Source organism: Cornus florida, unplaced genomic scaffold, assembly GCF_030987335.1.
Source record: "Cornus florida cultivar Cherokee Brave unplaced genomic scaffold, ASM3098733v1 CherokeeBrave_3.0.0_Hap2_Chr10, whole genome shotgun sequence".
Taxonomy (NCBI): Eukaryota; Viridiplantae; Streptophyta; class Magnoliopsida; order Cornales; family Cornaceae; genus Cornus; species Cornus florida.
This window is the reverse complement of record NW_026775580.1, coordinates 15972585-16116763: the sequence shown is the minus strand read 5'-3', so window position 1 is coordinate 16116763 and position 144179 is coordinate 15972585. Positions and strand designations below refer to the sequence as shown.

Sequence of the window (144179 nt, the reverse complement as noted above, 5' to 3'; positions counted from 1 at the left end):
TAACCCTCTTCCAAATCCTATCCCTCGTCGCCGCTGCACCCATCTTCCCCATCTCTGGTGAACATCTCCAGCGAGCTTCATCTCATCCCGGATCTCTCTCTATCCTCTTGGATTTCGCATCTCACCCCTTCGAGTTTCACTTCTCTCTCTCAGTTTTTAGGTGAGATCTGAATCCATCCTTTAGATTCAAGCATCCATTTGCTTCATACTTGCTTTAAATGTTAGATCCATGCTCTTTTAATGTTGAAAACCTCCATTGATGAAGTTTGAATCTTGTTGTTTATATATGTATATATGTGTATATATGATTGTATATATGGTTGATTTTTGATTTATTTTTGGGAGTATGGGCCTCGTATAGGTGAATAGGATTGATGATTTATGTGTTGATGGGCCCACGACTATGTTCGTGAAGGCCCCGTGCCATCCATGTCACAGATCTGTGACTGTCCACGTTCTTCGCAGAGTTCGATCAATCGAACATATTCCTCAGATCGATCGAGTGAGATCGATCGAACTTAGTTATTTAATTTCTCAGATCGGTCATAAGAGATCGATCTCACAATTTTTGTGTTCGATCGAACTTCACAGATTTCATACACACATTCCATGCATCTTATCTTGTGTCTATGCTATCTCATTCATGCCCAATGCCTGTGATTTTCCACATTGGATGCATTTAATACTTATACTGCTTAGCATGTTCACATCCTATCACTTCCATAGATTCATGTCATTTATCTATTTTGTCTGTCTTACTTGACATACATGATTCTATTTTGTGCTTTAAATTCTTTATTCTGGCACTGACTTCCCTTGCAAGTTTTCAATTATTTTACAGGCCATGGCTAAGCGCAAGACTGTAGCCCGTGGACACTATCACCACTGAGGCAGGCTGAGTTTAGATGACGAGGCCAGTCCTTCTCATATCCAGGACCCTACACAGGAGGAGCCGGCTGAGCCCACACAGTTTCCTCATTCTGACAGCAGATTACATTCCGATGCTGGTGCATCTCCTTCACACAGTAATGATGAGGCTGAGCATATACCATCTCCACCACAGCTAGCTCAGCCAGTCCGGGAGTTAGACCAACCACTACGCAGATACTCACGCCTTCCAGTGGCGTATGAGTCAGTCTTCGATACAGATTTCTTCTCCAAATCAATACTTACCCGATCAGCTTATAAGGATATATTCCGGAGGGGCCTTGCAGCCATTATTGCCCATATCACATACCTAGTGTACCCGAGAATAGTACAGATGTTCTTCCAAAACCTCCGGCCTGCCCCACGTAACACAGCGGAGCTGAGGACCTCCATTGATGGCCACCTGATTTCTATTACTGTGGACACATTATCCAGATCATGCCATTATCCACATGACTGCCCTCCCGACCTACAGGAGACATATCCCAGGCTATACAGGCCTTCATATGCAGATATGGCCGTTCTTCTTATAGGTCATTACGCCGATGGCGAGACCTTCGCCACCCGCACCTATTTGCCAGATGACTTGTGGTTCTTCAACTCAGTCTTGTTCCACAACGTCTTCATGGCGGCCATAAGATTCAGCGGAGAGGCAATTACTTGACAGCTCTGTACGCTTTTTATACAAGGCATTGGCTGTTTATCCCTGCGCTCATCTGGAGCGTGATGAGGAAGCTCTACGATGAGCACATCAGCAAGGAGCACATCAGCAAGGGCTAAGTCTCTCCCATTTGGTCACCTTATCACCCAGATCCTACTAGACCAGCGTTATCCTTTCCATCCACGGGAGCACCCTGAGCGAGGATCCTGTCACTTCCTGAAGAAGGACTGGGATAAAAGCTATAATGCTATTATCAAGAGATTATATGAGGACGCAGCAGAGGTGACAGAGGAGTTAGAGGCTAAGGAGGCAGCAGCAGCAGTCGATCCGGCTGCATTACATATGGATATTGACTTGGAGCAGCCGGCCAAGGACGCAGAGCAGCACTCTCCAGCTGGGTCACCCATTCATGATGCGGAGCAGGCTCAGGATCATCATTCTTCCGATCCAGCCACACCTGAGGCTCCAGCTCAGACACCCAATTTTGGAGAGCGTCTTCAGGCTTTGGAGGATGTTGTCGTATCTATCCACACCGACACGGTCTCTCTCCGAGAGGATACTGTCTCCATTAGAGCTGATATTGCTACCCTCCGTACGGATGTCATGACCGCATTCCGATATCTATCCCGAGACATCCGCAGAGCGTGACCTACCCATCCTACCCCTTCTTCCTGATCTCTCTATCCTTTTCCTCCTGTTACTTTATATATCCGTGATACTTGCTATATTTTTGTCACTGTTATACTATTTTTGCAGCCGTGTCTATCGGCTCTGATACTAGATGTACTATACTTTATTTTTATTTTTATTTATATATATATTTTCTGTATAGATGTCATATTTTCATATTCTTATTGCTATCTATTTGACTCCATCAGGTGCATCCCAGTGACTTCAGTGAGAGAGCGTACTGCCCCAAATTTTCAGGACCACCCTTATACCTCTCTCTATTTTCAATTGCTATCCCATTTACACTTACATGACCACTGTGCACTGTATTATCCCTTTTGTTATCTGATGAGTTTATCCAAGTGCCAAATTTTAGGACCACAGTTAATCCCAAGTTTGGGGGGGCTATACCACCCACTTTAGATACTCCTGTCCCAGTCATTCTTTGCCTTCATTGCACTGGTATACTTTTTTCTTTTGTTCTCTTTGCACATTGAGGACACTGTGCCATTTAAGTTTGGGGGTAATGGTGCTTTGCAGTGTTTGTTTTTAAATTCAAAATTTTGAGCATGACTTGTGTATTTGAGAGATTTTCTATGATTGGTCCATATTAGCTATGATTTTGATCTTTTGAGGACTATATTGCTTAAAATTTAAAAATTGCTTGATTTGAGAGTCCAATACTCCTTATATGCCTTGTGGATGCCATTTAGGAGTAAATTTTTCAAAAAATTGATATCTTGTTTGCACTTGTGGTCCACATCATCTTGATTTTGTGATTATTTTGAGATTCATTCTAGGATTCTACACTAGCACAGGCGCACACTAGCATTCATTTGTGGGGTACATGCTTTGTTGATTATTGAATTGGTTATATCCTAATTGAGCTAGTAGTGCATTGAAAACTTTCATTCTTGATAAAGGTGGATAACAATCCCTTTTCACTAAGTAGCTGAGATTCTAGCCTCATCAAGCATTGAACTTCTCGCGCCGAAAGGTGGAGGGCCCAAACTCTAGGTTAATAATTGAACTTGAAAAAAAAAAAAAAAAAAAAAAAAAAAAAAAAAAAAAAAAAAAAAAAGAAGAGAAAAAATTGCAAAAGCAATAAAAAAGTGAGAACTTCTCCCAAAAGGTGATAAGTGGGAAATGATTATGTAACAACCCGGATTTTTAAGAATTTAAATTATTTTTATCTCATAAATTTTAGTTGTTAGAGATTGATTATTTAATTTTAAATTGATGATTTATCCATTTAAATGATTTAATGGGTTTGATTACATTATATATATATATATATATATATATATATATAATGTCTGTTGAAGCAAAATGGATGCACCAGCAGAAAAGTAAGAAAGAATGAATTGGTTATTTGATTAAGCGGGACCCACTTGTTATGAGAAATGGGTTTTGATTTTCTATTCAAATATATCTATATGATATATATGTATATTTGATAAAGAGAAAGCAGCCGGCCAAATGAGGAATAAAGAAAAGAAAGGAAAATTGGTGGTGGCGGGTCCCACAAGTGTGTAATGGGTTTGATTTTTTTTGTTATCTTATATATTATATAAGATATATATGTATATATAATTTTTGTTGGATGATATGATGCAGCCGAAATGTAAGGAGATAGAAATTGTAAATGTGATGATGGAAAAGTGATGGTAAGGTTAAGTGCGGGACCCACGAGATATGAATGAGTTTTAGTTTTATGTATATTATCTATCTATGTGTTGGCAGATGGGTGTTAAAAAAAAAAAAAAAAAAAAAAGAAGAAACGTAATGAAGTGGGCGGGACCCATGCAAAGATTTTTGTTGCCATTTGTTCTCTGGACCTAGTCCTTCACGTGGCTTTGTTTTATTTTGGTGGACTGATTTAGTTGTATTGTCTGATGAAAGTAAAGGTAAAGAATGGGTGGCGGGACCCATAGATATTTTGTATAAGCTGAATTGATATTTTGTGTCGGTACAAAATGCCTATATATTGTGTACTTTGTGACTTGGGTAAATGACTCGGAGAAGAGAAAAAAATTGAGAAAAACAATACAGAGAGAGTTCTGAGGACAGAGACGCCGAGAGAAGGCAGTGAGGGCCGAGACTTGGTGCTCAGATGAATTATTATTATTATTTTACAGAGTAGGGATCATCCTACCTTGAATGGCTTGGATAATTTTATTTCAAATATTTTGTTGATTGTTATTTTGCTAAAAATTGCATATATGTATTTTGTTTAAAAGCATATATATATTTTTTATGAAGCAAATTTATCATGAAACTCTTTGAAATCCTTATTATGGTTTTTCCTACTGTCTCACCCCCCTACAGTTTCAGGTACCGAGGATAAGCTTGGATTGCTAGTTGCGAGATTAGGTGAAAAAGTAGGAGTTGAGGAATTATTATTATTTTTATTTTGGAGATGTTGTATCTATATTTGAGGAAATTGATTTAGTATCAATTTAATTAATTTGAGATGGTGTCTTATTTGTTTTGAGGAAATTTGATTGATTTTGTATCAATAAAGGATATTTAATTTCTTTTGAGATCCTGGGTGTCTTTTATGAAGTATTTTGATTTGAATAAATTGAGGATTTTATTTAGAAAAAATTCGGGGCGTTACAGATTAGATAGAGATTGTTTTGATTTGTAGCCTAATTGATTTGAGCTTGTAAATCCGTAGGGGTGTTTGAATACCTAGTGCCCTAAAACTATCTGGTTTGGGAATCATTGACCTAATGCCCGACCTCATAAATCGCTAGAAAGCTTAATAGATCAACACATTGCACCATGCTTCCATCTTTGATCATATAAAAAAATAATAATAATAAAAAAAAATAAAAAATAAAAAAATTCGAGTGAAAAGAATAAGCGCACTTAGAACAATAAAGCTTTAATAAAAAGTTCACTTTTTGTCTTGATAATCGGTACTAGATTTGTGTGCTAGTTTGAGGGTAAGGATGTGATTAATTCTTTAGTTGGCCAAGATAGTAATATATTTGATGCCGATCCACTCAAAAAGGATTCTAGAGTTGTTTTGATTTTCATGATCATTTTCTTGATGTGTGGAGGACCATACTTACTTGCTTGATGTTGAGATTTTGGGAGATTGCTTGGAAATGTTTGAAACATTGCATACTTGAGGTAATTTTCTCCCAATGCCTGTTTGCAATATTGGTGCTTCTTTTGAAAGAATGAGCTCAATGTTTGTGGACATCATTTCTAGAAACCCTCACGAGACTTCCCTCGTCCTCTAGGGGTACCCTAGGGGTTTAAAAGGCTTGTTGCATGTGCTAAATGCAATCGTGTTCCTTACGAAAGTGGTGTGATCCATTTATTGCTTTCTAGTTCATAGTTGTATAGTTGTTCATTTCATTCCTTTACTTTCTAGTTCATTGCTAGGGACTAAAAATATTTAAGTTTGGGGGTGTGATGAGCGCTGAAAAGTGCGTATTTAAACCCCTTAAGCTTAGGTGTTCTAGAACATTTATCGATCTTATTTTACCGTTTTGTATTGATTTCGCGTTATTTCCATTTTCAGGTACTTATCCCCAAAATAAGCTAACTCAGCCAAATAAGAGCATAATTGAAGCAATTCTGGGATGAATCAAAGAAAGGAGCAAAGTAGAGCAAAAGGAAGAAAAAGGTGGAATTTCAGCAACTTCGATCGATCTCAAGAAAAGTTCGATCGATCCAACTTTCATCAATCTCAACACTTCAAGATAGATCTGAGCCATGTTTGTCCCTATTCAAAGATCTAAAAAGTTCGATCGATCCAACTTCCATCTCTGATCGATTGAACATTCTTGTCCTTATCCAAATGATTGATCTTATCCAGTTGTACCACCCTACCAACCACTTTTGTCCTTTTCCCAAAAATATCTTCAAAATATCTCAGATTTGTTTTTTTACAAAAAGGTGCCGTCATTGAGGATCGATCTAACTTCAGTTTGATAGATCTCAGCCATGTTCAATTGATCCAGGTCCAAGGTTCGATCGATCGAACTTCCTCCAGTACGAAAAAGTTAAATTTCCAGCTCACAAAAGTTGTCCTTTATCCAATCATTGGAGAATATTTGATGTACGACCACAGCTCATTTTGGGTGTCATTTGACCTACCTATATAAGGATAAGGATTACTTTTTGTGAGAAACGATCATATTGTATTATCTCATATCATATCATAACTTAGAGAACTCTTAGTGAGGAAGCAAAAGAGGAAGAGGAGGCTAGAGACACCATTGGAGGCTCTTCATTAACCAAGGAGCAGATTTCTTCCATAAAGCTTGCCCTTGAGGGTTGGACGACATCATCCATGAGTGGTTAGACATCCTCTTGGGGCTAGAGTTAGCCCTAAGTATGCTTTTTACTTCTTGATTTATGTATTTTTGAGGGGATTTGTATTGTGATTCATGTCTTGACACTTCTATATATATAGATCTTGTTTATTCAATGATTTATGTGGTTTAATGCTTCCAATTGATCATTTCATTCTATCCATATGTCTATGTATGCTAGAATAGATGTTCATGTGTTTGTCTCTATTTCTTGTGTTATTGATGCATGTCTATGTGTGTTGATGCTATAGATCTAAAGATTGTCAAGACATAGTACTTAATGTCATGTTCTTGTGATTTATTTGATGGTTCATACTCATTTCTTGATGGATTGTGCCTCTCCCTTAGTTTAATTAGTTTAATTTCATGTCATTAGCTTAGTTGTAGTGTAGTTGTTAAGTGGGAGGACAATCCATGCTGTTGTCGATGTTCCATACTCATGAAAAGCAAGTAACATGTATCTCTAACCTTGTGATATGTTTGGATTGTGAGCTTAAAAAAAGGATTAATGGCTTAATTTGATATATTGTGCTATCCACCATGTTGTTTAGACAATATATGCTTAATTTGTCATCCATGATTATTGAAGCAACCACACACACACACTCTACATTGCAATACATGTTCTTCCCCTCATTAATCATTCATTAAAGGTGTAGAAAAGCTATCCTTAGCGGTGATCTCTAAACCCCAAGATCTCTCTCTCTTTTATTCTCTCTATTGCATTATTGCTTACTTTAATTTAATTTGCATCTAGTTTAATTCAACTAACGAACCACTATTTTGATCACTCGACCTACTAACCCAAATTTTGATTCCTCAACCTAGTACGATACTCAATCCCTTGGGACGATTCTTACTCACCCTAGCTATATTTTTAGTGAAAGGTAGTAGTGGCAATTTATAAATGTAAAACTTGGCCACATAAGCATAAACTTTGGGTTTGAATTGACGACACACCACCTTGCTCACTTTCCTTTGCCCAATGTACCTAGTCAAACATGAACCAACACAATAAGTAATCAAAAATAAAAATAAAGTAAAGACATGATCAAAAGAGTACTAATTCCTAATTGTTTCCACAATACGACGTTGCCTAAAATCAATCCCCGGCAACGGTGCCAAAAATTTGGTGGTTGCCATCGCGTTGCACCAAAAGTTTGCAAAGAGGTGAACTAAGAGTGTGAGTGTGCAATGTGGCCAAGTTTTAAATTTATAAAAGCCACTACTACCTCTAACTAAAAATATAGCTAGGGTGAGTAGGGATCGTCCCAAGGGATTGGTGGGTCGTATTACTATGGAAACAAGATTAGGGTTAGTTGGTCGAGTGATCAAAATGTGGTTAGTTTGGTTGATTAAACTACAATTAAGACTAAACAAGGTCAATATAAAATAAGTAATTAAAGGATGGAGAAAACAAGAGAGAGAGGTCTTGGGACTTAGAGGTCACCACTAAGCATCACCTTTCTATACACTCAATTCATAATTAATGAGGAGGAAAACATATGTTGCAACAATAGTGAGTGTGTGTGGTTATTTCAACAAGCATGGATGACCAGTTAAGTATATATTGTCTAAACAACACAATGAATAGTACAATATATCAAACTAAGCCATTAATCCTTCTTTTAAGCTCACAATCCAAACGCATCACATGATTAGAGAAATATACTACTTGCATTCATAAGTATAGAACATCAAACAACAAGCATGGATTGTCCTCCCATTTAACAACTAAAGTAACTACACTACATCTAAGCTAATGACATGAAAATTAAACTAATTAAACTATGGGAGAGGCACAATCCATCAAGAAATAAGTATGAACCATCAAATAAACCACAAGAGCATTCTATTAAGCACTATGTCTGGACAATCTCTAGATCTAGAGCATCAACACACATAGACATACATCAACAACACAAGAGCTAGAGATAAACATATGAACATTAATTCTAGCATACATAGACATATGGATAGAATGAAATGATCAATTGGAAGAATTAAACCACACAAATCATTGAATAAACAAGATCTATGTATATAAAAATGTCAAAACATGTATTACAACACAAATCCCCTTAAAAATACATAAATTAAGGTAAATAAGGCATGCTTAGGGCTAACTCTAGCCCCAAGAGGATGTCTAGCCACTCATGGATGGTGTCCTCCAACCCTCAAGGGCTATCTCCATGGTAGAAATGCTCTTCTTCTTGAGGTAGATGGAAGACTTCCCAATAATGTGTCTCTATCCTCCTCTTCTCTTTTCTTCCTCTCTAAGAATGATATCAAATGTTGTATCTAAAAAACATGTAAAAGTGGCTTATAATCCTTATATAGGTAGCTGAAATGTCACACCCAATGGTCTAGGCTCGTACATAAGGGCTCCTCTAATGATTGCACCATGAGACAACTTTTAATGAGCTGGAAATTGATTTAATTCGTACTTGAGAGGGTTCGATCAATTGAACCTATGCTGAGATCGATCGAACTTGGCTGAGATCTATCAAACTTTGGCTGGATCGATCCTCCCATAGCGGCGCCTTTTTAGATAAAGACAAATCTGAGATATTTTTGAGATATTTTGGGAAAGAGACAAAAGTGGTGGGTGGGGTGGTAAGACAAGATAAGATGGAATCTTTTCGGTCGATTTAATAAATGTTGGATCGATCGAACATTGTGGGATTTTTGGATAAATACAAAAGAGCTTGGATCCATCTTGGAGTGCAGAGATCGATCTATGTTAAATCGATCGAAGAAATTCTGTGATCGATCGAACTTTGCTGAACTTCCACCACTTGCTTCATTTTGCTTCCACTTTGCTCCTTTCTTTCATTCATCTCAAGATTGTTTCAATTATACTCTTATTTGGCTGAATTAGCTTATTTTGGGGATAAGTTCCTGAAAATGGAAATAACATGAATCAATCCAAACGGAAAAATAAGATAGATAAAGGTACTAGAATACCTAAGCTTAACGAGTTTAAACGCGCACTTTTCAGCACTTATCAGAGGTCCATGACCAATATCCACGATGTGGAGGTAATAACTTGGAGGAGTTTAGGACATTGTTCTTTGACCGCTTCTTTTCGAGGGCTATGAGGCAGGACATGAGAGTGCAGTTCATAAGTCTCTATCAGGGCATGATGAGTGTCATTGAGTATGAGACACGCTTTACTTCTCTTTCCTGCTATGCACCAGGGATGGTAGCTACCGATGAGCTCAGGGCAAGGAAGTTTCAGGATGGGTTACATCTTGATATTAGGCCACAGATTTCAGTATTGGATTGAGAACCTACGGAGAGGTGGTCTAGAGGGTTATGATGGTTGAGGAAGAGGACCGAGATCAGTACAGGATCAAGGATTCATATAAGCAGTCTCATAGAGAGGCTTCATCAGTATCTGTTGGGAGTCAGTGGAAGAAGGCAAAGGCCGGGGACAGTTCTCATGTTCAGGGACAGTCACAGCAGGCTTGGTCTACACCCACAGTTCCTGCTTCCTCGGGGAAGTTGATTTGTCACCACTGTCAGTAGTCGGGGCACATCAAGCCTCGCTGCCCACAGTTACAGCCTCAGGGCAGTTGTTCTTAGACGAGTAAGTATTCAGCTTTGACGAAGGGGCTCCAAGGAGCATGCATTTACTGCAAGCAGTCTGTAATTATTCAGTTGGGTTTCAGGGTGCCTCAGGCACCACAGCCAGCTGCACCAGTCAGTTCATATCCGGGTAAAGGCCCTGCGCCTGCTACTTCCGGATATCAGTCAGCTCAGCAGGGTAGTTCACAGCAGTCTGGGGCTCAGGGACCAGCTTACACACTACCACAGGCCGATACCTCCGCTGGGACTTCTATAGTTCAAGGTATCTTTCTAGTCTTCAGTTCTTGGGCTAGAGTTCTTGTTGACATGGGTGCATCACATTCATTCATATCTGCTTCATTTGCACATTCTTTGGGTCTGGAGGTCACGCAACGGGATGGTTTCCTTTGTGTTAACACACCAGTTAGGGGTCCAATGTTTTTAGACCGTGTTTATCGGGGTTGCGCTATCGAAATAGCTGAGCGGACTTTAGAGTTTGATTTCGTCATTTTTGTCATGACAGGCTTTTACGTAATTCTCGGGATGGATTAGTTATCCTTCTTTCGTGCTACGATTGATTGTTTTCACGAGAGAGTGACTGTTTGTACTCCTAAGGGAGACTGTTTTCACTTCGTGGGAGATCGGAGCGATTTTCACCCGGTGATTGTTTTTAGTATTGGTGATTAGAGTCACCATAGGTCTTACTTGGCCAGTCTCTTGGCTGAGGAGGACAGCAGGTTGGGTCGTGTTTTTTTGGTAGTCGTAGATGAGTTTCTGGATGTCTTTCCGGAGGAGTTGACAGAGCTTCCTCTTCTTTGGGAAGTTGTCTTCGCCATTGATGTCATTCCCAGTACTGCACCCATTTCTATGGCACCATACTGCATGGCACCGATAGAGCTTAATGAACTGAAAGCTCAATTGGATGATTTGAAAGCTAAGGGTTTTATTCATCCTAGTGCTTCACCCTAGGGAGCACCGGTTCTTTTTGCGAAGAAGAAGGATGGGTCTTTGAGACTTTGAGAAATTCTTGTTGCAATTGGGCCCATGATGTGATGGAGTTTGCAACAAGGGAGTTTAACCAATACTTTGCCCTATCTTTTAAGGAGAATGGAAATAGACGCAGGTGAAGTGCATTCTCAGGGAAACCCCTCATCTTGATAGTAGAGCAAATTTCAAGGAACTCATCAAGATGCTTATAGGGATCTTCATTATCAAAGCCATGAAAGGATGGAAGCATGGATGGTGCTAGATTTGATTTCATATTGAGTGGCTTCGATATTTGGCATCACTATGCAAGAGGGAAAAGCATAAGTGGTAGGGATGAAATGGTCACGAAGAGTCATGGGAACCACATTTGGAATTTCAGCCCCATTATTATTGATTCCCTCATTCTCTAAATTTTCTTCATTACCGACCATTGTATTAAATTCAAGTTCAATTCCTCTTATGTTAGCAGATTCCCTAAGGTTTCTTCTAAGAGTCCTTTCAAGTGAATTTATATCAACTGGTGACTCAAGAGTCGGTAAGGAAAGTGATCTTTGGCCAAACATTAACAAATCACAACACAATCAAAACAACAATGCATCACCATAACCTCCACATACAATGTTCCCATTTTCCTCAATTATCAACAACAGAAATTAAATGGCCACGACAAGGACCGATGCTTTGTAATATAGAAAAACAAAAAATAGCCTCAACAAGGGCTTCACAATTCAACTATCTCTAATTTAACCACATGCAAGATATTCACAACCTTGAGACCAGGACTTCGAAAACTTACCAAGAGTCTTTTATACTTACAAATTTGCTAGCTTTCCCATGGCAAGCCTTGAGTACCTAGAATCTCACAAGAAAACTTGAAACACAAATTAATTGAAACCAACGAGAAAATATCCACAAGAACATAATATTCACAATCAAACCAAAGTTAATCCTAGAACCTCAGTTGTAAAACCGTTTGCACTCCCCGACAATGGCGCCAAAAATTGATCGGTTGTCAATTATACATCAACCTTTGCAATAGCACAAATCATTGTAAAATAGGGCTATTAGTCAGGTAAGTCGAACCACTGGGACTGCTAGTTTGTGGCAACCAAGGTCTTTGAATTCACTTTTAGCTTGAAGAAAGGTGTAGAGTTTTGTTTGGTTTATCACTTGAAATTAAAATGTGCTTAAAGCAATAATTTGCAAGAAACTTAGAGGAAAGAGATATAAATAGAGAAGACTAGGAAAGTGAATCCACTACTTACCCTATAAGCATGCTAATTGAGGTAAACTTAGGGGAAACAACACAAATATGTGACTACGAAATGCTACAACACAAAATTGCTACATTCCTTCAAGAAATTCATGAAATTAATGGCAAGAATAACCTATCAAAGTTACACATGCTTGAACTACCTAACATAGGGTATAGTTTTAAACATGCTTGCTAAGCTAGAGATTATCAAGCCTTTAATCACATGGAAAGAGCACATGAAGTCAAGAGTCAAGAATAGTCCATCAAAGGAGGTCTTAAGCTATGGAAAATCAAGATTCTCATATAACATACCAAGAAACCCATTTCACAATCTCATTTCCATTGTCACTATGAAAATACAAGCCATACAATCATGAGAAAATAAGATCTAAGACAAGATAATACATTCATCATAATCATTTATAAGAAATTAGGTTCATTACAACAAATGTAACCTCTAGATTGTGATGTAGTCATATATATACATCATTTTCCCCAAAATATACCAAAAACTAGAGCATGCTTACAATGTAGGGCTTCATCACCTCCCTAGAAAGGGAGTTAGTTACCCATAGGAGCAATGGATGAAGGAAAAGGAGAGATCTTCCCTTCCATTTTTGTGCTTAAGGGTTCCAAGACTCCAAACCCAAGCTTACAATCGTTCTCTCTCTAGCCACTTTACAAAAATGTGAGATATGGAATAATACATGTTTTCTTTCTTTTATCAAGCCAAAATCCTCCCTCTCACCACATAATCCCGAGCTCCAACTACCTTAGAAGCAATAAGGACCACAAAAAATGCATAGAGGACAAAATGTAACCCAAAAATAGGGGTAGGTAATCTGCTTTCTGCAGATCGACGGGGGCCCGTGGGGCGCTGGCAGGCGCCCGTGGGTCCTTGAAATTCAAGGGTGACTATTGGTGGATTTGGCGGGGGCCTGTGGTGGTACGGCAGGCGCCCATGGAGCTGGTGGCGGGGGCCCGCGGGGCACTGGCGGGCGCCAGCGGGTGAAAGTGACCTACTGGCATGATTGGGGGGCACCCGTAGTGGCACGGCGGGCACCCACGGATCCCTGTGGCTGCCAAATCAACAAACATCTCATGAGCCACTCCGAGCCGGTCCGTTGACGCGATTACCATTCTAAGCATTATGTCACTAACTTCACATATACAATGACTCAAGAGGCTTGGCCCAAAAGATGGTCCCTAGCAACGGCGTGCCTACTTCATCAAGAGATTGTCAAAACTGTTCATTTAGCTACATTTGGGAGAACCAACCTGAAAGTAGACGAAAATAAACAAATAAAGCAAAACTGTACATTATCATCAGCTAATGGACTTAACTAATGCAAATAAGGGCGCTTGAATATGCAATATTCGACGCTTATCAAGTTGAAGGTCAAGTTGACATCGGCTCCAGTTTTGATCATTCCTAAACGTAGGTTGGGTTATGTGATCTTTTGTGATGCTTTGAGGGAAGGTTTGGGTTGTGTCTTGATGCAGACAGAGCGAGTGGTTGCTTATAGGTCTCGACAGTTGAAGACTCACGAGTTGAACTACCTGACACATGATTTAGAGTTGGCAGTAGTTATCTTTGCCCTGAAAGGGTAGAGACACTATTTGTACAGTGAGAAATTTAAGGTTTTCTCTGATCATAAAAGTCTCGTATCTCTTCTCTCAGAAGGATTTGAACTTGAGACAGCACAGATGGATCGAGTTTATGGGGGATTATGACTTTGAGTTATAGTACCATCCGGGTAAGACCAATGTAGTGGCTGATGCTTTGAGTAGGAAGTCACGGGGAACTCTTGCTAGTGTTTTCGTTTACAGATGGAAGATGCTAGAAAAGCTTGCAGATTTTGGTTTATAGTCTTATGAGGATGTTTCAACTGCTATTTTGTTTAGCCTTGTGGCTCAACTGACACTTGTTAGTAGAGTTATTGAGGCAGAGTTGGAGGATGGGGAGACGAAGGCCATCCATGTTCAGATTTCAGGCGGTGATAATGTAGAGGGTTGGACCTTACATTCAAATGGTGGTCTCAGGTACAAGGGGATGATATTCATTCCTTTTGTCTTGTCGTAAAGATGTTCTTTGGGGTTTTCACCACTCTTGGCTCGCAGTTCATCTTAGCGGTATGAAGATGTATCACAATCTACGGCTACAGTTTTGATGACAGGGCATGAAACGGGACGTCTCACAGTTTGTGGCTCGATACCTTACTTATTAGCAAGTGAAGGCAGAACATCAATGACCGGTAGGACTATTGAAAACATTACCAGTAGCTGAATGCAAATGGGAGCATGTCACTATGGATTTCGTAACGGGACTTCTGAGGTCCTAGGCAGGGAATGATGTCGTTTGGATCATAGTTGACGGATTGACTAAGACGGTTCACTTCTTGCCCATGGCTGTGACAGACAGTGTAAAGAGACTAAGTGGACTGTATATGAGGCAGATTGTCAGGCTTCATAGGGTTCCTGTATCCATTATTTCAGATAGGGATCCGCGGTTCATGTCTCACTTTTGGCAAAGTTTTCAGGGGGCTATTGATACGGGGCTTCATTTCAACACAGCATTCCATCCTCAAACTGATGGTCAATCAGAGTGCACCATTCAGATATTGAAGGATATGTTACGGCTTGTATCTTAGATTTCGGGGGTAGTTGGGAGGACTACTTACCTTTGGTTGAGTTTGCCTACAACAATAGTTACTAGACCAGTATTAGCATGGCACCTTTTGAGGCGTTGTATAATAGACCTTGCAGATCTCCAGTTTGTTGGACTGAGGTTGGTGACACCGTTGCCTTGGGTCCTGACATTGTCATTGAGACTACAGAGAAAATCAAGTTGATTCTGCAGCGGTTGGTTACCACACAGAGCAGACATAAGAGTTACGCTGACAAGAGGAGGCGATCCTTATCTTTTAAGGCAGGGGACCATGTCTTTGTTAAGATTTTTCCGCGTAAGGGGCTTCTGAGATTTCGATAGACGGGCAAGTTGTCTCCTAGGTTCATTGGACCATTTGAGATTTTGGAGTGCGTAGTGAGTTTGCTTATCGTTTGGTGTTGCCACCAAACCTAGATAGGGTTCACAACATCTTTCATGTTTCTATGCTAAGGAAGTACGAGCCAAACCCATCGCATGTTCTGCGGTGGACTGATGTTGTTATAGATGAGGACGTGACCTACGAGGAAGGTCCGGTCCAGATTCTTAATTCACGGGAGTAGGTCTTGCGGACCAAGACCATTCCATTGGTCAAGATCTTGTGAAGACATCACGGCATGGAGGAGGCTACCTGGGAGCTCAAGCAGGAGGTTCGCTCCTAGTGTCCCCATTTGTTCTCTCTTTCAGGTACGGCTTGATTTTGGGGACGAAATCTCTTTAAGGTGGGGAGGTTGTAATGGCCCGGTCATTTATCTCCTTTCTTTTTTTGGCACTTTTCTTTTTTTCTCCATTTTCGTCTTTTTTCCGGTTTTTGTTTTCATTTGCATAACTTCACTTTTTGTGCTCGGATTTGATTCCGACTTTGTATGCATCCATGATATTTGATTTCCATGAAATACGTATTTTTACTTTTGCAGAAAAGCATGCTAGATATTTACTTTTCTTATAAAGGGTATGGATGAATAGTTTCTTTGAAAATATTCTTGACTTTTAGGGTTTTAGTGTAATTAAATAAAGTAATTATTTTTCGTCTTAGGAACCATTTTGCAATTTTATTTGGAAGATATTTTGGAAAAGGACCTTTTTGTAATTTTTGGAAAGTGTGACAAGTGTCACATTCCCATGGAGCCACTTGTTGACATTGTGGTGGAACCGCTTGAAGACTTAGTATGATGACACATGGAGGGTGGAGATTCACCCACTTATTGGCCTAGGATAGGTGTACTTGTTGGCCTAGATAGTTGAGGAGCCATGGATTAGTGACAAGTGTAGGCTTCATATTTGGTCTTACATTATGTGTGTGTGAAGACCATGGTGTAGGATCACATAGTGAGTGGAGGAATGATAAATCCTCCACTCACCTCACTTAACTGTATCTTCCTCACCACTTTGCCCTCAAGCCCTAACCTAGCCTCTATTAAAGGAAAAGCTTGGCTTAGAGCTTTTGACTTCATTTTGGCCTCCTTCCACTCACCTTAGACCATAAAGCTTGGAATACAAAAGATTTGCCTCACCTTCCTCTTCATAACCCTAGAAGGAAAACTTGAAATTCCTTTACTTCCCTTGGAATCAAGAGGAACAATCCTCTTGTGAGGTAAGGGGTGATTTATGCTTATGTTCTTGTCATTTTGTATACTTTATAGCTTGGTATGAATTGAATTAATGCTTTTTTTCTAAATTATAAGTTGGTAGGAAATAGCACATTGCATGAAATTAAGCTAATACATGATTTTTGGAAAGGCCAAGACTTGATTCATAACTTATATTAACTTGAATTCATTTCGGGTTATTTTGAAATCTAGAGAAATTAATTAACTAATTTAATTAATTTTCATTATATGTTTTTATGATTTAAATCAAGTTTTGAAGTAATATATGTAATGATCATGATAGGTTCCTTAATATATATTAAATTGAGCATATTTGGATGAGAAATGAAATCTAGATAAATTATTTATTTTATTTAATTAATTTCCATCCTTGTTGTATTAATGATTTAGGTATGCATTTTATGTTGATTGCATGTTTAAATCGTGATTTTAGACTTGTACTATATTTGTGAGATTATGTTTGTGATATTGAATAATATTGTTGTAAAGTGTAATGAGCCGCACAATGATGATTCAAGATTTACATGCAATGGTAGTTGTGGACTTAGAACATTTATTGTGTTTCTAAAATTGGTTTATTCATGGTAGATAGTTTTTACCTTCTATATATAAGTGTTAATATATATTTGTTGTTGCACAACATGTTGATTTTAGAAACTTAAGACGTCGTTGTTATGACTACGGCTAAGGCATGGTTCTAGTACGGGGGATTATCCCCTTACAAGTCTAGAGCGCACATAGGGAGGTTACCCATGGGCTAGTAACCCTAAAGTAACTACGTTATCGGTCTGATCTGGCGTGATGTCCAAGTGTCCACTTGTAGTGACCCGGTCATTTTCCTTCCTTTCCTTTTTCTGAAATTTTACGGATAAATTTTTTTTCATTTAAATTTCTTTTCTGATTTCTATTTCTCATCACTAAGTGTCATCTCGAGTGCTCAAAAATGGTTTCTGAGACTCTTTCATTCGGATTGACAACTTCCTTTGAGGACCGAGTCATTTCCGTATTTTCACTTTTTGGACACTATTCACTTTACGTCATTTTCCCTATTTCGTCTTTTCCTCGTTTGTGACTTTTTTTGCACAACCACAATTTTCATGCTCGGAGTTAGTTTTTGACTTCACGTATCTTCATTCTAAGTGATTTCCACAAAATCCGTATCTTTACTTTTGTAGAAAAGTACTTTGGTTGCTCCGGTATCCATAGAGGCATGGATGCACAGTTCTTCGGAATCTTTTTCTTTTCTTGGGATTTTTTTCATAAATATATTTTGAAGATATTTTATTTCAAGGGTTTTTAAGAAAATATTTTTGGAAGATATTTTCATTATGGGTCATTAGTGCATTTAACCATTTTTATAGAGGCTATTGTGCAAATAACGAAAGTTATTGCAGAATACCTCATTTTGAGCCTGAATCCTTGTACGGGATTCATTTTCACAATTCATCGAGTCATGTACTCTTAGAATTTTCTTCTGGTCTTTTTTCTCCAGTTTTAGGGTTTCTAGACCCGGTTGTCGCTGAACTTGTTCGGGACATATCTCTCTGCACGGGACTCAATTTTTTATGTTGTTTCTTTCATTGTTCATATTTTCTCATCTCGGTTCTTTTTTGTTCACGGAGTTTCACCGTTTGAGCACGTCTGCTCAAATTTCACTTTTCCAGACCCGGCGGGGCACTTTTGGGGCACTTTTAGGATTTTCCTATAAATAGAATGTCTTAAAGTGAAAAGTCACTTTTTCTATCATCTTCCTCCCTCTTTAGCCGGCATCCATGGGAGCCCCTTGGGCTACCACCTTTTCTTCTTCTCCTCCACTTGATTTCCTTAGTGAAAAGTCTTCCGCCTTAACATTTATCGTAGGCCTCGTCGTGCTCTACCTTTCCCCCTTATTAGAACCAATTTCTGACCATTTTGTGAGTTCGGGTTTGAAGTCAAGTTGTGATTTTCATAGGGCTTCCTTGGGATTCTTGTTCATTATGTTGTCCCCGACAAAACCCCAAAGTATCATCGGATTCGGAGCACTTTTCTTTCGGTGGGGATTTGAGATTTTCATCTCAAATTGAGGTAGGGGGTGTTATAGTTTATTATTCTTAATGTATTGCATGCTAGTGATGTTTATGCAACTTATTTACATGCTTTGATACAAAATCTAGAAATTTTATTTTTTATTTTTCTTGTATGAGATTTGATTCTCCCGGTTATTTATAGCTTAGTTTATACATGTGGCATGATATTAAATTAACCCATGATATGATCATTGACATATATTAAATTGAGAGCATTTAGACAAGTATTGAAGATTTTATTTAATATTTTTCTTGAATGAAAGATTAATTCATGTGGCCTTTAACTAGCTTGAAATTAATATGTGTTGTCATATTATACTAGGCCCTAACATGCTCTTCAACATAGTAAATTTGAGAGTAATTGGAAATGTTTTGAAATCTAGTAATATTTAATTAATTTGATTAATTAATTTATTCCAAGTGCACTATTCACTCCATTGGATTTCCGACTTATTATTATTGATGTGCATGTCATATACTTTCACATATATTTAATCAAGAACATTTGATTAGGTTTTGAAACCTTTCATTTAATTATTTTCTAATATTAAAGTTTAATACTCATGGCCGTATCTTGCTTAGAATTCACTCGTATCATGTTTTTTAATTAAGTCTTGATATGTTGTATAACATATATTAATTTGAGATCATTTGGATGAATTTCAAAATCTAGAGATTTTAATTAAATGAATTAATTAAAATCCATTCAATGGTTTCATGAACTTGATTAAGTTTCTAACTAGGTATTCATGATTTCCTTGACAAGTTCCTTCACGTGTATCAAATTAAGAATAATCGGATAAATTTTGAAAATTTTATTTAATTATTTCCTTTATATGGAATTTAATTCACATGATTGTGTTTTGTATGAAATGAACTTGTAACTTGATATTGAACTAGTCCTTGACATGATCCTTGACATATCTTGTCCATAGAATAATGAACTTGCATAATTGTCTTGGAATGGTTTATTTATTCATATGTTGTTAGTAAATAATTAAACCATTAATCTTATACTTGTGGTATATTTAAATCAATGGATTCCTTGTGTTTTAAATCCTAGTTTGTAGTCTATGTAGATGCGTACTATGATTTCTTAACATTTCACATGCCATGATAGTTGATGAACTTAGGGCATAACTTGTGTGTTCCAAAATCTTAGTTATGCATGAAACGTGGTTAATGCATTTCTTATATTTTGATACAATCTTGACTTGCACAACTTGTTGATTTTGGGACTTGGGATATCAATCAAGAATTGACATGGCTAAGTATTGGTTCTAGTATAGGAGATAAAGAGCTCCCTACACTATAGTGCGCACTAGGCGAAGGTATCCATGGGTTAGTAGCCCTAAAGTGATCCCAAGAGTATGGTTTTAATCCGGGCGATATCCGAATTTCCACATTAGTTGATTTTACTCTTTAAATTTCAAGTTGTTATTCATTGAAGATTTAAAACTTGTCGTGTTATGTGAAATACTCCAATCTTATTTAATTGTATAGATTTTATGCTTCATCTTGATTTCACTCCTTAAGTTTCAAGTGTCCATTCCTTAAAGACTTAAGAATCTTTTCATGTTATATGGAATACCTCAACCGTGTTTCATTTCATATATATTATGCATTATCCTTAATTTCATGTATTTTTCTTGTCTTGTTAATTGAAGTGTTCCAATCATGCTAATTACATTGATAATGTAATTCTTGTTAATTCATATTTAAATATCCTTCTTGTTGTGTTCTATGGATTATTCCAATCTTGTTCAATTACAATGATAATATGATTCATGTTAAATTATAAACTTGTCGTGTTCTTTGGATTATCCCAACCTTGACTCGTTTCATCTATGTATATATATCATGATTCTTGTTGATATTACTCTAAGGTAGCTTAGGATGCTCTCTGAGTCTTACCCTTGACATAGACGTTAGGTAGCATGACCCTTTTGAATTGTTTCATGTTAATGTAAAAATCTGCAAGAAATTGAGTCTATGCATGCTCAGTCTCTACGAGAAAACTTTTTTACTCACCCCGAAGTTACTGGGGGTATTGTTCAGGTATAGGATTCAAGATTTGGAGATTTGCACTTGCCTTGAGCGATTTGGAGATTTGAGTTTCTTTTAAAGTATTCTTGTTCACATACAAGTGTTAGCATGTTTAAGTTTTGTTTATAAAGATGTAATACTTAGTTTGGTTCAATTATGTCATGTAAAGTGTACTTGGATCCTCTATTTGGAACCTATTTCACATGTATGACATGAGGCCAAGGGCAACCATGTTTATATTTGCACTTGTACTCATTTGGTGCCACATTTTGTTTTAAAATGTATTTTTATCGATCTCGGAAGTTTGGCATGTCAAATCTTATAAATGAAATGTAATGAGGCTATGGGCCATTGTAACACACTTTTAATATGTAAAGTACATTTGTTGGCATGCTTATATAGCATAAAATCTTATTTTTGGACCAATTTCATGTTGGGGTTTGAGGCTTGGGTGAAGCCTCAACATTTCTTGTGCATAACAGGTCATTCGGTACCATCTCGAGTCATTTCGGTCATTCAAAATGCTAGTTCAGTCCACCGATGGCTTTTGGAAACTTCATTGCATAGTAAAACACTTGTTCCAATAGGCATTTTCACTGTTTTGGCTTGTTTCGGTCGTCCGAAACTCCATTTCGGTTGACCGATGCCTTATTTTGGTCTACCGAAGTGACCTTCCCTTAAAAACATGTTTTCAGCAGAATTTTAGTCCAGTTCGGTTGTCCAAAACTCCAGTTCGGTCGAACAAAATAGCTTTCATTCTCCAGCTTCTTTAGTTTTGTTTCAGCACTGATGTTCCGACTTCAAACGGTCATATCTCCTTCATTTCTAATCCAAATGGGGTGATTCTTAAGCCTAAATTCATGGATTTTGAGTCAAATTTCCAATGGTACCAATTCCATTCTCAAATTCAAATCATAGTGGGAGTTATTCAAGTTTTAGTGAAGTAGTGTCAGGATTTGGTTCGAACCGGGAAAAGGCTTCTTATGGGATTCTGGGCCAAAGTTCTTAGAACCTCTTGTAATGTTGTGAAATGATTAGTTTAGGTTGTGTGGACCTCATTTGACTTGCTTGGAGTCGAATCTCGCTTCTCATATATAAATTAACCATTTTGCCCTTGATTAACGGGTTTTGCTCGTTTTTCTTCATCTTGTCGTTTCTTCTTCGTTCGGACTCCGAATCATGCGATTCTTGAGCCCATCTTGATTAGTTTTTTGTTATCTCTCTAGCGGTGTGCTCGGTGGCACTTGAATCTATATTTTTAGAAATGACTATTTTGTCCCTAGGGACTTGATTGTTATTTTTCCTACCGTTTGCCTACACACTTTATTCCTTTAGGTTTCGTGACCTCATGGAAGGTCATCTTATGGTCTTAGAGGTGTGTTGTGCCTTGGGAGACCATTGTCTTGTTTCTTGCTTCCGCATCTGGATTCGTTAATGGGTCAATCTTCGGTTCATCACTGATGCACCGAGTTGAATAAAACTCGGGTCATTACACCACTTTTGTTGGATTTCACACTTTAAATTCCAAGTTGATAACCTTATGAGTTTACATCTTATTACATTATGTTGGAAGTTCCAATGTTGGTTAAACATTATGGATTGATTTATATTGAATTGCAAAGTTTGTATAAAGTTAAGTCATACATGCTCATTCCCTACTAGTAACTTGTTTACTCACCCCAAAGTTATCGGGTTGTTTTTTAGGTAAAGAAATGTTATTGTGGGATACACAACACTCCTAGGCTTGCTTGACTACTTGGAGTACTTTTATTATACTAGAATATGCACTTGTTAGCATATCATGCTTCATTTTGGTTTATTATGTCAAAAGTTATAAGCTATGTTCAAACTATGTAATGTGCACTTAAGTGCACCTTTTGACACTCATGGATGTGTATGTAATGAGGCTAAGGGCCAAAGACATTTATATGACATGTATGCTAATTGAACTTCATAGTTGTTTATGGAATTTATGAGATTTCTAGGGTTGATGGGTCATATTTTGTATATGACATCGTATAAGGTCATAGGTCGTAGTAGCGCATCTACTTTATCATTTTACATTTGCGTGCATGTTTATATTTCATAAAACTTTTAAATTTTGACTTTAAAACTATTTTTGGGTGAATTATGAATTTTTATCCAAAATTCATGCATTGGGGTATGATTTAAAGTTTCTTTTTTATTTAGCATTTATGGATGCTTGTATGAGGCTAGGAAATATTTTTAAACTTGTTTCGGGGCATATGGGATGCATGTATAGCTTAGAGTTGGACCGAGCACCTTCCCCACACTTTGCACCAACAGTTTTTGCTGCTATTAGGAGCATCGGTCAGCTGACAACAGATATCAGCCGGCTGATAGCCTCTTGAGACCAATTCCAGTGAGTTTGCAAGTGAAAAAGGTCATTTTGGCCAGCCAATCCTTGCCATCAGCTGGCTGATGATTGAGTTTCGACCGGCTAATCCTTGTCGTCAATCAGCTGATCCTCCCTGAAGCCTTCCCTTTTAAGTTTTTCTTGGACAACTTTCTTACACCAACTTTAGAGGGTCATATCTCACTCATTTTAAATCCAAACCAGGTCATTCTTGAGTCTAAATTCAAGAACTTAAAGTTACCTTTCCAATGGAACCAACCGTACACCAAAACTTTAACCGTAGTGAGAGTTATTATAGTTCTAGTGGGATAGAGTCATGGTATCTCTTAATCGGGGAATGCCGTTTATTCCTATCTTCATATCTTTTCCGTTCGGACTCTGAATCAGGCGATTCTTGAGTCTAACTTCATTTATTTTTTGTTTTCTTTCCAATGGTGTGCACAGTGGCACCCATTTTTGTATAAAATGACCATTTTACCCTTAGCTCAATTCTTGATGGATTTTTGAAATCCTAGCTTAAGTCTTTCTTCCGTTGAGTCACGAGACTTCTTGGTAGATCATTATTGTGTCTTAGGGATGATGTACATCTCAAAAGAATTCTTTAATTTTTTTGCTTCCATATTTCAGATCCATGAATGGGTCAGTATAGAACGCACCGGGTTTGGAAATCCAAGGCCGTCACAGTACATTAGATATAGAAAGAATTGGTGGCAAACTAAATTTGACCTTCACAGCACAACTTTTTTATAACATATGTCAATAGTTTTATAAATACAAAATCACATCTTTCACTTAACATATCCATATAAAATTTACTTCTACACTACTATAATGCTTTACCATTCATGCAACGATTTCCTAACATGTGCCATATGTTAACAGATCAAATACATCTCAAATACAGCAATTGTACACTAGATATGAACACAATTGGTGGCAAGCATAAATTTAACTTTCACCTAACATATGCACATATAATTGATTTCTACACTACTATAATGCATTACCATAAATGCAACTGTTTTATAATATTTGGCATATGTTGCCAGATCAAATACATCTAGCATACTTCAACTGTACATTTTATATGAAAACAATTGGTACAATACATATTTTGACCATCACAGCACAACTTTTTTATAACATATGTCAACATTTTCATAAATACAACATCACATCTTTCAATATTCGGGATATACCAAAACTATTCTACAATTTTATTCAAACTAAAAAGTAATAAAGTTATTTGAACAAGGGTAAAATAGATAAATATGAACATAACTTAGGCACAAGAAGAAGCTTCAAAATGGTATATGCATATACAATCCTAAACTTTTATTATAATTGATGACTAATAGAGTTCATTCACAAATAAAGTTATTTCAACAAGGCTAAAACAGATAAATATGGACATATCATAGGCTCAAGAACAAGCTTCTGTGACAGCCTTGCTTTTTCATGCCAATGCGTCCTATGATGAACCAAAGATTGACCCGATAACGGATCTGAATGCGAAAGCAAAAACAGAAAATAAGACTCTAGGAGGTCAAAGTGACTTTCCATGAGGTCATGGAACTCAATGAGAACTAATATGGAAGCCAAAGATTAAAAATATAACAAATAAGCCCCCAGGGACAAAATGGTAATTTTCTAAAAATATAAACTCGGGTGCCACCGAGCACACTGTTGGGAAGACAACAAAAAAATTAATCAAAATAGACTTAAAAATTGCATAATTTGGAGTCCAGACGAAAGAAAAACGACATGACGAAGAAAAACGAGCACTTAAGGCAAAAAATGGTAAACTAGTAATTATCTAGAAAGATCTGGGTACAACCGAGCACACCGTTAGAAAGACAGCGAAAAATTAGTCAAGTTCAAAAAAAAGTTCACTCAATTTGGAGTCTGGATGAGGGAGAAACGAGGGTTTAAAGTTGAGACGTTGCAGCAGCCCGACGAAGGCCATGGCGCGCTCGGCACCCATGCACGAGCCCATACGGCGCCCCATGCGGCGCCCAATGGCATGCACATGCTGACAGCAAGAAACAAAAGTGAGTTTCCAGAACTGAGGCTTGAAACGGAGGTCGAAACGAGTTTTTCTGGAAAAACACGAAGAAGAAACCCCCCCTCCCCTAAAATTGAGTATTCTATCTGACTAAGCAGAAAGAAATGAAAAAAACATAATGTGAAATACTCGAAATGCCCCTAGATCAGAAGAGGTCAAGAGATGTTACAGTGACTGTCCACATCTGAGATAAAAAACGGGCTACCAAACGAATTTTTTTGGAAAAACACGAAGAAGAAACCTCTCCCGGAATCAAACTTTCTACCCAGCAACGAGGGAAAAATGAAAAAAAAAAAAAAACTCACTATAAAATACCCAAAATGCCCCTCCATGAAATCTGGTCATGAGGGTTAAAAAGCTACTAAAATACAAAACTGAGAGCTAAACTTTGCGAGGGATTTCTGCTACCAAGGTGACATTTTCTGGAAAAACACAAAAAAGAAACACCCCCTAAAATCACGTTTTCTAAGTGACCATGTGAAGACTAAAATTTATTTCTCGAAGGAAAACTCCAAAATGCCCTAAAATCAGATTATGCAATAAAAATGTAAAATGAGTCCATAGGAGGCTCACATCACCAAGGATGAGGTTTTTCTTGAAAATAATCATGCACACAAACGTAACTTACCCATTAGGACATGCTACAATGGCCCATGGCTTAAAAATATCGCCGATGCAAAATTCGACCCCCCCTACGGCCAAAAAGGCAAAAAAGAAGTAAAAATGGGAAATTTGAAAACTAAAATTAACAAATGATTTCAAATTACCGTTTGGCCCTTGGCCACACTTCATGCATATTAAGTAGGTCCTAATGAATGTGCTCGTGCACACTTTGCATCCCCCGATTTGGAAATGAACCCTTAAAGGCTCGAATTTTACTATTTTAGCCCAAAATGCAAAGTATGAAACTAAAATGCAAATATGAAAACAAATGGTGATTGGCCCTTGGCCACACCTCATACATATTAAATGAATGTTAGATAATAAATTTCATACCCGATGCACACTCCGGTACAAAAATGTCATGCTAAAATCCTAATTTCTCATATATTCTCATTAAAGGCAAGATTTCAACATTTATGAATATACATGAATTTCAAATATGGTTTGGCCCTTGGCCTCATATCGTATACATAAAATGAGAATCAAAAAGTATGCTTAGGCACACATTACAAGTTTAGAATTAAATATACACATTTGACAAATAGGGCTACAAATGGCTTTTCAAGCCAACCTTTACAAGAATGGAACCTTCAAGTCCACAAATCATCCAAGCATAACGAGAATCTCAACCTTGATTCCTGTACCTGAAAAATGTCCCCACTATGTGACTAACATAAAGCTACTCGTAGGAAATGAGCATGCATCGACCTAGCATTTTACAATATTATCACCTTAAAGTGAAACATGTTAAAGGGGCTCATGCCACCTAACGTCTATGTCAAAATGAGACTCAGGGAACATCTTAAGCTACCTTAGATCATTTCTAACATAAAACACATCCTTCATGTAATTTCAATAACATAGAAACATGTTATACAAGGCAACAAGATATAGATTCTCAAAGTTATCAACTTGAAATCTAAAGTGCGAAAACAATTAAAGTGGATTATGCCACCTAACGTCTATGTTCCAAATGAATCTATAGGATTATCCCTAAGTTATATTTGACCAATAAAGCATAGATGTACTTAACAACATCAGAGTTTGCAATGATTCATTAAAAATAATAATGCCTATATGTACTTAACAACATTAAAGTTTGCAATTATTCATTAAAAATCATAATGCCTAAATGTACTTAACAACATTAAATCGTCAATAACCAAAACCACAAGTCACAATTAAACATTGGTTGTCAACTTGGAATTGAATGCAAAATCAAATAGTGGAAGACTTGGACATCAAATCTTGGATAAAGCCAAGACCTAAACGGTTATTCTGGGCATTAACCCGCTGGGAATACCACCCTAAGTGCGCACTATAAATGGGGAGAACTCATACCTCCTGCACTAAAGCCAAACTCTAGCCATGTCTCTGTAACAATGTCCCAAGTGACTCCAAAATAAATAAGTTAACGACTTATATACAAAAAATATATAAAGCACAAAACTACATTCCATGCACAAGTAGGTTGTAACCACACAACACATGCTCTAAATCCACAACTACTATAGGATGGCAAATGTTAAATTTTCAGAGTGCAATTCGTTACACATTATAATAACATCACATGTCGAATCTTCAGTGTGCGATTCATTACATGCTATAACAATATAATTCAATATTGAAAACCTAAACTGAAGAATCTAATACAAGTCTAAAATCATGTTTTAAATATATAACCAATGTCAAACATATGATTAAATCATTAACGCAATAGAAACGAAATATAATTAAATAAACTAATTAATTTCTTTAAGTTTCAAATCTCAATCAAATGATCTCTAATTAATACATGTTAAACAATATAGCATGGTCATTACATACATCCATTAAAAATCTTAATTAAGCCAATGGAACAACAAAGTAAATTTTAATTAAATTATGATAATTAAATCTCTAACTTCTAAAGCAACTTCAATTGGTCCCAATTTAATGTATGCTAGTAAACAAGTTCTAGTCATTACACATATCAAGTTAAAAACTCAATTAAGCCAATGGAACGTTTATATTGACTTTAATTAATTCTATTAATTAAAATCTTTAGATTTTCAAACTCATCCAAATGCTCTCAAATTAAAGTATGTTAAAGAACATATCAAGACTTAATTTAAAAGCATATTACAAGTTAATTTCATGCAAGGTATGTTCATGAGAATTAAACTTTCACAAAAGATAATTATTAAATAAAAAGTGCAATTCTTATTCAAATAATCCCAATTTAATATATGTTAACAAACATACCAAAGCATAATTTTTTAGCATGCCAAAATTTAATTCTAAGTTGAATATCATCATGTGAATTAAATCTTAACCATAGAAAATAATTAAATTAAATTCTAGATTATGAACAAAAGCATGCATACAAGTTGTATAAGCATCAATAGCATGCAAGACAACAAAAATATAAACCTATAACATCCCCTACAGATGGAAATCTCAAAAGCCACCAAAATGAAACGGCTCCGAATCTGACAATACTTCGGGGTTTTGTCGAGGACAACACCGTAAACATTAAACTCCAAAGAGGACCTACCAAAATCCTAACTTGACCTCAAACCCAAACTCAAAAATGAATCCCGTACGAGGATCCAGGCTCAAAATAAGGCATTTAGCAATAACTTTCTTTAATTGCACAATTGCCCCTCCAAAAAGTGAAAACTGCACTAATGGTCCAGAATGAAAATATCTTCCAAAAATATTTTCTTAAAAACCCCTGAAATAAAATATTTTCAAAAGATATTTAAGAAAAACACCCCAAGAAAAGAAAAAGATTCTGAAAAACTATGCATCCATGCCCCTATGGACACCGGGAGCAACTAGAGTACTTTACTACAAAAGTAAAGATACGTATTTTATGGAAACCACTTAGAATGAAGATACGTAAAGTCAAAAACCAACTCCGAACACAAAAAGTGAGGTTATGCCAACAAAGTGACAAACAGGGAAAAGACAAAATAGGGAAAAGGACAAAAAGTGAATAGTGTAAAAAAAAACGAAAAATGTGGAAATGACTCGATCCTTAAAGGAAGTTGTCAATCCAGGGGAAAGAGTCTCAGAAACCATTTCCGAGTACTTGAGACGACACTAAGTGACGAGAAACCAAACCCATAATAGAAAAGACAACGGAAAAAAATTTATTTGTAAAATTTGAGGAAAAAGGAAAGGAAGAAAATGACCAGGTCATTACAGCTTCAAAATCTGGTATATGCATATATAATCCAAAAAAAAAAAAATTCACTGATGACTAATAGGGTTCATTCAGAAATAGAGAACAAGGTTAAAACAGATAAATATGAACATAAAATAGGTACAATAACAAGCTTCCCAATTCTCGGGTTACCTGAAAATAATATGAATTGATGCTCATCAGGACTAATTACCTAGATTACCAATAATCACCACCGGATTTGATATATCATTATGAATAAAGTTACAAGAAATTCAAAATAACAACCTAATACTTATAATGATCAAAGTTTCAGCTTGTCGCCGGACTGGATGATTGGAGCTTCAGCTTCTCACCGGAATAGATGATCAAATCTTCAGCTTCTCGCCGAAATGTATAGTGATTTTTTCGAACGGAGTTTCTGAACAGGGACCTTATCTTCAAAATTCATTATCTTTATGCGTCTAATGTCTTGGTTGCCTTATTTTTTTGGTTTCCCTTTCCCTTGGAGTTCAGTTTTGATGTTTAAGAAGAGATTTCTCGGTTTACCTTTACAGAGGCATATTTCAGAATATGTATATGTATATGTATATATATATATATATATATATATATATATATATCAGATTTGGGGGTAACCTTAATTTTGGTTTTGAGGGGAATTTCAAATTGAAAATCAAATACAGGTACACGGTGTTGACAAGTATGTATAGAGTATAAACAATTATATACAGAAAGGGTATAAGAGAAACTACAGTACCCTACTCATTTTACCACTTTTGCCACATCAGCCAAGTTACCCCTCACTGGACAGTTTCCAGTGAGAGGCAAATGGAGAGGATTTCTTTCCCAACTCCAGTGACTTGCCTCCTTCCTATCTCTCTGTCAATCCACTTCCCTCTTTAAAATTGGGATTTTATTCCCATTAAATAATTATTGTTTTATGATTTGGTAGTAAGGAATCATAGCAGCATTGATAGTTCGAGACTCGTACTGATAACATATTGTGAATCTAAAAGAAAATGTAGAACATAAAATTATATTTATAATAGGGTTAAATACTCTCACACCCCTAAGGTTTTAATTTATTGCTCTCATATTAAACCTGAGCAAAAGTTGCTAATACACCCCATGAGGGTTAGTTTAATTAGCTCTCACACCCTTCTTTTTAAAATGATAAAATAAAATACCTAAATTACCCACCATTATCTTAAATACATCATTATTCTTAAAAAAATGTTAGGCCTTTTTACCCTCTGCACTTCTACTATGGCGGATTCATCACCGGTCCATCATTAGATTAATACTGGAGAGTGCTTGATTAAAAGCAAGGTCTTTTCTGTCTGTGGGTGTCACTTATTAGAAGCTGATGTGGCATGTTGACAAGTCAATACAACCCTAGCCAAATCCTCCGTGGCAATTTGAAAAGTCAAAAGCCTCGAAAGATCAAATTTCGAGCACTCTAAACCCTGGCATTGCTCTAGGCCCATCAAGCCTTGAAAGATCAAATTTCGAGCACTCTAAGCCCTGGCATCGCTCTAGGCCCATTAAGCCTTGAAAGATAAAATCTCGAGCACTCTAAGCCCTGGCATCGCTCCAAGCCCATCAAGCCTTGAAAGATCAAATCTTGAGTACCCTAAACCCTGGCATCGCTCTAGGCCCATCAAGCCTCGAAAGACCAAACTTCGAGCACTCTAAGCCCTGGCAACGCTCCAGGCCCATCAAGCCTTGAAAGATCAAATCTCGAGCACTCTAAGCCCTGGCATCGCTCCAGGCCCATCAAGCCTCGAAAGATCAAATCTTGAGCACCCTAAGCCCTGTCATCGCTCCGGGCCCATTGAGCCTCAAAAGACCAAACTTCGAGTACTCTAAGCCCTGGCACCGCTCCAGGCCAATCAAGCCTCGAAAGATCAAATCTTGATCACTCCAAGCCCTGGCATCGTTCTAGGCCCATCAAGCCTCGAAAGACCAAACTTCGAGCACTTTAAGCCCTGGCACCGCTCCAGGCCCACCAAGCCTCGAGAGATCAAACTTTGAGCAAACAAAGCCCTGGAATCGCTCCTGGCCTAATAAGCCTCGAGAAGCACATCCTCAAGCATCCCAAGCCCTAACACTTCACCAGTCCCATCTAGCCTCGAGAGACCAACTCTCGAATACCTCAAATCCTGGTGTTATGCCAGACACTACTGCTTTGAAAGGCTAGAGCTCCTTAGCACGGGACAAAGGTAGGATCTTCGTGTTATAGGAATCCATGTTTGGGAAACTTAGGAGGATCTTAGATTGGTGGATGAGAAGTCAAGAGGTGCCTTCGCTCTCGGCAAGGCCCAGTTAACAAGATGATGGGATTATACATGTCCTGACAGCAAACCTTAAAATCATAATTAATGCTATGTCAGGCTTGACCAACCGATGGCCAAGCAACATTTAATGACCTTGATTAAGGGAGAAGTGACATGGCAACATAGGACAAGGCTCGATGAAAGGATTAAACCCTTCAAACTCCTAAATCTCCAGGATTACTCACGTAATCTAGATTGGGGGTAATGCATGCGAGGGGCATGCATGGAAGGAACCATTGGGTAATAAACCAATAGAATCCAGCTCTATAAATGGCACTATCCTATGAAGAAATAACCAACCCCCAGAGAAGGAAAGCTATCATGAGATATTATATACTCGCCATACCACCATCTTTATCTTGACAGTTAGTCTTCTTCTCCTCCTCCTACACTGAGCATCTCCTCTGTTTTCCTTCGTATTTGTATTCTTTATATCTCTATTATATTGCTGTTTTATTATCTAGTAGAAAAGAACCCCTACATTTTGGCGACTACACTGGGGATTGGTTATTTCTTCATAGGACAGTGCCATTTATAGATCTAGATTCCATTGGTTTATTACCCAATAGTTCCTTCCATGCATGGTCCCTTGCATGCATTACACCCAATCTGGATTACGTGAGTAATCCTGGAGATTTAGGAGTCTGAAGGGTCTAATCCTTTCCTCGAGCCTTGTCCTGTGTAGCCATGTCACTTCTCCCTTAATCAGGTTCATTAAATGTTGCTTGGCCGTCGGTTGGTCAACCCTGACATAGCATTAATTGTGATTTTAAGGTTTGTTGTCAGGACATGTATAATCCTATCATCTTATTAACTGGGCTTTGCCGAGAGCTAAGGCACCTCTTAACTTTTCATCCACCAATCCAAGATCCTTCTAAGTTTCCCAAACACGGATTCCTATAACACGAAGATCCTACATTCGTCCTGTGCTAAGGAGCTCCAGCCTTTCAAAGCAGTATTGTCTGGCATAACACCAGGATTCGAGGTATTCGAGAGTTGGCCTCTCGAGGCTTGATGGGCCTGGTGAAGTGTCAGGGCTTGGGATGCTCGAGGATTAGCTTCTCGAGGCTTATTGGGCCTGGAGCGATTCCAGGGCTTTATATGCTTGAAGTTTGATCTCTCAAGGCTTAGTGGGCTTGGAGCGGTGCCAGGGCTTAGAGTGCTCAAAGTTTGGTCTTTCGAGGCTTGATGGGCCTGGAGCGATGCCAGTGCATAGAGTGCTCGGGATTTGATCTTTCGAGGTTTGATAGGCCTGGAGCGATGCCAGGGCTTAGAGTGCTCGAAGTTTGGTCTTGCGAGGCTTAATAGGCCTGGAGAGATGTCAGGGCTTAGGGTGCTCGAGATTTGATCTTTCGAGGCTTGATGGGCATAGAGCGATGCTAGGGCTTAGAGTGCTCGAGATTTAATCTTTCGAGGCTTGATGGGCCTGGAGCTATGCCAGGGCTTAGAGTGCTCGAAGATTGGTCTTTCGAGGCTTGATGAGCCTGGAGCGATGCCAGGGCTTAGGGTGCTCGAGATTTGATCTTTCGAGGGACCATGCATGGAAGGAACCATTGGGTAATAAACCAATGGAATTCAGATCTATAAATGGCACTATCCTATAAAGAAATAACCAACCCCCAGAGGAGGAAAACTGTCATGAGATATTGTATACTCGCCCTACCACCATCTTTATCTTGATAGTTGGTCTTCTTCTCCTCCTCCTACACTAAGTATCTCCTCTATTTTCCTTCATATTTGTATTCTTGATATCTCTATTATATTGCTATTTTATTTTCTAGTAGAAAAGAACCCTTATATTTTGGCGACTCCGCTGGGGATATCAGTACAAGCAGATGGAATCATAGGATATGCCAACTCACCATTCAGAGCCCTATGTTGGAGGAGGTGGTGACTCTCCTCTTCAGTCCCAAGCACTGTCACATGTTTCCAATGTTCGCGCACCACATATCATAATACCAGAAAGCTCAGCAGCCCCTTCCGTTCACGAGGAGTTGTTGCAGTCCAACCGTGATCTTAACGACCGCCTTGACATGTTAGAAGCCTTGATTATGCAAAGTGCAGAGCCAGAACTGTTTCTCCCACTAGGGTGGCCCTGCCTGAGCATGATCAGCCAGGCAGTTCATCCACTCATGTGCCACCACTGTGGTATCCGCCGACTCAAGCCCAGGAAGCCCCAAAGCCCACCCCAGTTCAAGTAGTCCCGCTAGCAAACCCTTCCCCGGAATATGTCACTGAATCCATGCTACGTGATTTTTTCATGAAGCATGCCCCATCCGTTGCACGTGCATTAGTATTGCATACAGAGCCTCCGTACCTGAAAAGCCTGGCTCAGACGCCGTACCCACAAGGGTACATCATCCCAAAATTTCCTAAGTATGACGGTGTCAAAGGGGATGCCGATGAGCACTTACAGAGATTCGTGGAATCTCTAGGCCAGCATAGCCATGACAAGATCCTGCGCCTTCGAGAATTCTCCAAGTCTCTCACAGGGCTCGCATATAGATGGTTTCGTAGCCTTGAGCCAGACTCGATCACCACTTAACAACAGCTCTCCCAAAAGTTCCATGACAAGTTTGGGCAAGCCATCGACACGGTCACCACCCTCTCCCTCACTAAAGAAACACAAGAACCTCACGAGGAACCCCTCAAGTTTATCTCTCGCTTCCAAGCCCGTGCGAGGGAATGCTTCGAGGGTAGCAGTGAAAGGGATCTGGTTGATATTTGCATACAGGGCATAATTAAGACCTACAGGATACACTTGGTCAATTTGGGGATCAACAGCTTTAGCGATCTCACCACAGCTGTACGAAACATTTGCAAAGATCTCGCACCTCCCAAAGCAGAGGTCGCTGGACAGGTGACTCGCAAAGATACGCTGGTTGCTCCTCCCAATAACAGAGCAAAGAAGCATTGCGAGGCAAATGCTAGGGCCAAGGGATCTCGAGCTGAACGAGCAAATGATCCTTCCCCATTCCCAATATGTATGGAAGAAGTTGCTAGCACCCTAGAGCAGTGGGTCAAGCATGGCGTAGTCAAGCTACCTGTTCCTCACAAAGAGCCAACCGCGCAGGATCGTGCAAGCCCAAATTTCTGTATCTTTCATAAAGCCACTACAAATCCAACAAGTGCCTGCAGGACGCTGAGGCGAATTTTTTAACAATGGCTCAAGGATGGTGATCTCGAGTTAACCGTACCAAAGGATGTGTTGCGCAATCCATACCCTTGTCATCGCGGTGTGGCTGTGGTCACGTATTATGATGAGTTGGAAGAAACTAATCCCATACAATCAAAGGTTCAAGCACAACACAGTGAAGAAGAGTGTTGCGCAGCTGCTTCGTCAAGTCAACCCCCCTCTTACCAAGCTCCTTTGACCATTTCCTTTTCCGAATCTGACAAGAGGGTCTCTACTGCTCAGAATCGTCCTCTCTATGTCACTGCGCAACTCAATGGGAAGGAGTTCCGACATGCTTTTCTAGATAACGGATCTTCCATTAACATCATGCCATGGGCCACTTTTCAGAAAGCTGGTTTACCCCAAGATCGCCTTGTCGGGAGGCCATCGAAGTTTATGGTTTTAGCAATGAATCCCACCAGACTCTCGGATACGTAAATATTGATCTAGCAGTTAGTAGATTTTGAGCTCCCACCAAGTTCAATGTCATCAAGGTTGATACCTCCTACCATGTGCTCCTCAGATGGGCGTAGATGCACCGTTTCGGCATAGTGGCCTCTACCTACCATCAATGTTTCAAAGGCATTTTGGGCAACAAAGTCATCACGGTTCCATGCTCCAATAAGCCCTTTGCCAAGCACGAGGCACACTTTACTGAGACCCTCTTCTTTGATGAGTTAGATGATGAGGATGAAGAAGGAGAGGCGCATATAATTCGTACTCCGTTACCCAAGTGGGACGAGGTACAGCAGGGCATCTTTTACCCTCCACAACCATATGTTCCTCATCACAGCGCAGAAGTCGCTACCCCGCGGGAGTGTAAACGAGTCAGGTTGCCGGATGGGCGATATGTCTACTGCTTATAACGGTGTGCAAGCTCAGCTTCGACGAGCCCAGTTGTCGAGCCTACGTGTATAAAGGAGAAGCCACTACAACCGCTGAATCTCGAGGAAGTCAATCTCGCCCCCGTTAGACGAGAGTCACGGACGACCTTCATCTCCTCGCAATTGGGGCCATCGTTGTGAGATAGCCTCACTTGCCTCTTGAAAGAATTTTCAGACATCTTTGCATGGACCTATAGCGAGATGCCAGGTCTAGACCCCCAGCTCATGACACATCATCTTAGTACCATCCCAGGCTCGCGCCCTGTCAAACAAGCACCTCAAGTCTATCGTCCTAAGCTCGAGCTTCAAATTAAGGCAGAAGTCAAGAACTTATTTCTCGTAGGTTTCATTAGACCAATCTTACATCCAACTTGACTGGCAAACATTGTGCCTATGAAGAAGAAAAATGGGCAAATCTGGATCTACATTAATTTTCGCGATCTCAACAAGGCATGCCCGAAAGATGATTTCCCTCTTCCTATCATAGACACACTGGTTGATGCAATGGCCGGGTATTCACTTTTTTCCTTCATGGATGGATACAACGGCTACAATCAAATACGGATGACTGAAGGGGATGCCCACAAGACTGCATTCCGGACATTACTTGGCAATTTCCATTACACTGTTATGCCCTTCGGGTTAAAGAATGCTAGAGCCACATATCAAAGAGCCATGACTGCCATCTTTCACGATATGTTGCATCACACGGTGGAGGACTATGTTGATGACTTGGTGGTGAAATCAAAACAGCAAGAAGACCATCTCCACAATTTATGTCAAGTTTTTAAATGATGCCATATGTATAATCTACGCATGAATCCCCTTAAGTGTGCATTCGGGGTAAGTCGCGGCAACTTTTTGGGCTTCTTGGTGCATCGCCAAGGGATCGACCTCGACCCCACCAAAGCTCGCGTAATTACAGATATACCCCGCCCCTGCTCCTTCAAACAGCTCAAAAGTTTTTTGGGCAAGTTTTTGTATTTGCGTAGGTTCATACCAGCTCTTGCAAAAGTCTCTCACCTTTTCAGCACATTAATTAAAGGGAATACCAAATTCCTTTAGACAACAGCTTATCAAGCAGCCTTTGAGAAGATTAAGGCCATTCTTACCTCCTTGACCACCATGCATCCACCTATCAGGGAGAAACCTTTACTTCTCTATCTGACCTCAACTGACAAGTCTATTGGGGCTCTTCTCGCGCAAATAGTCGAATGGCAAGAACGACCAGTCTATTATCTCAGTTGCCTTGTACGTGAGGCTGAAGCTCGGTACTCAGCCATCAAGCGTCATTTCCTCGCACTTGTTTTCGCTGCATAGAAATTTAGACATTACTTCATAGCCCATTGCGTCCATTTGATCACAAAGTGCGACCCGTATAGACACCTCCTCTCTAAGCTAATCATCTCAGGAAAAGTGTCGTGATGGCTTTTAGCTCTCTCAAAGTTCGATATTACATGTTTTGCACCGTAGGGTATTAAGAGCCAAGCTTTAGCAGATTTACTAGCACAGCTCCCCGAGCAGAGGCACGAGCCCCTCAATGACGCATTGCCCCTTGATGAGCTCTAGGTTCCCGCCATCAAAGACAGTCACAGTGAGTGGCAACTCACTTTTGATGGGTCTTCCACTAACAAGGGAAGAGGTACAGGTATCGTCCTCACCTTGCTAACTCAACATATCACCGCGGCCTTCAAACTGGCTTTTCGCTGTTCTAACAATGAAGCCGAGTATGAAGTACTCATTTTTGGCCTCCTCATAGCCCTTAACAAGGGCATCTCGAGATTATGCATATGCGGGGACTCCAAGCTAGTTGTTAAGCAAGTAACGGGTGAGTCTGCCATACGCGAGCCTTCGCTTGCATCTTATCGTACCATTATTCAAAGGCTCCTCGCTAGATTCTCCTCCGTTCGGTTCTTGTATGTACCTCGTTCCAATAATAGGTACCCAGATGCACTCGCTACGTTAGCCTCTAAACTAACAATTATAGATGACATGACTCAGATCCGCATCACCAAACGCATTGGTCCAACTATTATCCCTGAGCTTTTCTCGGCCCAAACTGTTCCGGACAATGACTGGCGAGCCCCAATCATTAGTCAGCTCAAGCAGCGGACAGGACCACTACCTCTTACGCAATTGAAATCATTCCAACTCTTGCAAGGTCTGCTCTACTTCGGCCTACCATGTGGAATGTTAGCCAGGTGTTTGGGCCCTCGCGATGCTGAAGCAGCTTTCATAGCGACTCACGAGCAGCACTGTGCTACGCCTCTGGCGTTATACAGACAACTCTAGCGTCAAGGTTATTATTGGCCAGATATGGCAGTTCAGGCCAATACCCTGCAGCGCACCTGCCCGCGATGTCAGGCCATAATGGACGAGATAGAGTCTTGTCTTCTCGAGATGGTTGATTGGCGTCGCCTGTTCATTGATTTCCTCTTGCATGGTACCCTTCTAGACGATAAACAAACTGCTGCAAAGATAAAGAGGAAGTCCGCACAACTCGAGCTTCGGGAGGGTGAACTCTTTCGCCCTACCCTCAATGGTACGTATCTGCGATGCTTGTCTCGCAATGACGCCATGGAAGCTCTCAAGGAGGCTCACTAATTGGAGCATCAAGGCTCGCGCAAGCTCTTTGCGCACTTGTTAAAAAAGGGAATTTATTGGCCTACTGATGGTGTCTCGGCCGTTCCTATACGCCAAACTAATGTAGTGAATGTAGGTTCAAGAAAAGCCTTTTGGATCAAGTTTAAATTTATAAAAACCACTACTACCACTACTACTAACGTAACAAGAGTGAGTAGGGATCGTCCCAAGGGATTAAAGGGCTATTAGTAATGGAAACAATTCTTAGGGTTAGTAGGTCGAGTGATCAAAGGTAGATTGTTTGGTTGATTAAACTACAATTAAGATTAAGCAAACTCAATATAAGATAAGTAATTAAAGGATAGAGAAAACAAGAGAGAGAGGTCTTGGGACTTAGAGATCACCACTAAGCATCACCTTTCTATACACTCAATTCACAATTAATGAGGGGGAAAACATATGTTGCAACAATAGTGAGTGTGTGTGGTTGTTTTAACAATCATGGATGACCAATTAAGTATATATTGTCTAAACAACACAATGAATAACACAATACATCAAACTAAGTCATTAATCCTTCTTTAAGCTTACAATCCAAACACATCACATAATTAGAGAAATATACTACTTGCATTCATAAGTATGGAACATCAAACAACAAGCATGGATTGTCCTCCCATTTAACAACTAAGGTAACTACACTACATCTAAACTAATGACATGAAAATTAAACTAATTAAACTAAGGGAGAGGCACAATCCATCAAGAAATGAGTATGAACCATCAAATAAACCACAAGAGCATTCTATTAAGCACTATGTCTTGATAATCTCTAGATCTATAGCATCAACACGCATAGACATGCATCAACAACACAAGAGATAGAAATAAACATATAAACATCTATTCTGGCATACATAGACATATGGATAGAATGAAATGATCAATTGGAAGAATTAAACCACACAAATCATTGAATAAACAAGATCTATGTAAATAAATATGTCAAAACATGTATTACAACACAAATCCCCTCAAAATACATAAATCAAGGTAAAGAAAGCATACTTAGGGCTAACTCTAGCCCAAAGAGGATGTCTAGCCACTCATGAATGGTGTCCTCCAACCCTCAAGGACTATCTCCATAGTAGAAGTGCTCTTCTTCTTGAGGAAGATGGAAAAACCTCTCTAGAATGTGTCTCTAGCCTCCTCTTCTCTTTTCTTCCTCTCTAAGAATTGTATCTCTCTACTCTAAAAAACATATCCAAGACTATATGTAAAAGTGGCTCATATTCCTTATATAGGTAGCTCAAATGTCACACCCAATAGTCTAGGCTCGTACACAAGGGCTCCTCCAATGATGCACAATGAGATAACTTTTAATGAGCTGGAAATTAATTTAATTTGCATGTGAGAGGGTTCAATCGATCGAACTTGTGCTATGATAGATCGAACATGGCCAAAATCTATCAAACTTTGGCTGGATCGATCCTCCTATGGCAGCGCCTTTTTGGATAAGGACAAATCTGAGATATTTTGGGGAAAAAGACTAAAGTGGTAGGTAGGGTGGTACAACAGGATAAGATGGAATCTTTTGATCGATCTGAGAATTATTGGATCGATCGAACTTTGTGGGATCTTTAGATAAGGATAACATGGCTTGGATCCATCTTGGAGAGTCTAGATCGATGAACTTTCGATTGATCGAAGTATTCTTGAGATCGATCGAACATGCTGATTTTCACACTTTACTTCATTCTGCTTCCACTTTGCTCCTTTCTTCCATCCAGCTTGAGTTAGCTTCTTTTAAGCTCTTATTTGGATGAATTAGCTTATTTTGGGGATAAGCACCTAAAAAGGACAATAACATGAAATTAGTTTAAAACAGGAAAGTAAGATAGAAAAAGGTTCTAAAATACCTAAGCTTAGGGGCTTTAAATGCACACTTTTCAGCGCTCATCACCTACTATGGAGCGCGATGCCAAGTCTGATATACAAAAGTGCAGACCTTGCCAACATCACCATCATCAGATCCATACACCGGCTACGCCCCTTCACCCTATTGAAGTCCCTTGGCCATTTGACACATGGGGACTAGATCTTATTGGGCCAATCCATCCACCAGTGCGAAGTCATATGTGGATCCTCGTTGCAACGGAATACTTCACTAAATGGATTGAGGTGGTCCCCCTCAAGAGCGCCACCGGTGGGGCCGTCGCGGCTTTCATACAAGACAATATCATCTGTCGCTTTGGAATCCCTTAGTGCCTTCTCACTGACAATGGTACTCCTTTCATTAATCATAAAGTCAAGCGATTGCTCATGCAGTACAATGTCCAGCATAAGCATTCCTCGCCATACTAACTGCAAGGTAATGGCTAGGTAGAGGCTTCGAACAAGAATCTCATCCGAATCTTAAGTCGAACACTCGAAGAAAACCCTACCACATGGGTGGCGTAGCTTGCCTCGCGAAGTGGGATTCCTATGTCTCGAGATAATAAGTTGGAGGCCCTCGATGAGCGACGCTAGGCAACCCTGCAACATCTCCAGCATTACCAATGCAGCATAGCGCGAGCATACAACAAGTATGTCCAACCTCGACAGTTCAAACCAGGCCAGCTCGTTCTTAAAGTTGTTCCACACATTATGCGCGGTCTCTCAGCCCCCAAGTTCTCACCTAATTGGGAGGGCCCCTATATTGTCAAGACATCTAGCGATAGTGGCTATTACACACTCGAGGGCTCTGATCATAGCCCCATTAATAATGTCTAGCTGAAGCCCTACTTTTGTTAAGCTTGGCTATCCTAAATGAAAATTAGTTTTCTTATTCAATTTAGTGCATGCCTCGAGTTCTTGCAAAAAAAAAAAAAATTTAAATCATGACAAGAGAAAGAGATAGAACAAACAAAAGAGAAAGATAATCACAAAATTTCTCATTCAATGTTGTTTGATTACAATTGTGGAGTCCTTGACTCATATCTACATTAATAGCAAAAAAGCAACCTGAGTCTAATCCGCATATGAAGACAGCAGTGAGTAATCATCATCGAGTTCTTACGAGTACGCCACCATCACTGCCAAGCTTTTTCGCTCTTGTAAGAGCTCTCCCTCCAATTTTTCAATCCGAGCTCGTGTTTCCTGAAGGCGTGGTGCGAGCAGTCACTGCTACAGACATTTCTCAGCCATATATAGTCGTTTTCGCAGCCATGAAACAGGAACCTCGAGCCTCTGAACGTCATCTAATAGGAGCATAGCCTCCTTGACAAGGTCTTCATCAGTCGCGCCCTGCTCGATTTCTATAAAAATCTCTAAAATTTTGCCAAGGCATAGGTACATGGATTGTCGCACATATGCATGGCGCGAAGATAAAAATTGTGAAACCTCAGGATGATATGCAAGAGCTGTCTCGAGGAGTCGTACATAGGCATGAGGGAATGGCATGCCCATCCACTCCACCTCACCGGTAGCTTGTATCCCTGCGCCACTAACAGCGATTTGCTCAGTCCCCAAAGTTGGCTCGCCAAATGGGTGAGGGGTCCGTTCTGTTTAAGCAATAAATTGTTCATCCACGGAGCTTGTTGTAATTTGCCCAACCGTGGGAACTGTGGACTGCCTTGCTGGGGTAGCCATGGCATTCACCACAGCGGTCTCAGTTTGCGATGCAGGGAGGACTGGTGAAGGGTGCAACTCTGTCAAAGGAGAAGATTGAACCCTCTCCTCTTGTAAAGTCTCCTCATTCACGAGAGAAACCTGCTCTACCCCCTGTGTTTCTAAGGGCGAGGCTTGGTGTTCTCGATCGGAGGCCCCACCCCTCTTGGAGGAGGCTTGCTCTACCATATGTTCATCCCCAGGTTGCGAGGGCTCTCGCACTTCCATAGGAGAGCTCGAAGCTGTGTCTGTATTATCTCGCAGGGGCACCGCTACATTTTCGCCCCTAGGTGACCCAACTGCAGGTTCGCTCGAACGAATTGTCAACTCAGGGTTCGAGGATTTTGACCAATCCTCAGCCCTCACTTGGGCATCATCTCGAGACATATCTTCCCCCTCTCGGGGAAGTACTGTGGCCTTGGCAATGTCAACACTCGCTCGAGGTGGCGTTGTAGCACTCACATACTCTCGTATCATCTCTGCCACCCCAGCGGCATAGGTACGCACATGTACGTCTTGAATGGTGATGAGAGGCGAGACATCCAACACCAGCTCTTCCATTTCTTCTTCTCTTGCCTTCGCTGCGGTGTCCTCCTGACCATAACAATATAGAGCACTCTCACCTAAGGCTTGCATAAAGTTAAAAATAGGTAAATTTGGAAATTCACTATCAGAAGCTAGTACCTCGCCTAAGATTATGTCATGGACAGTGGTGTCAATCCCACCATCTTGCACCCGACGAAGCCTGCGTGACCCACCTTGCCCCGCCCAAAGGCTGCAGCCATCGAGCCATGTTCTCCAACGAGAGGCTATTCTTCATCATCTTCAGAAGTGGTAGTATCATCACTCTCAGTTGGTTCATCCACGAGTGGGATTCTGCTTAAGGAGGCCATGGGTCGAGATGTGCTTGGCGCTGGAGGCCTTACACTCTCCTCCCTCGTGGTAGCAATGGCTGGCTCTACAGCGCTTACAGCTGCTCATTTACTGGGGGGGGGGGAGGTTTGCACATGAAGTGGCCCTTGTCTTGCACCTACGGATAGGCGTTGCGGCTGCCTCGATAACAGGGATAGCGGTTACCGCGACAGGTTGCAAGGATTCCCCTTGCTGCATTTCGGCTGGCGCAGGATCAGGGGCGAAGCTAGAAAGGGCCCCCCTATCAAATTCTATAGGAGGCCTCAGCGAATGGTCCCCCACATAGATTACCAACGACTTTGCGCGTTGGGCAGGACTCTGACAGAAATCTTTCCAACTCTCCAACTCTGTAGCCCAAAATGAGAGAGTTGTCTCTGTGCACCTCAGGATCCTGCCCCTCCCTGGCAGGAAGATAGCGCCAATTCCTTCAGGAAGTAACCCAATGTGAGCTACTACAAACCTCGCAAAGCTACTCTCGTAGGAATCCTTGCCCTTAACAAAGATGTACTGCGAGGGTACCCCTCTATCATAGCCAAATTGCAGAGGGACTCTGCGAGGATTATATGTCTTCGATATTTGGCCACCTTCCCATATCGCGAGCAAATAACCAGGGGTGGTCATTAACAGAAACACCAACACCTCGCTCGCGTTCAAGCGATGAGCACCAACTGGAATGTGCTCATCATCATCAAAATATATGGGCAGAGTTAAGGCCCCAGGCAGGATCGCAGCATAAGGGCGACTAATGAATTGGAAGCTTTGGTCTAAGGCATATCCCAACCGTCTTCGCGGTAACCGACCGTGCCACCTCATGCCTTGCACTACCTCCTCGTCCACAGCCAAGTTCGCTAGGATGGGAGCATAAGATTGGAACCTTTCGTATAGAAACATTTGTAGAAAGATGGTAGACGCGTAGGAGCAATGGACATAACGCCCATAGACCGTGCCATGTCTTCCCACACCATATCAAGATGATGGTACAGTGTTCCTAAAAAGAGAGGTGAGAGGGTCACATTTACACCACTCGCCAGCTTCACCGCAAGATCTACAAGTCGCGGTTATAGAGCATCTTCCGGAGTCCCCTCGAAAAGGTATCTCAATAACCAACATAGTAAGTAAGCCGCAAGACCAGAAGAATGGTCAATCCAAGGACCTGGAATCCCTTTTCTTCCCTCATTTGAGAGATTATTCTTTGTCATTAGAAAATCCCTAAAGTAGTACCGCACCAAAGCCCCAATAGTGGCTTTGCGAATACCCTTGCCTCGATCAGCATGGCAAACACACTGTGCGCCCCACAATGACTTGAAGTCTTTGGTTTTCTCCAAAGCTGTCTCGAGATCATGAGCCAAAGTCTCTTCAGCTTGCATGAATTCCCAAGAGCCAGGATTCTCTACCCCTTGAAAGGGTAGCCCTAGCAACTGGCTCACATCCTCAATAGTGGGAGCAAACTCTCCCCACTTAGTAACAAAAGTGTGCGAGCTTGAGCTCCATCGCGAAGTCAGTTACCATAAACCGGCAATGTCGTGAGGAATATGTATTTGGCAAAACAGCTGAATACACGGTGTCAAGCTCGTTGCATCCAAAATTGCCTCGTACACCGGGTTCGCAAGGATCGCGTCTGTCCATTTTTCCCAACTATGGGCAGGACTTATATGATTGTTAAAATTCACATAAGACCATGGATATTGCCGTTGCTCAACCCCAAATCGCAGAATCATATCAGCAGGGATGCGAGGAGCTAGGCTAATTTCAACTTCCTCCTCCATCAACTCAACCACTTCAAGTGGTTCGCTAGCGACCACAGACTTGCTCGCTCGATGCCAAAACAAGTCACTCTTTCCAAAGAATGGTGCCCGTCGCCATTCCGAATCTACTGGCACCTTTGGAGGAAGGCAATCCTTCTTGCATAACTCTTATTTCTTACTAACCATGGTGGCAGTCCCCTCAACTGAGAACAAAAACGAACGAAAGACCTTTAAATTTTAGCAAGAACTCTTTGCCGGCGATGATGGAAATGAAGGCAATCACAGTAATTTCTAAGTTCTTTTCACAAGTAACCCTTCACACCGTCACTATTCCATTTTAATAGCCTTCTCACCTCGAGAACCCCTAAAAAATCAAATCGGTAACAGACGGCGCATTAATAACTGGAGGCGACCTTTCACGATTACGTCCCTTCAACCTCCTCGAAACAATAAATAACCTAGAAACCCAGTCTTGCACGCATAATAATTCATTCTGAATCGTCGCACATGCAGGGGGGCAAAATATGGGTGTCACTTATTAGAAGCTGATGTGGAATGTTGACAAGTCAATACAACCCTAGCCAAATCCTCCGTGGCAATTTGAAAAGTCAAAAGCCTCGAAAGAAAAAATTTTGAGCACTCTAAGCCATTGCATTGCTTCAGGCCAATCAAGCCTCGAAAGATTAAATTTTGAGCACTCTAAGCCCTGGCATCGCTCTAGGCCCATCAAGCCTCAAAAGATCAAATCTCGAGCACTCTAAGCCCTGGCATCGCTCCAGACCCATCAAGCCTCAAAAGATCAAATCTCGAGCACCCTAAGCCCTAGCATCGCTCTAGGCCCATCAAGCCTCGAAAGACCAAACTTCGAGCACTCTAAGCCCTGGCACCGCTCCAAGCCCATCAAGCCTCAAAAGATCAAATCTCGAGCACTCTAAGCCCTGACATCGCTCCAGGCCCATCAGCCTCAAAAGATCAAATCTCGAGCACCCTAAGCCCTGGCATCGCTCCAAGCCCATCAAGCCTCGAAAGACTAAACTTTGAGCACTCTAAGCCCTAGCACCGCTCCAGGCCCATTAAGCCTCGAAAGATCAAATCTCGAGCACTCTAAGCCCTGGCATCACTCCAGGCCCATCAAGCCTCGAAAGACCAAACTTCGAGCACTCTAAGCCCTGGCACCGCTCCAGGCCCACCAAGCCTCGAGAGATCAAACTTCGAGCATACAAATCCCTGGAATTGCTCCAGGCCCAATAAGCCTCGAGAAGCCGATCCTCGAGCATCCCAAGCCCTGGCACTTCACCAGGCCCATCAAGCCTCGAGAGACCAACTCTCGAATACCTCGAATCCTGGTGTTATGCCAGACAATACTGTTTTGAAAGGCTGGAGCTCCTTAGCACTGGACGAAGGTAGGATCTTCGTGTTATAGGAATCCATGTTTGGGAAACTTAGGAGGATCTTAGATTGGTGGATGAGAAGTCAAGAAGTGCCTTCGCTCTCAGCAAGACCCAATTAACAAGATGATGGGATTATATATGTCCTGATAGCAAACCTTAAAATCACAATTAATGCTATGTTAGGCTTGACCAACCGACAGCAAAGCAACATTTAATGCCCCTAATTAAGAGAGAAGTGACATGGCAACATAGGACAAGGCTCGAGGAAAGGATTAGACCCTTCAGACTCCTAAATCTCCAAGATTACTCACGTAATCTAGATTGGGGGTAATGCATGCGAGGGACCATGCATGAAAGGAACCATTGGGTAATAAACCAGTGGAATCCAGATCTATAAATGGCACTATCCTATGAAGAAATAACCAACCCCCAGAGGAGGAAAGCTGTCATGAGATATTGTTACTCGCCCTACCACCATCTTTATCTTGATTGTTGATCTTCTTCTCCTCCTCCTACACTGAGCATCTCCTTTGTTTTTCTTCGTATTTGTATTCTTAATATCTCTATTATATTGTTGTTTTATTATCTAGTAGAAAAGAACCCCTACACTTCCAACACCAACACCAAAACTCTAATCATCTGTGGACCACTCACTTCCCCTGACTTCCTGAGCAATCAAAATCTGGAAACCCATTTGAGACTCTCTCTCTCCAAGATGGTTTACAGAGAGAGAAAGCTTAGGATCAACAGGAGAGGGAGGCATACTAAAGTTCATGTTTGGAAACCCAATGACACCTTCACCATCATGATTCTTGATGTGTTGAAGCCTCATTGGATTGAGGGAAAAAAAAAAAAAAAGTAGATGATGAACCCAGGAGTTAAAAGGGGACAGACAAGAAACCAATTCTATTTTACTGAACCCGCAAGGCTCAATTTTCAGAAACAAATTTCAATTAGTTTTAGAAGAATCAGTGGAGAAGAGTACTGAGAGTTTGGAGGTATTTTTCTTGTTTCAAAAGCACAGAAAGTAATTTGCTCAAACCAATTGGTGGTCCATTAGAATAATTCATAGGCGTCACAGATAAGGGCTGTATTACTTAAATGGTAGAAGTCATTATTTTCACTATCAAAGTTTAGGCTCCGTGATGAAAATAACAAGGGAAAGAGTGATCAGTTTTTGTTCATGGAATTATTGAAAAATCAATTGGGAGCTAAATTTTTGTGTCATCCCACGAATTGCAGCTTTGAGGAAGGGATTTGGTGGTTGAATGCTAAGTAGTACAATGCTGCAAACAGAGGCCTTGAGACTGAAAGAGGTAAAATAATGACCAGAAAACAATTGGGTTTCTCTCAAAATCCTCTCCTAGAGAGAAGCTGACTAGAAAATCAGTAAACAAATGAATTAAAAGATTTCATTTTTTTCATACTCTCTAATCTTTTGATGGTTTGCTCAAAGAGAAAGAATGGAGAGAGGAAAGGGATGGAAGAGGAGATCACGACCATGGGGATGACCGATGATCACGATTCACGACTTCTACAGTCGCCACATCCATTGTTTTGTTCAAGATCAATCTCTATCATTTGTCGCCAGTAGGATCTAAACTCCTCGCCGTCAACAACCGAGCCCACCTCGCTCATCGCCGTTGACAAAATCTAGCTGAGCATCGCTCCTCAACATCATGGTCGCCGTGGTTCGGGTTTGGCCGGGTTTCTTCTTGCTCAATCCGATCACTTCACCGTCATCATCATCGTCGGCGTCGATCATTTTGGCAGCAGCTTCTCCGCCGCTGTCTTCTTCTCGGCCTTGGGAGCCATTTTAGAGAGAGAAAATGAATGAAATTTTGAAGAGAGAAAGAGAGCGCTGGGAAAATTGAAGGAATAGGAGGACGGTATTGTCATTTCACATTTTATTTACACGTATCAACAATCTATTTTTCATAGTTAAATATAGCCAAGGGTATAATAGTAAACTCATATTTTTCATATTTTAAAAAAGGGGAGTGAGCAAAATTGGCTGAGGTTTAATATGAGAGCAATAATGTTAGAGCATTTACCCCTTATTAATTTACAGGGGAGAGAGAAATCTTATTCTTTTCTCTTAAATTCAAATGGGTCATGATAGATAGGCCGATCAGTTTGGCAGAATACACGTGGCAGGGGCAGTAAACAAATTAAGCAAATTTTTTTTTTTTTTTTTTGGTAAAGTGGATTCCCTCTTTTTCTCTCTCCTCTCTCTACCAGTGCCACTTCCACGCCTACAACCATCATCACTGCCCAGGCAAGTGAATCTCCGACCCTCATCGCCTCTTTTTGGGCAGCTCTTGCCGAAGCCAAATGGCAATCGACTCCGACCTTGTTTTCACGCTGCTCAGGAATTGCCTATCAGACAAGACCATCGAAAGAGCGATTTTCATGGAATTCAGATTCTCGTAGATAGATGATGGAAACTTTCGCTTACTGATCGATCGATTGAATGAAGATTGGACCGAGGGAAAAGAAAGACTAAAAAACCACTCATGAGAAGCTAACCTCCAGTCAAGAGCAGCCACAATAAAGTCCTCCCGGTTTTTACGTTTCCAGCCAAGCCTGAAATCCATCATCACTTTATGGGGAGTCTAAGGTCCGACGATCTTCTGTCATTCTTGAATCTAGAGAAGAGGGTCAGGCAATGGATTGAGGAAAATCACCAATTGACGCTATTCACTGTGTTATCGAAGGAAGCCCCTTCCTAGATCAAGAAAGTCTTGGACTGCCCTTCCTTGTCTTGCCAAGAAAGGCTTGTATATTAAGCGATTCTAAAATCAGAACTGAACATCATGGAATGCATCTTTCTCTACGCAATTACGAAAGAAGAACATGGACTGTTTGAATTTCATTTGACCAAACTGAACAATAAAGAGCATTTTGAGAAAGAGCTTGGAACAAATTCAGCAAATGGACTCATCAAATAATCAATGAATCGACTCGTTTTTCGCTGATTGCGCTATCTAGCTCATCTGAGTCAAATCTGAATTCTAGAAGTTCACCTCTTATAAGGAAATCTGAATTGAAAAAGAATTCTAGAAGTTCACCTCTTGCCTGTTTCTCTTTCCGATTCCACTTTACCCTTCTTTGCTTTGTACGGTGGGTTTGTTTGTTAGAGAGAGAGGAGAGAGAAATCAACAGATGTTGACAACTGTACAACCACGTATTTTTGCCTAACAAATCTGCTAAAGTAATCTACCCAAATATCATTTTCCAATTCAAATATATCCATATAACAATAAACAATCTATATTTATAATTACACTTTGCATATATCAACATCCTTAATATACCATTAACAAATGCATTTACCACTTATATAACGCACACACATTCAGCTCCCAATTTATTACTTACATAATGCACACACATTCCAATTCATATGGTCCCACATGATAAATATGTAACAAATACAATTATACAAAAGTGGAGTGAGAATTTTCATTCATATAAAAAAAAAAAAAAAAGTGTATCATTTAAATAGGACAACTATCAATAACCATAAAAAAATAGGCAATTAAATTGGTACCGGTGTGTTCATTAATGACTCCAACAACCCAGCCATATAATATAATACACTACGCGTTAAGGGCAATAGCTTCAGCAATGCTGTTGTTCCTCCATGAAGGCCACGCATCGATATGGAGGACTAGACTATATACAGTAGATATTATATTATATACCATATTGTATATATATATTTATTTACAAATAAAATTTATACAATCAAGTAATCAACTCCTGTGACTTGCCTCCTTCCTATCTCTCTGTCAATCCACTTCCCTCTTTAAAATTGGGATATTATTCCCAGTATCGATAGTGATCGAAGAGGATGGAGCACTTTTGACGATCACTGAGTAAAGCCCAGCTCCCAGTTTCAAGATTTTGCATTTTGGTTGGGAAATAAAAAAAAATTCTTCTGAACTCCATCCGTCCCTGTTATTCATTTTGTTCAAGGTAACTTTTTTTACTCTTGGTATTTTTAATTTTAATTATTTTTATTTTCCTTTCAGTATTTTCCCTATTGAGTGGGATGATTGACAAGTCATTATTTTTAGTTCATAAATAGTACTCTTGTTAGGCTTGATTGGGGTAGTCTTCCATATGTTTTTGGATTTTGAATTGATTCAACATTTGTTAATTTGCTTTACTAGACTTTTTCTTTTTCTTTCTTAATAAATAATATTGAAATAAAATTGGTTTATATAATGACCCTATATACGTCTGGAAGCTTCAGAGAAAAGAAAAGAGACAATAGAAGGAGAAGAAGATAATTTACTCTCCTTGTTTGGAATTTTTAAGAAGGAAAAGAAATGAAGGAAAGGTGATAGATCCTTACCAAGCATCATAGTTGTAAGGAGAGGAAAATAGAATAATGTTTCCATTTCCTTCCATTTCTTTCCATCTTCCAGAGTAACAAAAGGCGGGCTAGAGTACTCTTAATCGGGTCTATTCATTTCTTTTTACTCCATACAGAACTCCCAAATAAGGCATCATTATTATACCTTCCCATTTACCTTTTGACAATACTTAGATCCTCACAGTGTGAACCAATAACAAATGAACACATTATCTTTAATTATAAAATAAATCAAAGAACAAATGAACACATCATATTTAATTATAAAATAAATAAATCAAAAAATAATTTCTGATTTGGTAATTAAAGATATACCGCACCATCACTGATTTGATAATTAAAGAGGATGTGACGTGTCCATTTGTTATTGGTCCACATCAGTGGTGAAATGGAGTGCAGGACCTAAGTATTGTCCTTATCCTTGCCCTTTTATTCGGTTGTTTACTCCCATATAGCTTAAGACACATTAAATTTTAGTGGAAGAAGCACACCTCATCCCCGTTTAATTTTTTTACCCTCATAATCGACCCCAAAATCCTCCTGGTTTTTCAAAGCATCCTCCATCCCCGTCCCCATTTACATAATAGGCTCCCCAAAACCGCCCCAAATGGGGCGGGGCCCCGTGAGGTGGGGATTTTTGCCATCCCTACTCATGGCTCTTTTTATTTCACAAGACTTAAGGCATGAAATGAAATGAGGGTTAGAGTTTCCTCCTGTGCGTATATATATACTTAACCTATTTTAGTAATTTATCATAGTATGTAAGGGTAATTTAATAACTTTATAGTATATTTAGGGCGGGGCACCCTCCCCCAAAACCGCCCTAAAATCCATCGTATTTTTCAAAGCAGCCCCCTATCCCCACCCCTATTTACATAATCGGTTTCCCAAAACCGCCCCAAATGGAGCGGGGCTAGGCGGGCCCCCGCCAGGGTGGATTTTTGCCATCCCTAGTTGGAAGGAACGGAAGAGAGTTTAATATTTTTTTTCCTAATATACCCAAATTATATAAAATTATAAAAATTATATATCCATTCCAAATTATGCGATAACAAGGTTAAAAATGGAAATTAAAAACTTGTTGGGTATTATCCTACTTTCTCTCTCCTCTTCCTCCCAAATTTGGGCAGATAGAAAATTACAAAGGAAGGAGGGATGCTCCATCCCTCCTTGCTTCCTCCCTCTTTTCCCTTCTATTCAACCATACACAAAAAACTTATTTTATCTCCCCTCTCATCCATCCCTCCTCAATCATTCCCTCTAACCAAACATAGCATAAGTTTCAATGTAGTATTGTTTAATTGGGCATTATGTATTACATTTACTTTTTTTTTTTCTTTTTCTTCTCTCTAATTTATGGACTCATGAAACATCACATCTCTTCTTTAGGCGCACAGATTTTGGAGTTCTCAATCATCATGCAGTGATCTCAATGTAGTGTGTTCATTCCCTAATGTGTTTCTTGGACCAACATAGCCTGTACTAGTGCTCACTAACTCAAAGCTTCCTCTATTGTTTTACAGTACTTTAACTGGTGGAATAGAGCCAGCTCAATTCACAACAGCTGAGGAATATTGCAGGGACAATTTTTGGTAGATAAAATGGAGAAAACTTATCGAGCTCGTGTCATGGTGTTTCCTTTTCATGGACAAGGCCACATTAACCCAATGGTCCAATTTGCTAAACGTTTGGCGTCAAAAGGAGTCAAAGTCACCATAGCTACCACACTCTCTAACACCAAGACTATGCAAGTTGGAGATGGCTCAATCAAGTTTGAACCAATATATGATGACTGCACTGAAGGTGGCTTGGGAGGACAAGGAGGATTCAAGGGATATCTTGAGAGGTTTGAAGCGAGTGGCTCGCGGAACATAGCTGAACTGATCGGAAAACTAGAGAACTCCGAGTACCCTGTTAAGTGTCTGGTATATGATGCCAATATATTGTGGGCTCTGGATATAGCCAAGCGACTTGGGATAGCCGGGGCTGCATTTTTCACTCAGTCATGTGCTGCTATTGCTTGTTACTACCCCATGTATTACGAGTTATTAGGTGAACCATTGCCCTTGCCTGCTCTCTCGATACCTGCACTGCCAGAGTTTAGAATTCCCAACTTGCCTTCACTTGGTTCTGTCACAGAACGTTATCCCCCAATAATACGTCACATATTGAACCAATTCAACAACATTGATAAGGCAGATTGGGTTCTTTTCAACTCTTTCCATAAGTTGGAAGAAGAGGCGAGTTGAATTCTTCATTGCTTTTGATTGCAACAAGAAAGTAACTTTGAGAAAATTATGTTTTTCATTTTTTGTATGATGTGAAAATATTGTGCTAAAATGTAGGTGGTGAAATGGATGTCAAATCTCTGGTCTGTTGGGTTAGTTGGACCCACAGTGCCTTCTGTTTACCTTGACAAGCGAGTGGACAATGACAACGACTATGGCTTCAATCTTTATGAGCCAAACGCTGATGCCTGCATGAAGTGGCTGGACACTAAGGGGACTGGGTCTGTTGTGTATGTTTCATTTGGGAGTGCTGCAAATTTAAACGAGGACCAGATCGCCGAAATGGCAGCTGCGCTGAGGCAAAACGACGACGACAACAGCAACAGCTTCTTGTGGGTAGTGAAGCCAACCGAAGAGAGCAAGCTCCCTAGTAATTTCGCGAATGAGATGTTGGGAAAAGGGTTGGTCGTGACATGGTGCCCCCAGTTGGAAGTGTTAACCCATCATGCCGTGGGATGCTTTGTAACGCACGCCGGATGGAATTCGACTATGGAGGCAATCAGCTTTGGGGTACCAATGGTGGCAATGCCGCAGTTCTTAGACCAAATTACTAATGCACATTTTGTGGAGCATGTTTGGGAAGTGGGAGTAAAACCCAAGGTGGATGAGAAAGGACTTGCTACTAGAGAAGAAATCCAACGATGCATCCGGGAAATTTTGCATGGAGAGAGAGGAGAAGAGATCAAGAAGAATGCCATTAAGTGGAAGGGGCTGGCCAAGGAGGCAGTGTGTGAGAATGGGAGTTCGGATAAGTATATTGATGAAATTATTGCTCGTCTTGTGCCCACCTAATTACTTGTTTTTAAAGTCTCAGAGATTTCTGGGTTTTTCTTTACCGGGACCTTTTTAAGTACTGGCATACTGAGCTACAGATTCATGGGTTGAGTAGTCCTAATTACAGCAGCCTGATTCTTGTTTGACAATGCCCCATTCTGAGTTATTTGATTTGTTACTTTTGCTAAAGAATTGTATTCGAATAAGAACTCTATTTATCGAGTATTCGAATTCAAAAGTCAACCCTTAAAATAGACATGTCTGTTACTTTGAAATACTGCATGGGAAACATTACTCAAGGTGTTTTATTTTTTATTTTTATTTTTTTTATATGACTATTGGCAATTTGGTGTAGGTTTAACCTTATACCAATCTCACTCCTTTATATTACAATATATCCATCAAATAATTCTCTGAATCTCGTGTGAATCTATCAAAATGGTTATAGATTTTTAGATTTTGTTCAACAGACTCGATAGTTTTTACACGAGTCATTGGCAGTTCAGATAGAAATTTAACAAATAACGGAGGATGGAAGCTCTTCATACCAATTAACTGATTTTTATTCTTCTCTTTCCAGATAAATGCTTCGAGCAAAAAAACAGAAATAAATCTTCAATACACCATGCGTGAAAGGATGTAAGCTCTTCAGATGAATAACTAATTTTTGTTCACCTCTTTCCAGATACAAGCTTTGAGCGAAAACAGAAATAAAGCTTCATGTGCCAAGTTCTAATCATGAATACACTATGTATGAAAATAAGAGGTTTTATTGTTGCAGTGAAACATGTCGTTTCCTTGCCATTAGTTTTGGGTACCTTGCCGCTTAAAGTTGCTGGAACACCCGAGTGTCTCATTTATGTCATCTATACTATGATTAGCAGAACTTAAAAGACTTGACGAGCATGCGCAGAATTGATAGTAGAATGCCTCCTATTGCCATATCTTGACATGTGATGTTCTTGTAACAGAAATCAAGAATATTGTTTAGTGAAATCAGGAGACCAGCCACATTTTTTTTTTTTGATAAGTCAGGAGACCAGCCACATGAAGACGGTTGACCAAAATGTAAGTGAAATTGATGCCAGTGCATAAGTCCAAAGCATAATAACAGAACATTCACTTTCACCAGCTCCAAACAACTGAGTTATGGTGCCTGCAGAAAAAGAAAGAAAAACCCATGAATAAGTTGAAGTTGGAGTGATGTCTCATTCCTTAGACCTGGATTCAATCTTCCCATGAGCTTTGTAGTACTGTTTGCCTAGACCTACTATAAAACTAAATAATAATAATAACAAATAAATAAATAAAGAAGAAGATGAAGATGAAGATGAAGAATAAAGAGGATTCCATGAATTAGTACCTGCTGTAGAAAGTATTTTCTTTTTTGTTAAGCTTTCTATTGGCATAATGGAATTATTCCAATAACCGTACCATTAGGGGGACTTTTGAGGTTTTTCAAGCCTGTTTTATCTTTATTGTGAATAAAAATAATAATAGTAATATTTATTCATTATTAATAATAATAATTATTATTATTACGACAAACGTAGCGAACCCAAGCAACAATCACGAAATACGACAGAAAAGTAAACGCACCACACAAAGAACACAAAGATTATACGTGGTTCGGCAAAGCCTATGTCCACGGTAGAGATCTGACGAAAGTCTTCACTATGTGTAAAATCGGAAATTACAAGTTTCAGCCCCTCACTCTCTTTTTGTACGATTTTCAGTGTCTCTTGATGATACACTCCAAACCCTAAGCACCCTTATATATCAGGCTACAAGAGTACTAATTAGGGTCGTAAACGGGTCACAACGCGACCCAACACCAAATTTAGGCCACAACATCACAATAATAATAACAACAATAACAATAATAATAATAATAAATTTATTAGTATTATAACTATACTCATCTCATAATCCTTGCCTTAATCTAGATCGGCCACGAGTTCTCTTTTTCCAGTTTGTTCTATTACAAGAAATCTCTCCTGTTATAAATACCCCAACCATTCTGATACATACAGAAATCAATTCTTATACCAAAATTCTGCCAATTGAATACTCAACAACTATTATCAATCTTTTTCCCACTTTCCCGTATTTCCCACACTTCCCATCACTTCCCCAGAAAGTTTCCATGAAGTCTCGAAGACGTTTGAAGATCACACAGTGCATTCCCATTGAAGTGAAGATTAAAGAATTCTATAAGAAATAAAGATGTTAGAGTTGGGGGAACGATGTAAAATATTGTGTTGTGCGTGTATGTGTATGTGTATGATTGTTATCTCCATATATGCTTGTGCGATTATGTAATGATGATGCTTCCGCTGTCTATAATGAAGGAGGGATTTTAACTCCCAACAAGCTGACCATTGAGTGGGTTTGGAGGGAGTTAATATCCCTAACAGTGCAGCCCAAGAACAAAGACAAGACCAAAAAAAATGTATCAGCAATAGCTAAGTCATAACTTTTGCAAATTCCAAGAGTGTTTTTCTTGTCTCATTTTGTACTCCAAAGCCATATCCTCCATGAACTCGTTTTATATCTTATCCTCCATCACCTCAAATATGCTTTCATTATTGAGAATAGATTGCATCATTTCATCCATCAACTCCTAAAGGACCTTTCTTGTAGTTTCATCTAATGCTCCTCGAGGAGCAGATGCACTAATTATAAAATATGTATCTAGAACAACTTTAATAGCTATTAATACTGTCCGAGTGTATTTTTCTCCAACTATGTTCCATTTAGTTTCTGGTAAGCAAACTATGTCCACAAGTTCATTGCACCTACGCCAGGTTCCTAGATTACATGTTTTTTTTTTTTGTTAAAAGGGTAAGCTTCCTAGATTACATGTTGCTATCCTAATTTTTTGTTTCCTATAGTTTTGATTTTTTAATGAAATGAGAATTCATCAAAAGACTAAACAAAAAGTTTACAGTCGGTTGTCTATTTGACACCAGCCCGCCTCTTTCACATTAAGCCATGGGTACTGACAATAGGAGAGCCAAATAACCTAGGTGTTTACTTCTTAGCAACAGCCAAAAGTTTTTAATTTTCGATCAATTAATTAAAAAACAGAATATCACACAATAAAAGCAACTAAGTAATCAGTCATTGCATACCAAGTCTGTAGATGCTAGAAAACAATGTCAGACAACTTACCAAAACATAAAAACCAAATGTATACATTACAAATTAGACATAGTACTATATGGCCTATGTATGGTTTATTTATACATGAAGCAATTATGCCAAAAAAATCAACCCAAATGTCCAAGGCAAACCAATTAGGCTATTACATCCAATACAAATTGAAAATCTGGAGTAGAATATACTAGAATTTCAATTTGAAAGCTATTCAGCAACAAAAATAATTCAAATGCAGCAAAATACAAGCTAATTAGATCCAAAAACAAGCCCCAACTATTTATATGTATAAAAAAAATAGATTATATATATACACACACAATCTATGTTGCATGGACTCGGGTATAGGTAAGCATCCATGCGACAGACTTTTAAAATCCGTGAATAGAAGGACATGTGGACATTGCTAAATATTCATTTTATTCTATTTTCTAAAGCAAAATAATGTATTCAAGTAACATAGTGTTTAATATATGGACATTTCATTCATTTTGAAGTAATAACATAATAAAATTGAATTATTGGATATGTTCTCTGGGTGCATGTCTAACCAAAAGTGTCGAGCACATATCCCATACCCATGTCCGAGTAATGTATGTCCAACACAGGTACTTAACCTACTTTTGAAGAGTCCATGTAACATAGTAAACAATACATATACATGCAACAATTGAAAATCAAGAACTGAGGTTATGCTGTTGTTGCATATCCAACAATAAATGTGTATAAATATTGTTATAGTTTTTACGTGTGTATGTATGTGTGTGTGTCTGTCTATATATATCATGTATAAAGAGAGAAGAGAATCGATTTTTCAAGTCCAATATATCCTTGATCACTAAAATTGGCAACCACGCTTGTGGGATTGCTTCTTTCTTTTGCCTTGAAGCTGTCTTGGCGATTGTTTTGCATAAGATGGATAAAGAGAGCAGATTTTGAGGGTTGAGAGTGACGGGCAATCTAGATAATCACCTTTGTCACTGATTTAAGAGTTTAGGTTTTGAAGAGAGAATCTGAGAAAAAATCCGAGAGAAAACAAGAAATCTAAGAAGCACAGAAACGGATACGGGACACCAATACGACACGACACAGATATGGCGAAACGGCAAATCCTAAAAAATTAGGACACGGATACGACAGGGACACGGCAAATAATAAATATATATTATATATATATGATGTTGCACTTTTAAAAATTAAGGGTAATATTAGTTTTTATAACCTCATAATGAAAAAAAATTTGTGTTTTGCTGGAAAAAAAAAAAAAAAAGAGGATTAGGGTTTTGTTAGAAAAAGAATCAGGCCTTAGTTAAAAATAAAGGTAAGAATCCATAAAAGAGAAAAAGTCTCCAGGGAATAAAGGAAAAAGGAAAAAGAAATTTATTCTAAAAGGAAAAAAAGAAGTATCTAGGATTTGTGAAGAACAAGAAGAAGAAATAAAAGAGGAGGACAAAGAAGAAGAAATAAAAGAGGAGAAAGAGATAGAGAGACCATCCACCGGTAGCGAAGCTTGGTTGGTAGGAGAACAAGAGAGTCAAAGATGATCGTGCAAGAGTTCGAACCTTGAACTAAAATATAAGGATAAATATCTAATTGTTTTAATATAAATTGTTTAATAAAACAACTTTTAACTAATTATGTAATTACTATGATGTTGTGGCCCGAATTTGGTGCCGGCTTGCAACCCAACGACTCATTGGAGGAAAATTTTTGAACCGTTTTTTTTTTTGCTCATGGGTAGTGGACCCTAATTAGTCTCTTGTAGCCCAATATATAAGGGCGCTTAGGGTTTGGAGTGGAGGAAGAGAGAGAGACTGAAATTCATACAGAAACAGAGTTGGCTTAAAACTTGTTATTTCAGATTTCACACATAGTGAAGACTTTCGTCGGATCTCAACCGTGGACGTAGGCAGTTGCCGAACCCCGTATAAATCTTTGTGTTTTTTGTGTGGTGTGTTTACTTTTCTGTCATGATTCTTGATTTTATCTTGGGTTCATTGCGTTTGTCATAACAATTACCATCAAATTGCTGAAAGTAATTAAACAACTACTAATATGTATACTTCAACTCAACATTGTTTCTAAAACTTTCTTAAAAACCCCCATAACAATTACCATCATATTGCTGAAAGTTATTAAACAACTCATAATATTTATACTTCAACTCAACATTGTTTCTAAAACTTTCTTAAAAATCCACAAGAATGGGACACGTGTGTTGAACACGTATCCATGGCGTGTCGGACGCGTGTCCACGGAGTATCTGGATATTCAAGAAAATATAAAATATTTGTACATGTTTTTTGACGTGTCCGAGATGTGTAGTGTCAGTGTCCGACATGGAAACTTTGCCCTTTTAGGCAAGTTAGTGCTTCCTAGCAAGAAATAATCGATCATGCATAGAGAGAGAGAGAGGGAACCCAATTCTCCGATAGGGTATTACAACTATAATAGAAGAAATACAAGATATATATAAAGGCTTAAATGAGAATAATCATGCATTCACAGCTCTAGTATTTATATACTAAAAAATCACATGCTATTATTACAAGAAATGAAACTAAATAAAATCACTCAGATTCTATGTCTAGACATATGCGTAAATAAAGTCAAATTCCATGATCTTAGCTATTATCATATGATTTTAGGCTATCATATCTCGGCTAACAATAATTATAATAATAAAAGATTTGGTAAATATGTTGTTAAAAACTGTATTCTTTCTTTTTTTATAAAAAAGAGATTAAAAACAAAAAGAACATGGTTTGGTACACTGCACATTTTAAAGTTCAGAATATAGATACATTTAAAAAGGGTGCCTTACAGTTATTTTGGTAAGTACAGCCATACAAAACACAAGGAGCATACCCGAGGAAAGTAGCTACACAAACCAAAGAAGCAAAAAGAATATAAATGGGAACCCAATGAAAGCCAAGTAGACAGCAGCCACTAAAGACCACAAAACAGATCAGCAGAGCACAAGAGGCTCAATTGAAGGCCCCAAAACTGGGATGCAAAGTGGAACCCCCAGGAAGGGGGTGGGGGGTCTAAAAGCCTCCACAACCACATTAGCCAGCATCAAAGTATGAGATATAGGTTTTTGTGTTGCTAAATTTCAGTGTCAAAACTTGTTGATCGAGTTGTACTTTTTGGTTTATCTTGTGTCTTGATCGTCAGAGCTAAATTGCAAGTGCCTCATACCATGACATTGGCTGAAACATCACTTAGAACAGGTATGCGAGTGAAGACACTCTATATTTAGGTTGGATAGGATTGCAATTAAGTTTTTTTTAAAAAAAATTGCAATCTGGACAAGTTCGACCAGTTGCACTTGTCGGAATCCCCATTGTATTACAAACTGGGCAAGTCCGACCAGTTGCACTTTTAAGTTTCCTTTTGCACCAAACCCCTTGAGAAGTCCTAGTACAATTTTAAAACCTCTCTCTAAATATTTAGAGGACTCTCTTGGATCTATATACATCTATAAACTCCAGCCCTAGTATGGTTTTTGAGAGAAAAACTTAGAATCATCTTTTGACACCATTGTTGGAAAAGTAACTTGGTAAAATTGGCGTACTCAATTTGAGAGCTGATTATCATTATATACAAGCGGAAAATTACAAATATGGAAAAGAGAATAAAATCAAATCAAATTAAAGAGAATAAAATAAAATCAAATAAAATCAGAATAAAAATAAAATCCCTAAAAATTAGCCTATATTGAAGACCCAATAAATCTGCCATAATCGTTAAGTCAACTTATAGATAAGATTTCCAACACTCCCCCTCAAGCTGGAGCAAATATGTTGAGTAAGCCCAGCTTGACTATGGAAGACTGGAAAAGAGAAGGCCCAACAGACTTTGTGAACACATCTGCAGTCTCTTCTGAAGAAGGAACAAAAATAGGATTAATGATACCCGATCGAACCTTCTCTCGAATAAAGTGAATGTCTACCTCAATATGTTTCGACCTTTCATGTAAAACAGAATTAGAAGCAAGCATAATGGCTGATTTATTGTCACGAAACAGCCTTGAAGAACCTTTCTGTACAAGACCCAACTCTCCCAAAATTGATTGAAGCCAAAGGAGCTCACAAGTACCTTGAGCCATAGCTCGGTATTCAGCTTCAGCAAAGGATCTAGAAACAACAGTCTGCTTCATACTCTTCCATGAGATGAGATGATTACCATAGAAAGTACAGAAGCCAGAGGTAAAACATCTATCTGTCTTACATCCAGCATAGTCTGCATCAATAAAGCATGAGAGTCCAGACTGATTTCCTGAGGCATAGAACAAACCAAGACCAGGGCACGACTTAAGGTACCTCAAAATATGGTAGACTGCATCCATATGAGCTGAGCGAGGGGCATGCATGAATTGACTAATCACACTAACAGCAAATGTCAAATCGGGCCTTGTGTTAGTCAAGTAGATAAGACGACCTACTAAACGTTGATATACGGATGGATCTGGAAGTAATTCCCTTGACTCAACAGAGAGTTTAAGATTGGGGTCCATAGGAGTGGAAGCGGGTCGACACCCAAGCATGCCAGTATCTTGAAGAAGATCCAAAACATATTTCCTTTGAGATAAAAAAATTCCACGACGGGATCTAGCAACCTCAATTCCAAGAAAATATCGAAGAGGACCTAAGTCCTTCACATCAAAGGACTTTTGAAGATGAAGTTACGCCTGAGCAATCCCTGAAGCATCATCACCTGTGATAATGATATCATCCACATATACCAATAACATAATGCAACGACCATCAGAGCAACGTTGAATAAAACAAATATGGTCTGAGTGGCAGCGCACAAAGCCCATGGATAAAACAATATCGCTGAAACGACTAAACCAAGCTCTAGGAGATTGCTTCAGACCATAAAGAGACTTCCGTAGCCTACAGACTTTCCCAGCATACTCCCCTTCAGCCCGAAATCTAGGGGGTGGATCCATATATATAGTCTCAAGTAAGTCTCCATTAAGAAATGCATTCCTGACATCTAACTGATGCAGAGCCCAAGAATGGGCAGCAGATAAGGAGACAAGCAGTCGCACAGACGTCAACTTAGCCACAGGAGCAAAGGTAGCACTAAAGTCTTTGCCCGGAATCTGAGTAAAGCCTTTTGCCATCAACCGAGCCTTATACCGATCAATAGAATCATCGGCTAAGTACTTCACATTAAAGACCCATTTGCAGCCAACCATTTTCTCCCCATAAGGTAAAGCAACAAGTTCCCATGTATTATTATTGTGTAAAGCATCCATTTCTGTTGTCATGGCAGACACCCAATTGGGATCCTGGAGGGCCTCTGACACTGATCGAGGAATAGAAATGGTCCCAATCTTGCCCAGGAAGGATTTATATGCACCTGAAAGACCATCATAGGAAACATACTGGGAAATAGGGTGGTTAGTGCTACTAGAAAAACCATACCAATTAGGAGGATGACGATCACGGGTAGGATAACGGGAGGTGCGCTCAGGAATTGTAGGAGCAATAGGAGAAGGAGAGTTACCTGGACCTGGTTTTGAAGATGATTCTGGCAGGGGAGGTTGAGTGCGATGGCGACGAGAGTAGACCTACAAAGGTGGAGGGGAACCCTGCATGGATGGAGAAGGAGATTCCAGGACAGTGTGATTTTCAAAGAGAGGAACAGGACAGGCAATAAAAGAAATCTCCTTCTCCAGATCACAAGAGAGAGAATCCGGTACCATAGAATTAGTACTATAAAAAGGAACAGTTTCATGAAATGTCACATCAAGAGAATGATACATATGTTTGGTCACAGGATCATAACAACAATAGCCCTTTGACATAGCAGAATACCCCAAGAAAATACACCCAATAGATTTATCATCACGTTTATGACGAGAAGGACTACGGTTATGAACAAAACAAGTACAGCCAAAAACTCGAGGCAGAAGGTGAAACAATGTATAATCAGGCTGGAGAATCTGAAGTGGTGCCTTACCACCCAAAACTCGACTGGGAGTACGATTAATCAGAAAAGCAGCTGTAAGAACAGCCATGTGCCAATAGAATTTAGGCACATGCATACCACTCAGAAGACATCGGACCACAGACATAAGATGACGGTTTTTGCGTTTAGCCACGCCATTTTGCTCAGGAGTATAGGGGCCAGTAAGTTGATGTAAAATCCCCTATTAAGTTCAAACCGGAACTCATTCGAAACATATTCTCGTCCATTATCAGAACGAATATTACTGACAACAGTGTTATACTGGGTTTTGATCATTTGAAGAAACTGGGTAAATAAAAGAAACACATCATATTTCTTTTTCAATAAATAAACCCAAGTACAATGAGAATAATCATCAATAAATGTCACATAATATCGATGTCTAGAGAAAGCAGTAACTAGGGAAGGGCCCCAGACATCAGAATGAATAAGATCAAACATACTAGGAGCACGACTCATATGAGAAATATAGCTAGTTCTAGTATGTTTAGAAAGCTCACAAACTTAACTTATGGTCCTTACATGCTTTATTTAACGAAGGAAACAATAGACATAGATATTGAAAGTTTACATGCCCCAAACGTGCATGCCACAGACTAAAAGTGCGAAAAGAAACATCATAAACACTAGAAGTAGGTAGGACAGAAGCTTGAAGACTCGTTCCTGGTGGTTCCCCAAAGTAGTAAAGCCCATCACGCTCATAACCCCTGCCAAAAATCCTCTTCGAACAAAGGTCCTGCAACAAATAGTGATCTGGTAAGAATATAACTGCACATTGGAGGTTTTTTGCAAGCCGGCTAACAGATAAAAGGTTAAAGGCAAATTTAGGTACATGAAGGATAGATGAAAGAGTAATATCAGGAGACAGACAAACATCACCCTTACTGTGAATGTAAGATGTAGAGCCATCCGCAAGATACATAGATTGGGTAACAGGTATAATATTAGAAGAAAAAACTGATAACTCACCAGTCATGTGATCATTGGCCCCAGAATCCAAAACCCAAGTGGGCTGCTTGGCCTTAACATGAAATGCAGTAGGAGTACCTGTAGCAATAGTTGCAGTGGGAGCAGTTGAAAAAGCACTAACTCTAGAAGCAAGGGAGGACCAATCTGAGACTGAAGCTGGCTCAGTCCAGGAAATATAGTAGATCCACCAGTAGTAACAGGAGTTTCTGCAACAGCCGCAGTACGAGAAGAACCAGTTCCAGATAAACGGTTCCTTGGAAAATTTTTGCTTCAGTTCAGGACGAAGTTTGAAGCAACGAGCCTTAACATGTCCAACCCCTCCACAATGGTGACAAATAATCTGACCTCCAGAAGCTCGTGATCCAAAGTTGGCTGCAAAAGCCATATTATCCCCAGCAGGCTCAGACACTAGTACAGGAACAATTGAGGGCTGAATTAAACGGTGCATGCGTGCTTCACCATTAACAGTAGCAAAGGCTTCCAACAGGGATGGCATTGGTAATGCATTCAAGATCTGAGACTTTAGTGGTTCAAATTCTGGGCGTAATCCCATCAAAAACTAATAGGTATGCTGACGATCAAGACGTTTGACAAGAAGAGAGGGTGCCTCAGAAGGAAATTCACTGAGAGGCTCATATTGAGCTAGTTCCTCCCAACGAGATCTCAAATACCCAAAATAATCAGTTACAGACAAATTCAGGCCTTCCTGATAAGCCTTAGCAATCCTCCTAACGAGATCTCAAATACCCAAAATAATCAGTTACAGACAAATTTAGGCCTTCCTGATAGGCCTTAGCAATATATTGATATAATTTAAAAATACAAGCATCATTCCTAGAATGAGCATACATTTGATTCAAAGCAGTCCACAAGTCATTAACAGAGTCAAAACATGAATATATTATAAATGCGTTCCTCCATACAATTAAACATCCATCTTAAAATGGTGCAATTGTCCATATCCCACTGAGCATATTTAGGATCTTTAATATCTGGCCTCTTTTCAGTACCCAAATTCCACCCTGATTTGCCTTTTCCACCAACATAGAGGCGGAGGGAACGAGCTCATGATGCAAAATTACGGCCATTCAACAGCACACTAGTAACTCGTTGAGCCGGTGTGTGTTGCGCCGAAAAGAGAGTTTCTTTATTATTACTTGATTCAGCCATAATATTAAATAGATCAATTCAACAGATTACCAATAATTTCAAATAAAGGAGGAATAAACCTGATTTTGATCAAACCAAGAAGCCGGAGACACAGTGGTCTGATCCGAAAATGCTGCCGAATATCCTGGCAGCCCCAAAAAATTACAAATACGTCTTCTGACCCTTAGTGCATGAAAAAGACTAAGGGAATACCCCTACAGGGGTCGAACCTAGAGGAGATTGACTCCTCCTAAGACTGTCGCAACAGCGACCTGAAAAAGAGAGAAGGTTTGTGGAAAAAAAAAATAGGGAAGGGGCAGTAACGAGATAGAGAGAGATATTAAAATAGGCGGTGAAAGAGAGAGAGATGGGGGAGGCGTAGGTTTGAGGCTTTAATACCAAAAAGTAACTTGGTAAAATTGGCGTACTCAATTTGAGAGCCTGACTATCATTATATACAAGCGGAAAATTACAAATATGGAAAAGAGAATAAAATCAAATCAAAATAAAGAGAAAAAATCAAATCAAATCAAATCAGAATAAAAATAAAAATAAAATCCCTAAAAATTAGCCTATATTGAAGACCCAATAAATCTGCCATAATCGTTGAGTCAACTTATAGATAAGATTTACAACAGTTGGAGCTTTATTAGAGATTTTAGGAAAAATATGTTTTTTTAGAGAGCACACTTAAACACAAAATGATTTAGGGTAATGTTCTTCATCTGATTGAAAAGATATTTAGAGTCTACATTGATTTACTCATTTCGATCAGAGTAGTAGAATCCTTTATAATTCTTCATATCATTGAAATGAAGGTGAATAAGTCACTGCGAAGGGAACAAATCATTCGAGGAGTGTTCGGGTTCTTCCAACAACCCGTCTAAAAGGATCGAGGAATAAGCCTGAAGTTGAGACCGTTTGGACGAGGAGTCGCAAAGTGCATTTAGCAACCAGTTCTTGGTAGAGTGGAGAGGGCGTGAGCCTCAGTCAGAGTTTGTAACTTCGCTTCGAGATAGTGGATGTCTAATTGTTAATCATTGTGGGTAATTTAATCAATCACAAAAATCAAGCAAGTTGATCTATTCATCCCCTCTAGGTCATTAGAACACCGTTTCCAACCGAATTAATAGATTGCTACCGCACCGCGCAACTCACACAAAGAGGACCTCCACCACTCCAAAGGACAAAGCAGAATAGCAACAACATCTCAACCCAGCAACCAGCTGAATAGCAGAACTAAGACCCCTATAGAAACTCCAAAGGATGAAGCAGCCACTTAAAGGAACTCAATATCCAACAGACCCCACTGACTGACAATGAATCTGTTAGAATTGGAGTCTTATTGCCTGACACAGATCTACATTGGACTGAGTGGGGCGGCATCTGGCCTACTAAATTATATATATAAGAAGAAATATAATATAATATAAAAGAAAGAAAAGATAAATATGTAAAAGGTTTGAATGAGATGTATATATACTCATTCACAACTCTCATATTTATATATTAAAAAGAGCACATGTTAATATTACAATAAAGGAAACTGAATAAAATCATTGCCTATTCTATGCCTAGACATATGCGTAAATAAAGTCAAATCCATGATTTGTGGCTGTCATATCTCAGATAATATGGTAAGTCACATCCCATGATTTGCACATATTACATCTCGGCTAACACTCCCCCTCAAGTGCGTGGATGTGTGAGATGCCCAACTTGAACAATGCATCCTTAAACACGGTCTTGCTAACACAGGTAAATCTGATTAGCGATGCTTTTCTGTCAAATGAAGTACCGATCAACAAATCAAAGTGTCTCCTCATACCATAAACATTCAACAATGTCTCCTCAAACCAGAAACAGCCAATCATGTCTCCTCAGACCGTAAACAACCAACAATGTTTCCTCAAACCATTTCCCTTCATACACATGTTTAAAATATGTAGATAGAAGAATCAACAATGCCTCCTCAGACCATTCCCCTTCATACATATGTTTAAACAATGTAGATGAAAGAATAAAAAATGTCTCCTCAGACCACAAAAAAGCAACCACGCCTCCTTAGACAATTTCCAGATGGGTAGTTTCAAACTTACAACGCCCTCATTGAAGTCGGACAACCCGTCCTACTTGACACCTCCCACATGGGGGATGTCTCCTTAGACCATTCTCGAATGGCTGGTGCCGAACTTGCAATGCCCACATTGCAATCGGACCACTCTGGCTCTGATACCAAAAAGAAATATAATATAGAAGAAAGAAAAGAGAAATATGTAAAAGGTTTGAATGAGATGTATATACACTCATTCATAACTCTCATTTTTATATATTAAAAAGAGCACATGTTAATATAACAATAAAGGAAACTGAATAAAATCATTGCATATTCTATGCCTAAACAAATGCATAAATAAAGTCAAATCCATGATTTGTGGCCATCATATCTCAGATAATATGGTAAGTCACATCCCATGATTTGCGCCTATCATATCTCGGCTAACAATATATACAAACCTATAGTTTTGCTAAAATCCCCTACTAATATTTTTATTTATAAAACTCCACTATATATACCTGCCTCCCCCGAATTTTTAGACCCTAATGGACTTTCTCCGACTCTTTTTTTTCCTTGCTCTTTGGCCCATCCATCCATTCTCTCTCTCTCTCTCTCATGCACACACACACACACACACACACTCTCGTGAACATCAACCAGTTCTACCAAGGACCCAAGTTTTTATCCTATTGTTATTCTGCCCCCCTCAAATAATTTTCTGGCTCTGTCACTGATTTCCACAGTAGGAAAAATAATATTATTCCAAAGGACATTTTAATCCATTGAAGATATAGGAATTCGTGATTTTCCACCTCTTTTTTCTCTCGTATCCTTCTTTCGAAGTGGGAGCTCGCTACCCCTTGGCAACCTCTTATTCCACTCTCTCTCTTTCACTCTCTCTCTGTCTATATATATATATATATATATATATATATATATATATATATATAAATTCCTCGATCATTGCCAAAATGATCACCCTTATCACCAAAAACTGCCACCCAACTGTTACCACCATCTCTATCCATGTTATCCTGTCAAGCCTCTTTATGATGATTTGAATGTATTGTCATCTCTTTCATACCATGGCATTTAAAATAAACAAGTCAAATTTAAATATTAACCATAGCATCCTTTAATAAATCATATACACTCCAAATCTATTAAAATCTGTTGGAGAATAATTATAGGAGTGATTTAAGCGTTGACAGAATGTTAAAGTTGCTATACTTGGGTAACAAGTTGTTGCCATATTTGAATTTGACTTTCTGTGTAATTCCTTTATTATAAAATACTTGTAGAGCAAGAAATTTCTTTTCTCTAGCTACAAGTCTTTCCCCAATTCACCTATAAATAGAGGTGGTTATTGTAAACAAAATAGAGAATACAATAAAAGTGATGTAGCCCTTTGGGCTTTGTGTTTCTATCCTTGTGTTCTCCATGTTTATTTTCTCTCTTCAATTTTTATGTCTTTCAATATGGTATGAGAGCAGGTTCATCATACCATACTCTATACTCTACTCGTCTCGGATCTAAGGATCAACTCGTCTCAAATCTTTGTAACTCGCCTCGGACTCTCGACAACTTCGTATTTAGTTTCAAGTTGGACACTTGAGTTAAATCTCGTGTACAACTTGAGGAGGGGTGTTGGAGAATAATTATAAGAGTGATTTAAGCGTTGACAGAATGTTAAAGTTGCTATACTTGGGTAACAAGTTGTTGCCATATTTGTATTTGACTTTCTGTGTAATTCCTTTATTATAAAATACTTGTAGAGCAAGAAATTTCTTCTCTCTTCCTACAAGTCTTCCCCAATTCACCTATAAATAGAGGTGGTTATTGTAAACAAAATAAAGGGAGAATATAATAAAAGTGATGTAGACCTTTGGGCTTTGTGTTTCTATCCTTGTGTTCTCCATGTTTATTTTCTCTCTTCAATTTTTATGTCTTTCAATAAAATCCATGAATATATCATATTTAACAAATAGTTCTGGACCCATCAATCCAATATGTCGCTGAGTTTTGGATTCATCGGCTGCAATAATGGTTGGATGGGGTATGTATAGGTGCAGGTTGTTACAATGATGATTGATGGTAGGATTAAGTCAAGCGTGAAGGATAAGAAAGAACTATAACCTACAAACAAACTCCTATTTTGTGTAATGTAATGCCCATTCATTCTTCAGTCTCTATATATATGCACATAGAGTCATAGACACACACATTGCACATAGAAATTGTTGGAAGATATATATTATTTCCCTTGATTATAGGGATTTGATTGATTTATGACTATTGTAAATTAGAACAGGTAGGGCAGATTGATTGCAGAAAAATATGATAGATTGATTGCTTTAAATTAGGAACAGATTTGTAAGAATATTTTTTATTCTTTTCCTTGTATAGCTTTCCCTCTTTCCTATATATACTTGTACAAGATGTTAATGTTAATATATAAGGCTAAATATTTTACACAGAGAATTTCTACATGGTATCAGAGAAGTAGTGTGAGAAAGAGAGAAAAGTTTCATGGGTCTGTGCGATTACCGCTAACCTATTCTCTTTGTCCTCCTATTCTTGTTCTCTTGGTGTGCAATTGTCTTGGACGACACCTTATAGCCTTGATTCTAAACACCATAGACATCGAAACATGTTTGTCGTTACCTCTAAATCTTTTGATTCTAGTACAGCACCGCCTATTCCTTCGATTGTGACAAATCAACTTGACAACGTGAGTGTGCAGATGACTTCTTACAAATTTGATGGGACAAATTATTCTGTCTGGTACCAGTTTGTGAAGTTGTACATCACAGGAAAGGGAAAGTCGGGGTACTTGACTCGAGTGAAGAAACAGCCAGCGGATACTGAACCTTCCTTCTCTACTTGGTTGGAGGAGAATGCCATGTTGATGTCATGGCTTCCTAACTTAATGACTCCGGATATTAGCGCCAGTTTTCTTCGACTTCCCACAGCTCATGCTATTTGGAAAGCCGTGGCTCAAACCTATTTTGATGGTAATGATGCTTTTCAGATTTATGAACTGAGGCGCAGGGAAAATGAGACTCGACAGCAGGGGAAGACATTGGCTAGCTAATTTTCTGCTTTGCAGGACATTTGGCAAGAGCTAGATTTTCTCCAGCCGTGTGATATGGAGTGTGTTGGGGATACAACAAAGCTAAAGAAGAGAATTGAGAATGAAAGGGCCTAAGATTTCCTAGCCGGCCTCGACCTAGGGTTTGATCAGATCAGAGTACAAGTTTTAGGGCATGATCCTCTTCCCAATCTTCGCGGTGCATATGCCTATGTTCGACATGAGGAGCTTCGTCAGGCTACCATGCTTACAAGTGTCTCACAGGAGAGTTCAGCCTTGGCTACTATGCAGACTCCAACTGCACTGGTTACCTTTCACTCGAGGAAACCTGAAAACAAAGAGTCTTTGTTATGTACGCACTATAATAAGGCTGGACATACTCGAGAGACTTGTTTTAAGTTGAAAGGTTATCCAGACTGGTTCCGTAAGAAAGGTGGAAACAAGGGGGATAATTCAAATTCTAGAGCACATCATACAACCTTTGATGTGCAGTCTGATGCACAATCTTCTTTTGCAGCCCAGCCACAATATTCTCAAGCTCAGGTAGATAAAATGATGCAAGAGTATGCTCAGAATCTATCCTCAAAAGAGGCTTCGTGTAACTCGGCCAATACAGGAAACTTTGGATTAGCCTTGAACACTTCTGGCCGTCTTAAGTCATCTTAGATTATTGATTCAGGTACTACTAATCATATGACACATGAATTTAGATTTTTTTTCTTCTTATACCACTCATCCTAGTACAAAGAGTGTTAAAACAACAAATGGATCTACTTCTATTGTGTCTAGGGAAGGTTCCATTCCAATTACTTCTTCGATGTCTCTTTCTAGTGTCTTACATGTTCTATGTTTATCTGATAACCTATTGTCCAGTAGTCAGATTACTAAGGCTCTTAAATGTTCCGTAACATTCTTTGATACTCATTGTGTCTTCCAGGACCTTCTTACGGGAGCGAAGATTGGTCTTGGTTGAGAAAGAGGTGGTTTGTACTACTTAGATATAAACTAGGCTTCGAATGGAAAAGCAAATCAAATAGTTGGCAGGTCAACATCAAAAGAGCAGATTTGGCTATGGCACAAAAGATTAGGACAACCCTCATTTAGCTATTTGAATAAGTTGTCTCCATCTTTATTCTCCATAATTGATGTTTCTAATTTTCATTGTGATAGTTGTGTGTTAGCTAAACACCATCGCACTTCTTTTCCTTCAAGTTTTAATAAAAAAATTTGTGCCTTTATCAATTGTTTACAGTGATGTGTGGGGCCATCCCGTGTTCCTAATCATTTAGGTTCTAAATGGTTTGTTTCCTTTATTGATGATTGCACTCGTGTTTCATGGATCTATTTGTTGAAAGAAAAAAGTGATGTTTTTTCCACCTTCCAATCCTTTCACCAAATGGTTTTGACCCAGTTTAACACGAGAGTACAGGTTATACGATCAGATAATGGAGGGGAGTATTTTAAAAGAGGGCTTAGTGTCTATTTCTAGGCTCATGGCATCATTCATCAAACTTCATGTGTTGATACACCCCAGCACAATGGAGTAGCAGAGCGTAAGAATCACCATCTCTTAGAGGTTGCTAGGTCATTACTCTTTGCTATAAACGTTCCTAAAATTTTCTGGGGAGATGTTGTTCTTACTGCAGCATATCTCATTAATAGAATGCCTTCAAAAGTCCTTCAGTTTCAAACTCCTCTTCAAACATTATCCAAAAAAACACACTATTCCAACTCTTCTTCATATTCCACCTGTTGAAGGATATATATATTTAAGTTACACCCTCTCTAACAGCTTAAGCTTTTAGAGTAGATCGTAATTAACATGGTATTAGAACCAAAGGTCTCGAGTTCAAACCTCACCGTCACCTTAATAAAAAAATTGAAAAACACGAGTTGGACCAAAAGAAGGCCACACGTGAGGGGGCGTGTTGAAGGATACATATATTTAAGTTACACCCACTCTAACAGTTTAAGCTTTTAGAGTAGATGGTAGTTAACACCACCCAAAGTGTTTAGATGTGTTTGTTATACTCATATCCACAAACAACACCGGAGTAAGCTGGATCCGAGAGCACATATTCTTGGGGGATTTTGCCACACAAAAGGGATACAAATGCTATCACCCTCCTTCAGCAAAGATGTTTGTTGAAAATCAGGCTTACTATTCAGGGGAAGATTCAAATGCTTCTTTTCAAGGGGAGAATTTGGGAAATGAAGAGAAGTCTTGGGAGGCGTTGCCACTACCATTAACCAGTGCATCATCGTCTATTGAAACTTCTGCATCGACTTTGAAGGAAGCTCCTGAAAATTCTGCACCGACTTCAAAGAAATTCCTTGAGTCACACAGATTTGTAGATTCAAGAAGGGAGAAGACACAAACCACTCAGCCACCTCTTGATCGACCCAATAACCAATTAAGCACTCCTGTGATTGGTAATCCTGAGGTAGTTCCTTCCTCTAAGCTCTTTATTGATACTTCTATTAATGATTCAGCTCATTTACCTATTGATCAACTTGATTAACCACATAATGCTACTGAATTAGTTATTGAGAATCAGGCATGTTATCCCACTCGATAAAGAAAACCTCCCTCTCGTTTTGGTTTTTCAGTTGTAAAATATCCCCTCTCATTAGGTGTCTTCAAATATTTGCAAACCAGTTCTCATCCGTATCTGTCCCTAATAAGTTACTAGAAGCTCTTGACAACCCCAAGTGGAAAGCAGCTATGATTGAAGAAATGGAAGCTTTACAGAAAAATTCTACATGGGAACTTGTTGAGCTACCAAAGGGAAAGAAGACAGTTGGTTGCAAATGGGTATTCACAATGAAGCATAAGGTAGATGGTTCAGTGGAGAGGTTCAAAGCAAGATTAGTAGCTAAAGGTTATACCTAAACCTATGGGATAGATTATTAGGAAACATTTGCACCGGTGGCGAAGATAAATACAACAAGGGTCCTCTTATCCTTGGCTGCAAATTTAGAGTGGCCTCTTTAGCAGTTCGATGTGAAGAATGCATTTCTTCACGGCGATGTATAGGAAGAAGTATACATGGACTTTCCTCCAAGCTTTGTTAATTCCTCTAAAAGAGGTAAGGTATGCAGATTGAGGAAATCCTTGTATGGACTCAAGCAGTCACCTAGAGCTTGATTTGGCAAGTTTACTCAGGCTATAAAGAAATATATGGATACCACCAGAGCCAATCGGATCAAACTCTCTTTCTCAAACATTCACTTGGAGGTAAGATTACTGCCTTAATCGTGTACGTGTATGATATTGTGGTGACTGGTAGTGATGGTGAGGAGATGGGTAAGCTGAAAGCATATCTGGCAAAAGAATTTGAGATCAAAGACCTTGGGTCTCTACAATATTTTTTTGGGTAGTTGCTAGGTCAAAGAAGGGGATCTTTGTTTCCCAACGAAAATATGTCTTAGACTAATTGGCTGAGACTGGAATGTTGGCTTGCAAACCTGTTGATACTCCAATTGAACAAAATCACAGGTTTGGTGAATGCACAAATGATACACCTATAGACAAAGAGAGATACCAAAGGTTGGTTGGGAAGCTAATATATTTGGCACATACTCGCCTTAACATAGCCTATGCGGTGAGTGTAGTAAGTCAGGTCATGCATGCTCCTTACGAAACACACATGTTGGCTGTGTATTTAAAATCAGCTCCTGGGAAAGGTCTTATTCTCCAACCATGGTCATCTCGAAGTGGAAGGATATATAGATGCTGATTGAGTAGGATGTGTAATAGATAGAAGATCAACTTCAAGATAATGCACCTTTGTGGGAGGGAATCTAGTCACCTGGCGTAGTAAGAAACAATCTGTTGTGGCCAGATCCAATGCTGAAGCAGAATTTAGAGCCATGGCTCATGGTCTATGTGAGATGTTGTATCTCAACGCTTTGTTAAAGGAGCTGGGCTTTAATTCTAGGGATCCAATGAAGCTATTATGTGATAACAAAGCTGCCATTAGCTTTGCTCACAATCCAATTCAGTATTATCGTACTAAACATGTTTTTTTTTTTTTTGATAAGTAAAAATATATTAGAAAAACGTTCAAAAGGGGAACGCATCCCTAATACAAGAGAAAAGATCTAAGGACCAATAGAATCCAAGAGATCAAAGAAATCATCAATCGAGGAGCATGTACTTCCTCTAACATAAAAGAATAAAGAACGAAGAATATGAATTTTTAAATTAGCTAAGGACGATTCTTTTCCTTCAAAGGATCTGTTATTTCTCTCACGCCACAAACACCACCAGACACAATGAGGAACAATCTTCCAATAAGCACGAGCTTGTTTCTTAACAGGACAGCTTTTCCAAGCGTTAATCAATTGAGAGGAGTGCTTAGGCATTACCCAAAAAATGCCGAATATGCTGAAAATAAAACTCCAACAACCAAACGCCACAGGACAATGCAAAAGAATGTGATCCACGGATTCACTATCATCTTTGCATAAACAACACCAATTAACAATGATGTTGCCTCTCTTTCTCAAATTGTCCAAAGTCAAAATCTTCCCCAATGTAGCTGTCCAAACGAAGAACGCGATTCGAAGAGGGGCTTTAGAGCACCACACGGACTTCCAAGGAAACTCGAACCAACGAAATTGGATAAATGAATAAACATAGAGCGGACATCATACCGACCATGAGCCAAAGGAATCCACAAAATATCATCACACCCTCTGCCAATATCCTTCTGCCTATACAAAATATCCAAAAAAGCAGAGACTTCCTCTATTTCCCAATCCTGAAAAGACCGCCTAAACCGCACATCCCACGTAACTCCATTGTTATCAAGATGATAACAATCAATCACGAAAACATGCTTATTAGTTGCAATGCTATAAAGCCTAGGAAATGAGTGTGAAAGCAACTGGTCGCCACACCAAAGATCCTCCCAAAAACGAACATGCCTGACATTACGAACATTGAATCTAATAAATCGTACTAAACATGTTGAAGTGGATAAACACTTTATCAAAGAGAAGTTGATAGGTGGATTAATTTGCACTCCGTTTGTGAAGACAAAACATCAGCTTTCATATTTTTTGATAAAGGGAGGGTCAAGTACGACTTTCAATTTGGCACTTGACAAGCTGGGCATTTGAGACATCTATGCTCCAGCTTGAGGGGGAGTGTTGGAAGATATATATTATTTCCCTTGGTTTTAGGGATTTGATTGATTTCTGACTATTGTAAATTAGAACAAGATTGTAGGATAGATTGATTGCAGTAAAATAAGATAGATTGATTGCTTTAAATTAGGAACAGATTTGTAGAAATATTTTTTATTCTTTTCCTTGTATAGCTTTCCCACTTTCCTATATATACTTGTACAAGATGTTAATGTATGAAGCAGAATATTTTACATACAGAATTTCTATAGAAATAAGGCTCATAGTTTTCATTCCTGACATGATGGAGATAGAATTGTTTGCCTTAAATAACAGCACTTCTTAGGTTGTGGTATCATTACCATCAAGATGCCGCCTAAGGAACTCTATACAAGAGGCATAAGGAAGGAGGCTGCAAACATTCTCTACCATCTATTTGGTTAAGAGTAGAAATATAAAAAAGAAGAAAGAAAAGAAAAATATGTAAAAGGTTTGAGTGAGATTTATCACTCATTCACAACTCTACTATTTATAGATAAAAAGAGAGCACATTCTCATATAACAAGAAAGGAAACTATATCAAATCACAGTATATTCTATGGCATATTCTATAGCATAATCAAATCTCTACTAATATGGTAAGTCATTCCATAAATCGTGGCTATCATATCTGTTAACACTCCCCCTCAAGTTGGTGCGTGGATATCTTAAACGCCCAACTTGGACAATACATTCTCAAATACAATCTTATTGATGCCCTTTGTAAGAATGTTTGCAAGGTGCTGAGAGCTTGTGACAAATAGAGTGCAAATCTGACTAGCGATGATTTTCTCTCAAATGAAGTGTCGATCAACAAATAAAAAAATGTCTTCTCAGAGCATAAACAATTAACAATGTCCCCTTAGACCATAAACAACCAATCATGTCTCCTCAGACCGTAAACAACCAACAATGTCTCCTCAAACCATTTCCCTTCATACACATGTTTAAAACATGTAGATAGAAGAATCAACAATGTCTCCTCAGACCATTCCCCTTCATATATATGTTTAAGCAATGTAGATGAAAGAATCAACAATGTCTCCTCAGACAATAAAAAGAAATAACTACGTCTCCTCAGACCATTTCTAAATAGGTGGTGCCAAACTCGCAACGCCCTCATTGAAGTCGAACCACCCTGCCTACCCGACATTTCCCGGATGGGCGATCTCACCTTAGACCATTCCCGAATGGGTGGTCCCGAACTCGCAATGCCCTCATTTTAGTCGGACCACCCTGGCTCGGATACCAAGTAGAAATATAAAAAAGAAGAAAGAAAAGATAAATATATAAAAGGTTTGAATGAGCTTTATCACTCATTCACAACTCTACTATTCATAGATAAAAAGAGAGCACATACTCATATTACAAGAAAGGAAACTAAATCAAATCTAAATCAAATCACAGCATATTCTATGGCATTATCAAATCTCTACTAATATGGTAAGCCATTCCATAAATCGTGGCTATCATATCTGCTAACAGTTAGAAAGTTGGAAAAGAAAGGAAAGCAAAAGGAGGAAAGTGTGCATTGTGTATTAAGAAGGGAAACGAAATGAGGAGAAAAAGAGAGTGGTTCTTAACCCCTTAATTATTCATCACTCTATCCTTCTAAGAGTGGTTTCCTCTTTCTTTCATATATGCAAAGAGAGAGGCCATAAAGAGCATTAGAGTAATTTTAACACAAAAAGTTATCATTAAGGAAAAAAACACCAAAAGTTATTATTTTATTCTAATGCAATATCCAAGTGCAAACTAAATGTTGGTTTATTTCCCCCTCCTCTTTGGGCTAAAAATATGTATGTTGTCGATGCCTTATTCTGACATTATCCACCTTCATTACTATATTCATCACTAGTTTTGTTGTGTAAATTTCAAGTACAGTCCACAAGGTACTTCTTCTGATTACTCTAGTGCTCTTTCAGGGTCATCATGGGCCACAATATCTTCCTATCAAGAAGTGCTCATTGAAAATTCTTGTACAAAGAGGAGAATGGAAGAGTAGACAATCATATTCAGTTGTTCAGAATATACGAAAGAATACAAATTTACAAGAATAAAATAAAATATGCCCTAAAGGAGGGATGGCTAACTAAAAGAGGGAAAAGAAACTCCCACAAAAATAAAAACAATTCTCTAAAATCACCTGGCACGTGTTTGTCTTCTGGCTAGCTTAAAAATTACAATTTAAACTAGAAGTCACTCACTTTTGGTTGGCTGCCAGCTGTACACAATGATAAACTGTAAGATTGGTCTATTATGGGCATACTACTCTGGCAAATGGCATGCCATGTGTGTGCCTATGTGGTAGCAAAATAATAGGAGTGACTGGTCTGACTATGTGAAATGTTTTTTCTCTATTAGGTGCGAGGAACTGTGAGTAGCAAGATCCACTATTAAAAATGTAGGCATTTTGTTTTCCCTAATGAGTGAAGAAAGATGGTGTCATTAGAACAGGGAGATGTAAACCATAAATACTTACTCTGGTCACTTATCAAAAAAATAAATACTTACTCTGGTCTAATGCTGTCTTGCATCCTACTGCACCCGTGTGCTTAAATTGTCACTACTAGGTGCAAAACCACTTCGATGATGAAGTAGAGAAAATTATCGGACTTGAGCTAACAAGTGGAATATTTGTATGTGTTTGTTAAAAAGGTAAGCTGGCACACCTTTCTTTCTTTTAGCAAAGAAAGCCCAATGCCAGTCTTAATTACTAGGGGAGAAAAAGAAAAGAAAAAAAGAAGACATAAGCAACGATATTGAAAGAGAACTAATGAAAGAAATGAGAGTGAAAGATAAGGCAGACATTTATCTTTGAAGCTTAAGCAGAAAGTATATCATACCTATGTTCATTGCAGGTGGAAGTGCGAATTGAATCAAGAGAATGAACTGATACAATGGGTTTGAGTGCACCAAACCAATATGAAGTGCTCCCTTCACAACTAGAATTCCTATCAGAGGTAGGGCAATGTAGCGAGCAATTATGATGCCAACAATGATGAGCTTCGAAATTCCTGGTCCCTTTAAACCTGAAAGGTCCAGGAACAATTGCAAGCTTCTTTCAGCTAATGCAAAAGAAGTACCAAACTGAACCAAATTTTTTCGAAGTAAACATGAAAAGAACCAACATCAAGATCAATTATTACCCTTAAGAAGGTTCCCTCCCATTATCAGCGTGAGAGCTGGGATGGCTCCATCCCTGCAGTCACATAGAAATAAGAAGCGTAGACTTTAGCAGGTAGATTAACCCTGCAGTTTAAAGAACAAAAATGGAAAAAAAGTACAAGTTTGAACAAAAGTAATCTGATAATGAAGTTTCAAAATGATTTGGACACAATAATCAAGCAGTTGAAAAATCAAATTAAATGAGCAATATGGCACTGAATTGGATCTGACTGTGCATTTTTATAGTCAAAGTATCCTGACCATGTATCCAACTTGCATAAAGTTGGAGCTGGCAATGAATGGGGCTCAGCCCAGGTCTACAATTACCCAAATCAAACCCAAACCATTTATAATTTAATTTGTGAAATGCAAACTATAATCCGAACCATTTGTTTCCAAGGCTAATCCACATGCCTACATCCTGTGGCAAACAAATTCCAGGATTACCTCCGATGAAAACTGACAGCTCTCACTCGCTACATATATAAACTGGGAGTGAAAAGCACACTACTGCAAGCATATTTGAACTAATTAAATGATACAAAATATCAATAGATAGTCTGCAGAAGCTGTAAAGCACAAACAGGACATTAACATTATCCACCCGTCGCTTAGTTTTGAGCTCAGCTGTAAACAGCGAGCCTTATTATACCAGACAAAATGCTTTTTTTTTATTTATTTGGAAAAGGTTAGAGATGTAAACAGAAAGATGTATACAAAGTTACAAACTCCACTTCTTCTGCTATACCCTTAGGTAAAATATGGTTTCTCAACCAATCCCACTTGTCTGGGGTAGTTGTTAGGAAAAAGTGACGTGTTGGCATATTCTAGGAACAGAAGCAATGGACACTTTAAATGGTTGGGCTACTTCTGTGGAAGATTGTCATTGACGTTAAAGAAGTTATTGTAAATGGCTAGAAGACCGCATTGACCTCTTGCTTCAAGCTCATTCAATCACATTGTTAGCAATCCAGTCTATCATGAGAGGACTAGACACATTGAAGTAGACTGCCATTTTATTCGATCTAAAGTTGACTTGAATGAGATTGTTACACCTGTTGTTCCTTCTGGTAGACAGCTGGCAGACATCTTCATTAAGGCGCTTCCCAAGAACTCTATTGATTCCATATGTAGCAAGCTGGGAGTTATTGACATTTACTCTCCAGCTTGAGGGGGAGTGTTGTTGTACAGTATTGTATGAGTTGTCACACGTGTACAGTTAGTATTGTATGAGTTGTCACCTACCCCTCATTACCATATATAAAATTACCATGTATAGGGTTTACTTGTTCTCCACTCACCTACTCCCGTAGCTTCTCCTATATAAACACCATTGTATTATGGTATTACTCACTCAAAAGATATATGTTTTCATATATTCTCTTTCTCTCTCTCTCTTTCAACAGATTATGATTCGCACGAACATGATAAATTAATTGGTCAAAATTAGTTAAAACTGCCAGCAACAATTTATCAAACTTTATATATGACCTATTCAAATACTCCCCCACCCTCTCTTTTTGAATGTCCTGTTTAGCTCCTACCTATTATATCATGGATATTATTTTCCACAGGTTCACATTTCCAGGTCAGAAATTTCCAATTCTGCACAGAACCACCAAATCATCTTCACACCTTTTATACATGAAATGGCCCCAAATTTCTAATGTACCTCAATGAAAGCAACTCAGGTTGCCACCCTTTCAACAATTGAAGTAACGTATTATCCTGAATACAAATAGCTTCACCATCTATAACTTGCCCAAATTAGGTAAATAGCAACCCATTGAAGGATTATTAATCCTGAGCATGAGGGGAAGGAACATCTAGTCCAAAATTAAGTGATCAAAAAAATTGTGTCAACCTAAAATAGTTTATGTTTTATCTTACATTCTGGTGCACCAAATCAGTGAGTTCAGTGGCTTTGTGGGACCCTAAAATGAATATTTTTATAGGGCTTCCCCATGATTAAAAAGTCTGTCATCAGTAAAATGTACTTTCCAGTGGTATAACCTCTGCTTCCTTAAAGGGGAGGTGAAGGGTTTGAGCCCATAGTGGGCCTTTGTGGATGTGTGTGTGTGAGAGTATTTACCTAATAAAATAAAAAATAAAAAAAATTAGAGCTTAATGAATTTAAAACATGGTTACCAAATTCAAAGGCGAATTTATCTAAATTGAGTGTTGGAATAGGTCTTATACCCCAGCAAAGAGACAGAGTCTTGGATCACACGAAGAGGAGCTGCATCACCAATCATTGAGCTTCGGATTTGAGGTACAAGTCCAATTATGAACCCAACAATCTGTACAATAAAAGAGTAACTAGTTCAGTCATCACCCCCAGAGTGAAGTCAACACCCCTTTCCAACCTTCTTCCCCCCACACCCCCACACAAAAGGGGAAGAAATTAAATAAATAAATACAAACAAGAAAGCCAGCATCTGCAGCCACATTGACATGTAAGGTGGTGACCCCATGCCTGTTGTTGGGATTTGTATGCCCTAGCATTGCAAATTATTACTTGAATTGTATGGACATTATTCCTTATCTGAAATAGCATTTATGTACTATACAATTGGTGAATGTTAATGTGTTATGTTTCAATTCATGATGGAATTGAATATGTCCACTTGCTTGCAAGAGATATTTATATGTATTTGATAGTGATTAATACAAGAATATAAATAGCGATCATAAATAGTTCATAGTCGGTAACTAAGGATGGACTCTTAATTAAGACAGACGTCAACCAAATCCGCGGTAGGTTGAGATATATTGCGAGAGCTGTCGTATGCAATTGCTCCCTATCATCGTCATGGCATTTGACTCTCAAGCATGAGAGAAGTATAAACTCTTTTATTAATTAATAATTACTTTAATTTGTTGCGAAACCTCCGGAATCCCATGACTGACACTTTGAGTAGTTATGTAATAAATAGTTAGAGGCTTATATTCTCAATATTTGCATTGTTGCTAATTGTATTTATTTTGTATTGATTATAGTTCATTATAAAGTAAATTCGAAGGTCTTCGTGTGTTTGAGGCAAAATGTTTTTTATGTATTTACTTAATAAATTATTATTGTTGTCAAACAACTTTTTATTGTGATCAAACTGGGAAATAATTAAGGAACCAAAATAAATATATTAATTGTGCAGTCAGATTGATGGCTACAATTATTCGATGGCTATTTATGTATAGAGAGGTCAAAGTGCAACATTGACTTAGTGGTTATTTACTATTTGATTAGAGGTCAATTAATTTCTTTTAGTGGAGTAGAAATTAATTTATGAATTAATTGAATTGGGTCCATAGTATTATGGACCAGGTCAATTATTAATTCATTGGAGCCAAGAAGATAGTAAGCCCAAAGGATTCTCACCTATAGCCCAATTTAATTGGAGATAGCACTTTAATTGTAGAGATTGAGAATTACATTTGACACACCATGTGACTATATATACATGTAACCATGTATTGATTAGTAAGCTTTTGGGCATCATTAGTGTACGAAGATAAAATATCTCTCTCTAGAATTTTAGGGTTTCTGCTCACATCTAATGGAGGCTCCCACAAGCTATGCATCCAAGGTCTTCATAGAGGCATATAGGTGAATCCTAGAGGCATGACTACCATGATGATGGTGGTGACCTAATGAGGAAGGAGGAGCTAAAGTGATGTTCATAAAGGAGAACATTCCCTTTGTGGATGGTTTTGAAGCTTACTCAATATTCTAAGTAAGTTTACTAATTCTAATGAATGTATCATCATCTTCTTCATGCATTAAAAGTAGCTCGTAGAGATGGGTCGAGATCATTTGATGAAAAGCCCTCTTCTAATTTTTGAAAATATCCATTTCCCAACACCTATATGAACTACTCAACTCATATTAGGTAATCTTATCACAGTCACAAATGAGTGAACTTTTACATGAAAGTTTGACTATGAGTTTAGATGTCCCTAGACCATTATTTTTTCTGTATTTTTTTTTTTTTTTTTTTTTTTTTTTTTTTTTTTTTTCAATTATGAAATTAAAAAGCATATTAATCCCTTGCATTTACTTGTCTATCAACTGATTTTAGTTTCCTTTCTTGTAATATGAGCATGTGCTCTTTTATCTATAAATACTAGAGCTGTAAATGAGTGATTCATCTCATTCAAGCCTTTACACAATTCTCTCCTTCTTTTTATATTTCTACTTTTACCTCTTCCTATGTTGAAGCACGCGCTTCCCCAGTTTGCTTCTGTTGAATCTTTTGAGTTAAATTGTGAAACATGCGTTCTTGCCAAACAATGTCGCGTTTCTTATCTTACTAGCATTAATAAAAGTACAGCTCCTTTATAGCTTGTTCATTCATACTTGTTTTTCGTTACTTTGTTGCGTTTGTTGATGACTTTAGTCGATATACTTGGCTTTATCTTATGAAAACCAAAGATGAAGTTCATTCCATTTTTAAAACCTTTCATAGGATGGTAAGTACTCAGTTTGGATATCCCCTCAAAATCCTTCGACCTGATAATGGAGGAGAGTTTATTTATGGTGGTCTTTCCTCCTTTTTTGCTGATAACGGGATTGTCCATCAAACCTCCTGTGTCGATACACCACAACAAAACGGTGCAGCTGAAAGAAAACACCGTCATATTACGGAGGTTAGCCATTCTCTTCTAATTGGGATGGGAGTGACTAAAAGTTATTGGGCTGATGCAACCTTAATAGCTACATACCTTATCAATCGCATATCTTCTAAGGTTCTTGGTTATCAATCCCCCTTCTCTGTCTTACACCATTACATTGCCTTGTTTACTATCCCTCCGAAAGTGTTTCGTTGTGTTTGTTATGATCACATTCATCATCGCAAAGACAAAATGGACCCTAAGGCAATTTGATGTGTCTTTCTTGGATACTCCGCCACTCAAAAAGGGTATCGGTGTTGTAACCCTACCACTCGTCATCCCTTTGTCTCCATGGATGTTACATTCTTTGAGTCTGTTCCCTTTTTTTCCCCACTACTCGGGATTCTGTACAGGGGGAGACTACTATACAGGTAGAGAATCTGTCGTCCATTCAGAGGGAATGCCCCCTTCCTTTGCCTGCTCCCATTCAAGGGGAGGTTCTTACTGAGATGCCTACGTCTAGTCCTCCTAACACTAATAATTTGCAGCATGGAAAGCAGCCAATTGTCTACACTAAGAGGGCAAAACAAGTCATTGACTTACCCCAGGACCAAAAAGTCTCCCTCGATCCACGTAATTCCTTAGTTAACATTAATACTCCAGAATCTTTTCCCAATAGCATTCATGTCGATCTTGATGTCCCTATTACCTATCGTAAGGGTGTTCGTAGTTGTACAAAACATCTCATATCTCAATTTGTATCCTATGATGCCTTATTTCCAACGTGCTTTCACTTCATGTATCTCCTCTGTATCTGTTTCAAATGCTCTCAGTCAAACTCCATGGAAGGAAGCCATGCTTGAAGAGATGAAGGCCATTGAGAAAAATGGGTCTACACAATAAAGTATCTTGCAGACGGAACAATTGAGAGATATAAAGCCCGGTAAGTTGCAAAGGGCTTCACTCAGACCTATGGGATTGATTAGCTGAAAACATTTGCTCCAGCTGCCAAGCTGAACTCTATACGTATCCTTCTTTCTTTGGAAACTAATTTGAATTGGCCTTTACATCAGTTGGATGTAAAGAATGCTTTCCTTCATGGTGACTTAAAGGAAGGGGTGTATATGACTATGCCACCAGGGTTTAAGCTTGCCAATGGTTAGAATTTAGTGTGCAAGCTAAATAAAGCCTTATATGGGTTAAACCAGTCGCCACGAGCTTGGTTTGAGAGGTTCAGCACTGCTGTGAAACTAGTAGGGTACACACAGAGTCAGGCAGATAATACTATCTTCATCAAAAAGCACCTGGGCTGCACCACTGCCCTTATTGTATATGTTGATGATATTGTTATCACTACAATTGATTCAGAAGAGATTCACCGATGTTAAAGATCTCGGATTATTGAGATACTTTCTTGGCATCGAGGTGTGCAGATTGAAGAAAGGGATATTCATTTCTCAACAGAAGTATGTGTTAGATTTGTTGGCTAAAATAGGCAGGCTTGGAACTAAACCTATTGATATTCCCATTGAGTAGAACCATAGGCTTAGTGATGTAGATGGAGACCATTAGATGATGCGGGAAGATTTCAGCGATTCGTTGGGAAACTAATTTACCTATCTCTCACACGCCCAGATGTTGCATATGTTGTTAATGTGGTTAGTCAATTTATGCATGCTCCACGTACACCTCACCTTTGAGGTAGCTCATCATGTTCTTCGCTACCTCAAGGGTTCACCTGGTAAGGGGATATTATTTGGCCGTCATGGCCACTTGCGTGTTGAAGCCTTTACTGATGTTGAATGGGCAAGGTCTGTGACATATCGACGATCTACTTCAAGATATTGCACATTTGTTGGAGGTAATCTTGTTTCATGGTGAAGCAAGAAGCAGTGATCTTGCAGAGGGTGAGTTCAAATCCATGGCACATGGAGTTTGTGAGTTGTTATGGCTACGAACAATGTTGGGTGAGTTGGGTTATCCTATTCGCGAATCAATGAAGTTGTATTGTGACAACAAGGCTGCTATTAGCATTGCCCACAATCCAGTTCAACATGACTAAACAAAGCACATTGAAGTCGATCTACAGTTCATCAAAGAAAAGCTTCGTTGTGGGCTGATTTGTACTCCAAACGTCAACACATATAATCAGGTTGCTAATGTTTTGACTAAGGGTGTGAGCAAGACTTGCTTGCAAAATATATTAGTCAAGCTGGGTATGATAGATATCTTTGCACCAGCTTAAGGGGGAGTGTTGCTAAGGGCTTATTTGTTATTACTTATATAATATTGGGGCTTATGTGTAATTTCTGAAACTTGTTAGTATAAATAGAATGTGGTGGAAGGATGAAAGTATTCTTTCATTCTTTCTCTCTTTTCCCAACTCTCTCTCTTTTTCTCTCATCATATTTCTCCTCTTTTTCTTCTTCTTATACTTTACTCTTGATTTGATTCTACTCCCTCTGTCCAAAGTAAGTGTCATTCTTTCCTCTTTTGTTTGTCCCAAAATAAGTGTCCTCTTTCCTTTTTCAAACAATATATTTTACATCTTTCCATATATGTCCTTTACGTTCAAAATTTTAAACTTGAATATTCAAAACTTAAAAGGGCAAGTTAGTAATTTTTCAGGGAGACAATGCATGTCCCACATGTCCCCTTAAAAATTATTCCTCCCCATAAGCGACACTTAAATTAGGACGGAGGGAGTATCTTAAAGTCAATAAAAGAGTTCTCCTCTACGTCTCTGTCGGAGGTAGGGTACCGGAGTTCGTATTTGTTGAAGACCAGCGTGTGGCCCTTTAAGGTTAATTTATTGGAGGAAATCTCACCTCGTATTCTACCTAAGTCCTATTATGGAGTAGATGAGGGTTCCCATCTCATGTTTGACGAAACGAACAAAGGTACACGTCGCCGGAAGTTGCAGATCCACCTAAGTTCTCAAGGACAGAGACGAGTGTCCTCTCACACGCTTGCCGCGACTGGGGAAAGCAGACTTCTGAGCGGTGCGCATAACGCCCCTAAACAGCACCCATCAAATATTTGGTTTGATCGCCCAGCTGGCCACCAACCACATAGAAGGACACGTGGCATAACAAGAGCCTTTCAAGCCAAAGTCTCTGATGGGCCTAAGTTTGGGCCTGATTTGAATTTTGGTCTATCTTTGGAGCCACAGACTTCTAAGGGGCTTAAGAGGATTGTTTCTTGGGGCCAGTAACCATTTATCCTTCTCTTTTTAAATGACATGCCCAACCCACAGCATTTGTCTAAGCCCAGTCACGCTGCTTCTTCAGACTATATTCCACAGCGTCGTCGTCACAGCAGGGAGTGGTCTTCGACGGAGAAGAGAAGGTGGATGCAGTTAAGCACCAATGGGCTGAACGAGGACGAGAGGATTTTTCGACACAATACGTGTTGTTTTCCTGCAGCGTTTCTTCCTTTAGGTTCATGATAAAAGTTTCAGTTCAACTAAGGGCTCTCATCAGGGACGCCACAGTCACAGGTGGTCTCGTAAAGATAAACAAAAGTGGGTATTCAGGTATGTCTTCAGCCTATCATCTTATGAGCCCTCCCTACGCTCCCTCTTCTTCTTCCATTCCTTCTTCTGGGGTGCTGAGGAGTGAGGTTGAGTTGGCAATGGAGAAGTGCAGTGAGCTTTTAGTTATGCCTTCAATACGTGAAGCTGAGGTTGGCTTGAATATGGAAGGGAAGACTACCTACGGGTCTGTAATTTCAGGGCATGTTGATCTAGTGAACTGTGCAGTTAAGGACAAGCCTGAGGGGGCTAGGGTCTGTGTGGGAGGTGATCTCCATTTTCAGTTATCAAGTGATGAGGCTTCATCTCTACTCAAAGAGCTACGTCTGCGTGCAGCTTTGCAAGGCATTAACTGCTTGCCTTTTGCAGGGGGTGAGGTGAATGAGTCTGTTAGTTTCACGCGTAATGGAATAGGTGACTACAGTATAGATTCAGACTCCATGTTTGAGAATGGCAGAGATATTGAAGATGAGGTGACTGGTGATTTGAGTTCAATCCAGCAAGTTTGTTCTAAAGAGCTTGCCCTTGGTTTGAGAATGATTATTTAGATGTGGAACCATTAGCTGTTATGCGACCTGGCTCTTCCGGAATGACAACTGATATTGGAAAGGATTGGGTTGTCAAACATATAGGAGTCACCAGTGAGATGTTGAATGTCTCATCTGAAGGAAATAATGACCAGACATTATCCATTCTTAAAGCAATTGTGGAAGGAAGAAAGGTGGCAGTGACTGGTTTTGAACACCAGGCCTCTATCGTCCTGGAAAGGGGCATAGGAGGTCAAAAATCTTATCTCTTATGTTAATTATGAAGGGAAGAGGGGTGGTGAAGGAGAGGGGAAGGACTAGAATTAAGAGTATAACGAAGGGAGGGGGGGGGGGGGGGGAGATAACTTTATCTGATTTTTAATGAAGCTACGAATTATTACTTGGAATGTCCGAGGTCTTAACGACTCGAACAAGAGGAGGGTGGTAAAGGTGGCTTTAAGGAAATGGGGGCCAGGTTGTTTGTCTGCAAGAAACCAAGTTGGCTTCCATTTCTAATGGGGTGGTTAGGAGTTTGTGGGGAGGAAGGTTTGTGGAATGGGAGACCTTGAATGCTATAGGTACTTTGGGCGAAATCTTAGTTATGTGGGATAGCAAATGGTTGTCTAGAATGGACGTGTGGATGGGGAGATTTTCTGTGTCCTGCGAGTTTAAGATAGAAGAGGATAACTTCAGATGGGTCTTTTCTGGGGTCTATGGATCAGTTATTGATGATGATCGACCTATCTTCTGGGAGGAGCTTTGCCATGTTCAAGAATTGTGGTCTCTCTCCTGGTGTCTGGGTGGGGATTTTATTTCTGTTAGATCCCTGGTAGAGAGGTCTACAGGCGGAAGGAGGTCTTCAGAAATGGATCAGTTTTCTGACTTTATTGACGAGTATCTTCTTATTGATTTACCAATGGAAGGTGCAACCTTTACCTGGTCAAATGGCAGGAATCCAGTCACTCTTTCAAGACTGGATCGATTTTTGATTTCTAGAGAATGGGAGGAGAAATTCCCGAATGTCGTTCAGGCGGTTTTATCAAGGGTTACCTCTGATCATGTTCCTTTGGTTCTGGATTGTGGGGGTTTGTGTTTTCGAAGATCCTCGTTTCAATTTGAGAATATGTGGCTGAGAACGGAGGACTTCCAAAGGAATATTCGTTCTTGGTGGGAGGGAGTTATTGTTACAGGTTCGCCCAGTTTTATGTTAACAAAGAAGTTAAGAGCTCTCAAATTCGATCTTAAAAAGTGGAATAAGGATGTTTTTGGGAATCTTGAATGAAGGAGGAATAGAGTCCTAGCTGAATTTTCTGAAATTGATCGTCTTGAGGAGGCAGGCGGGGATGTGGACTCTCTACACTCTAGGAAAGCTTCCTGTCAGGCTGCTTTTGCTAAGATTGCTAGTATGTAGGAGATTTCGAGGCAACAAAAATCCCGAGCTCTTTAGCTAAAAGAGGGAGATCGTTAACACAATTTTTTTTCACAGACTAGCTAATGCTAACAAAAGGAGTAATCACATAGGTCGAATCTGGGTGGAAGGTGCGGAGTTGTGGAGGGAGGAAGAGGTACATAATTAGATCATCTCTTTTTTATCAAAAGCTTTACACTGAGCCGCCTGCTTGGAGACCTAAACTTGATGGTCTCCATTTTGAGTCCATTTCTGAGTTGGATAGAGACGGGCTTGAGATTCCTTTTACTGAAGACGAAGTTCTAAAAGCTTTATCTAGTTGTAATAGGGACAAACCTGATGGGTTTATGATGTAGAACAACTCGCTCACGATTATTTGAACATACAGGATCATCCTTGATCAGGGAGGCTGAAAAGGTAAGAAGAATAAAAAGAAATAAATAAATAAGGAAAAGTTAAAAGAATCATCGCAAATCAGGGAGGCTGAAAAGGTAAGGACAATAGAAGGTGATGCGCGCTGAAAAGTGCATATTTAAACCCCTTAAGCTTAGGGATTCTAGTACCTTTATCTATCTTACTTTACCGTTTTAGATTGATTTCGTGTTATTTCAATTTTCAGGCACTTATCCCGAAAATAAGCTAACTCAGCCAAATAAGAGCAGAAATGAAGCAATTCTGGGATGAATCAAAGAAAGGAGTCAAGTGGAAGCAAAATGAAGAAAAGGGTGGAATTCAACATCTTCGATCGATCTCAGATCAAAGTTCGATCGATCCAACTTTCATCGATCTCAGCACTTCAAGATAGATCTGAGCCATGTTTGTCCCTGTTCAAAGATCTCAAAAGTTCGATTGATCCAACTTCCTTCTTCGATCGATCGAACTACCTCATCCTTATCCAAATAATTGATCTTATCCAGTTCTACCACCCTACCAACCACTTTTGTCCTTTTCCCAAAAATATCTTCGAAATATCTCAGATTTGCTTTTATCTAAAAAGGCGCCACCATTGAGGATCGATCCAACTTCAGTTCGATAGATCTCAGCTATGTTCAATCGATCCAAGTCCAAGGTTCGATCGATCGAACTTCCTCCAGTGCGAAAAAGTTAAATTTCCAGCTCATTGAAAGCTGTCCTTAACCAATCATTGGGGAATATTTGTGCACGACCCCAACTCATTTTGTGTGTCACTTGACCTACCTATATATAGAATATGATACACTTTTTGAGGGGGATCCATCTGTCACAATAGAGGCTATTCTTAGGGAGGAAGAAAGGAGGAAAAGGCTAGAGACACAAGCTTGGGAGCTCTTCATCAACCAAGGAGTAGATTTCTTCCATGGAGTTTGCCCTTGAGGGTTGGAGAAGCATTACCATGAGTGGCTAGACATCCTCTTGGGGCTAGAGTTAGCCCCAAGCATGCTTTCTACATCTTGATTTTGTGTATTATTGAGGGATTAGTAATACATGTTTTGGCACTTTTATATATATAGATCTTTTTTATTCAATGATTTATATAGTTTAATGCTTCCAATTGATCATTTCATTCTATTTATATGTCTATGTATGCTAGAATAGATGTTCATGTGTTTGTCTCTATTTCTTGTGTTATTGACGCATGTCTATGTGTATTAATGCCATATATCTAGAGATTGTCAAAACATAGTGCTTAATGGAATGCTCTTGTAATTTTCTTGATAGTTCATGCTCATTGCTTGATGGATTGTGCCTCTCCCTTAGTTTAATTGCTTTAATTTCATGTCATTAGCTTAATTATAGTGTAGTGCTAGTATAGTTGTTAGATGGGAGGACAATCCATGCTTGTTATTTGATGTTCCATACTTTTGAATGCAAGTAGCATATGTCTCTAACCTTGGGGTGTATTTGGCTTGTGAGCTTAATGAAAGGATTAATGATTTGCTAGATATATTGTGCTTTTCACATGCTACTTAGACAATATATAGTTAATTGTTAGATATATTGTGCTTTTCACATGTTACTTAGACAATATATACTTAATTGGTCATCCTTGCTAATTGAATCAACCAAACACACACACACATCAATATTGCAACACACATTTCCCTCATTAGTCACTTGTTAAGGGTGTAGAAAAGTATTGTTTGGTGGTGACCTCTAAACCCCAAGATCTCTTTTTCTCTTACTTACTCTTTATTGCATTCAATTATTTAGTTTAATTTACTCTCTAGTTTAATCAACCAACCAACTATTTGTTTGATCACTCGACCTACTAACCCTAATAGTGATTCCACAAGTTAGTACAACAACTCAATACCTTGGGACGATCCCTTCTCACTTATACTACATAGTATAGGTGTTAAGCGGTTTATAAATTTAAATTATAGTGCCCACTTGACACTAATTTCCAAATTCAAAGTTTTGTGCATTGTTTTGTTCACACGCCTGTGAAGATACCATAGTTTTTGGCGCCGTTGCTGGGGATTAGGCAACGTCGTATTTGTGGAATTCATTAGGAATTAGTATTCTTTTGATCGTGTCTTTACTTTGTTTTCAATTTTTTTTGTTACTTATTGTGTTTGTTCTTGATTGACAAGGAGCATTGAGCTAGGAAGCAAGCAAAGGAGCACTCAAGCAAAGGAGATAAGCAAGCAAGGAAAAATGCTAAAAATTAAAAAATTTTGCTAAGCTAAGCTATAAATTTGGAGTTGAAGTGCTAGAGGACCTTTGTGAGACTTTCTTAACTCAATCCCTTAGTTAAATCGTCGGCCCACGTGGAGGCTTGTTTTTAAATTCTTAGATAAATCGTGAGCCCGCGTGGAGGCATTCTTAATTGTTCTTTGCATCATTGTTCTTAAAGCATAGGAGTAAGGGTTAAGTGTTTGTGGAGGAAGTTTCATTGAATTGTTGTGAAGTCGAAGTGTTTGTTCATTCATTGTGTTTGTGTGTTTTACATTGTGCATGCATGGTCGTAGATCACTAAGACCAACTCTTGTCCCTCTTGATTTGCATCTTGAATCCATAGTTAGAAATCCTAGGGGAAGAGGAAGTTCTAGTTCTACCCAATCCATTTCATCAATGGAAGGACACAATGAGGACCATGCGGAGGACCTTGGTCACATAGACCAACAAGGTATCCTCCATCCAAATATGCATCATGAGAACATTCAAGTACCATTAGACATGCCTAGGCCATTCATTCACCAACCACAACAACAACAAGGCCAAGTTCCATTTGGAATGCCAAGGCCAATGTATGCGCCACAACCTCCCATCATTCAAGGAAATCAAAATCAAGGTGTCCATGTTGCACCTCAAATTGCTAATCCTCCACTTGCTTTAAGAGATCACTATGTGCCTAATGAATACAATGCATCCACATGCATTCAATTGCCACCATTTAGAGCACATCACTATGAAATCAAGCCACAAACCATTCAAATGCTTCCTAACTATCATGGACTTCCAAGTGAAGAACCCTACAAGCATTTGGATGAGTTTCTTGAAGTATGTTCCACCGTAAAATATACGGACATGCCAGAAGAGGTCTTAAGACTCAAACTTTTTCCATTCACCTTAAAAGACAAGGCAAAGTATTGGTTTAACAATCTTAGGCCTTTTTCAATCACTTCTTGGGCAGAAATGCAGCAAGAGTTCTTGAAGAAGTACTATCCGGTTTCTAAGACCAATGCCATGGGAACTTCCATTAGAGAATTCACACATAGGGATGGAGAAACGTTTCATGAGGCATGGGAACGCTTTAATGAATTGCTTAGGAAGTGTCCACATCATGACATGCCCAAATGGCAATTAGTTCAATATTTCTTTGAGAGCCTATTGGACAATTATAAGGGCATGGTTGATGCTTCCATGGGTGGCTCATACATTGATAGGCATGAGGATGACGTGTGGCGCCTTTATGAGAGCATGAGTGAAAATTCTTTGCATAGAACATTATCATCCAAGAATGGTAGAAATTCACAAGGTAGAAAGAGTGTTGGCTTATATCAAGTCGACCATTCAAAAGAAATAGCCGCCGAAATGAAGTCTTTATCTCAAAGGTTTGATCAATTTTTTATTAACCAAAACTCGGCGAACCAAGTATCTTCCTTCCCTAACCATTCTCATCGTGCATCGAATGAATCATGTATGACTTGTTCTAGTGTTCTTCATTCTACTTCTCATTGTCATCACGAACAAGTGCAAAATGAACCTAATGAACAAGTCAATGCAGCTTTTGTGAACCAAGGGAACAATCCTTATGATACTCATTATAATCCAAGTTGGAGAAATCATCCGAACTTCTCTTGGAAAAACCAAAGAGAGGGCTCAAACCCTTCCCAAGGCGATTTTCAAGGGAAGTACATTCCACCTCCACTTCAAAGCCAAGGATCCCAAGGTTATAGAACTTATCAATCACAAGGGAATCAATTTGCTAACTCTCATTTTCCCAACCAATCTTATTCCCAAGGAAATGCTAGAAGTCCCGCCTTTGAAGAAAAAGTTTTGAATGCTTTGGGCACTCTTGAGGCAAACACACAATTGCTTCATTCCCACTCTCAATCTATTGCGAAGCTAGAAACCCAAGTAGGACAAATAACAAGCACTCTTAATGCAAGAGAGAAGGGAAATGCCTATGAATGCCCCACCTAAGCAACAACATGTTGTAGAAACCCATTCCTCATCGGAAGGCCATACCATTGAGCATGTTAATGCGGTGACTACCTTGCGGAGTGGTAGGATTGTGGACAATCAAGTTGAAATATTCAATGAAGAGAGTGAACCGGTACAACCTCAAGTTGTTACCCGTCCCATTTCACATCCCATTCCTCCTTCATTGCATATACATGATATTGTGAATGAGAAAGCTTCAAAATGTGATTTGAAGAATGATTTTGAAAATGATTAGAAGAAAGATTTGCCGAAAAATGAATTTGAAAATGTTTTGTTGAAAAATGATTTGAAACAAAGTGATTTGAAAAATTCTTGTGTTGAAGAGTTTTCAAAAGAGAATGCTGAAAAAGTATTTGAGCCAAAAGCTCCATTACCGGATGCCTTAAAAGGATCCATCTCGAAAGACAAGCAAAAGGCCAAAATCAATGAAATCATGGACGTGTTTAGGCAAGTGAAAGTCAATCTTCCACTTTTGGATACAATCAAGCAAATTCCGGCTTATGCCAAATTCTTGAAAGACTTGTGCGCCCAAAAGTGGAAGAACAAAAGCCAAGCACCTAGAAAAGTGGTCTTAACTGAGCAAGTAAGCTCAATTTTGTAGCAAAACACTCTCCCCAAGTTTAAGGACCCCGGTTCACCTACTACTTCATGCATTATTGGTGATCATATCATTAATCGGGCTCTTCTTGACCTAAGAGCTAGTGTTAATCTTCTTCCATACTCAGTTTATGTCAAATTAGGCTTAGAAGACTTAAAACCAACGTCGGTAGTTTTACAACTTGCCGACCGATCAATCAAAAAGCCTAGGGGTATCATTGAGGATGTATTGATTAAAATTGATAAATTCTTCTTTCCCGTCGATTTCGTTGTCATTGACACGGAACCGGTCCCAAATCCTAAGAGCCAAATTCCTGTTATCCTTGGCCGTCCTTTCTTGGCAACCGCGAATGCCAACATCAATTGTAGGACGGGGATAATGAAAATCTCATTTGGCCATATGAAGGTAAAGTTGAATATTTTTAATCCAACCCCCAATTCATTTGACAAGCATGAAGAGATTAATGTTGTAGATAAATGTCATGACCTTAAAAGTGAAGGAATTGAGTTTTTGTGTGAGACCAAGGTTTCAAAAAGTCCATCTTCAACCTTGAAACCAAAGAAAGTTGTTTCAAAATCCTGTTTTGAAAGGGCGTGGAAGCCCAAAGATTGCATTGACCAAGGAACGAAAGCATCTTTTGAGCTTAATCCAACAAGTTCCTTAAAGAACCATTTGTTGGGTGGAATTCAAAGCACTTATCACCCCATTGAGGAGGGGATTCACTACAAGATGTTTGATCCGGGTTAAAAGAGCCCAACGTCTTACTAGAGACGTTAAAGACTAGCACGACATTTCGTAGGGTGTCAAAACCCTATTCCTCCCTCATTTCTATCTTTAATTTCATTTCTTGCGAAGTCTAGATACTTGTTTTTGATTCATTTCTAGGAACTGTGATTAGGATTGCATGCACTTTTATGTTGTGATTGAGCATTTTACATAAGTTCGATCGATCTCAAATGAGAGTTCGATCGATCGAACTTCTACCTGCATCCAACACTTAGAAAAATTTTCGACCTGCATCAACCTGCATCCAAATCACCTCTCTGTCCCATCGTTCGAACTTATTCTCAGATCGATCATAAGTCCTTAAATCGATCCAAACTTCAAGTTCGATCGATCTTGAGTTCCAACACTTAGACAAATTTCTGAACCCAAAAACCTGCATATTTTTGCTCTCTGTCAGATCGATGGAACATTTTGTTCAGATTGATCTCTATTCTTCATCTCACCATCTTTGACTTTGTTTAACTTTTTAATTTTTAAAATCCAAAAATATTTTTATTTTATTTTATTTTATCCCAAAAATATTTTTCTTTTCTTTTATTTTATTTTATGTTTCTTCAAAAAAAAATAATTAATTAATAATTAATAAATAAATAAATATATACATTTTCAGTTCGATCGATCTGAGGTCTCAGTTCTATCAATCGAACTGGTTCGGGAAAGTTTTTAAAAAATGAAACCGAAGGTTTCAAGATCGATTTCAAAGATCGATCCAACCCTCTTCCAAACCCTATCCCTCGTCGCCACTGTGCACTCATCCATCTTCTCCATCTCAGGCGAATCTCCGGCGAGATCCAGTGAGAGTTGACTTCTCTCTTCTCTCAGATCTCTTACCCCTTCGCATCTCATCTCCACTTCTCTCATATTTTAGGTAAGATCCGAGATCTCCACTTTGTGATTTAAGCTTCTATTTTATGTATTCGTGCTTTACATGCTAGATCTAAGATGTTTTGATGATGAAATCCGCCATTGATGAAGCTTGAAGCACTGTGTTTATATGCTTATATATATGTATATATGTTGTGTATATATTTGTGTTTTGATTCGATTTATGGGAGTATGGGCTGAATCAAGTGAGTAGGATTGATTGTTTGTTGTGTTGATGGGCCCACGACTATGTCGTGAAGGCCCCGTGCCATCCACGTCACCGATCTGTGACTTTTCGATTTTCACATCGCAAAGTTCGATTGATCGAACATATTTCTTAGATCGATCTAGTGAGATAGATCGAACTCAGTTTTTCAGTTTCTCAGATCGATCGAAGTTTTGAGATCGATCTCACATTTTTTGTGATAGATCGAAGTTTTGAGATCGATCTCACATTTTTTGTGATCGATCGAACTTCACAAATTTCATACACACATTCCGTACATCTTATTTTGTGTCCATACTATCTCATTCATGCCCAATGCCTGTGATTTTCCACATTGGATGCATTTTACACTTATACTGCTTAGCATGTTCACATCCTATCACTTTCATAGATTCATGTCATTTATCTGTTTTGTCTATCTTATTTGACATGCATGTTTCTATTTTGTGCTTTCAATTCTTTATTCTGGCACTGACTTCCCTCGCAAGTTTTAAATTATTTTCAGGCCATGACTAAGCGCAGGACTGTAGCCCGCGGACATTATCACCGCCGGGGCAGGCACACTTTCGATGACGAGGCCGGTCCTTCTCATGCATAGGACCCTGCACAGGAGGAGCCATTAGAGCCTACTCCACCTCAGTCACCTTCTCATGCGGCTGAGGCTGAGCATTCTCCATCTCCTTCTCAGGCTCAGGCTGAGTTTACACCATCTCCATCTCCTTCACCAGCTCAGCCAGCCCAGGAGCTTGACAGGCCCGCATCCAGATATGCACAGATGTCAATGACTCATGAGTCAGTTTTTGATGTCGACTTCTTCTCCAGATCGGTGCTGACCCGATCAGCTTATGATGATATTATCCAGAGGGGCCTTGCAGCTATTCTTACCCCAGTTACTGAGCCAATCTACCCGCGGCTAGTTCGGGTGTTCTTCCAGAACCTCCGACCTTCCCCGCGTACCACGGCAAAGCTAGTCACTACCATAGATGGCCACCAGATTACTATTACTGTGGACACACTATCCCGATCATACCATTGTCCACACCGATGCCCTCCGGAGCTACAGGAGCTTTATCCCAGGTTATACAGGCCTTCTTATGCCGACATGACAGTTTTCTTAACAGGTCACTATGCCGATGGCGAGACTTTCGCCACCCGCACTTATCTTCCAAATGACCTATGGTTCTTTGATTCCGTTCTCTTTCGGAACATATATATGGCCGGGCACAAGATTCAGCGGCGAGGAGACTATCTGACAGCCCTCTACGCATTCTACACGGGCCACTGGGTGTCTATCCCCGCGCTCATCTGGAACGTGATGAGGAAGCTCTACGATGAGTATATCAGCAAGGAGAGGCCCAAAAGGGCTAAGTCTCTCCCATTTGGCCACCTCATCACCCAGATCCTGCTAGACCAGCGATATTATTTCCACCCTCAGGAGCACCCTGAGAGAGGATCCTGTCACTTCCTGAAGAAGGATTGGGACAAGAGCTATAATGCTATTATTGTACGATTACAGGAGGACGCCGCACAAGCGGTAGAGGATTTAGAGGCTGAGGAGCCAACAGCAGCAGCAGCAGACCCGGCAGCGGATGTCGCACCAGTTGATCCGGTTGCCGAGCGCATGGACATTGATTTAGAGCGACCTGCAGATGACGCAGAGCAGCACTCTCCAGCTGGGTCGCCAGTACACGAGGAGGAGCAGACTCAGGATTCTTATTCTTCAGATTCTTATGTACCTGAGGCTCCCAGTCAGACCCCCGGCTTTGCAGAGCGCCTTCAGGCTCTTGAGGATGCAGTGGCTGCTATCAGAACTAATACTGTTGCCATTCGAGCCGATGCTGTGGCCCACCGAGCTGATTTTGCTACATTCCGCATGGATGTCATGACTGCACTCCGAGACTTATCTCACGATATCCGCGGAGCTTGCCCTGCTAGTCCTGCCCCACCTACCTGAGATTCTCACTCCTTCTATCTCTCTATACTCCATCTCTCTGATTCATATCTGTTACTTTCATCACTGTATATTATTTGCAGCCGGATATGTCGGCTTTGATCTTTTGATGTACTTTATACTTTATTTTCTTTATATATGTTTTTGCTATGGATGTCATCTATTATGTTCTTATATCTATCTGTTTGACTCCATCAAGTGCATCCAATGACTACAGTGAGAGAGAATGCTACATAATTTTCAGGACCACCCTTATACCTCTCTCACTGCTTTATTTCATTTACACTTACATATCCACTATGCACTGATTATCCCGTTTTGTTATCTAATAAGTTTATCCAAGTGCCATCTTTTCAGGACCACAATTCATCCCAAGTTTAGGGGGGCCATGCCACCCACTTTGGATACTTCTGTCTCGATCATTCTTGCTACTTGCACTGGTATATTCTTTCCCTTTGTTCTCTTTGCACATTGAGGACACTGTGCCGTTTAAGTTTGGGGGTAATGGTGTATGTTACAGTGTTTACTTTTAAATTCAAAATTTTGAGCATGACTTGTGTATTTGAGAGATTTTCCATAATTGGTCCATATCTAGCTATGATTTTGATCTTTTGAGGACTATATTGCTTAAAATTTAAAAATTGTTTGACTTGAGAGTTCAATACTCTTTGTATGCCTTGTGGATATGCCATTTAGGAGTAAATTTTTCGAAAGATTGATATCTTGCTTGCACTTGTGGTCCACATCATCCTGATCTGATGATTGTTTTAAGATTCACTCTAGTATTCTACACTAGCACAGGCGCACACTAGCATTCATTTGTGGGGTACATGCTTTGTTGATTATTGAATTGGTTATATCCCAATTGGCCTAGTAGTGCATTGAAAGCTTTCATTCTTGATAAAGGTGGATAACAACCCCTTTTCACTAAGTAGCCGGGATTCTAGCCTCATCAAGCACTAAACTTCTCGCGCCGAAAGGTGGAAGGCCCAAACTCTAGGTTAATAATTGAAAAAAAAAAAAAAAAAAAAAAAAAGAAGAAGAAGAAGATAAAAGAAAAGAAAAAAGAAAAAAAAAGAAGTTGCAAAAGTAATAAAAAAAGTGAGGACTTCTCCCAAAAGGTGAGAAGTGGGAAATGAATAGATGGCGGTTGTTTTGATTTATAGCCTAGTTGATTTTAGCTTGTAAGTCCTTAGGGGTGTTTAAACACCTAGTGCCCTAAAGCCGTCTGGTTTGGGAGTCATTGACCTAACGCTCGACCTCATGGATCGCTAGAAAGCTTAATAGATCAACACATTGCACCATACTTCCATCTTTGATCCTATAAAAAATAAAAATAAAAAATCGAGTGAAAAGAATAAGCGCACCTAGAACAATAAAGCTTTAATAAAAGATCCACTCTTTGTCTTGATGATCGGTACTAGATTTGTGTGCTAGTTTAAGGGTAAGGATGTGATTAATTCTTTAGTTGGCTTAGATAGCAACATATTTGATGCCGGTCCACTCAAAAGGATTCTAGAGTTGTTTTGATTTGCATGATCATTTTCTTGATGTGTGGAGGACCATACTTGCTTGCTTGATGTTAAGATTTTGGGAGATTGCTTAGAAATGTTTGAAAAATTGCATAATTGAGGTAGTTTTCTCCCAATGCTTGTTTGTAATATTGGTGCCTCTTTTGAAAGAATGAGCTTAATGTTTGTAGGTATCATTTCTGGAAACCCTCACGAGACTTCACTCGTTCACTAGGGGTAACCTAGGGGTTTAAAAGGCTTGTTGCATATGCTAAGTGCAATCGTGTTCCCTACGAAAGTAGGGTTATCCATTTATTGCTTTCTAGTTCATAATTGTATAGTAGTTCATTTCATTCCTTTACTTTCTAGTTCATTGCTAGGGACTAGCAATATTTAAGTTTGGGAGTGTGATGAGCGCTGAAAAATGCGTATTTAAACCCCTTAAGCTTAGGTATTCTAGTACCTTTATCTATCTTACTTTACCGTTTTAGATTGATTTCGTGTTATTTCCATTTTCAGGCACTTATCCCGAAAATAAGCTAACTCAGCTAAATAAGAGCAGAAATGAAACAATTCTGGGATAAATCAAAGAAAGGAGTCAAGTGGAAGCAAAAGGAAGAAAAAGGTGGAATTCAACATCTTCGATCGATCTCAGATCAAAGTTCGATCGATCCAACTTTCATCGATCTCAACATTTCAAGATAGATCTGAGCCATGTTTGTCCCTGTTCAAAGATCTCAAAAGTTCAACGATCCAACTTCCTTCTTCGATCGATCGAACTACCTCGTCCTTATCCAAATGATTGATCTTATCCAGTTATACCACCCTACCAATCACTTTTGTCCTTTTCCCAAAAATATCTTCGAAATATCTCAGATTTGTTTTTATCCAAAAAGGCGCCGCCATTGAGGATCGATCCAACTTCAGTTCGATAGATCTCAGCTATGTTCGATCGATCCAAGTCCAAGGTTCGATCGATCGAACTTCCTCCAGTGCGAAAAAGTTAAATTTCCAGCTCATTGAAAGCTGTTCTTAAGCAATCATTGGGGAATATTTGTGCACGACCCCAACTCTTTTTGTGTGTCACTTGACCTACCTATATATAGAATATGATACACTTTTTGAGGGGGATCCATCTACCACAATAGAGGCTATTCTTAGGGAAGAAGAAAGGAGGAGAAGGCTAGAGACACAAGCTTGAGAGCTCTTCATCAACCAAGGAGTAGATTTCTTCCATGGAGTTTGCCCTTGAGGGTTGGAGAAGCATTACCATGAGTGGCTAGACATTCTCTTGGGGCTAGAGTTAGCCCCAAGCATGCTTTCTACATCTTGATTTTGCGTATTATTGAGGGATTAGTGTTGTAATACATGTTTTGGCACTTTTATATATATAGATCTTGTTTATTCAATGATTTATGTGGTTTAATACTTCCAATTGATCATTTCATTCTATCCATATGTCAATGTATGTTAGAATAGATGTTCATGTGTTTGTCTCTATTTCTTGTGTTATTGATGCATGTCTATGTGTATTAATGCCATAGATCTAGAGATTGTCAAAACATAGTGCTTAATGGAATGCTCTTGTAATTTTCTTGATGGTTCATGCTCATTGCTTGATGGATTGTGCCTCTCCCTTAGTTTAATTACTTTAATTTCATGTCATTAGCTTAATTGTAGTGTAGTGGTAGTATAGTTTTTTGATGGGAGGACAATCCATGCTTGTTGTTTGATGTTCTATACGTTTGAATGCAAGTAGCATATGTCTCTAACCTTGTGGTGTATTTGGCTTGTGAGCTTAGTGAAAGGATTAATGACTTGCTAGATATATTGTGTTTTTCACATGCTACTTAGACAATATATACTTAATTGTTAGATATATTGTGCTTTTCACATGTTGCTTAGACAATATATACTTAATTAGTCATCCTTGCTAATTGAATCAACCAAACACACACACGCATCAATATTGCAACACACATTTCCCTCATTAGTCACTTGTTAAGGGTGTAGAAAAGTATTGTTTGATGGTGACCTCTAAACCCCAAGATCTCTCTCTCTCTTACTTACTCTTTATTACATTCAATTATTTAGTTTAATTTGCTCTCTAGTTTAATCAACTAACCAACTATTTGTTTGATCACTTGACCTACTAACCCTAATAGTGATTCCACAAGTTAGTACGACAACTCAATCCCTTGGGACAATCCCTTCTCACTCATACTACATAGTATAGGTGTTAAGCGGTTTATAAATTTAAATTATGGTGCCCACTTGACACTAATTTCCAAATTCAAAGTTTTGTGCATTGTTTTGTGCACACGCCCGTGAAGACACCTGAAGGAAATAAATAAATAAATAAGGAAAAAAATAACGAAATTATTATCAAAAATAAATAAATAAATAAGGAAAAGTCAAAAGGAGATTTGGTGTAGTTGCCAGCAATAAAAGATAGTATTCTCCATTGCAAAATTTAAGTAGGATTCTACTTCATCAAATCTCAAATTTCCCCTTCAATATTATTTCACGTATACTTTTTTTTTTTGACTTGCCTATATAAAGGCAAGAGATATAAGTCTACAGACATCATCATTATCAATATAATTTCAATTTCTCTCTTGTGAGTGTGTTCTTTATGAGTTCAAGGGTTTAACCCTGTTCTTTATCGTTTCCGCTATGTTAGTTGGTATCAGAGCAAGGTTCCGAATCCAAGATTCGCCTTTGTTTTTGATGGCCGGTTCACGAGATGGAAGCAACGCCTCTAGCGACGGTGATCGTGATGGAGTAGCTCTTTTGAGGGCTGAGTTTACTGAGTTCCAAACCAACATTAATCGAACCTTGCTTGATATGCATGAAACTATGCGTCAAGTATTGGCGAGATTGACAATGGTAGAACTTAACAGCAAGAACAATAGGCTGCCCAACGACGGTGATCATGGACGTCCTGCTGGTAATCGCAACCCAAACCCACCGAATAGGCAACCAACCTATGAGGAAAATGTCGGTTTTGGTAACCACCGAGCCGTACAAGTGTTTAGAGATAATCGAGGTCGATGAGAAATTGATGATTCCAGGGATTTTCGTATGAAGATTGACCTACCCACCTCTCAAGGTCATCTTCGTATTGAAGAATTCTTGGACTGGATTAGTGAAGTTGAACGTTTCTTTGACTATATGAAAATCCAGGAGGAGAATCAAGTCAAACTCGTGTCCTATAAGTTAAAAGGCGGCGCATCAACATGGTGGGATCAAGTGCAAACTACCCGTGCACGTGAGGGTAAGGATCTGGTACGTACGTGGGTTAAGATGAAGAAGTTGATGAAAGCTTGATTTTTACCCCCTGATTACGAACAGGTTCTTTATCAAAAATATCAGTCCTGTACGCAGGGAAGTAGAACGATTGCTGAATATGCTGAAGAATTTTATCGGTTGTCATCCCGTAACAACTTGGTGGAACCCGAATTCAGCATGGTGGCCCATTTCAAAGGCGGGTTACGATGGGATATTGAAGAGAAAGTGGTGCTGCAACCGTTATTCAAACAGTCTGAGATTGTCACGTCGGTAGAGAGAGTAGAATCGTTACTAGAGAAGTCAAAGAATTGGTCTCGTGGTTCATATAATACCCAACGTCCTACACATGACATGGGTAAACAGACCGCGGTAGCCCCTGTTCCAATAACATGGCAAGGCATTGGAGATGGTCCAACAAAGGCCAAACCCGCAGCACCTATAGGCCCTGTAGGGAGGGGAGCCCCAACTGTGAGAGAAAATCCCTATGCACACCCAAGTATGGGCAAGTGTTTTCGATGTGGAGAACCTAGCCATAAATCTAACAATTGCCCCAAGCAACCGACAGTAAATCTGGTCGAGCATGAGGAAGGCGAGGGTGAGTTCCTTACCTTTGAAGAAGAAGAGGTGACTAAAGGAGACAATGGCGAGTTGTTGTCCCACTCTTTAGTTGTGAGGAGGTTGATGTTCACGCCAAAGAAGGAGGAGCACCTGCAGCGTCATAATGTGTTCCGTACACGTTGTATTGTCAACCACAAGGTATGTGACGTTATTATTGATAGCGGCAGTAGTGAGAACATTGTTTCCTTAACAATGGTTCGAAATTTGGGGCTTAAAACAGAGAAACATCTCCATCCATACAAAATTGGATGGATTAAGAAAGGCTCAGAAACGTGAGTAACTGAAACCTGCATTGTTCCATTCTCAATTGGGAAAACATATGCAGAAGAGGTGCGTTGTGATGTAGTCGACATAGATGCATGCCATATGATATTGGGCAGACCATGGCAATTTGATGTCAATGCCACTCACCATGGTAGAGACAATGTGAATATTCTATACAAGAATGGTCAGAAGATTGTTTTGGGTCCGATGAAAGAAGCCGAATTTCCCAAAGGAAATTCAGTTATGTTAATAAACAGTGAGGAATTTATGGGCGAAGTAACAACTGCCCCTGAAATCTATGTGCAAGAGGGAAGTAGTTAAACAACCTCCTTTTATAGTACCAGCAATAGTGCAGCCATTACTGCAGGAATTTAGTGAGTTGGTGCTGAAAGATTTACCTGATAGTCTCCCTCCCATGAGGGACATTCAGCACCACATTGACTTACCGATTGAGTCCCAACGAGAGTCAAATCTTACAAAAGCAAGTAGAAGAGTTACTACGGAAAGGGTTGATTCAGGAGAGCATGAGCCCATGTGTTGTTCAGGCCTTGCTAGCACTGAAGAAAGATGGCAATTAGAGAATGTGCGTTGATAGTCGCGCAATTAACAGAATCACTATCAAGTACAAATTTCCCATTCCACGGTTGGATGATATGCTGGATATGTTGGCAGGATGGAAAGTCTTCACCAAAGTGGACCTCAAGAGTGGATACCATCAGATCAGAATCCGCCCTGGGGATGAATCGAAAACGGCATTCAAAACAAAAGAAGGACTGTATGAGTGGTTAGTCATGCCATTCGGATTATCCAACGCACCAAGTACTTTCATGCGGTTGATGAATCAGGTACTCAAACCATTTATTGGTTGATTTGTAGTTGTTTATTTCGACGATATTCTGGTTTATAGTCAAACAGAGGCAGAACACCTTTTGCACTTGAGAGAGGTATTAACAGCTTTGCTATAGAATAAACTATTCATTAATCTGAAGAAGTGTAGCTTTGTGACACCAAGCCTAGTATTCCTCGGCTATGTGGTTTGTAGTGATGGCATTCGGGTAGATGAGGAGAAGGTGAGGGCCATTCGGGAGTGGCCTACACCAAAGAATGTGGGAGAAGTACGCAGTTTCCATGGCTTAGCTACATTCTACCGAAGGTTCATCAAGAACTTCAGTAGTTTTATGGCTTCCATCACAGAATGCATGAAGAAAGGAAAATTCCAATGGGAAGGGGAAGCTGAGATAAGTTTTGGCTTAATCAAGGAAAAACTGTCAACAGCCCCAATCTTAGTCCTTCCAGATTTTGAGAAGCTATTTCAAGTAGATTGTGATGCCTCAATAGTGGGAATCGGAGCAGTTCTATCACAAGAAGGAAGGCCAGTAGCGTTTTACAGTGAGAAGCTAAGTGAAGCACACAAGAAGTGGACTACCTATGAGTTAGAATTTTATACGGTGGTGCAAGCTTTGTATACATGGGAGCATTATCTTATCCAGCGAGAGTTCGTGCTGTTTACAGATCACCAAGCACTGAAATCCATTAACAATCAAACAGTGTCAATCAGATGCACGCGCGATGGGCGGCTTATATCCAACGATTCACCTTCTCGCTAAAACACAAGTCAGGCCAACAGAACAAAGTTGCAGATGTACTAAGTCGGAGAGCAGCTTTCTTAGTGACTATGAGGGCTAAAATCACAAGGTTTGAATGCCTGAAGGAGTTATATGAGGCTGACGAAGATTTTGGCCAAGCCTGGGCAGCATGTAAAACAAGCCAATCTTTTAAAGGGATGCACATGCAGGAAGGATTTCTCTTTAATGGCAATTAGTTGTGTATTCCACAGAGCTCTTTGCGGGAGCAAGTGGTTCGTGAATTGCATGGAGGAGGATTAGGAGGACATTTGGGGCATGATAAGACGCAAGAGCTGGTAGAAGAACGGTATTATTGGCCACAACTCCAGCGTGACATGGAGAACCATGTGCCGCGGTGCTCAATCTGCCAAACTAATAAAGGCCAATCTCAGAATACTAGTCTTTACACACTGCTGCCTAGTCCAAATGCTCCATGGGAGGATTTATCCATGGATTTTGTTCTAGGGTTGCCGAAGACGCAGCGAGGAGCAGACTCTGTTTTTGTGGTGGTCGATCGATTGTCCAAAATGTCCAATTTTATTGCATGCAAGAAGACGAATGATGCAGTCCAAATGGCCAATCTGTTCTTTAAGGAGGTGGTTCATTTACATGGGGTGCCACAGTCCATTAGCTCAGATTGGGACACCAAGTTTTTATCTCAGTTTTGGCGAACTTTATGGAAGAGATTCGATACCTCTCTTAATTTCAGATGCACCAGTCACCCCCAAACTGATGGCTAAACAGAGGTGGTTAATAGGACCCTTGGAAATCTAATTCACTGTATTTTAAGAGAGAAACCAAAACAATGGGATCTTGCTCTTGCCTAGGCAGAATTTGCTTACAATAGCATGGTTAACAGGTCCACTGGCAAATCCCAGTTTGCGGTTGTGTATTGTTGTCCTCCAAAAGTTGCTTTGGATTTGGTATCCTTACCGAAGTTGCCAGGGAAGAGTGTTGCTGCAGAGAAAATGGCTGAGCACATTAAGACCATTCAGGAGAGTGTCAAGAAACATCTAAAAGAAACTTACGCCAAATACAAGGCCGCAGCTGACAAGAGACGAAGGAAAATAGTATTTGAAGAAGGGGATCTGGTTATGGTGTATCTAAGAAAAGAGAGGTTTCCAGTGGGAACATACAACAAGCTTTAAGCCAAGAAATATGGTCCGTACCAGATTCTAAAGAAAATCAACGACAACACCTATGTGATTGATTTACCAACTGACATGGCCATTTCTTCTACCTTCAATGTGGCTGACATACATGAATATTATCCGCCAGATTCGGGTAACTCGGGAACGAGTTCTTTTTACGCAGGGGAGACTGATGTAGAACAGCTCGCTCACGATTATCTGAACATACAGGATCGTCCCAAATCAGGGAGGCTGAAAAGGTAAGGAGAATAGAAGGAAAAAAATAAGGAAATTATTATAAAAAATAAATAAATAAAAAAGGAAAAGTCAAAAGGAGATTTGGTGTAGTTGCCAACAATAGAAGATATTATTCTCCATTGCAAGATTTAAGGAGGATTCTACTCCATCAAATCTCAAATTTCCCCTTTAATATTATTTCACGCATACTTTTTTTTTTTTTTTTGGACTTTCCTATATAAAGGCAAGAGATGTAAGTCTACAGACATCATCATTATCAATATAATTTCAATTTCTCTCTTGTGAGTGTGTTCTTTGTGAGTTCAAAGGTTTAACCCTATTCTTTATCGTTTCCGCTACGTTAGTTTACCATGCGTTTTCTCCTGGAAAGTTGGGCGGTAGTGAAAAGCGAGGTGATGGGTACATTTCAGGAGTTTCATGCTACTGGTGTCTTTGAAAAGTCCCTAAATACCTCATTTATTGCCCTTATCCCTAAGAAGGGAGGCGCCTTTAATATTAAGGATTTTAGACCAATTAGCTTAGTAGGTTGTATTTACAAGCTCAAGGCTAAGGTGCTTGCTCTGAGGATGAGGAAAGAATGGATGGGATTATTTCAGATTCCCAGAATACTTTTGTTGGAGGCTGGCAAATTCTTGATTCTGCTCTTATTGCTGGAGAATGTGTGGATTCCAGGTCGCGTAGTGGTGTTCCTAGAGTTTTATGCAAACTTAATATTGAGAAAGCATATGATCATGTGAACTGGAATTTCCTTCTTTATTTGTTGCAAAGAATGGGGTTTGGAAGTAGATGGAGGAAATGGATTGAGACTTGCCTCTCATCAATTAAGTTCTCAGTTCTTGTGAATGGATCTCCCGCTAGTTTTTTTTGGGTGTTCTCTGGGTTTAAGACAAGGAGATCCTTTGTCGTTTTTCCTTTTTCTTATTGTTATGGAGGGCATAAGCAGACTTATGCGAAGGGCTGAGGATCTTGGTCTTATTAAGGGCTTCAAGGTGGGACGAGATCTAGTCCATCAGGTGGAGATTTCTTATTTACTCTTTGCGGACGACACCTTGGTTTTTTGCAATGCTATTGTGTCTCAACTTAGATATTCGAGCTGTATCCTAGCTTGTTTTCAGGCAGTTTCCGGGTTGAAGGTTAACGTGGCTAAGAGCGTGCTTGTCCCGATAGGGAATGTTTAAGATATTTCTTCTTTAGCTACAATTCTTTGTTGTAGGGTGAGTTCTTTTTCCATTCCTTATTTGGGTTTGCCTCTAGGGGTTTCTTCCGATAGAGTGGGCAGTTAGGACCCTATGATTGACAAGTGTGCGAAGAGATTAGCAGGTTGGAAGAAGCAATATTTGTCTAAGGGGGGTAAAGTTACTCTTATAAAGAGTACTTTATCGAGCCTCCCCGCATATTTTTTATCCATGTTCCAAATCCCATGCTCCGTTGCTGATAGGATTGAAAAAATTCAAAGGGACTTCCTTTGGGGCAAAAGAGGAGAAGAGTTTTAACTATCACCTTATCGTGCAAGCCTATAAAGTTGGGGGGTCTTGGTATTAGAAGACTGGTTCCTTTTAACCAAGCTCTCTTGGGCAAATGGTTATAAAGATTTGGGAGGGAAAGACATCGTCCTTGGCAAAGGTTAGTCTCATGTCAATTTGGGGAAGAGATTGGTGGCTGGTCTACTAGTCCGGTTACCCTTACGGGAGGAGTTGGCATGTGGAAATCCATTCGGAAGGGATGTGACATCTTCTCTTCTCATATTAGATTCAAAGTTCTTGATGGCAGATGTGTTCGTTTTTGGGAAGATCTTTGGTGTGGTGATCACCCATTAGCTCACACATTTTCCAGACTATATAGTATTGCAGTTGATAGGCACGCCTACGTAGCTAACTGTTATCGACTTGATAGCAATGGGATTACGTGGAATGTGCACTTTCAACGTCCCTTTCAAGATTGGGAATTGAACGAGGTTTGTGTCATCAGTTGTATCGGCAGGAAGGAGTTGGTAGAGTAAGTGACGATCTGACATGGATTCCCTCTTCCCGTGGTCGCTTTGAAGTGCAATCTTTATTCCTATCTCTATCTAATTTTAATCGCCTTGACTTTCCGTGGAAGACCATTTGGTGTTCTATGGCTCCAACTAGGGTAGCATTTTTTGTATGGACCGTTGTTTGGGGTAAGCTACTGGCGATTGATAATTTGAGGAAAAGGGGGAATTGTTTTGTCCATTGGGGCTACCTATGCAAGCAAGATGGTGAGTCAATTGATCATATCCTCATGCATTACCTTGTGGCGCATGACTATTGGAATCTTATTCTTGGGTTGTTTGGCATGCGTTGGGCAATGCCACGTTCATCTAAGGAGTTGATTCATGCTTAGAGAGGATGTTGTGTGAGAAGAGATGTACGCTGGAGATTTGTTCCACATTGCGTATGGTGGTGCATATGGAAGGAGAGAAATAGCAGAATGTTCGAAGGGAAGGAGTCGTCTACGGTGATGCTGAAACTTCTTATTATTCGTTCTCTCTTCAATCATGTGAAGAGGAGTTCTTGTTCCTCTTCTAATAATTTAATTACCTTCTTGGATTCTTTGGGGCCTTAGACCCGGTTCCACTATTGTTTAAGGGACGTGCTCCCCTTTTGAACGCCTTTTTATTTCATTAGTACTTATCAAAAAAAAAAAAAAATCAACAAAAGAGCCAATATATTAACGAGGTAATGATTACACTTCAAAATCAAATGACTATCTAAAGTGAACACTTTCAGTATTTAGGGTTATTAATACAAAACGACGGTAAGATGGATGGTGATATAACAAGTAGAATTAGCGCAGGTTAGACAAATTGGATGCAAACTAGTGGCACATTGTGTGATAAACGAATGCCATATAAACTAGACGGAAAATTTTATAGAATGGTTAATAGGCCAACTATTTTATATGGTGCAAAGTGTTGGGCTTTAATAAAGGAAGCAAGAACAATGAATCTACGTAGCGGAAATGAGGATGTTAGGATGGATGATAGGAGTGACTAGAAGAGCTGGGTTACAAACCAAATGTGAGGGAGAAATTAGTGTCACCTATTAGTAATAAGTAGACTTAGGTGGTATGGACACATACACAAAAGACCTATAGACGCACGGGTGAGAAGAGGAAGGTTAATTTGCATAGAAGGTAGGAGGTAGGGTGTTCGAAATTAACATGGGATGAAATCATTAGAAATTTTTAAAAGGTTAAATTTTAGAGAGATGGCTTGTAATAGAAAGAATGGAACAAGAGAATTCATACGGCAGACCCCATTCATATGGGAGTAAGGCAAAGATGATGATGTTGATTTACTTGTATATCAAGTTTTTGTATGATAGGTAAAGGACCTACCATGAAATAGATACCGCTGAAAAACCTTCCTAGGAAAAAATAATAAATAAATAAATGAACTTTAATTTTGGCAGATGATCAAAACCACCATGTTAATGAATTTAGTGCAGCCTGTTCACCACATCTTTTGTTCCTCTCATGATCAAAATCAAAAGATCATGTTGGCTGTGGAAGTAGAAGACTCATTTAGATGTGTAGGAGAATTACATGTTTTGTGTAATTGTTAGATAAATTTGGAAAGTATAAACTATCCGATTTTGTACTAATTATAGGATAATATATCTGGTGCATTAAATTTTAGGTTTACTTAGTTTATTTCCTGATCTTCGGGATTTGGTTGTATATTCCTTAATTTACTGGATTCTGTTTGGATTGTATTCAGCCTATAAAGGTCGGGCTGCTTTGTATTGGAAGGTTATGAAATATACTTCAATTTTCCCAATTTCTGTATTAAGATGATTACCAAGCTAATGAATCTATACACGAGCATATCATAAACAATAGCACAATATTTAAAGTGATATAAACTGAAAATGATAAGCAGTGGGATCATACCGCTCCAATAGTCGAAGGGGCAAATAACTTTTTCAGGTTGATCTTTTTGAAAAACTTCCCTAAATGTTGCTTTATTTGATCTGAAACTGTCACCTGTTATAAAACTCCAAAGCTCATACTTAACTCGCACAAGGTTGCTTGAAAGGAAATAACAAATTATATATGCATGGAGAGAGAGACAGAGAGATAGACAGAGCAATTTAAACTTCAAGTTATTAAGTGTAATATATTGAAATTTGCACATGTACAACAAAAAATACGATAAAATAAACTTGACTTCACAGCTTTAAACCCAACTACTTGGAACTCACAAAGCTAACAACATAATGTTAGAGAATGAAGCCCGCTTGGTAATCGAAGAATGAAGCAAAAATGGACCAACAGATTTGGTGAACACATCGGCCAACTGATTAAAGGATGATGAGCGCTGAAAAGTATACTTTTAAACCCCTTAAGCTTGAGTATTCTAGGACTTTTATCTATCTTATTTACCCGTTTTAGTACTTATTTGTGTTTTTGTCTATTTCAGGTCAATAATATTAAAATGGACTAAAAATGGTTTCTTAAGGCCTTTTTGGAGTCAAACTAAGTCTTGGTGAGGATCCGGAGCAAAAGGAGGTTGATTTGGAGCAAAGAGAGGCTGATCCTGAAAAGCTGTCAAGTGAGATCAATCATGAGATCGATCGCAGAAAGTGAGATTGATCAAAGTTGGATCAATCGAAAATCAAAGTTGGATCGATCGAACTTTTCTCTGATCGATCGAACTTTTGCTGGCAGCGAGCTGTCTTATTCCTGTGCGTGCCCAAAACTCCCACCTACCACATAGTACGGGATTAGATATTTTTTTGGAGCTATATTCCTGACTTAGTGACTAAGAAAAGGACCTTCTATATAAAGGGAAGTGACCCATTTTGTAAAGAAGCTTTTATCATTTTTATTTCTACATTGTAATTTATATTTCTCTCTCTAGTAAAATTAGAGATTAGGGTTAGAAGAAAAGAGGGAAGTGGAGGCACATCTCAAGATCCATCTCTAGACCACTCTCTCTCTCCAACTCTAGAGCTTCAAAGAAGAAGAAGAAGAAGAGGAAGAAGAAGATGGAGCCATATTTGGAGCTTGATTCCATGACCACATCCACCTCCTCCATGATTGGCTAGATCTATACTTAGGGCTTGGATGAGCCCTAAGTCTTGTGTAATCTAAACCCTTGTATTTCTATTTTTGGGGATTTATATATATTGTTGTGATTAGTGTTCTAGCCTTGCGAATTTCATGAATCTTGGTATATTTCTATGATTTCTATGGTTTAATTCTTCTTATTAATTCTCTAGTTTATTTACATGTCTATGTTCACTCTTGCTACGTTAGCAGTAGTGGTGGTAGTGGTTTTATAAATTTAAACTTGATCTAAAAGGCTTTTCTTGAACCGCACATTCATTACATTATTTTGGCATATATCAAGCGGCCTCGTCAGATTTTGGCGCCGTTGCCAGGGATTGACGGTTTTGTCGGAATTAAACTAAATAATAGTGTTCATTCGATTGCTTCTATTTTTATTTTATTTTTCATTGTATATTCTTTTCTCTTGTTCTTATTATTATTTGTTCAATTAGGTACTTGACTATAAGGAAGGCAAACTTTGGAACTTGAAGCAATAATTGGAGCTTAAAGCTAATATTAAAATTTGAAGTTGCTTAAGGACCGTTGTGAGCAATTCTTGGAACTCTTGTATTTTAATTGTTTCACTTCTTTGCATGCTTGTGATAGCCCTTGTTGAGGCTTATTATATTGCTTTATCTTTGTCCAAGCATAGGCCCTTGTTGAGGCCATTATTTGTTGCATTTGGGTTTTAATTGTGAATGGAGGAATTGTTTAATCTAAGTTTGGGGGGAAATTATATCCCTTCCCCTTATGTCCCTCCACCATATTTTGATCCTTATGAGGTTGAGTCCAATTCATTTCAACATGCATCATCTTATCATGGACTTGATCACTCATTTAATCCTTTTTATGACTATTACCCTCCCCCACCATTTTATGATGAACCAACTCCACCACCTTCTAGGTACTCACCCGGATTTGAAGAAAAAGTGTTAGTTTTACTTGATGTGCATATTTCACAAACTCCACTTATTAATTCTCATTCTCAAACTTTAGCCAAGCTTGAAGCTCAAGTTGAGCAAATTGCAAGTACTCTTTCTCGTCAAGAGGAGGAGGAAGAGACAAATGAAAAAATAGCAAGAACTTCAATGTATATAGATGAGGATGATGAGAGTGAAGAGGAGGATGAGACAAGTGAGCTAATGCCTAGCACTCTATCTTGTATAGAGGAGGAAGTGGCAAGTGAGTTAGTGGCTAATCCAATAGAGCATAACATGATTAATGAGGACTTTCCTTGTTTTGATTATGATTTTATCTCGGATATTGCTACTTTAGAGAGTGAGGAAATGTTGACCACACTTGAGGTAGGAGAGGAGGAGGAGGAACTTGTTGAAAAGGGCCTTCCTTCTATTATCTCCAACGACCCTCTTGAGACATGCCTTTTTGAAATGTATAAAAATTGTGGTTTTGATCTTGAAAGCTCCAAAAATAAAGTGAACTCTCTAATAGACTCCTTAGCTAACTTGGACGGTGAGAAGATGGTTATTTTTGAGGAAGAAAAGAGGGATGAAGAGAAGGTGTTTCTTGATATTCCAAATGAGTCTTTGAAAAACAACGTCTCACCAATTATCAAAGTGAATGATCATTTGAATGTGTTTCAAGAACACAACAAAGTGGCAAGCCCAACCATTATTAATTTTGTTTTCAAGACCGTGGATGAAAGGAATAATATCATCTCTTTCATTTCTTTTCAAGTCATTCTTTTGGAGGATGATTTTATTGTTGTAAGTGGGACATTAAATGAGAAAATGGAAAAGAGGATCAATAAGGATGTTTCATATCCGGTTTTTGATTCTTTTGATTAGTGAGTTGGCCCAACGTCTTGCTAGAGACGTTAAATACTAGTATTCGTAGTTTTCAACTCTAAACCTCTCCCATTTCTTTTTATTATTTATTTTTATTTTTCGTTTTTGTGTACATTCTTCTATCCATTTTTCAATCTCTATTTTTGTTACCATCATTGGGGCTTAGCATAGGGTTTTCTGCACTTTCGTGTTGAAAATTGAGCATTTTGCATAAGTTCGATTGATCTCAAATGAGAGTTCAATCGATCTCAAATGAGAGTTCAATCGATCGAACTTCATTCCTGCAGCAAACATGCATCCAAATCACTCTGTCTCATCGATCCAAGAAAATCTTCAGATCTCAGTTCTCAGTTAGATCGATCAGAAGACCTTCGATCGATCCAAACATCAAGTTCGATCGATCTGTAGTTTTGAGCCTGCATCAACCTGCATATTTCAGCTCTCTGTCAAATCAATCGAAAACATTCCTAGATCGATATAAAGTTCTTCGATCGATCCAACTTCATTATTGGATCGATCGAGATTCCATACTTAGAAAAATTTTCAAAGCACTACAAATTTCATACTCTCTATCCCATCGTGCGAGCATAGATCGATCACAGCTTTGCCCCTTTGACTTTTTGACTTTTTGACTTTTTCTATTTTTATTTTATTTTATTTCTCATTTTCTTTTTCCAAAAAAAAAAAAAAAATTATTTCTTTGCATTCTTTACATTTTTACTTCTTACATTTTTATTTACTTGCCTTTTTATTTTTGTTTATGTACATATTTGTTTTGTCTAAAAAAAAAAAAAAAAACGGTTTTTCAAAGTAGCATTCCGTCTTGTTAGAGACGTTAAACTTAGCACCCACATGACACATTATATCATTTATCTCTTGTTTCATACATGTTCATTCTCATTTTTATTTCTTTATTTTTCTTGCATTTTGTTTCATTATACATACTTTCTTAAAAAATAAATAAATAAAAAAACAAATTTTTGCATCCCTTATTTCCTTGCATGTTTATTTGTTTTATTTGTGTGTGTGTACATACTTATTATGTCAAAAAAAAAAAAAAAAATGAAAATGAAAAATAAAAAGTAAGAAAATTTTGTATATACTTGCATTGTACATATTGTTTTTCATTTCTTGCATTGTATATATTCTTTCATTACATTTTACATTCTTATTTTTCTTTTTATATTTTGTTTATGCATTTTATTCTTTGTTTTTCTTGCATTTTGTATATATTTGTTTTCATTAAATGAAAATATTAAAAAAAAAAAAAAAAAGGTTTCACCATTGTACCCTTGTGTGTATTCATGCTTTAATTAGGGTTTGATCTCATATCTCTCTTTCATCTTGTGCTATATTGTCTTAGATTGCATGATTTGATTATTCTTATCCCATTTGATATTTGATGTAAGTTTGCTAGTGTGGTTATTCAAGTAGGTTATTAATTCCAAGTTTGAAGGAGACGTCTTTCGAATTGGATCGCTGCCGGGCTTCATGTCTACATCACCACAGTATACTCTTTCCATCTTTTCCAATGTTCTCATTGCACATTGAGGACAATGTGCAGTTTAAGTTTGGGGGTAAGGTGTCTTTGTTGCATTCTACTTAAGTTTGAGACTTAAATGCATGATTGAGATTTAAGATTGATGTTAGCGATGATTTTGATCTTTTGAGGACTATATTGCTTAAAATTTAAAAATTGCTTGACTTGAGAGTCCAATACTCATTGTATGCCTTGTGGATGCCATTTATGAGTAAATTTTTCGAAAGATTGATATCTTGTTTGCATTTGTGGTCCACATCATCTTGATTTTATGATTGTTTTGAGATTCATTCTAGGATTCTTCACTAGCACAGGCGCACACTAGCATTCATTTGTGGGGTACATGCTTTGTTGATTATTGAATTGGTTATATCCCAATTGGGCTAGTAGTTCATTAAAAGCTTTGATTCTTGATAAAGGTGGATAACAACCCCTTTTCACTAAGTAGCCGGGATTCTAGCCTCATCAAGCACTGAATTTCTCGCGCCGAAAGGTGGAGGGCCCAAACTCTAGGTTAATAATTGAACTTGCTTACAAAAAAAAATAGCAAAAGCAAAAGCAATAAAAAGTGAGGACTTCTCCCAAAAGGTGAGAAGTGGGAAATGATTAGATGGAGGTTGTCTTGATTTGTAGCCTAGTTGATTTGAGCTTGTAAGTCCGTAGCGGTGTTTGAACAACTAGTGCCCTAAAGCCGTCTGGTTTGGGAGTCATTGACCTAATGCTCGACCTCATGAATCGCTAGAAAGCTTAATAGATCAACACATTGCACCATGCTTCCATCTTTAATCCTAAAAAAAAAAAAAAAAAAATTGAGTGGAAAGAATAAGCGCACCTAAAACAATAAAGCTTTGATAAAAGGTCCACTTTTTGTCTTGATGATCGGTACTAGATTTGTATGCTAGTTTGAGAGTAAGGATGTGATTAATTCTTTAGTTGGCTTAGATAGCAACACATTTGATGCCGGTCCACTCAAAATGATTCTAGAGTTGTTTTGATTTGCATGATCATTGTCTTGATGTGTGGAGGACCATACTTGCTTGCTTAATGTTGAGATTTTGGGAGATTGCTTAGAAATGTTTGAAAAATTGCATACTTGAGGTAGTTTTCTCCCAATGCTTGTTTGCAATATTGGTGCCTCTTTTATGATAATGAGTTTAATGTTTGTGGGTATCATTTCTGGAAACCCTCAGGAGACTTCACTCGTCCACTAGGGGTTTAAAAGACTTGTTGCATATGCTAAATGCAATCGTGTTCCCTACGAAAGTGGCGTTATCCTTTTATTGCTTTCTAATTATAGTTGTTTAGTTGTTCATTTCATTTCTTTACTTCGTAGTTCATTGTTAGGGACTAGCAATATTTAAGTTTGGGGGTGTGATGAGCGCTGAAAAGTACACTTTTAAACCCCTTAAGCTTGAGTATTCTAGGACCTTTATCTATCTTATTTACCCGTTTTAGTACTTATTTGTGTTTTTATCTATTTCAGGTCAATAATGTTAAAATGGGCTAAAAATGGTTTCTTAAGGCCTTTTTGGAGTCAAACTAAGTATTGGTGAGGATCCGGAGCAAAAGGAGGTTGATTTGGAGCAAAAAGAGGCTGATCCTGAAAAACTGCCAAGTGAGATCGATCAAAGTTGGATCGATCGAAAATCAAAGTTGGATCGATCGAACTTTTCTCTGATCGATCGAACTTTTGCTGGCAGCGAGCTGTCTTATTCCCGTGCGTGCCCAAAACTCCCACCTACCACATAGTACGGGATTAGATATTTTTTTGGAGCTATATTCCTAACTTAGTGACTAAGAAAAGGACCTTCTATATAAAGGGAAGTGACCCATTTTGTAAAGAAGCTTTTATCATTTTTATTTCTACATTGTAATTTATATTTCTCTCTCTAGTAAAGTTAGAGATTAGGGTTAGAAGAAAAGAGGGAAGTGGAAGCACATCTCAAGATCCATCTCTAGACCACTCTCTCTCTTCATCTCTAGAGCTTCAAAGAAGAAGAAGGAGAAGAGGAAGAAGAAGATGGAGCCATATTTGGAGCTTGATTCCATGACCACATCCACCTCCTCCATGATTGGCTAGATCTATACTTAGGGCTTGGATGAGTCCTAAGTCTTGTGTAATCTAAAACCTTGTATTTCTATTTTTGGGGATTTATATATATTGTTGTGATTAGTGTTCTAGCCTTGTGAATTTCATGAATCTTGGTATATTTCTATGATTTCTATGGTTTAATTCTTTCTATGAATTCTCTAGTTTGTTTACATGTCTATGTGTGATTAAATTAGGAATTATTTCTTACATGATTCATATGGATTAATTCTTCCTATTGATTCTCTATTTGATTACATGTTGTCTTATGTGTGATTATTTGGGAATTAATCTCTACACTAGTTTTTCTATATTAATTGCATGTCTATGTGTGGTTGATTGAAAATCTAGTGATGGCTAAGCATGGGTTTTCATTAAATGGGTTTGTCAATTAATTTGATGGTTTATACTTATGCTTGATGGGTTGTTCTACAATTTAATTCATGCTTGTAGGTAGGTGAACAATCTATGCTTGCTTAGATATTCCATGGCTTATTATTGCAAATTCCATGATTCTCTAGATTGATGTGCTACAATTGTTGCTACTTAGATGGGTCATGCTTAAAATTGATGGGTTGTGCTACACTTAGTTTAGGTAGACAATTCATACATAAATTAGATGGTCCATGCTTAATATTGCAATTGGTAGTCGCATTTTGTTCACAACAATGTATTCCCCATTAATGGAAAGCAAGTGGTTAATTACATGAGCTTAGTGGTGATTCCAACACCCTAAGTCCTCTCTTCATATCTCTTAAATCCCTATCTCTAATTAGTTTTATTTCACTTTCATTTTAATTAATTGCTTTCTAGAGTAATCTACCAATCTCTATCTTTCGCAATCTTGTGATACGTTAGAGTTGAAGTTAAATTCCAACACGTATAATCCCTTGGGACGATCCCTACTCACTCTTGCTACATTAGTAGTAGTGGTGGTAGTGGTTTTATAAATTTAATCTTGACCTAAAAGGCTTTTCTTGAACCGCACATTCACTACATTATTTTGGCATATATCAAGCGGCCTCGTCAAAGAACCAAACAAAGCACGGCTTGATAATTCCCGAACGAACCTTCTCTGCCGAACGAACCTTCTCTCTCAAAACTACAGGTTGTTTCTTACTTTTCCAGGATATAAGATGGTCTCCATAGAAAGTACAGAAGCCAGTTGTGGAACGTCTGTCAGTCTTGGACCCAGCAGAGTCTGCATCACTGAAACAGGATAGCCCAACCTGCTTGCTAGAATAATAGAATAATCCAAATCCAAGACAGGACTTCAGATATCAAAGAATATGGTTACCGCACCCATATGAGTTGTACGAGGAGCATGCATAAACTGGCTCACAACACTAACCGCAAAAGCCAAATTAGGACGGGTGTTGGTAAGATAAATCAATCTTCCTACCAAGTGCTAATACTGCAAGGGATCATAAAGGAGATCTTCGAACTCAGCCGAGATCAGGATCCATAGGAGGGGAAACAGGTTTACACCCAAGCATACCCGTGTCTCGAAGAAGATCAAAGACATACTTCCTTTGTGATAAAGAGATACCCTTCTTAAATCTAACAACCTCAATTCGGAAGAAATATGCAAGCTGCCCAAGGTCTTTCACATCAAAAGCTTTAGCCAATTGAAGCTTTACTTGAGCAATCACAGGGATGGCATTGCCAGTAATGATGATATCAACGGTGGAAAAAACATGTATAGTCAAAATGGCATCTAACAAACTCCATGGATAGAATCACATCATTGAAGCGGTTGAATCAAGCTCTAGGAGATTGTTTTAATCTATACAAAGACTTTCGCAGTCAATAGACCTTTCCAGTATACTCCCCCCTCAGCTTGAAAACCGGGTGGAGGATCCATGTAAATAGTCTCAAGAAGATCACCGTTAAGGAAAGCATTCTTCACATCAAGCTGATGAAGAGGCCAATTGCGAGAGGCAGCCAGGGAGACAAGCAAACAAACTAAAGCCAATTTAGCCACTGAAGCGAAGGTATCATTAAAGTCTTTACCAGGAATCTGAGGAATCTGAGTAAACCCTTTGGCCACCAAACGGGCCTTATACCGATCAATAAAGTCATCAGCCAAATATTTAACACTGAATACCCATTTGCAACCAACATTCTTTTCACCAGGAGGGAGAGATACAAGCTCCCATGTTTCATTATACTGTAAAGCTTCCATGTCTACCTTCATAACAAACATCCAATTGGGATTCCAAAGAGCCTCAGACACGTTTCTGGAAATGGAAATGGAATCAAGTTTGCCTAGAAAGGCTCGGTAAGACCCTGAAAGACCATCATAAGAGATATACTACGAAATAGGATGATCAGTACTGTCAAATTGTGCAGAATGAACCACCCTTTTTATTATAGAAGAATTATACACACATATATATATAAATACAAGAGTAGACTTACGTTAGGTAAACTAGACAACTCTCCTTACTCTCCTAAATTAAGAGCTAAAAATTAGGATCTAAATTACAATCATATCTATATAGCCTATTTATAGAAAGAATAATAAGTCAACTTTTCCAACACTCCCCCTCAAGCTGGTGCAAAGATATTTTGCATCCCAAGCTTGTCAACAATCTGATGAAAAATTGTGCTAGATAATCCTTTAGTGAGCGCATGAGCAATCTGTTTAGAGGATGGAACGTATGGAGTGCAAACTTGTCCCCAGTCCAATTTTTCCTTGATGAAATGTCTATCCACTTCCACGTGTTTGGTCCGGTCGTGATGTACCGGACTATGAGCTATATTTATAGCTGTTTTATTATCACAGTACAACATCATTGGGTCCTTCACTTCTACCCTCAAATCTGAGAGTATCATTTTCAGCCAGTTTAGTTCACATATCCCTTAAGCCATAGCTCTGAATTCTACCTCTGCTGTAGAGTAAGCAACCATTGGTTGTTTCTTACTTCTCCACGTAACTAAATTCCCTCCTAAGAAGGTACAGTAGCAAGTAGTTGACCGCCTATCAACCATGGATCCAGCCCAATCAGCATCGGTAGGGTGTAAGTGGAAGGTGGCGGTGGTTGAATGTAATGTACCGGATTTTTCTAGATTTTTTTCGAATTTTTATTTTATTTATTTTTTCGTACCTCGTTTTGCGTGCCACACGGCCCCAAGGGCTGTTTAAGCCATTTTTTGAGCCAAGGGGTTTTAGAATTGTATTTTAATTATTTTAAGTCAATTAGAGGCAACAGGATTGATTTTAGAATTTTTTAGAAGTCGGGATGATTTCCAAGCTCGAGAACCTTTCCCAATTTTGCCATTTTCATTGAGGGGTATTGTGGACATTTCACACACATGTACAAACATCTATATCTATACATTAAGGTAGATATTTTAGGGACTTGGATGGCATTGCAAAGGAAGAGTGACAGCATGTTTGTAACTTGACTTAGAGTTATAACCATTTAGGGCTTGACTCTTGGCACAATATTGGCCATGGAGGCATCTGCAAGATACCACCATCCCCTCCTTTCTTTCCCCATTCAGCCACCTCCTTTCTCTCTCTAATTTCTTCCTCTTTCTCTCTCTATATCTATAAGCTTATATGTATCTATGTAGCTCCATGTTTCAAATTCATTTTTGAGAGCTTTAGAGTGTGATTCGGGAGAATGGCAAAAAGAGGAAGTTGTAGAGCTTGGAGAGTGCTTCCATTTGAGACCAATGTTGCAAGGGTTAGGAGGATTTTGAATTTTGGCTCAGCCTTAAGGCTTGTTTGGTTGCACACAATTGAGGTAGGGGTTGTTTAATGCTCTAAACTTTGTCTTTTATTGAACATATATATTTGATTTCTCTCGAGTACATTCTTATATGCAAATTGTGAGCTAAAATGATGACATAATGATTTGATGGAAGCATGCTAGTGTATGATACAATAATGTGTTTAATTTCATGCTAAGAATGTGGATGATATGACGTTGGTGCAAAGTTGCTTAAATTATAAATATTGACATGATTTGTGATGATGTGAATCCTATGTACATGCCTGTGTTTTAAATGAATGAGAATGCCATACTTATGACTAAATGATTGAGAAATGTCATGTTTATGCCATAGTTATCTTGCAAGTGAAATTGAAATTAAGTTGATGCAATTGTATTCATGTGCATGGCATGGTGGGAAAGTTGAATGAGACATTGGCATATAACATGCACATTATGACATTAAGAAAGAGCATGTGTTGGGATGAAAATTTGAAACTTGTATGTTTTTAAAAACAAAGTTTGTGAAAATCGGACAACAAGGAATCGCCTTGTGTCCATGGAGTTAATGCAATCTAGAGGGAATGTGGAGCAAATACTTCATGTGTGGTTGAGTCGCCTAGGCCCCGAATGACGCTAGGGAGTCGCCCTAAGTCAGGGATAGACGGCAATCCTTCTCTCGAGATAGCAGGGAGTCGCCTCGTACCGGGTTGGATTAACGAGTTCGGTGTGTGTGTGACTTGCGTCGATGATGAAAGTGCTTTTGGTACGACCATTTGCATTGCATTGCATTTTCATTCTAAGTATGCGAAATTGTATTAATGCTACTGATTGGATTAATATGTGATTCAAATGCTATAAAATTTCCCTAAGTATGATCCCGGTTCTCTTTTATCCCCAATGTGTGATGTGTGGCTCAAGGGAGTCCAAAGTTGGCGCCTTAGGTATCTTCTACTGAGCCTCCATACTCACCCCTTCCTTTAACATTTTTCAGGTTATGACGATGACATTGTTGATGAAGGACCCCCACAAGTTTAATTAGGGTTTACGGAAGCATCTTTTGATAATTTTGTAACAAATGCTTAGTTGATGAATTTTCTTGTAAAGTATTGTATTTATGACCATAAGGGTCAAAATTTGTAATTATATACTTTTGGGCATATTTTGTATATTTCAGGAATGTAATTAAAGTTAATTTTATTAAATCCCTACATGTAGATATATGTTATATATTTCACACTATATGTGAATGGATAAGCCTAAAATTATATTAACTTCATTTTGTTGAGTGTACAAGAGGAAAGGATTTATTTGGGTTATTTTAACATAAGTATATATGTGCATATATATATATATATATATATACATACAATGCTATTTTAGTGTCATTTTAGCTGTGTAATTGTGGTAATTTAGTGGTTGGGTTTTGGGTGGTTTGAGTGTAATTGGCTGAGTGATTAAAGTAACTGAGTGTCCATAATAAAGGAGAATCGGTCGACGTGAAGTTCCCACACGTCGACCCGTATCTCACGTTTTTGGGCAGTGAGCATTTCCACTGTGAATAACCCTATTAGTCGATGTGAAGTTGTCACACGACTGAATGACCCAAACCAGTCGACGTGTCGTGTTCACACGTCAACCGGTTCCTATTTTTTTATTGTTGTGTTTTTATTACACATTTATTGTTGCTAGTATGTACTATATAGCCCAATAAAATACATTAATTATATTTTTACTACGAGAATGACCATATTACCCCCGGACTTCATCCTAATCATTGGATGACCCTATCAAATGACTATGGTAATATGGTCGTGCTGGAAGTCGGTGGTGGTGGTGGAAGTCAGTGGTGGTTGAAGGTGGCAACAATGGTGGTGATGGCAGTAGCGGTGGTGGAAGGCAATGGAGGTTGTGGTGGAAGGTGGTGGAAATCAGCGGTGGTGGTGGTAGTGGTGGAAGGCAATGTCGGTGGTGGTGGCGGCAACGGCAGCAGCAGTGGTGGTGGTGGTGGCGGCGGTGGCAATGGTGGTGGCAGTTGCGGCAGTGGTGGTGGTGGTGGTGGAAGCCAATGGTGCTAACGGTGGCGGCGGTGGTGGAAGGCAATGGTGGTATTGGTGGTTTCTGGACTTGGAACATGAGGGTTTTTTCGGAATTTAATTTTTTTAAAAAAAATACTTGGAAATGGAATGACCATTCCATAGATTTAGTTGTGGAATGGATTTTCATTCCAATAGAATGCCCATTCTCACTTTAAATTGCATACTAAACAAATGAATGGTTGGAATGGGCATTCCATTCCATTCCATTCCTGCACACCAAAAGCAGCATAAGGGAATTCTCCTAAAAAATGAGTCAAAAACAAAGGGTTACCCGAGGGGTACGGTGCAAGGGCTGGGAGGAGATGGAGGTGCACTGGAGGTGAGGGAAAATGGACAGAGGGAGAGAGAAGGTAGCGACGTTGGAGACGAAGATGGGGAGGCGAAGATTTTTGTTTTGCTCTGATACAAAAAAGAAGAAGTTTTGGGTTTTGGCTTATTCAAACCAAGAGCCAAGAGCTATATTTATATACAAGAATAGGGTACAAAGAAAAGAAACCAAATCAAAGAAAAATATAAAATATACCAAAATCTCCGTGATCCCATGATTATGAGGATCTTATCTACGGAATCCTATGATTACGGGGATCTTATCTATGTGATCCCATGATTATAGGGATCTTACATAAAACACCTAATAAAAGACTAAAAACAGCTAATAAAAATAAAAATAATGATATTTCAATAGGCTCAATCAATCAAATCCTATGACCAACACTTTTATAGAAACTCTCTCAAATTATAATTATAATAGGATTCTACTTAACATACATCCACCAGGCAAAAGCAATTTATATGGAATTACTGTGGTAGCCATTGACAATTGAATAACTTCAAAGAGATCATATACTAACTTTCTGCAATAAAATAGACATTAAAAATAAAACTGTAAAGCAGGAAACAAACCTTAGATTTCCCCTCAAATCTAGTTTGAGGCAGTGCAATTTGATCAGCATGATCCTCAGATATCGTGGAGTCTTTTGAAGATAGTAATGGTTCCTCGCAACTCCCTAGTTGAGAAGTTGAGATCTCTCTAGACGGCTTACTGACATTGATTTCAACTTCTTTTGAGCTCTTACTTGAATATATCCGCACAATATTATACACAAATGACCATAAATAAATGGCTCCTATCTGAAGTGCAACAACAGGCAAGATGGAAATATTGGAATAAGACTGTCATCCTCAATGGACGTAGTAAAAAAATGCATGCACAGAAAAAAGTAAGTTTCAAATCATATATACAAATATTTGTGTAATATATAAACTTTATTCACAAGTGAAGCTGCATGAAAATTAATTATTTTGTTAAGGTCTCTATTTATTTTTACTGTATCTCACTAACTATGGTTCCAAAGTATATCCCTTATTAGATACATATATTACCAAGTTCTGAACCATACATACATATTGGCAAATTCGTTTTAGTCAAAATAGACTAAAGAAAAAATCATACCGCCATTGATAGTGATGCATAAGCTAGTCCATATGTATGACATACATCAGGAGCTCCAAATGGGGTTCCTTTCTCTTTACAAACGGCTGGGATTATAATGAGAAGCATGTTCCCCAAATTTCCTGTTCACATCAACTGGAGAAATATTATGTTTCTGAATGATACAGGAGATGATAAATTCATAATTATCTCAAAGTAGTGGCAATCCTTTTTGTGGGCACATCACTATATATTTTTAGAACAGGATAATACATGGTGATTTTGGAAATGACTACTTCTGTCATTTTGAGTAGTAGTAGTTCTGGAAAATGTGCCTTGGATTATTTCCAGTATTTAAATTTATGCAGCAAAGACAGCTGTGGAGCTTGCCTAATAGTATGAATTCTGAGTCCAAGAGGCTTTTTATGGATGCTGAAGGGGAAGGCTAGGCAGCTTTACTTATTTCCTGGCAGGGATCCAAGAGGTAGCACCCCAATCCCTGAACGAACTGATGTTCATTCTTGGTGTTCTAAGAGATAGAAGATGGTCCCTTCAAACTAGATTAATAGATTTCAAAGATGAAATCAATGTTGGATGGAGGACGAAATTATGATACTTATAGGTGAGCTTATCTTATCTCTGAGATAAGGTTTTAATATTTAATCCCATCCCAACACTACCTAGGTCAGCTATTGGGTCAAGAGTCAGATTTTAGGAAGTTTTTCAGCCTACCATGACACACCTTTTTGAAGATTGGAACTCAAATGACCAATATATCAAATATAGAAAGTTATATAATCAGCACCTGAGGGGTCTTGCTACACTTTGTACGGTGCTGTGCTAAGGATTCTTGGTAATTGTGTGAACTTCATTTTATATTTCGACTCCAAACTTCAAAAAAAAAAAAAAAAAAATCTTCTGTCTTATTTCTGAAATTTGGTTTGGTATCATAACTCCAACCTTCTTTTGGAAAAGTGAAAACCTATAGGAGGGCCGTTTAAAAGTTCATTTTCCATAAAACACTTATATACACTAACACAATTTTCAATTTTCATTTACAATTTTCATTTCATTTACTTCCTAATTAACACTTACTCCTTAAAAAATTCTTTTGAGAAGCGTGGTAAGAACCAAAACCAAAGGTTGCAGGGATTTTATTAATATAGTCAATGTTATGGTCCTGGTGTTATCTTTATGTTGGATAAAGCTATTACGACTCCAGAGAACTTCGAATCAAAGGCACAAAAAACTGTAAGGTAAAACCAAAACCAAATCAGTTCAGTTCCACATCAGGAACTCAGAGGCAGAGCCCAAGTTTTACAATCGAAACAAAAGTGGGTTGTCATATACACTTTCCATCCTTAGCTTCCCAATGATGACAAGGACTAATTTGGCACTACCATGTTAATTTGCCAATCTATATTACTCGGCACTTGTCTCAAACAAAAGTATAAATGTATTTTCATTATTCTACTTATTGTAACTAAAAGGTGTGCCAGCAATTTAATTTAATGTTTTCTCAGCATTAACCTCCAAAACTTAATATGTTGCTTCTTCTTTGTTCGGAAATGATATTTTCTCTCAAGTATGAAACCCTTATGTGAAAAGACCACCCACGTTTCTCACTGTATTATCAGAACACAAAATACCCCTTGGTTTCATGGACACACAAACATATTTTCTTTTGTTTATGCCGAAGTGTCCCTGACTCACTTTGAATGGAGACTAGTCCCTAGGGACGCAGGCAATCACCTGCAGAACATGTGTATCCGGTAAGCTTGGTCAGAGTCGAACCTGAGATGTTCAGTTAAGCCATCAACTTCGCCAACTCACCTATCCATGTGCATTATGGTTGTGCTTGCTTTTATTTATTTGAAGGTAACAAAATTATGAGCTTTCCAATAAGACTGTATCAAGCAATTTTCCAGTTTGATTTAGTGACGTTAAAATCATCTCGATTCAGTCATTCAACTTCCCTACCTTCATTGTCAGCCTTCTTTTTGAGTCCAGAAAGTCTATTCCCATGAGTATCTAAGTAGGAGTGCATTTGTTTGTGTATTATATGGGCAACGCTTTGCTTTACTAAAATTTAGTTCATTTGTAGTGTATAGACAGATTAAGATAAATTTTATAAAACGTGAGAGACAAGATAGAGAGAAGAATAAAATAAAAGTGAAGGGGAAATGAGAGTTACTGGCCTCTAGATTATTGTAAGAATAAATATTGTACATAAATGAATACTGGATTATAGTTTGCTAATATAATTACCTGCAGCGCAACAACCTACTATGAGGCCACGCATATGTCGAGGAGCTCTTGTAATTTGGATAACCAGCCACCCAAGTACTGAACCAATGATGAACGTAATGAGGATATTGAAAGGCATGAACCACCTATAAGTTCAACCAAAGTTATTCCACATAAATAAAAATGAAAAAAAAAAAAAATCAACTCAACACTAGGCAGACAAACTTGAACATAAATTGCACAAATTGAGACAATGATCAGAAAGCTCACAATTTAACCATGCTTTCATATGTTATTGTTTTGGCTAAGTTGCTGGACACGAGAGCCGGATTGAAAACAAAAAATACAATCTGTTCACAGGCATGAAGAACTACAGTTAAGAGTTAAGATGAAGAACCAAGTACTTGGAACAATTATACATGTATGTAGGCTGATATATTTTTAAAGCACATAATGAGAGAGGTCAGACAAATAAGTTCTGTGCAGGAGCAAAGAAGGGCTTGTTTGTTGGAGATTCTAAGATTTGAGGTGGTAGGAAACACCAAAACCAATAAAAAAACACAAGCACAAGTATACACATGTTCATGCACAAGGACACCCACACATTTATCATCTCAACTCAACAAAGTTTCCCCTGTTCTGCCAGTAAGAATCTTGTTTTGCCTTTATCCTCTACTGGGGCCATATATTCAGTTAAAACCGCACATTGTAATGTCTTTCCTTACCTATTGCAATCCGCATTGATTTCCATCTTACGCTTCCCCCAGCATTACACTCAAAGTGGATTATTTCACCCCAATTTTTAAGCAAAACAAGGAAAAAGTAGAGGCTTTATTGCAACAGAAAACTGAAAATTTTAAGAGCATTTAAATGCTTAATATTTAGTGCTTATTATAAATTGACATTTTTATAATTATTATTACTTTATTTTATTTTTAATTTCAAGTGTTTTTTGATAAGTGAGGTCTCCTTTGCTCAAAGTTTTAAGTAACCATTATTCTTTTAAGTAGTATCTAAATTGCGTTATCAAATGCACTTAATTAATAAAGTACTAAATATATTCAGAATTAAATGCTCAATTGAGTTATCAAACAACTCCTTAGATTAAAAAGGTTTTGTAGACTACTTTAAGAGCTGCTAATTGACATTGAGTTGAGGAGAAAAATAGTTTTGAAAGAAAACAAGTTTTTTATAAAACAGTTTGAAAATGAATGTGAATTTAGTATTTGAACCTCATATTAGAAAAAGACCCTTTTTTTATTTAATGGTTCCATTACTACTTTCCATAACCATAATCCTTTCAATTATGCATGAGAAGTATTTGGCACCCCTAAACATCTATAAAAAGGGTTCCTTTCTTGGAAAAGTTGACAAACATCATTCATTTGTTAACCTGCAGAGAGAAGATTGGAATCTGGCACCTACTTGCACTAATTGCTCAAAAAGCAACTGATGACAGAGATCACCTTTTTGTAGATTGTGATTTTGTGGCTGCTATTTGGGGTTGGTTTAGCTCTTTGCTGCATTGGTCTTGGCCTAATTTTCATCAGGATAGCAGTAGACTTCATCAGTTGGCAGACTGGTTTCTTCTTCACTTCAGAAATTCTAAGCTTTCGAAGATGTGCTGTTTGCATAGTGGTGTTTTTTCCTCCAGTCTAGCAACTGCTAGCTTCATTTGGTTCTCTGTTCTTGATGCTGCTGATCTTCAGACTCGGGATGTTAATTTCTTTATATAGGAAATGGATGTACTCATCCTTATTTCCCTTTGTTTTATTACAGGGTATGTCCTCTTTTCTTTTGTACTGTGATGCTTGATCTTTGCTTTAATAAAATTCCAATTTTTAAAGAAAATTTGCAGGGAAGAGGATTGCAGCTACCTTGCATATGTGTTAACTGCTGCAAGTCTATTGATGACAGAGACCATATTTTCACTGACTGCAGTATTGCTAGAGATGTATGGATTGATTCTACCAGCTCCTTAATCGGGATTGTCCTTCCTTCGCCTCTACTGATATTAAATTGGATCAGTTGGTCTTCTGGTTTGTTCATAATGTGAGATCTAAAGTTGAGCGAATGCTGTTTTCGGCAGTTATTTGGGAGATTTGGCAAGAGAGGAATACTAGACTTCACCATGGTTTGAAAAAAGATCCTTCTTAGGTCGCCAAATCTATTTGGCTCACTCTTCTTGATGCAGCCTCTACTTCTACTCATGCAGTCATTTCTTAGCTTTTTGTGTTCTTTCACTTATAGGCATGTTTGGGTGCTCAGTTTTTTCCTTTCAGATTTCATAGAGGGTATGCCCTCTTTTCTCTTGTACTGAAATGCTTTATCTTTGGAAAGAAATCACCAACCAACCCATTTATGGAAACAAAAAATTGCTGAAAATGACTTTTCCTTTAACCCATGAATATTCCAGCACATTATTATCAATGCACGATTCTTACACATTCTGGTAAAGTACAAAGTAATATAACTGCCAAACAAATGAGTTAGAATTGAAAAAAAACCACAAAGACTTAAAATGCATGAACCTGTCACTTACATTATTTAAATGCTTCCTTGCATCCTCCCCCAATATATTGACATGATCTAATGCAAGAAATGACCCGACTGCTGTCACCAATAGCACTTTCAGGACTGGAATCGATGCGGCTATGAACAGATCCAAAAGCCCCATGTTGAAATCCTTCCAATCTTTCACAACTCTAAAGATAACCTTCACTTCCTATTTGGAAAGAAAGCATTCAATAAGGCCCTCTTATCAGACTTTGGGTTAAAATTCTAGCACCTAAACCTTTAAAGCATGTTTGGGAATTCCCATGAAAATTGAATTACGTTATTGTATAGTCTGCCTTGCACATAACAACTTCCAAATAGAAAAATAGACTAAAAAAATATTGAAAATGGGCATATTTCAAATCAAACAATAATGCAATTTCTTATTCTGCTTCTTTTGTTTATTTATATAGGGCTGTAAGTAAGGGGTACCCTTTCGGGCATTCAAATGACCCATAAGGCCCCACCAGAATTGACATTTCTCAAATTCAAACAATATCTTCAGTTAGCATCTACCCAGGATATATTTGTCCTAGCAGGAAATATTTCTACTGAAACCGGTGTCAGTTTTCATAGAAGTACAAAACATATGTATAACGAAATAATATATCCCTTCTTTTACACCTCCCTTGTTCAATGATGAAAATGAGTGCATGAATGGGAAGGAAGTAATTTATTGTGCATAACAATCCATATTCGTTGAACTGTATCATGAACAAAATCTCATATTTCCTTAGGGAAGTGAAGAAAATAAATTTGGTAACGAAAAGCTTTAAATAGTATCATAATTCATTAAATTGACACTATTTAGGAGACAGTAACAAACTGAATTAGAAAATTCAATGCATCAAAGCAACGAAATGCTTGGTTCGTGCACAAAACCAGCTGTAGGAAAGAACACAATTCATACACAAATAACTAAATATACAAATAATTAAATAAATCAACATTGACAACACCAACAACTAATTAATACACATCATGATAGAATTTTAATTCCAGAAAACCAGCAAGAAATTAAATTAATAAAATAACTTAGATACAATTTAATCATACACCATGAAAGAATTAATCTCCATTCCAGAACAACAACTTGAAATTAGAGAATACTATAAAAGGAATTTCTGAGATCACAAAAGTAATAATAGACTTCCACTGAACAAAAAAGCTTGGTTTTTTAAAATATAAAAATGAAAAGAAAAAAAAAAATTTAATTCCCAAGAGGGTCATCTTACAATCCTTTATCACGTATACAAAAAAAAAAAAAAAATGCTTTTATATAGATTAATCAATCAACAAATGTAAAATCCAAAACAGTTGAAACATTATTGCATAGGAGAGACGAAAAAGAAACAAAAAAGAGAAAAAAAATTACCTTATCAACTAGTATTCAAATTTGTAATAGTCCAGTCTGAGGAGTTATAGCTTTCATCGTCGTTCCAACTCGAACTCAAGCTATCTGTTCTGAAGAAACGTTATCAGACTCCAATGCACAAGTGGGTATGATAAATAAATATATATATATATATATATATATATATTTTTTTTCCTTTGCCAACGTTGCGAAAGTAGAGGCAAACGGTTGTAGAAACAGAGGAGAGATGAACACGTAAGGCAATGAAGGGTGCCATGCAGTTAGAGAGGACAAGCACAGCTTGAGTTGCGGCACGACACCCACCGGCAGGTCAATGTTACAGGACCCACCCACTGGTCTTATTTTATTCGGCTCTCGATTCTTGACTCGCCGGCCGCATGTATATATATTTGAACACCCACCAAGATTTCGAGCATAAAAAGAGAGATCCAAATCCTCTCCATTTAAAGAGTCGTGTTCTATTTGCTCTGCTCCATTTAGCGTGAAAAAATGAGGTACAATATTCTTCGGTCTGCATCATGACGTTGGTCAGATTCAATGTACACAACCTTTGCGCTTGATATGCCTAATGTAATATAGAATAACATTGCGGACAACTAGAAAAGTAATTTATCAAAATTTAATACGGTAGCTATTAGATAAAATAAGGGTTAATTACAGAATGGATTTTTGGAGGTTTTTTTATGGACTCAAAGTCAACCATTTTCATCAACATGAATTTTGCTTTTAAGTGTGATGTTCATATGGAAATGTAGTGTTGGTTCCCTAAAATGCCCCTTTTACGGTTCATGTGAAATACCCTAACGACCCCCCCATCAAATGTATTGATTACCCTACATTTTTGGTGTGGTCAAGACCGAAGCATGCAAAAGTGTGTAGTGTGGCCAAATTTAAATTTAGAAAATGTCACTACTACTTTTAACTAAAAATATAGGTAGAGTGAGTAGGGATTGTCCCAATGGAAAGGAGGTATATTTGTGATGAAAATTAATATCGGATTAGTAGGTCGAATGATCAAAGATGGTTGGTGAATATTTAATTAAATTATAATGTAATTAAAACTCATGCAAGTAAATAGCAATCTAGAAAATAGTGAAAAGATATAGGAGAGAGGTCTTGAGACTTAGAGTCACCATTAAGTTTCACTTCATCAAACACTAGCAATTATACATTAATAGGGAAATTTAATTTGTAACTTGTGTGTGTGTGTGTGTGTGTGTGAAAATAATTGAAACTAAGCATGAATGGCAAATAAGTATAGATTGTCTAGCCAATTTTAATGAATAGCACAACCTATCAAATGAAACATATCCATTCAATTAAACCATAATGAATGCACATACAAATATCTAGAGACATGCACTCTTTGCATTCACAAGTATGGAACATCAAGAAACAAGAATGGATTGCTCAACTACCTAAGAAATTAAAGCAATTACACTACAACTAGGCTAGAAACATGAAATTAAACTAATTAAACTAGAAATGTGATACAATCCATCAAGAAATAAGTGTGAACCATCAAATAAATCATAAAAGTGTTCCATTAAGCACCATGCCTTGACCATCACTAGATTAACATCATCAACACACATAGACATGCATCAATTTCATTAAATCTAGAGACAAAAACATGAACATCAATTTTAGCATATATAGACATATAACTAGAGCCAAATGATCAATTGAAAGCATTAATCCAACAAATCAAGTAGAAATCACAAGATCTATATTTATTCATGGTCAAAACATCTATTACAATTAAAATTCCCAAAAATACACAAAATCTAGGTTTGAGAAGCAAGCCTATGGGCTATCTCTAGCCCCAAGAGAAGGATTTAGCCACTCATTATAGTGGACATGGAACCCTTAAGGGCTAGCTTGGAGGTTGGCATCATCATCTTCATTCTTGCTTTCTTCCCAAAACCCTAGTTCTAGAGAGAAGAAAAATTATTTATATAATTGGTAATATCTATCTATTACAATTATGTTCAATAAATAAATTACATACTCCTTTGAGTAAGGACCAAGTCAAAATTATAGCCTGTGATTGGAAGAAATTTGCAGTTACACAAGTTACGTAGAAATCGGCGCGCTCGAAAATTAAACAGCTCACTACCAGTAGGCATTTCGTTCGATCGAAGATCCTCAATCGATCGGACACTTAGCTTCGATCGATTGAAGCTGACGTGGCTCGAAAATATCTTCCAAGATTTATCCAATTGGCTGAGCTGGCATCGCCTCATTTCGATCGATTGTAGACCTCTTCGATCGATCGAGACTTCCCTTCGATCGATCGAAGTTCCCCTGGTGCATTTTTCTTGGCTTTTTCCAACTTTGCTCCTTAGCTCCAAAACTGAGCTAAATGGCTCTTGTTAGCCTGTTTGAACTTTACCTAAAATAGCCAAAAACACAAATAAGTATCTAAAACATAAAAGTAAGATAGATGAATGGACTAAAATATCCTAGCTTATGTGCTAAAATGCATCACATTTGAGCACTTATCACACCCCCAAACTTAGATATTGCTAGTCCCTAGCAATGAACTACAAGGAAAATAAAGAAATAAGCAACTAAGCAACTAGAAAGCAATCAAATGATAGCGTCATTTTCGTAGGAAACACGATTGTATTTAGCGTATGCAACAAGCCTTTTAAACCTCTAGGTTACCCCTAATGGACGAGTGAAGTCTCGTGAAGGTTTCAAGAAATGATACCCACAAACATCGAGCTCTTTCTCACAAGAGAGGCACCAATATACAAAATAAGCATTGGGAGAAAACTACCTTAAGTATGCAATTTTTCAACCATTTTTCAAGCAATCTCCCAAAATCTCAACACCAAGCAAACAAGTATGATTCTCCACACATCAAGAAAATGGTCATACAAATCAAAACAACTCTAGAATCCTTTTAAGTGAACCGACATCAAATATATTGTTATTTAAGCCAACTAGAGAATTGATCACATCCTTATTCTAAAACTAGCACACAAATCTAGTCCTGATCATCAAAACAAAGAGTGGACCTTTTATTAAAGCTTATTCAATTAGGTGTACTTATTCTTTTCACTCAATTTTTTTTTTTTTTTTTTTTTTTTTTTTTTTTTTAACCTAGAGGATCAAAGATGGAAGCATGGTGCAATGTAATGATCTATTAAGCTTTCTAGAGATCCATGAGGTCGAGCGTTAGGTCAATGACTTCTAAACCGGACGGCTTTAAGGCATTAGGTGTTTAAATACCCCTAAGGACTTACAAGCTCAAATCAACTAAGTTACAAATCAGAACAACATCTATCTAATCATTTCCCACTTCTCACCTTTTGGGAGAAGTTCTCATTTTTTTTTTTTTTTTTTGCTTTTGCAACTTTTTTTTTTTTTTTTCAATTATTAACCTAGAGTTTGGGCCCTCCACCTTTCGGTGCAAGAAATTCAGTGCTTAATGAGGCTAGAATCCCACTACTCAATGAAAAGGGATTGTTATTCACTTTTGTCAAAATGAAAGATTTCAATACACTATTAGCTCAATTGTGATATAACCAATTCAATAATTAACAAAGCATGTACCCTTCAAATGAATGCTAGTGTGCGCCTGTGCTAGTGTATAATCCTAGAGTGAATCTCAAAATAATCACAAAATCAAGATGATGCGGACCACAAATGCAAGCAAGATATCAATTTTTTGAAAAATTTACTCCTAAATGACATCTATAAGGCATACAAGGAGTATTGGATTCTCAAGTCAAACAATTTTTAAATTCTAACTATCATGGTCCTCAAAAGATCAAAATCATAGCCCAGGATTCTAAAATCATATCACATGCATAGAAAGTAAGTGAGACATGTAAAGTATGCAAATACACCCCCAAACTTAATCTATACATTGTCCTCAATGTGTAAAGAAGCAACAGATAATGGAAAGAGTATACCAAATGGGTGAAAATGGTCACATGAGCAACTGTCAAAGCATATGCATCAATGATATAAATGAGAAGTGAAATTGAGAACTGGGCAAAAATCATGGCATTGAGCAATGTAAAGCTCATAACATCCAAAACCGATATCAAAGATCCAGAAATCCATATAAGTGCAAGATCAACTATCAACAAATCAATGTACCAGTGTAATGGAAACAATAATATCTAAAAATATCTGAAACATCCAAATAATATTAAAACAATATCCAAATAATATCCAAAACCAGTGCAAGTGTCTAGATAATGCAAAAATCTCGCAATCATAGCAGAGCAGATATCAAATAGGTAATGAGTAAGAAAAAGCGAGAATGGGATTAGACGGTAGGATCTGGAGTAATCATGTCCGTAATATGCTGTAGCATGGCAGACATCTCAGTGCTGTGGCGAGTGAGAAAGTCTGTAAGGTCAGTGCGCAGTGCGCCTAGCTTACGTCTCACCTCAGCTACATCTACTGGCAGCTCATCTGATCGGCGAACTAAATCATCATGTCTCCCCACCAGGTCGTCATGTCTCCTCACCAAATCATCATACCTCCTTATGACATCATCGTGCCGCCCAGTCATATCAGCTCTGAAAGATATGAAATCTGTATGTAGCTGAGCTACCTCTGATCTGTAGCTAGAATCAGTGCTGGTATGGGCTGTCGGATCAGTAAGAGGGGCATATGAAGGGCCAGTCTACTGAGATACACTAGGTACATGTGGCTGAAAGGTAGAACTTAAAGTGGTAATGCGGCATCTCTGCCTGAAGGGAGATCTATCTGCTGTATCATCCTCTAGAGCATCGCCTGCTGCGGCTGCCTGTGCTGCTGCTCTCTGCTACTATGCCTGTAGTCTCTTCGTATCCCTGTTGGCTCTGTTCTTACGGCATGAATTGAAGGTTTTATTCCACCGGGCCAGATCATAGGCTCTCTTGGATCGCTCTGCATCAGGCTCTAGAATCTCCTCAGGGTCAAACTAATACCCATGGTCTAGAAGCAGCTGTGTAATCAAATGGCCAAAAGGTAAAGGCCAGGTCTCTGCTCTAGTGCTATGCATGTGATGCAAGTTCTTCCAGAACTTGTGCATGAGCTCCCATATAAGCGCAGGAATAGAGATCCAATACCCCTAATCTAAACAATATAAAGCCTAAAATATCCCCTCTCGCCTCTGAGTGCCATGACCTGCAGGGAATGCATTGAGGTGCAACATTGAATCGAAGAACTAGTACCGGGGATCAATCTCGACCCGGTCTACAAAAGTGTGCCCCTCATATGCTACCTGTGGAGATAATGTAGCTACCATGGTCAGCTCAGGGGGAAATGGTGGATGTGTAGGGTACAGAGGCTCCTGAGTATCATCAGCCAATAAAGAAGTGTGGGGGCATCAACTGGCAGCAGCTATGGCCGAGATAGAAATATCAATCTCCTGACCATCAATGGTAGTGTGTAAGAGAAGTCTGTCATCCTCATCCATCAAGAGGCACTGGTAAAACAGAGCAACCAACCGAGAGTAGACAACTGTATCTGCTGGAGTCATAATGACACCAATGCCCCGACTCACAAGCTCATCATAAGACCACTTGGTCTAATCCAATGTGGAGAATAAGTCTTTATCAAATCTATACTCGGTCTCTCGTGCCTTACTAGCGTAAGACTCAGTGGGGACCTCTCGTAAAATAACATGCTCGACATCAATGGCAGATGGCTCAGACTGGACAGATGCTGAAGATGAAGAAGATACTGGAGATGGAGGCTGTGGAACTCTGTGAACTCGTTTCCTAGCGAGAGTCTTTCTTCTACGTTGCATCTGCAAAAACACAAGTATAAATCAATACACAGGTATAGGATAAGGTAAGCAACTGATAAGAAAACACAAAACATGCCTGAATCAGATAAGAACAAATAATAGACAGGAAAGATCATGCTTGTGCAAGAAATGAACAAGAAAGCTTCAAAATCATCATTCAACATGCTTCAGCTAAACAGGATAATTCAAATGGCATAGATCGCAGAAAAGTCACAAATGGAACATTCGGAGCAGAAATATGATTAACAGGACAAGTATAGGCTGTGATGTGCATAAATGATGCAATGTGCATTCACAAAACTAAAACTAAAGTAGATGTTGTAAAGATAGGATAAGTAGACCCTAGGATGACATCGTATCAATTCCTAAGCAAGAATGTCTATAAGTGTAACAGTGAAGATCAAATACAGTAAACAGGATAATAAGGAGCATAAAGGCATGGCAACTGTCAACCTAAAACTCAAGAAATAGGCATGGCATGTAATAAAGACTAAGTGAAATGCACGGTTACAAAACACTACAATCCAAAGCGTGTTATGACAAGCAAGTTCAAAGATGAATCCTAGACATGGTATGCAACTAGATGACATATATTAGAATGATGCACATAGAACAACAACTCTAGATAAAAAAATATCCTGTACTGCAATGCAAGAAAATCAAAATCCAATGATCACTCATGGCTTGTGACCTCCTCTAGATGCTTAAATGAAGCAGAGAATGGTTAAATACGGATAATACAAGAAGCTTACCATCTGGAAGTCAGAATCTAGACCAGAAAGAACCTCGATCATCAAGAATAGATCACAAGTGTAAGCTATCAAAACAATGGCATGGAAACAGATATACACTAATATCAAGTAAACACAGTCCTAACTTGGTTCAAATTGCATTTCAAAATCTCAAGTAAGTGCAAGAATGGATTCTAAGGCTAAAGAACATATACAACATCCAAATCATGCATTGCAACTCAAAAATCCATAACACCCCCAAACTTAGTTAGAAGTCAATCCAAGACAACATGCTCAAAAGATATATAGAAAAGCTCAAAACTGGCAATGTGGTACAAGTGTGTGCAAAATGGTGTATATATAAGCAATAGGTTGCAATTATTCCAAAGAGCACACAATTATTCAAAAGAGATCACATTAGACAAGTTTTATGGTCATTTGAGCAACAATGGAATTAATTGACTTCAAACAGATGGGTTGGAATGGCAATTCAACTCAGTTTTCAAAAGAGGATCAAGAATCATGATAAGGAAGGTCAAGAGGCATTTATGCCCTAACATGGCAAGAAACAAGAATTATATCACAAACAAGTTCAAAGGCACTTAGCATTTTCAAATGGATGCAAAGGAATCAAATGGAATAAGCTTCAATTCAAGCAAGGGCATTTTGGTCAACTTTAGAATTTCTCAACACTTTTGGGGCAAAGTGGAAATTTTTGAAAACTTTGGGGGTTAAAACATTCAATTGCATTGTAGAAGAACATCATGATGAGAATCATGCAATGAATGAAAATCAATAGAAGGAATCACGCAACTCAACTTCACATTTCTCAAACAAAGTTCAAAAATTTCCCTTTTTAAACATTTGAACCTAACAAGTGTGATCACAAAGCATTTCAACATTGAAGTATCATTTTACCAATACAATGCACTCAAGTCAAATAAGACTTTTCAAAGAGGTCCATTTGAAATATTTTATGCATTGAAGATAAGACTTATCATTTTCAATTCAAAAACACAAAATCAAATTAAATCATACTTGCAATCAATTTAGGCAACTTAGAACACATCCATGCATTTCATATTAAAGACAAACAAATGAGACAAGGTGGAACTATGCTTACAACAATTCAAACTTTTCAATGCCATTTAAGTTTAAAAAATATATCAAGTCCAAAAATATTTCTTCTTTTGCAATTAACTTCAACATTTAACTTGGAAAAGTCTTTTCAAATTCCATGCCAAGTTCCAAAATCAAACCATATGCCTTTTTGGATTTTAAAATCAAAGTTTCAAAAAAATTTTGAAAATCCGGTATGGTCTCCCCTTAAAAATGGATATCCCAAAATATTTCAAACACATCAAATAGCATATATATATATATAATTCAACACAATCAATTAATCAATCTCAACATCCAACAAGGGATACCGCCCACAATCAATCCACAAAACCAATAAAATTTGCCCGTCCTCCTTCTAAAAACTACTCAGCAACAAACCACATCTCATTCCAATTCCAATTCCAATTTCAAATATCTATATTTCAATTCCAATTTCCATGTCGTAATTCAACATAACAAGATCAAAAATCTAATTCACTAGTGTCAAACAAAGTTCCACCATCAAAGAAATTCAATTCTTTTAAAGACCATTCTCCATTCTCAATGTAATTCCATCACCATTTATGCAAAATTTCAGTATTTATATTTTTTATTTGTTAATTTTGATTTTCCATTATTTATGTATTTTCCAATTCTTTTTTAATATCTACAAGCATATAAACAAATGCAAATAAGATGCAACGATGCAAAAGAAAATGAAAATAAAATAACAATAAAGAAGAAAATAAAGTAAACAAGAAAACAAAACAAAAAATAAAATAAAAAAATTTATTTTGCACATACCTGACCCAAAGAAGTGAAGAGGAGGGTGAGATGAAGAGATTGGAAGCAAAACGGGGATTTTCAAGCCTTGCCGAACTTGGGGAAGACTATCAGAGGTTCGCCGGAATCTGCAGATGCTCGCTAGAGCTTGTTTTGGGATTTCCTTGGCCTAAATCGGCCGGAAATGATGGAGAAAATGCTACCCGAAAGAGAATAGAGGGTTTGAAGAGAGAAAAAGAGCTTGGCCATGGCCAAAAGCTCTTACCAGCTTTAATGGTGTCGACGGGAAGCTTGGGCCACTTTGATGATGGAAGAGGGAAATGGTGGGGTGGTGTTGGGGAAAATGAGAGTGAGATAGATTGAGAGATTGAACTCTTAACTTTGATCGATCGAAGATGGACTTCGATCGATCGGATTGGAATTTGAAAGGTCCTCAACCCAGGTGATTCGATCGATCGAAGTGGAACTTCGATCAATCGAACTTGAGTTCGACCGATCGAACTTGAGTTCGATCGATCGATGAATTTAATCAATCGGAACCTCATTGCTAGTATGCAAAATGCAGGAAATGGTCCGTAAGCCATGTTTTTTCAATTCAACTTATATCTAGATGACACAAAACATATAAAAACATAAATGAGGGAGGAATAGGGTTGTCAAACCTTATAGAATGCACTAATCTTTAATGTCTCTAGCAAGACGTTGGGCTCCTTTAACCCAGATCAAAAATTTTGTTGTGCATGCCCTCCTTGACAGGGTGAATGGTCTTTTGAATCCCACCCAACAAATTATTCCCTAAAGAACTTGTTGGATTTGATTCAAAAAAGATTGATGGTCCTTTATCAATGCAACTCTTGGGCTTCTATGCCCTATCAACATTTGGTTTAAAATTAACATTCTTTGAAATCATTTTGGAAGGTAAACCTTTGAAAATTTTATTGCCAAGTAAAGACTCAAATTTATCAAATTCATTTTCAAGACACTTTTCCAAAACACATACTTCTTCATGCTTGCCCATTGAACTCGGGGTTGGATTGAATATATTCAATTTCACCTTCATATGCCTAAATGAAATTTTCATTATCCCCGTCCTACAATTGATGTTGGCATTAGCGGTTGCCAAGAAAGAACAGCCATGGATAATGGGAATTTGGCTCTTGGGATTCGGGACCAGTTCCGTGTCAATGACAACGAAATTGACCGAGAAAAAGAATTTATCAATTTTAATCAACACATCTTCAATAATACCCCGGGGCTTTTTAATGGATCGGTCAGCTAGTTGTAAAACTATCGACGTCGGTTTTAAGTCTACTAAGCCCAATTGAACATACACCGAATATGGAAGAAGGTTCACACTTGCTCCTAAATCAAGAAGAGCCCGGTTAATGACATGATCACCATTGATGTAAGAAGTAGTAGGTGAACCGGGTCCTTAAATTTTGGAAGAGTGTTATGTTGCAAGATGGAGCTTACTTGCTCGGTCAAGACTACTTTCTTTGGTGCTTGGATCTTATTCTTCCTCTTTTGGGTGCAAAGATCTTTCAAGAATTTGGCATAAGCCGGAATTTGTTTAATTGCATCCAAGAGAGGAAGATTTATCTTTACTTTCCTAAACATTTCAATTATTTTATTGGCCTTGGTCTTTTGTTTTTTAAGAGAAATGGATCCTTTCAAGGCATCCAGAAATGGAGCTTTTGGCTCAAAATCTTTTTCAAAACTTTTTGAGAATCACTTTCAACACAAGAAATTTTCAAATTATCTTTTAAAACTTTTTCAACAAAGGGTTCATGGATATGCAGCGAAGGAGGAATAAAATGTGAAACGGGACGGGTGTCAACTTTTGGTTGCACCGGTTCATTATCTTCATTGTGAATTCCAACTTGATTGTCAATAATTTTTCCACTTCTCAATGTTGTCACCGCATTGACATGCTCAATTGTAGGACTTTCCGATGAGGAATTGGTCTCCACAACAAATTGTTGCTTTGGTGGATTCAAAGGCATTTTCCCTAGCATTCAATGTACTTGCTATTTTCCCAACTTGGGTTTCTAGCTTAGCAATGAATTAGGAGTGAGAATGAAGTAATTGGGTATTTGCCTCCAAAGTACCCAAAGCGGTCAACAATTTTTCCTCAAAAGCGGGACTCCTAGAATTTCCTTGAGAATAAGATGATTGATTAAGAAAATGAGAGTTATAAAATTGGTTTCCATGTGATGATTGAAAAGATGATCTGTATAACCTTGGGAACCTTAGCTTTGCATTAGGGGCGGAACATACTTGCCTTAAAAATCACATTGGGGAGGGTTTGAGCCTTCCCCTTGGCTTTTCCAAGAGAAGTTTGGATGGTTCCTCCACCCGGGATTGTAATGTGTGCCACATGGATTATTCCCTTGGTTGACAAATACGGCATTCACTTGTTCATGGTTCTTACTTTGCACAAGTTCCTCGGGGACAATTGAAAGTAAAATGTAAGACACTAGAACAAGTCATGCAAACTTCATTAGAATTATGATGATGATGATTAGGGGAGGAAGACACTTGATTCATCGAATTTTGGTTGATAAAAAATTGATTAAACCTTTGAGATAAAGACTTGATTTCGGCGGTTATGTCATTGGAATTTTCAACTTGATATAAGCCGACATTCTTCTTTCCACCTAAATTTCTACCATTTTGGAAGACAAGGATCAATGCATTGAATTCTCACTCATGCTTTCATAAAGGCGCCACATATCATCCTCACACATATCAAGATATGAACCACCCATGGAAGCATCTACCATTCCTTTTAAATTATCCGACAAACTTTCAAAGAAAAATTGCACCAATTGCCATTTAGGAATGTCGTAATGTGGACACTTCCTAAGTAAGTCATTAAAATGCTCCCATGCCTCATGAAACAATTACCCTTCCCCTTGAGAAAATTCTCTAATTGAAGTTTTCATTGCATTGGTTTTTGAAACCGGATAGTACTTTTTCAAGAACTCTTGTTGCATTTCTGCCCAAGAAGTTATCGAAAAAGGCCTAAGATTGTTGAACCAATATTTTGCCTTATCCCTAAGGGTGAAAGGAAAAAGTTTTAATCTCAAAACCTCTTCCGGCATGTCCGTGTATTTCATGGTGGAACACACTTCAAGAAACTCATCTAAATGTTTGTAAGGTTCTTCACTTAGAAGTCCACGATAGTTGGGAAGCATTTGAATAGTTTATGGTTTAATTTCATAGTGATGTGCTCTAAATGGGGGCAATTAAATGCATGTAGGTGCATTATATTCATTTGGCACATAATGATCACGTAAAGCAACAGGAGGATTCACAACCAGTGGTGCTACATAAGCACATTGATTGCCTTGAATAATGGGAGGTTATGAAGTAAAAATTAACCGAGGCATTCCCAATGGAATATGGCCTTATTATTGTGGTGGAATGAAAGGCCTTGGCATGCCTAACGGTACTTGAATGTTGTAATGATGCACATTAGGGTAAAGGATACCTTGTTGGTCTATATGACCAAGGTCCTCCACATGGTCGTCATTGATGTCTTCCATTAATGAAATGGAATGACTAGAATTACCCCTTCCCTTAAAATTACGAACAATGGATTCAAGATTCAAATTAAGTGAGACAAGAGTAGGATTTAACGACCTACGACCATGCATGCATAAACAAAACAAAAACAAGCAAGTAGCAAGTAACAATCACTTCTCCTCCGCAACAAATCAACAATCAATAATCCTCCACATACAATGATCCTATACTCCCAGGCTTTGAACAATATGCAAGAAAAATTAAATTGCCTCCACACGGGCTCACGATCTATCTAAGAAAATAAAAACTTGCTTCCACGCAAGCTCACGATTTAACTAGAGAAAGAGTTTAGAGAAGCTCACAAAGGGTCCTTAAGCAACTTCAATTTGTTTTTCAAATTTTTTTTTTTCTTTCTTTGCCTTGCTTTGCTTTGCAAATTTTTAATTTTTGAGCTTTTTATGTTCTTGCTTAGCTTTGCTTGGCTTCTTTTGCTTTTCAATTTCCCTTTGCTTCACCCTCTTGACTCAATTCACCTAGCCAATCAAGAACAAACACAATAAGTAACCAAAAAAAATAAATAAATAAAGACAAAATTGAAAGAGTACTAATTCCTAATTAATTCCCAAAATACGACTGTGCCAATCCCCGGCAACGGCGCTAAAACTTGGTGTGGTCAAGACCGAAGCATGCAAAAGTGTGTAGTGTGGCTAAGTTTAAATTTAGAAAATGTCACTACCACTTCCAACTAAAAACATAACTAGAGTGAATAGGGATCGTCCCGAGGGAAATGAGGTGTATTTGTGATAGAAATTAATGTCAGATTAGTAGGTTGAATGATCAAAGATGGTTGGTGATTGTTTAATTAAACTATAATGCAATTAAAACTAATGCAAGTAAATAACAATCTAGAAAATAGGGAAAATATATAGGAGAGAGGTCTTGGAGCTTAGAGTCACCACTAATCTTCACTTCATCAAACACTGGCAATTGTACATTAATGGGGAAATTTAATTTGTAACTTGTGTGTGTGTGTGACAATAATTAAAACTAAGCATGGATGACAAATAAGTATAGATTGTCTAGCCAATTTTAATGAATAGCATAATCTATCAAATGAAATCAATATCCATTCAATTAAACCACAATTAATGCACACACAAATATCTAGAGACATGCATTATTTGCATTCATAAGTATGGAACATCAAGAAACAAAAATGGATTGTTCACCTACCTAAGAAATTAAAATAATTACACTACATCTAGGTTAGAGACATGAAATTAAACTAATTAAAGTAGAGATGTGATACAATCTATCAAGAAACAAGTGTGAACCATCAAATAAATCACAAGAGTATTCCATTAAGCTCCATGCCTTGACCATCACTAGATTAACAACATCAACACACATAGACATGCATCAATTTCATTAAATCTAGAGACAAAAACATGAACATCAATTCTAGCATACATAGACATATAACTAGAGCCAAATGATCAATTGAAAGCATTAATCCATACAAATCAAGTAAAAATCACAAGATCTATATTTATTCATGGTCAAAACATCTATTATAATTAAAATCCCCAAAAATACACAAAAGCTAGGTTTGAGAAGCAAGCCTAGGGGCTATCTCTAGCTCTAAGAGAAGGATTTAACCAGTCATTGTAGTGGACATGGAACCTTCAAGGGCTAGCTTGGAGGTTGGCATCATCATCTTCATCCTTGCTTTCTTCCCAAAACCCTAGTTCTAGAGAGAGGAAAAATTATTTATAATTACAATGATGTTCAATAAATCAATTACACATTCCTTTGAGTAAGGACCAAGTCAGAATTACAGCCTATGATTGGAGGAAATTCGCAACTACACATGTTAGGTAGAAATTGGCGCGCTCGGGAATTAGACAGCTCACTGCCAGCAGGCATTTCGATTGATCGAAGATCCTTGATTGATCAGACACTTAGCTTCGATCGATCAAAGCTGACGTGGCTTGAAAATATCTTCCAGGCTTTATCCAATTGGCTGAGCTGACACTGCCTCATTTCGATCGATTGTAGACCTCTTCGATCTATCGGGACTTCCCTTCGATCGATCGAAGTTCCCCTGGTGCATTTTTCTTGGTTTTTTTCCAACTTTGCTCCTTAGCTCCAAAATTGAGCTAAATGGCTTTTATTAGCCTGTTTGAACTTTATTAACCTAAAATAGGCAAAAACACAAATAAGTATCTAAGACATGAAAGTATGATAGATGAATGGACTAAAATACCCTAGTTTAGGTGCTAAAATGCGTCAGATTTGAGCACTTATCAATTTTCTCTCTTTCAGAGGGCTCCATCTCGCTTTCTAACTCTCACTCATTCCAACCAGATCTAAGCCTCTCCTCTCAATCACCGGCACACCATTCCGGTCACCATCACACTTTCTATTTCACCGAAATACCGAACTAGTTCATGGACATCACTAAATCATCCAGTCTCTCTCTCTCTTTCCCTAGGTTCACTTCTCAATCTTTCTTAATCTCTCTCATTTTCCTTAATATTGATTA

General features: G+C 38.5%; 2 protein-coding genes, 1 long non-coding RNA gene and 1 pseudogene across 5 annotated transcripts; 2 read left to right on the top strand and 2 right to left on the bottom strand.

Moving 5' to 3' along the window:
- Positions 1-4279: 4279 nt before the first annotated feature.
- LOC132279025 (uncharacterized) lies at positions 4280-4800 on the top strand. Its single transcript, XR_009471195.1, has 2 exons — positions 4280-4396; positions 4592-4800. It is a non-coding gene; the product is annotated as an uncharacterized LOC132279025 (long non-coding RNA).
- Positions 4801-49225: 44425 nt separating this feature from the next.
- Positions 49226-53439, top strand: LOC132278606 (UDP-glycosyltransferase 74G1-like). Of its 2 annotated transcripts, XM_059780438.1 has the most exons (4): positions 49226-49722; positions 51515-51559; positions 51649-52365; positions 52471-53439. In XM_059780438.1, the coding sequence occupies exons 3-4, from the start codon at positions 51727-51729 to the stop codon at positions 53203-53205; spliced, it is 1374 nt and encodes a 457-aa protein (XP_059636421.1). In that variant the 5' UTR covers positions 49226-49722; positions 51515-51559; positions 51649-51726; the 3' UTR covers positions 53206-53439. The 2 variants fall into 2 exon arrangements, with proteins under 2 accessions (XP_059636421.1, XP_059636419.1); XM_059780436.1 differs by lacking the exon at positions 51515-51559.
- A 293-nt stretch (positions 53440-53732) lies between these two features.
- On the bottom strand, positions 53733-130196 carry LOC132278607 (protein PIN-LIKES 3-like). Of its 2 annotated transcripts, none has more exons than XM_059780439.1 (11): positions 129731-130194; positions 128342-128524; positions 126070-126149; positions 125821-125945; positions 123574-123695; positions 123024-123251; positions 109705-109797; positions 80139-80239; positions 77921-77973; positions 77618-77803; positions 53733-54343 (listed from the first exon to the last, which is right to left on the bottom strand). In XM_059780439.1, the coding sequence occupies exons 2-11, from the start codon at positions 128474-128476 to the stop codon at positions 54219-54221; spliced, it is 1248 nt and encodes a 415-aa protein (XP_059636422.1). In that variant the 5' UTR covers positions 128477-128524; positions 129731-130194; the 3' UTR covers positions 53733-54218. The 2 variants fall into 2 exon arrangements, with proteins under 2 accessions (XP_059636422.1, XP_059636423.1); XM_059780440.1 differs by lacking the exon at positions 53733-54343 and adding an exon at positions 62740-63067 and having other exon boundaries at positions 129731-130196.
- Positions 91693-91790, bottom strand: LOC132280472 (small nucleolar RNA R71; annotated as a pseudogene).
- Positions 130197-144179: the final 13983 nt, after the last annotated feature.

What these genes read in the sequence shown, in the direction of transcription:
- LOC132278606 (XM_059780436.1), top strand. Translation starts at nt 51,727, where the DNA reads ATGGAGAAAACTTATCGAGCTCGTGTCATGGTGTTTCCTTTTCATGGA. An exon ending in TCCATAAGTTGGAAGAAGAG is followed by an intron (nt 52,366 to 52,470) that starts GCGAGTTGAATT and finishes GCTAAAATGTAG; the next exon opens with GTGGTGAAATGGATGTCAAA.
- LOC132278607 (XM_059780439.1), bottom strand. Translation starts at nt 128,476, where the DNA reads ATGGGGCTTTTGGATCTGTTCATAGCCGCATCGATTCCAGTCCTGAAA. An exon ending in CCCCTTCGACTATTGGAGCG is followed by an intron (nt 80,240 to 109,704) that starts GTATGATCCCAC and finishes TTTATTGTACAG; the next exon opens with ATTGTTGGGTTCATAATTGG. An exon ending in GGGAGGGAACCTTCTTAAGG is followed by an intron (nt 77,804 to 77,920) that starts GTAATAATTGAT and finishes TGGACCTTTCAG; the next exon opens with GTTTAAAGGGACCAGGAATT.